The sequence below is a fragment of the Dama dama genome, chromosome 9, assembly GCF_033118175.1.
Source record: "Dama dama isolate Ldn47 chromosome 9, ASM3311817v1, whole genome shotgun sequence".
In the NCBI taxonomy this organism is placed as follows: Eukaryota; Metazoa; Chordata; class Mammalia; order Artiodactyla; family Cervidae; genus Dama; species Dama dama.
This window is the reverse complement of record NC_083689.1, coordinates 32,001,720-32,145,898: the sequence shown is the minus strand read 5'-3', so window position 1 is coordinate 32,145,898 and position 144,179 is coordinate 32,001,720. Positions and strand designations below refer to the sequence as shown.

The 144,179-nt window shown below is 41.6% G+C and overlaps 1 protein-coding gene across 5 annotated transcripts; it reads right to left on the bottom strand.

Annotated features, from left to right (window-relative positions):
• Positions 1–35,245: 35,245 nt before the first annotated feature.
• On the bottom strand, positions 35,246–140,414 carry ZNF608 (zinc finger protein 608). Of its 5 annotated transcripts, XM_061150894.1 has the most exons (10): positions 137,793–137,948; positions 135,666–136,772; positions 93,404–93,659; positions 45,869–45,956; positions 42,921–45,363; positions 40,841–41,258; positions 40,097–40,269; positions 38,587–38,734; positions 36,654–36,735; positions 35,246–35,677 (listed from the first exon to the last, which is right to left on the bottom strand). In XM_061150894.1, exons 2-10 carry the CDS (start codon positions 136,575–136,577, stop codon positions 35,671–35,673), a joined length of 4,527 nt encoding a protein of 1,508 aa, XP_061006877.1. In that variant the 5' UTR covers positions 136,578–136,772; positions 137,793–137,948; the 3' UTR covers positions 35,246–35,670. The 5 variants fall into 5 exon arrangements, with proteins under 5 accessions (XP_061006877.1, XP_061006879.1, XP_061006876.1 ...); XM_061150896.1 differs by lacking the exons at positions 135,666–136,772; positions 137,793–137,948 and adding an exon at positions 140,160–140,414; XM_061150893.1 differs by lacking the exon at positions 137,793–137,948 and having other exon boundaries at positions 135,666–137,332.
• Between the last annotated feature and the right edge of the window lie 3,765 nt (positions 140,415–144,179).

The window sequence follows — 144,179 nt, the reverse complement described above, 5'->3', positions numbered from 1 at the left end:
ATTCTATTACACTACCTCTTGGTAGCCAAACAATGTCACCCCTACCTGGCAAGGTACTGGCTGCTCCAGAAAGTAACTAAAAACAGTGATTCTCCATGTGTAAGGCTCATCCTAGTGAAGGTATGCAAGATGAAAGTGTTCACACACACAACATTAGGTAATAGTAACTCAGAGTTTGAGCACAGACCCCATGCTGCCGTCCAAGGAGCTGCAGAGAGTCGGACACAACCGAGCAACTGAACAACAACTCAGAGAGTTATAGTTAATCTATTTTCAATTCTTTCTCAGCCCTTCCAAAGAAATTAAGGAAAAAAAATTTATTTTGGCACAAGAATACCCTTCTCTCCTCCTTAAAACTAACATCTCCTTTTTAAGAAAAAGAGACCAGGCTTTACGCTCAGATCCTTTTTAGCCTTGAGAGTCTAAAAACTGTTGTTTCATCTTCACAGTTTTTGTGTTGAGTCTACTATTTTTGGCATGTGATATCCTGTTTCTTTTTATAACAGATTTAGTTAAATAAAAAGGTAAGTGGGCTCTTTTTTTTTCCCTAAGACTTAGCAAATTTTGGAAAGGTGGATTCACAAATGACTCAAGTGTGGGAAACTGTACTCCAAAAGCCACTCTTGCTAAAATTCTTTTTCTCTAAACCCTGGTGACTGCCTGTGGCCTGGAGTTTGAACACAATCAATGACTCAAAAGTGGGCAAGTTAGCTCTAGTCCTCAGGGGAGATGGGGACCAGAGAGGAGATGGTGGGGCCACTGAGCCTGAAGGAAAAAAAAAAAAAAAACCCTTCAGTTTCACAAACACACAGTCCTGCATGAATCACCTCCAACACCAAGGCAAGCCTCCCACACCCATGCCTCGGATCATTACCCTGCTTTCTTCCAAGAAAAGATACTCAGTGGAAGGGGCAGGTCATGTGACTCATTCTAGACCCAACAGCATTCCAAAACTTGGACCTCACTTTTGTTAAACATGACCCAACAAATCCAAGCTCATTATTTCTATTTATCTTTCAGCCATGCAGAAAACAGAGACGACAGCCACAATTTGCTCTTAAATGTTAGCAGAAACCAATCTAAATTCCTGATTTTTGGGATTCCAGGAGAAGTCAAACCAAGGAGATTATATGATGCACTGCCAGGAATGTACCTAAGAAATAATTATACTGAAATTCTCTTTTTCTCTGTTACTATTAATTGCCAAGCACTCTATCAGCAAGCAAGTAAGCAAGTGACCCTGATCTTTCAATTTTTAGATGCTAAGGGATAAGGTAAAACAATAGATTCCTATTTGGGGAGAAAGTGAAGTGAAACTAAAATCTCTCAGTTGTGTCCGACTCTTTGCGACCCCATGGACTGTAGCCTACCAGGCTCCTCACTCCTTGTGATTCTCCAGGCAAGAATACTGGAGTGGGTTGCCATTTCCTTCTCCAGGGGATCTTCCTGACTCAGGGATCGAACTCGGGTCTCCTGCACTGCAGGCAGACGCTTTAACCTCTGAGCCACCAGGGAAGCCCCATTTGGGGAGAAGTGGGCTCTTATTTTTGTGATAAACCAAATAGTGCATTGGGTAAGTCCTGCTATCATTTGATAAGGAAACAGCAGAGACTGATGGTTGAGGACAGAATTCCAAGAGATTTCTTTTAAAACAGAATTGGTAAGAGAAAAATAAGATATAAAGTAAGATATAAAGTAAATTATCATTCCAAATGTTACTAATGACATCCACAAGAGACTAGGATTAGGTCAAGAAGTAAATGAAGAGGATTATGGCAAGAAGGCTAGGAATGAAGTCATTCAACCTAACTGTTGTCGGGTCTAGATTATAAGAGCTGGGACTTCCCTGGAGGTCTACTGGTAAGGGGCCCGGCTTTGATCCTTGGTCAGGGAACTAGAACCCCCTCTGCCTGCAACTAAAAAAGCCTCCCGGGCCACAACTAAGACCTGGCACAGCCAAATAGATAAATATCTTTTTAAAAGATTTTAGGAGCTAAGACGTAATACCAAAAATCAATCACACAGGAAGATGATTAATACATTTTTGATTACCCAATACCCATGTTCAGATGTATCAAAATTGGTACAGATAATTCTTCAGACCAACCTCTTAGACATTACATTAGTGGAAAACTCTAGAAGGTTTCTAAGAATAAGGCCAGTAGAACCCACAGTCGGAATCCTATCTGGTCTCCCCACATCCTGCTAGGTAACACCCCTGACATCGACAAAACAGCCAAAGCAGAAATGGACTGCCACCAGCTGCTTTGACATTGTGCATTTTACATTTTCAATAAAAACCATGTACTCATGACTTTCGGAAAATACATTCACATACCACATGTGAATATGTTAGAAATCAATCAAAATCTTATTTATTCAAAATACAGCAATGGAAAACTCCTTTGTTATTAATAAAGCTGCATTACAATAAATTCTAGATTGACTGCACTCAAATATCACCCACATTATGAAAATAAAGTACTTACTAACAGCAACAAATACAACAGTTAAACTGGCACTTGCTTATATAATGTAACAAATACATCCCAAATCCTAAGTCATGCACTATATTTTGAAATTCCTCTTCAGTAAAAATTCAAAATCATACATGCCAGAGTTTCACACTGCCAAGATCTGATTCAGTCAATGCAACTTAATAAGAGTGCTAGAGTTTCATAAAATTTATGATAGAAGAATTTTACATTAGTATTTACGGCAAACTATGCAACCAGGCAACAGAGGCAGATATATGTGCATGCCCATGATTATAACCAACCAAAACTAAATCTCAGTCTTTTTTAATACGTTCACAGACATAGCCTTATTGATGTGTTCGGATCTCAGAATTGTTGATTTCACAGCTAGAAGTTACCTTGAAATTCAGGGGGTCTGAGAAAGCCGATATCCAGATGAGTTTACTGATCGGACCTGTGTTCAAACATCCAAGCTAGTGTGCCCAAACCACCTCAACTGACTTTGAGTAGAGTTCTCAGTTTTTCTGAGAAGCCGTAGGACACAGCATAGCTACTGTACCCACCTCAGCAAGCTCTTTGGAGGACAGCGCGATGCATAACGTGTGGAGTTCGCAGCAGGGCCGGGCACGCCAGGCGGGCTCGCTAAGCGTGGGCTGCCTTCATCAGTCTCATCCGCCACAGCTGCACGACCCTAGGAGGGAAAATGAGGACCCCACCAAGCCCAAACGGCTAGCAAGTGGGAGCGCTCGGGCTGGACTCAGGTGTCCTGAATTTTCATCCCATGCTTTTGCCACTTAACCACAGCTGCCCCTAATGTGCCCTCCAGTTAAAGATCAAGCTTGTAAAAGATGGATGAAGATGGTCATCCCCGGGGCTTCTGCTCAATGAAGCCACAGGAACCATGTGTGATGTGAGATGAAATCACCCTGGGACGGGGTGTGGAAGCCAGCAAGAGGAATTCCTCTTGGGTTCTATTAGTTTAATTATGACACAGTCAAACCGACTCTGAAAAATCTCAAACCTGGGAACACGTGCCCACAAAGACACCCAGGGCCTGGCAGTGGCTCTGTCTCACATTCCTCAGTCAGGTGCCGAGCAGAGCTCCCGCCCAGCACACAAGCCACTTTTGTTTAGAATACCTCAAAAAGCCAGCCAAGTGGCAAATGTGGACATCTGTGCTAGACTGTGGCTGTCCTGTTTTTTTAGTCTAATCTGTCAAGATAACCATTTCCCCATTCTCTTAAACAAACACAGACTTCCTTGTTTAAACACTATAACAGTTCTAACAGAACACACAGCTTTTAATCATTCTGCGTTAAGTACACTGGCAAGAGTCTGAGAAAAGAATCAAAACATCTTAAATGTAAACTGGCTGATTTTGCTGTTTTGCAAATCCCAGGAAACAGGACAGAGGAACCTGGAATTCCAGATAAAAGGAATACAGCATTATAGGAGAAACTGGAGTCAGTTTTAAACTATCACTGAATGAGAAATGCAATGGGGAGCCCAGTTCAGCTTCTAACGAAAGAAGAAAAAAAAAAAAAAATAGGTCCCTTTTTTTTTTTTTTTTTTCCTCCTGCAAAATGATTTAGGTTTAGCAAATTTAAGTTGCTTGCTTCAATTGTTTTGTACTGTTTATGAAAGCAGCAGCAATGCTTGAGCAGCGAGCTGTGCTTGGGAAGCTATTTAAACAGGAGCAAGGTTGCTTCACCACTCAGTTAACTCCCTCTTGAAAGCCCTTTAGTGTAAAGTTCTGTCACAGCACGGTGCACATTCTTTTTCATTGATGAGGTGTTCTGGGTCATTTCCTAATATTTGAGAATAGACATGGAAGGGTAGGGGGAGAAACTTTCACGGTGGAATGAGCAGGAATATTGACAATGCTGAAGTTCAGTTTGTGCTTCTTCAGCCTCACTACTCTTGATTACACTTGCAAAAGATCCAAACGCTCTCTGAAACGTGAAGAAGTTAAAACTTACATAAAATCCAAACATGTCTTTTACTTTTTTTTTGAAGAGAAAAATGATGGTTAAATAATCCAAACTCTGCATTGTCCATGCTTGATCATGATGCACGTAAAAGTTTTGAGATCAGACTGATTTGGGTTCACATCCTGGTTCAACAACTCAAATCGTGACTTTAGACGTTAATTCACCTTTCTGAGCCTTAGTTTCTTCATCTGTGAAATGAGGATAAAAAGAGCTTACTGACAGGGCACTTGTGAAGATGAGATATATTTGCAATAGTAAATGCTTCATAAAGTCAGCAACGAATAAGTAAAACATCCACTAACACCTATCATAATTAGAAAATGTCCTGACATAAAATTCAAGCAAGTAGAGTTGACATGTAACATATGGATTATCAACTTTACAAAATGAGAAAATAATGTAACATTGAAATACTAAACCCATTTAAGAGAGAGAATGCTGTCAATCACATGTATACTTCGTTATGGAAAAAGGAGACAGAATCTATACAGTTGTCACAGACATCCCAACACAGCTGGCTGAGTCACATTCCCTGGACACAGGTAGGGTGCCAGTGTGTGGGCTCTGGCATGTGGTCGCCTCCTTGAGGCTGTAGTCCAATCCACAGAAGGTTGGAGAGCCCCAGTAGGTTGGGATTAGCTGATCAATCAAATCTTCCACTTGAATGACAGTCATTCTTGGAAGGTATCTATGCTTGCTACTATACCACCAATGTGACCAAGTCATTCTTAATGACAGCAGGAGCAGCAAAGAGCAGCACAAGTTGACTGATCATTAATTGACCTCAGTGGAAAAATTCAGGAGTCAGGTGGGAGCAACAAGGGCTTTGTTGAGGGGACAAGGAAACTAAGCCACAGAGCTGAAAATACTGGTTCTCTAGGATCCTGACTGTGCAGTAAGTGAGATTATTTCTAATAATTCTTTATTTCCTTATGAATCCTTACAATAAATACCCTAATTAAAGTAACCTGAATATATATTGGTTATATAATATATAATATATATTATATATATTAAAAGTTTATATAATACATAAAATACAAATATTTTATATTTTAGTTATATAATACATAAAAGGTGATATTCCCTTTTCAACCAGAAAAGGTCAAACAGCATAATTTTATTTTTGATGATTTAGGGGAACTTATGGATCTCATAACACTTGAGGGTCAGAATGATTCACATCAGTTATCTGTAAGAGCATCAGTACCTCTTGAGATTTATATCCGCATTCTGACGGTTCCTACTAAATACTGGGTAACACTAATGATAATCTCTTGAGCTCAATGTAATACTTCCATTAAACAAATATTTATTAATACTCCATGGGATACTAGATGCCTACTGTATAAAGACACATTGCTAAATATTATGAATAATTCACAAATGAATACAAAGTTTCCTCTCTCAAAAATATTACAGATGAATGGGATTTGACAAGTTCACAAACACTATGACAGACAATATGATAAATGCTTTAAGAGGAAGAAGTACTCCACTCAATACTGTCTAATGGCCTATATGGGAAAAGCATCTAGAAAAGAGTGGACATATGTATAACTGAGTCACTTTGCTATACACCTGAAACTAACTTAACATTGTGAATCAACTATACCCCAATAAATTAAAAAGAAAAAGAGTAAGAAGTAAAATTTTTACCACAATCCAGGTAACTATGTGAGGTGATGGATGTGTGAATTAGCTTCAACATGGTAATCATTTCACCATGTATATGACTATCAAATCATCATGTTGTATACCTTAAATATATGTAATTTTAATGTTTCAATTATACCTCAATAAAGGTGATGGGAAACTCCAAATATGTAGCTCAATAGGTAAAGTAAACCATGGACTAAAATAAATTTTGAAAAGCAACAACAGCAAAAGTTTGACTGTGATCCAGAGTTGGAAGAAATTTCAAGCATTTGTGAGAAGTCTGCCCAGGAATCAGGGAAGATTATAGGAGGGTTTGACTCTAAACATCTTGAAAGCCCAGTAGAGTTTCAGTGGGATGATGGAGCAGGGGGTAGGGAGGAGGGAGCTGGACAGTGTGAGCAAGGACAGTGAAGAATATTTGGGGATCAAGTCAGTATCACTGACTGGCATGTAGAGAACTTGTAATAAAAGATAAGGATGGGAGAAAGTTTGGCACCAGGGAATGAAGGCCTTGAAATGTCATGATAAAGAATTTGGAATTTATTTTGTAAGTAATAAAGTCTAGAGAGGTTTTGATCAGGGAATGATATAATCAGCCAAGTCGGAGTCTGACACATGCTTCCACACTTCAATACCTTTTCTATAAAGAAATGACTTTATCAAAATATCTTTATGAATAAAACAGCACATACTTAGAAAATGGGAATAAGCAATAGAAAGACAATAAAGACTGAGAATTTAAATAGTATAACATCAATGCTTAATATGGTCTCCAATTTGCCTTATCAGTGAAAGATGTCAATTTTCTCTCCTAATAATCACTACAAGCTGATTCCTGCAACCAATATTTTTTCTTCACAGAGCACAGAACCAACTAGTCCTATTTGTTTGTTTTTTCCCTGAGGCTACAGCATAGAGCAGACATAAAGAATGTGAGGTAGACTATACCAAAAACTGAAATTTTCATCCATAATTCCTGCAGTATCAATTGTCACAGCCTGGGGGAGGGATGGACTGGGAACTTGGGGTTAGTAGATGCAAATTATTACACATGTAAAAACAAACAACAAGGTCTTCCTGTATAGCATAGGGAACTATTCAAAGTCCTGTGATAAACCGTAATGGAAAGGAATGTGAAAGAGAATGTACATAACCATATAAATGAGTCACTCTGCTATACATCAGAACTTAACAACATTGTAAATCAACTATACTTCAATAAAAAATAAAAATAAATAAAAATAAACTGGCACAGGTCCTTTGGAGATCAATTTGGCATGTGTATTAAGAGCTATAGAATTCATATCCATTGACCCCAGTACACTCACGCTGGGTTTCTAGTCTAACGACATTTAAAAAAATAAACAGAAAGTGTTATGAATTGATAGGATTATTATAGTGTTATACACATAGATGAAAGAAAACAAACAGAAACAAATTTTTTTAAAAATAGGAGGAATCTTTACATGATAATGATGAAGACTGTAGGAACATCCCATTCCAACAATGTTTCTGTGCTAAGTGTAAAACAATTAGACCCAACATATACATCATGATTACCAACTATGTTAAAAAAAAAATCATAAAAGAGATTGGATGACAATAGATTTTAAAAAGCTAGGATACCAGTTTGCGTTGGGATAATTTCATGAAAGATGTTTTTTTCCCCTCTATTTTGTCTTTCAAGGCACTGTTATGTTACTCAATTAACAAAGAGTAAAGGGGGAAAAAAGGTTAAAAACAGAGCCATGAGAGAAAGCTAGCAGTGCCTTTAAGATCAGATATTAAACAAGTAGCCAGTGGCCCTAAATAGCTTCTCTCCTGACAGAGCCCAGCGGGGCTCAGAGTGCTGTGCATATTCCCGGGAGGCTGCCAAAGCCACATAGCATAGGGGGAAGAATGAGTGTCACAAGGATTCTGTCCTCCTGGGTTCCTGCATGATAGAGTAAGAAGAAGAAGAGCAAGAAAGGGAAGAAAGAGGCTGTGTGTGACATTCACGGAGCTGTAGTTCTAATACACAGATCGGCAAACAACGCCCTCTGCATTCTGTTCTCAAATGCTTGTATGGTGTATAGTCTCCTTCTTCTTCCTCCCTGGGGAATGAGAACTAGGAAGTTTAATAACAGAATACCCTTGGATTTAGCACCATACATTTAGAAATAGAGCTATTTCATTCTCCTCTTAAGCAAATCAGCAAAAACAAAATGTTTTCTAATCACAACTGAGACCACGATAAAGACCTGCTTAAACATCTTGTGTGGCATCATAGAATGTGTACTTAATTGTTGGCTACACATAGTCAATGTTTTATCTCTACATGTCTCAGAATAATCTTATTTACAGAATTATTCATAATTCTACAAAATATACAGCAACTGAAAGAACAAAAAAAGAAAACAGAGCACCACCATATAAAACGAGGCAAATTAAATTCTTACTTCACAAAGATTTAAATATTATTCAATAATTAAGGGGCTGCTTGGATTAAAACAGTTTTAAAGGGAAAGGCTGACTCGAAGGCAATTAGTACTGTTAAATAAAAGTTTTGCTTTTGGGGACTTCCATTATTTACAAGATCTTTTTATCATTAATTTAAATTAGACATTTAACTAGCTTGCTACCATGTATGTTGTATAAGACAGAAACGAACATTTTTCTCTGCACCTATTTTTACGCGGAACCTATTCCCATTGGTGGGTGGCTGTTCTGATCTGGCCCTGGGTGCTGGAGTTATTTTGGGCATGTACAAACATCTTTAACCCTGTTCCTCCTGACTATTGTGAGGAAGATATACAGGAAGAATGCAGAGTCTTGGCAGTATTTCACACTCTGTTCCAAGGAGAATGGAAAGGTTAAGAATGAAGAAAATTGAGTAGACAACCGTGTGTGGCCAAAAGAAAGGCTTGCTTTTCTGCAGAGGCGGATTCCCCGACACAAACAGGAGAAAGGCCCATGAATGAGACCATGTCAACTTCCTCTGCTTGCAGAGGAATGCCGGGCTTCTTCCCTTTCGGAAAAACAAGTCATCCGTGCACCCGAGTTCAAGGCTGCTTTGTCAAATGTTTCCAAAGTTCCAGTGACGGCACAGTGACACAGGTCCAAGGGAAAGGGCCAAGCTGGCTTTTCGGGGCCTAGTCTGAGGGCCCTACAAGAATTCATAGGGTCCACTCTGCATGTAAATGAAGTCTGAACCTCACATTATCTACTAGTCAATAAAGCTCTGGAAACGTGTGGCTTGATTGGGGAAGCACTTCTTCAGGAATCTCAAGATGGTGTTTGGCTGGCTTTGGGGCTTATGGATACATTTTTAAATGTTCAAGGGAAGTGATCCCGGCTTTTGGCAGTGCCAGTATTCACGATGGATGAGACTCAAGTCAAACTGTTTCACAGATGAACTCTAAATCAGAAAGAGTTTTCTAAATTATACTTTAATCCATGGATTAGAACACTCGATTTCTTTTATGATTTTTTTTCTCATAAATTATTTTGCTCTCCAGAAGTGATTCCAGTTAGGGAATATGACATCAATTCCCAGGGTAGGCATTAGCTCATGGTAGATGGAAAGGCTCAAGAACTTGATATTTTATAAACGAACGAGGCTCCTATAATCCGGATCTGAACATTATTCAATTGTTATATGGGCAAATAGGCCTGTAAGTTACTGAACATTAAACAATGAGTAATATGTTCCTATAGAAATTCCATATTAAAATCAGATGTGTATAAAAGTCTTCATTTTGATTTGTTTTGGGGGGGTGTTATTGTTGCACATGTGAAGTTTTTTAAAGTCTCTTCAAAAAAATCTTTAAAAGACCCTTAGCTGGTTGGTAGACTTGTAGCCATCTTTGTCAATGGTAGAAGTTATTCATAGGGTGATAGGGTATTATTCCAACAAGACTCTCCCCACCTCAAAGGAAGGTTCTTATGAAGTCAGGTATCTTTACAGATTGTTAATGGTATTCTTTAGGATTTCAGAACAAAGATATCTCACTCCAGGTAATCTGACGATACAGTAGATGTTCTGTTAGTATGTGTAGTATTAGTCGCTCTTTACGATCCTATGGACTATAAGCCCACCAGGCTCCTCCATCCATGGGATCTCCCAAGCAAAAATACTGGAGTGGGTTGCCATGAACCCTAAACAGCCAAATTCCCAGACTAGTTGATCTTTCCCAGCCCTGATTCTTGACACTGCACAGATGGCCAACACAGCTCATCACTAATAGGCTCTTCTCTAGACAAAATATCTGAGCACTTCTGCTCCAATCAGTTGTATAGTTATCAAGAGCGTTTGGTCGTCAACCAGTGGACACAAATTGCCTTTGTTATGATGATCATGTCATTTATTTACTATTTAAAATACACTGATAAAAGTGCCCAAAGAAAGAGATCTGTACTTTCTTGGAGGTTTTTTTTTTTAATGTCATCAAATTAGGTATAGATGAAAAACCTGTAAATGACTGTGGGATAACATAATAATTTAGGAGGATTTTGTTTTCAGATTTCTTCAAAAATTTCTCTATGTTCTTCTTCCACTTCAAAAAAAAAAACCAAAACCAAAGAAACCATGAAATTGAGATGCTCATGCAAAAAGATTATGAGGGACAGGAACACTGGTTCAGAAAGTGTTACATTAATGCACAGGAGTTATATGCTATAAGTCAGCAGAAAATGTTTACATGTCCATCACCACTCACGATTCCCTGTTTTGACTTTTTTTAAAATTAACCCACAAGATACCAATCCCTGATGATTCTAAATAGGAGACTCTCTACTGTAGTATACAGAGAAATATATTCAATATGATATTATATAGATTTCTATTGTAATATATGGACTTTCCAGGCTTCCCAGGTAGCACTAGCAGTAAAGAACTGCCTGCCAAAGCAAGAAACAAATGAGACTGGGTTTGATCCCTGGTCTGGGAAGATCCCACGGCAACCTGCTCCATAATTCCTGCCTGGAAAATTCCATGGACAGAGGAGCCTGGAGGGCTCCAGTCCATGGGGTTGGTTACAAAGAGTCAGACATGACTGAAGTGACTTAGCATGCATGCTCTATAGTATATAAAGTGCTCTGGAGGAGAGAACGAGGAAGCAGAGACATGATTCAGGAAGCTATTTTAGTAAAAACACAAAGGAATGAGAATCTGAACAGCAGTGATGGCAAAAGTGAGCGGTGTGTAGAAGAGAAACTGCACAGTGGAAGTAACAAATTCCTAAACATTTAGAAGCAGTTTACAAGACTCCAAAGTTTCAGTGTGGGTGGTTAGGGAGCACCTGAAAAAGACACAGGGGGGTCTGAAAAAGAAGCTGGTGTAGTGGGAGGAAAGGGATTTAGGTTTCTGATTTCTTAAAGTTAGGACAGACAAAGACATCCAGGTCCTTATGTGGAGGTCATTAGAAGGTAGACATATAGGCGAGGAGTCATTAATAAAAGTACAGGTTTGGAGTGGTAATGTAGACAGTAGCAGTTAAAGTCCTGAGGATGGAATGAACCTGAAAGACAGAAGAGTGACCTGAGCAGGGAATAAATCTAAGTTTTCAGGCAAAAGGAGGAGAAAAGCCACACAGGAGATAGAGGAATTCAAAGAACAAGGATAAGAATTGTAAGGGGACAGGTCTTAGACTTCAAGGGAGGAGAAAGCTGGGGACATAGGAGACTGTCAAGGACAGATGCTTCAGAGAAATGCCATTTAACCTGTCAATCACCAGGCTCCGCTCAAGGAAGCACTCTCAGGGGAAAGGTGAGGGCTGCAACTGGGATTTCTACACCAGGTTTCAAAATGTGAAGGACTGTGTATCTGGTGAGGAAGAAGGGGCAAGGGCAGTAGGAAGCTCACGAAGTCTGAACAGAAGAGGAGGGAGAAGCATTATGTCTTAGGGCATAAGATGGTTGAGTGGTTGAGGTTTTTTTAGCTTATGGTGTTTATGGGAAAAAGGATGGTCGCATTAAAGACAATAAAACTGGCAATATAAACCTGAGGGGAAGGTCCTCAAGGAGGCAGGAGAGAGAAGAGCAAGAGAGCAATAAAGGGCAAGTTTGGCAAAACGGAAAATGAACTTTTTTCTTCAGTGAGGAAAGAGAGAGGGTGAAGAGAGGAGGAAAATGAAAAATGAAAATGAAGACTCACAAAGAAATTGATACTACAAAACATTTTTGGTTAATTTTTTTCAACCTGGAGAAACATCACACAGACAATCATGCTGTGCCTTGCTAAGTCACTTCAGGCAGCCCACCAGGCTCCTCTGTCCAGGGGGTTCTCCAGGCAAGAATACTGGAGTGGGTTGCCATTCCCTTCTCCAAGGAATCTTTCAGACCCAGGGATCAAACCCCTATCTCTTAAGTCTCCTGCACTGGCAGGTGGGTTCTTAACCCCTTAGCACCACCTGGGAAGTCCACAGACAATCTGGCAGAACCAAGAAAAGACTGAATGAACAATCTGAGTTTCTCTTCACGCTCTCTAGTCATGACTGGGTACAACAGACAGCCTCAAGGCCCCTGTCAGGGTCTTGGCATAGGTAAGGCATAGTCTTTTTGGGAATCCACTTTTCTAAACAATTCTTCCCTCTATAATGATCACAGCACCAGCCTGAATCCTTCAGCACACAGATTTTCTATAGCCATGGTTGGTATTTCTAACTGACGCCCCATCACATGATTTGAGAATTTGCTTCTCAAAAGCAAAGCCTTGTGATGACAGGAATGACAATTCCCAGCCCCCCATCAAGGGGTTCCCCTGCAGGCCTTCCCTACCTGTTCACAGCCTCTTAAAAAGGTGCCAGATTGAAACATGAAGCAGTTGGACTGGCTTTTTCTTTCTAGAAACCTTGAACAGCTGAGGCATTTAGAATTTAACATGATAGGAATCGGTCTTTACTGGGTTATTTCAATCTTAGGTCAAAGCATTTCAACTGCATTGAGTAATCATATGAGTGGAGAGACTTTCTCCATTTCTGTTGAACATGAACACTTGTCCACACTAATCTTACAGGTGGCAGGTAAATGCCTTGTATGATTCTAAGGGGGGGCCTCCCAATGCCTTGCTGTCCCATGATACATCCACCATGTGGTTGCTCAAGGCCCAGATCCTCCCGTGTCATTCTGCTGACAGGGCCATTGCAGCTTTACAAGTCACCTTTAGGTTGAAAATAATCCTGAGAGGAGATAACCACTAACGCTTTATAAATGGATTGTATCAAATCTGTCCGCCTGTCTAGAACAATGAAGGACAAAGGCAAACGGTATAGACTTAGATAGGTCAGTAGGAAGTGCAGGCCTGGGAAGAAGCATCTCTAGATGGAGGAGCCTGGGTCGCCAGCCTGGTCTCCTGGAGCAGGCATAGGATAATAACTACATGGGACAAGTGGGGGAAAGCTTCCTTAACTTACCAAAGGACCCCCAAAAACTTGTAGCTCAGGCCCATTCAGAAGAAACATACCTAAGGTCACCTGGGTGGTAACCCACCATGGTGCTCCACAGATGAAACTCCAATCTGGTGACACCCTACCCCTGATCCCTGCTAGCGTTCTGTTCTCTGTGTAAGTTCAGACAGAACCAAGTCATAAGATAAAGGGGATTAGAATATTAGGTGGACAATCAGACCAGATGAGGCTTTAAAAACTCTTCTACTATCAAGATTCTGTGAGTCTATAAAACACTGCTGAAAGTATGTTGTCTGAAGCTTAGAATTTCAAGGGTGTTTGATTAGATACTCTCCTTCAACAAAGATTTCCATTTTTTAAATAATGAAATCATTCCAGCTCAATTTTTAAATTTATTTTTTGAAGGATTATGAGTACAGAGAAGTCAGAAAGTTTGTAAATATATTTCATTTGGCAGCTGAGGAATCTTGGCTACATCATATACCTCTTGATGTTATTTTGGGATAAGAAAGGAAATGGGAAAGAAAAATAATGATTAGTGGGGCAACTACTAGGCACTTTGCAATTCATCATCTTATGTAATTCTCTTTAATACACACTCATTTTTTGTTATCCCCACCTTATATATGAGAGAATTGATACTCATTGAGGTTAAATAACTTGCCCAGGGACATAAAATCAAATGCAACAGATTCAGGGTCTAACCAGAGTATTTCTGATAGCAAATCTCATGTTCCTTCTACTATGCCTACAGCCTATCTCATGGTGGTGATGGTGGTTTAGTCGCTAAGTCATGTCTGACGCTTGTGAACCCATGGACTGTAGCCCGCCAGGCTCCTCTGTCCATGGGATTCTCCAAGCAAGAATACTGGAGTGGGTTGCCATTTCCTTCTCCAGGGGATCTTCCTGACCCAGGGATCGAACCTGGGTGTCCTCCATTGCAGGCAGATTCTTTACTGATTGAGCTACATAGTAGTCCTGCCTATCTCATACTCTGAGTCAAATATCGACACTTCTTGATTGATTCCACCAAGTCATTCACTTTCGGTAGTGAAAGTCATGAGCTACGTAACACAAGGGCATTCTACCCCTTAGTAAACAATCTTTTATCAAATAAGGAAATCTTTATGCCCATTCTATTCATAGAAAGAATTTCAACTGATTAAAATGTCATAAGTTCTTAAAGCATTTTAAATAACAAATATTGAAATATAGTACTGTTTGTTTTATAATATATGTTAAAGCAGATTTAAAAGCAAAAATACAATGGTTTTTTTTTTTTAAGAATTTGATACTCTAAAATATGACCAATAGGATTATTCTTACATATTCAAATAGGATCCTTAAAAAAACATTAACTCTACAATAGTTAGAATTCCTATTCATGTCACCACTGAAGATCTTTTTTTACTCTGGTGTTTAAATGTTTATGAAAGTAAAATAGATTCCCATGAAATATGGTGATAGACTTGCTAGCAATATGATCATATATTTTTTAAAAATTGTATTCTCTGATTCAGAGCAAACTAAGTAGGCTGACTGTTACTCTTTCCTTAGAGTAAGAGAAAAATAAAAGTAGATGTTTATTCCTACATAATTTGGAACTATTTATAAGAAATCTATAGAAAAAAAAAAAAAAAACAAAACTGAACTTCATGAAACTATTTGGCTATTTTTCCCCATGAGGTTTGAGTCCCACAAGCATGCTTCTCTAATTGTATGAGTCTTCCTGCAAAAAGAGGCTAATTATGAGTTATGTGAGGTTTTAATGGCTCCTCTGTAGGAACTGCTAAGAATAACAAGGCCCTGCCCTTCCTTTAGTTCTTGGATCACGTCCTACTCTGGAACCTCACAGACAATCAGCGCCTCAGACTGTGGTTGTGGCATTCAGACTGGACCACCTCTATGTAGCACACTGGTGGTGTCCAGCTCTATCTAGCCTTTTATAAATAAGCTCAATATGCTGAGTTTTTAGATTAAGAAAGTGATAAAACTTTTGACCTGTCACCTCCTCCAAAAGTTAAGGAAGTGTACTGCTTTGCATGCTAAATTACACCACCTATTAGCAACACATATTATTATAAGCCGGGTCCATGGACTATATAAACATCTAGACCAGAAGAGGAGGGGAGCTTAGTTCCTAAAGCTGTTCATTTCTTTCAGTTATTAACCAACCTTTTCTGCAAAGATAGGTTCCAGATGAATCCCAGAGTTGGGAAAATCATGCCAAACACTTCAAAATTCTGAACATGCTTCAAAATAACTACTGCTGTCCTGTGATATTTTTTGACTTAGTATCTTGGGAAATTCTTTTCCATGGACATACATTTGATTTTATAACAGACATCAATAGGGAAATGGAATTTGCTTTGCAGGATTCACTTTATAGCCAAATTTACCAGCATGCACCTACTTCGTAAACTGAGATATGAAATTTATTTAATGTTCATATCTATCATCTCTATATCTGCTCACCTCTCTGGGGTTTCCTTCAAGTAGAATCTGACAGGAAAAAACTGAGTAGAGAAGAACCTGGTTAATTCAACAAATATGACAGAACTTGCAAGGGCGAGCTCAACATAACATTTATAACTATCTCGAAGAACTTTCCAGAAAGACTGAATCACTGAGTTGCTGCTCCATTCCTAACCCTTCCCACCTGAAAAATTAAACTACCTAATTAAGAAGGTACTATCCTCACTGTGCCATTCTCATCCCTATCTTACAGATTAGGAGACAATGGCTTTGAGATGCTACTTGATTTTCACAAGATCACAAAGTTAACAGGGGTGGTGATAATCTTAAAAGAAAGCTTCTTTCATGTCCTTTAAATCCCAAATTCCACTTTTTGTCCCCCCACTAAACCGTACTGTCTTATTTGCTCAGTCTAACAATACAATGATCATTTTTCTTTCTTGTGGTTCTATTTTCCTTCTTATGGAATTTCTTTTCTCACTTCTTCACCCAACTGAACAAAAAATAGTTTAATGAATTCAAAATCTTCAATACTGAGCTATCTTTTCTGTAATTGTCTCTAAATTCTCTGATTAGAAATAAGATGCTGACCTAGCATTATTTCAGGTCAGAGCAGTCTTTAAGCCAAATTGCAAAACTCAGGCTGTACGCGTGGTGGGGAGCAGAGAGAGAAATAATGAGGAACTAACTAGACATCCAGGTGGGATCTTTAGGGAGGACTCAGCACAGCACCTCCTCGTGAGGGGCAGGGAGGAGACCATGAGCAACAGAGTCATTTATTTGAGCTTCAGATTACTCACTTTCCTAACTAATCAATAACGGTTATAATTAAAATTGATAGCTGCAAATAACATGACAGAGGGCTGCTGCCAGAATACTGATTGTGTCTTTGGCTTGGAAAGATAGGCAGCAGCGTGGAACACTTATTTTCCAATTTGCTTTTAGCTGTGTGCAAATTGCTTTCGCTGTATCCAGCTGATTTAGACCTTGCCTGGAGGTGCACTAGATTAATTGGGAGCCTCACATTCATTGCTTACAGAATGGACTCTGTAATTGGCGAAATTTGTTAGTGCCAGTTATAAAATAACTATATAGTTCTGCTTTTAGCTGTCCTCTCCTTTCTCTTTCCGTGAGAGGGGAGGGAAAACAATTAGAACCCCTCTGACGATAAAGATGGGCATTTTTACATAAGGACTAAAAGGCAAGGCTCTACAGTCAATATTTTATACAAGCAAACATTAATGTGAATACGGTATTGATTTTTTCAAACCCTGAAAAAGTACTTGAGCATATGAAAGAATTTTTTTAATCTTTGTTGTGTCTGAATCTTAGATAAGAGAACCCACTTTGTTCAAACTATGAGCAGATTTTTCAAATTGCCTCTTTGTTCTCTCTCCTCACTCCACTAAGTTAAAAAGAACCAGCACTTTTTCTTACTCATTGCCAAATGGAAGAAATAAGAAAAATCCAAGCCACAGCTGGGTGCCCCCCAGGTTATCTTGTTTCTTCTACTCTTCTCTTCAGGTCCCAGGGTACCAAAAGGGCATCTTCAATGCCCTGTGCAAATATCAGAAAAAAACTCAATGCACATGAGAGTCATCTTGGGCAGGAAGGCAATTTTTTCCTTCTTTTTTTTTCCAGAGTAAAACTTGGTAGGCCAAGAACAAAGTAGAAACTATAATATCTGTTAGAAAAACAAATATTTTTTAGCCCTTAAAAATATTTTATGTCACCCAGACTTAAACACGCAAAACAGTCCCTTCCACTTCTTAAATAACACTGTTTATTGCTATACATGCCAAATTGTGGGCTTCCCAGGCAGCTCAGTGGTAAAGAATCTGCCTGCCAATGCAGGAGATTCGGTCAGGAAGATCCCCTGGAGGAGGAAATGGCAACCTACTCCAGAATTCTCGCCTTGGAAATCCCAGGGACAGAGGAGCCTGGTGGGCTACAGTCCATGGGGGTCAAAAAGAGTTGGACACGACTGAGCAAACACACACTCGTGCACACAAAATTGTACAAAGTCCATCCCCACACATACTCAAGAGCCATATATATCCATAAAGCAGAGATGTCCGCCAGGACTCTGTCACCCAGGTGACAAAATCCCGACTTAAACAGATTTATGGAAACAAACAAAGAGTGGGGGAGGGGTGTTTATTGTTTCAGATAAATGAAGACTTACAGAAGGCTGCTTTAGATGCTGCTAGATTCAGGAGCTCAAAAAGGTATCATCCCAAGTCTCAACTTTATTTCCTGGTAACTGCACTTCCAGGACAGCCCTCACCACATGGAAGACCCTGTCAGACTCAGATCTATATTCTCTCTATTCAGCAACTACCGAAAAGAAAGGGCTTCTTACCCGGTAGTTCTGGCATATTCTCAGACCTAAATTTCACTGGCCCATTGTTGAGTCACCTGCTCACTCCTGAACCAATCACTATGGCCTGGTGGGCTACAGTCCAGGGGGTCACCAAGAGTCGGAGACGACTGAGCGACTCACACACACGCTCTGGCCAAGAGGGCAGAATATGCTGATTAGCCATACCTGAGCCCCGGGCTCCACCTACAGAGTGAGGTCCCCCCAAAGGGAAACTGAGGTAAAGGGCCCAAAGCAGGAGAAATGGATGCCAGGCAGAAACAACAAATGACTGCAATACTCAAGAAACAAGGTGATCGTGAACTATGAGTGTTTCTACTAATACATCTTAAACATTCATTTATACCTTTGGGATTTAATTAAAACTAAAGGTCTTTTCCTTCAGAAAAAGGTCTAACGTGATCATGTTAAGCAAAATGTTGCCTGCTACTTCAGGAGGGTTCATGCACCCCTAGAGCTTAGCTGATAGCATGGAAATGAGAACATCTTTCTGAGGTTAACCGGCACTTCCAGAAGTAGATGCATTTCATAGATAAGTACCATTTAAGGCTTTCTTTTCCCTTCCAAGTCTGTTGTTGTTTTTTTCTTTCCAAGCAATTCTGTTTGTGCAGAATTTCCCTTATGCAGCTATTCGTTATCTTTGTTGTGGATAAACTCTGAAAATCCAAACTGTGCCAAATGACTATTTTGTCCAGATGATAGATTGTCAAGGACCAAGCTTTCAGTCAGATGACGCACACAGTGGCCACAAGAGTGACGGCAGCCCTTCTTAATCTGGCACAAGAAAATGAGTGTTCCAAGCTAAGGCTGTGTAGGGAGTCTAATTTAAGGACTCAGCATGAAGACATGGACTGCCAAAAATAAAAATGTTCTTTCATCTTCTTTTATCATGTAGGACTATATGTGACTACTAAGGAGGAAACATTACACATAATCAGGCAACTTTTTTCATGATTATGATTAGAGAGAGAAGTTGTCCAAACATTAAAGAGACCGCTCAAAACAAAATAATTCATAAGTTCACCTCAGAAATGTGAATTTGAATATTTAAACTAAAATAATTCTCACAGTTTAAAAAATTAGTTAATGTCACATTAGAGGAAGAAAAAAAAAAGACACTTTGAGCAAAGGAAAAAAAAAAAACATTTTCCAAGCAAATGCAAAATTTTAAAAATGCAAGTTTATCTCTACTGAGATAGAAATATGTACTCGTATATGAGATGGAACTATGACAAGATTGTTTACTCTAAGAGCTATTCTAGGACTTTCCTGGTAGTACAACACATAATGGATAAGAATCTACCTGCTGATGCAGGGGACACGGGTTCGATCCCTGGTCTGGGAAGATTCCACACGCTGCAGAGCAACTAAGCCCAGGCTCTCGAGTCCACAAGCTGCAACTCCGAAGCCCATGCGCCATGACTACTGAAGCCCATGCACCCTAGAGCCCGTTTTCCGCAACAAGAGAAGCCACCGCAATGAGAAGCCTGCCCATTGCAAGGAAGAGTAGCCCCAGCTTGCCAAAACTAGGGAAAGCCAGCACACAGCAATGAAGACCCAGCACAGCCAAAAATAAATAAAAGGAAACAGCTTATAGAATATAATTTTAAAAAAAAGAACTATTCTAAATCTGATTGTAGTTTCTGGATCTATCAGTTGCTGCCTGTCCCTAGATGCTAAACAGGAAAAAAAAAAAAAAAGCCTTTCTATTACTCTGGGCATTCACTAAACTTAACTTCTCATTAAATTCATTTCTTGCTAAATATGTAAGTCACTGTACGTCCTGTCTCTGAGGGTTCTGAGCTACTTTTCCCCAATGGCAGCCATAATGCAGATGAGAGCTTATTCCCACGTGCCCATCACAACTGAGTTTCCTAAAATGATGAAACTCTGATTGAAAAATGAGATAAAACCTCTATTGAAAGAGCTTTCTATCACAATTGATACGTTCTATTTTTAACTGAGAAATATGAAGCACCATGGGAGGGTACTTGGCCTATCATTAATAAAGACATTTGCTTGTCTCCTACTCCATTAGAGCATTTTCCTCATTAAATATGTAAGAAGATGCACATGATGTTATGCTAAAATAAAATAGTAGACACAAATAGGACAAACGTCATATAATAAATTTGAAAGTAGTTAACATCACTGTAAATACTCTATAACTAGCTAATAAACATTCTCCCTTAATGTTCTATATATTAAATTAACTAGAGATGAATCAAGTAGAGATAGTGAAGCAAAGGCAAGAGAAGTAGAAATAGACAGATACCATGCCACAAATTCTTGGTGAGAGAAATGACAGCTTATTTTTAAAGTGATTCATGTCCATCACTTTAAAAAAGCCATGATTCACAATTATATTAATTAAAAATACAGTCCCTTCCTCCTCTAGGCCACTTCTCCCCACTTCCCGTTCATCACAAATGACCACTGTTAACAATGTGAGAGCCCTGCTTTCCAGATATTCTATCCAAATACAAATACACTGCAAAATATGCACACATACATCATACGCACAAATACACAACACACATGTATAGGAACATCTACTCGCTTATTTACGAAAGAGCTTGTACTCCTACAATTCTATATATAACATCCAGCAAATTAATTTAACAATTAATGCTGTGGCCATCATAGCATGTGGATAGATACAGACCGCATTCTTTTCAAGCTACCATGTTGTGGTTCTACCATTACTAGACCACAGTGATGGATGTTTAAATAGTTCTCGGTTGTTTAAAACGATACAGTGAACACATTCATACAGTGTCTTTGTGCAACTGAGTGAGGATGGCTATAGGCTAAATTCCCCCAAAGGAAGTTATTATGTGCATTTTCAATTTTGACAAACAGTGCCAAACTGGCCCTAGATATTTCTCACTACCAGTGAAGGAACTCTGACCCACACATTCACCAACATTTAACCTTTGCTGTATTAAGTGTAAAAAATAATTGGTCGTCCCTGTAATGTGCTATATGACCATCTTTCGATATTTCTTAGTCATTTTGTTCCTTTTCTGTCAACTGGTTGCTTATATCTTTTGTCCATCTTTTCTATGAGGTTGTCAGCCGAATGCTTTCAAAAATACCCTGAGTAAAAAAATTGGCCCTCTTATATATAAAACAGATAATCAACAAGGACTTACTATATAGTACAGGGAACTCAATATTCTGTAATATGGGGAAGAATCTGAAAAGAATGGATATATATAGATATGCAACTGAATCACTTTGTTGCACACCTAAAACTAACATAATATTGTAAACCATCTATACTCCAATATAAAATAAAAACTGAATTAAAAAATTAAATCAAGACAAGTGCTATAGGACCATAAAAAAATTGGCCCTTTGCCTGAGGTATATATTGCAAATATTTCCCCAGTCTCTTTTTTGTTATTTGACTTTATTTATGATGTTATTCCCCAAATGGAACTTAAAATTTTTAATGTAACCAAATTATCAATCTTTCCCTTTATGGCTTTTGAATTTGATGTTATATACAGAAGCATCACTCCCACTCCAAAAATATAAATAAATTATCCATGTTTTCTTTTAGTACCATGATGCTTTCACTAAGTGTTTGATCCCTCCTGAATTTATTTTGCTATAAAAAGTTATATTGGATTTCTGGCTATTTTTCCATACCGCCAACCTGTTATTTTGAGGTATATTTAAGGCAGTAACGTAGAACGTTTGCTGGTCAAACAATGTCTGACTACAAATAAAGATGAAATTACTTGTATGTTTTCATGTATTAATCTTACTTTTAAAAATATTAATAGTATACTAATTTCATGTTTTATAATATGTTTCTTTAAGAAACTGCAATTTACAAATAAACAACATCCAATTGTACATTCTGTGTTACAGAAACATGAGAAAGAAATAACCTCCAAATTCTTTTCAGCAAGAGATTCCTTACATAATACTCCACAAAAACATTTTTAAATGACTTTTTCAGCAGAGCTAAAATTGCCATTTTAAGGTTATATACCAGTTGAAACTGCTGTACTTTTTGCTTTACTAGGAAACACTGCAGTATTTTCATCCAAGTGGTAAATATACGAGTATTCTGCCCCAGCTCTAATCCAGATCACAGAAATGATGCAATGAAAGTGCATTACATCATCCCACCCAAAATTCATTCAAACAGGCAGAAGGAAATACATGAAGAATGATTGAGTAGGACATCTTTGGGAGTTAAGTCAAGCTTATGGCAAAGACTGAATGATGAGTCAAAAGCAGCAATGCCTCTAAACAATCCTAAAGGTACTACTTTATCTCCTCCTACCTTGCAAACTTTTCCCATTCAACCACCAACTGGAGTTTGACTGTATCTGTTCTCTAAGAGGATTCTTGTCCGTTCTGTGCCCAGCACCTCCCTCTGCATCCTAGGGTGGCTGTCTCACCCTGCATGTTCTTGTCCCCCTTGTCACCAGGACGAGATGGAAATAGCTGGTAGACGAACAGGTAAAATTAATATCTGTGATCCACCTCACCCAATAACCCCGTTCTCGGCATTTTCATACTATACACATATACAAAGAACCTGATGGACCCTGCTTCTATAATATTTCCTATCTCCTTCCTTTCTTAAAATCTTCCATGCATATGATGAAGCTGTAAGCACATGTAAACAGGCAGCTCCTCCTAGTCCAGAGTAAAAACCAAGTGCCTACAATAGCTTATAAAACTGTTACAGTAAACCTCCTCCCCACCCAAACACACACACAGCCACCTCTTGGACTTAATGGGATGAGCATTTGCCTTATTGAGAATATTCAGTTCTGTGTAGAAGACAAGAAAACAAATGAGGTGGATGCAAATCATTAAGAGTGTTAAGCATAGATAATTAAATTATTATCTAACATACCTGGGAGATATGTTAGATGTAGCAAGTGGAGCATATATGTGTGAACCTAGATAGAAAGGAATGTAAGAACCAAGTAAATAATAAAGATTCATGACATACTAAATATACCTAAGGCACAGGAATATTCATGGTATCCTAAATACACATGAGGACATAAAGCACTCAGTATCTGTGAGGTCTGACTTTAGCCACTGGTTGGTGACGCCTGTGCAAAGCCCTTCCTGCCGTCTGTCCTGGACATGCAGATAAGGCCCCTAAGTGCTCCTCAGGCTAACGCTACGGATCTCAGCCAGGATCTCCAACAGAGCAAGCTGTGCCAGCTCCAGGCATCCTCTTCCTCACCCTCACCTGTGGTCCTCATAATAGCACAGTGGGGGAGAAGGATGTCGTACAGAAACAGGACCAAGGAACATTGTGTAACATGGGATTCAGGAGATGTGGCTCTTCCTCTGCCTGTACCCCAGCCTGTGTATCAACCCACTCCATTTTCTTCTACTTACTATATGCTTTGGTTTAAACTGCTCCCATAAACTGTGTGATTTGTGCATCTTAAATCTGTTAGCTTTCAACAGAAAGCCGGGGGATCGCTTGCCTGCCTGTGTACTAGGGGGCTACCACTGCAAAGGTGTATCCATACAGTGTGGCTGACCACTGTGCTCCTCATTTGAGCACTAGCCACACTGTTCTCCTTCCTTTCCCTTAAATGCCCCAGGCACATTTGGACCCCAGGACCATTGCATGTGCTCTCCCCACCACCTGGAACACTATTCTACAGACAACATGACTAGGTCCGTCATTTCCTTTGTGTCTCTTCCCTGAAACTCCTATATAAAATCACATCATTTTCTGGCAACAATTCACCAACACCAACTGGGTCCTACAATTTGATTTTGACACCACCTGGAGTTAGGGCAAACAACAGGTTAAGGGTTCAGTCCCACAAAACTGCCCCCCATCAGATGCCAGCTTTATATGGGGTCCCTAAGCTACCTGCATTTCTGCCCAGTCAACTATGAATTTGGGAGTTCCCATGAAATTTTTCCCCAACAAGCAGGTTCAATGATTTGCTGGAATGACTCACAGAACTTGGGAAAGCATTATACTTATGATTACAGTTTTATCATAAAGGATGGAAGGAACAGTCAAATGGGAGAGATGCACAGAAAAAGATATGGGGGACAACAGATGGTCCAGAGCTCCCATCTTTCTCCAGGCATGCCACCTCCTCGGACAGAGACGTGTTAATCAACCAGGGAGCTCCCTGGACCCTGTGTTGAAGAGTTTCTATTTATTACATGAAAGTATTAGTCGCTCAGTTGTGTCCAACTCTTTGTGACCCCATGGACTGTAGCCCACCAAGCTTCTCTGTCCATGGGATTCTCCAGGCAAGAATACTGGAGTGGGTTGCTATTCCCTTCTTCAGGCGATCTTCCCAACCCAGAGACTAAACCCAGGTCTCCTGCATTGCAGGCATATTCTTTACTGCCTGAGCCACCTGGGAAGCCCTAAGTTTATTACATTTTCATGACTTACCAAGTCCTATCAAATCATTGCCCATTGTGATTGAATGCAATCTCTGGTCCTTCCTCTAAAGGTTCCAACCTTCTAACCGCACAGTTGGGTCCTCTGCTGACCAGCCCCAATGCCAAAGCTAACTCAGGGCCTGCCAAGAGTCACTTCATTAATGTAAATTCAGGTGTAGTCAAAATGGGCTCTTTATGAATAACAAAACACCCTCCTAGCACAGGAAATTAATTCCAAGGGATTTAGGAGCTCTGTGCCAGGAACCCGGGCAAAAAAAAAAGTCTATTTTTCTTATCCCACAAAATTAGAAATATCTTCTTCTTCCTAGGTACTCCCTGTTCTCCTTGCCCCATTTATCGTTAACTAGCACCCAACATGTGGGATATATTCATTTGTGTATTTGTACATGGTCATGTCTTCCCACTAGAATGTAAACTCCACGAGGACAGGATTTACTCTTTTTTTCCTACTGTTCTATCTCCAGCATCCAGAACAGCTTTTAGGCTGAAACAGGCACACGGGTGAGTGGATGTCATGTCAGGATAGAGTAGAGATGCCATCACCTCATCTCCTTCCTTGAGAATGTGCTTTATCCACGGGAAAGCTGGGAAGGACAGTCCTGGGTTCAGTATGACTCTGCCCTCCCTCTCTCAGGTCTGGCCAGCCACATTAGGCTGTGAAAGGAACAGAAATCCATTGCACCTGGCATAGGAATCTGGAGTGGAAACTGAAAGGCTGAATTCATTAAATGATGGTGCAAGGTGGGCCACTGAGGTCCCCACTAGTCACAAATCACATTCAGCAACAGGAGCAGGGAAGCCGCAAGGAGGTAGAAACAGTCAGTCTGTCAACAGAGGAAGGAGAACAGGACAGCTGCACCCAGAGAAGCCGGGGAAAGAGATTATGTGACACTGGAGAGAGATCTAGGGGTTTTTCTAGACATCATCACTATGACCTGCCAATTCCCTTCCTATCCGTGGGCATTATGAGAGTTGTCAGCTTTCAATAAACCCTCTTTGTAACTAAGCTGGTTTGAATGGTTCTTGGCCACAAATGTTCCTTGGCCACAGGGCGAAGATGGCACAGGTGTAGGGCTGGCCCAGAGAAGCCAAACCTAGGAGCCAGCTTAGCCATCTGTTCCCATTCCCGTCCCATTAGCAGGGCAAGTTATCCTAACTGCAGTACCTTCCTGACCCTACCCCAGTTGGGCCACATTGATCCTCTCTCCTGGGAACCTGGACTTAGAACGGAGATGCCAGACAGGACTGCCAGCAAGGCAAGCCATGTGTTTGGAGCATCGCAGATAGCCAGTGGGCAGCAGGAGAAAGAATGAGACAGGGAAAAAGAGCAGAGCAAGAGTCATGATGAGAGACAGAGACACCAGGGGGAAAGGGGTGGGTGGGGTGTGGGGAGGGGAAGGGACAGTGGGGAGGGGAGAGAAAGGGAGAAGTTGCCCAGGTGCCTGAAGATGGTCCACGCCCCAGCGCCAGCCCCCATGACACTTGTATGTACCTTCCACCCTTCCTCCCATAAGACTTCTCTGCCCTACATTACATTTGCCTATTTTGCTTAAGTTAGCTTAACAGGTTTGTGCTACTTGCAGCTTACAAATCCTCCACTAAGGCAAGGTGGCATTAGCAGGCAGGGGTACACAGGTGAGCCTGGCAAGAATGGAGGGAGCCTCAGGCCCTAGGAGCCCTCATAAGAAGTGGGACAGAGATACGTGGCCTTCTGGGAGAATGTTGCATTTATATTCAGCGCAAGTTCATTGGCTTCCATCACTAGACAACGAGGGGGAAGTCCCTTCAGCTGACCCTGGGGACGCTGCTTGGTCGCCTGCATGACTTGAGCCTGCCTCACCAGCCAGAGTCAGCCACAGGAACACTGCTGGGCCCCGAGACTATCACACGGGGATTTTAGAAGTTGCTCTGCCAGAGCGTGAGGCCCCTTGAGATAGTAATCATTATAGGTAGCGGGGCTCTCCTGCGCTGCAGGGCACTTTCTGCCTCTGACCCTGCTGCTCAATGATTGGACAACCAAGACTCCAGGCGAGGGGCAGAAATGAGTCGCCCCAACGCCCCACCTCTGGGCACATCTGGCTGTGTGGGCAGAGGGCCTCCTGGAGCTCCTGGCTGGGACTCACATCCTGCTTCAGCCCCAGCCTGGGGGCAGGATGGACCAGGAGACAGTCTGGTCCCCCAACTGCTGCCATCCTTTATTGTTTGTCCCTGTATCTCATCACCGAGGGTAGAGTGGGGGCTTGGGGGTTGAAGGCAGACACACAGGTACCTGGGGACTTCTGAGGCTGAGCCCAACACACTGGAAGGTTTATGAGCTTTGGTCACAGAGTCCCCAAAGCAAACGCTCATCTGTGCACCAGATCTTTGCAGTTGGCCAAAGGTCCACAGGCCCCTCTGTGCCCAGTTCTGTAGACTCCTGGCGGATGCATAGAAGGAAGGGCCGTGCAACGCTGCTGAAGGGCTGTGAGCCGGCGTCTGAGCTTTCAACTGCCTGGGAAACACCGGGCTCTTAAGAGGAGCTCAGAAGATGTTTCCCAAATGAATTCTGCCTCCTATCCTGTTCACCCACTTTCAAAATTTCTTCTCTAGAAGGAAGTTAGTCACTAGATCTGAAAGTGCAGCACTAGCCCACCCCCCATCAAGTCAGGGTGTCCATCCTCCAAGGGGAAGCAGGTTAGCGCGTGCACACTGGAGCCCAGGGAGGGTTGGTCGTGGGTCAGAGCACTGGGGCCATTCCATTGTCTTCTTCCTCACCAAGCATTCTACTCTCTGCGAGGAGAGGTGGGTGGAGGCAAAGAGGATCACACCTTATGCAGTACCGGACCACCTAGGACCACTGGACCACCTAGAAGTTACCACCTACGCCTGCCCTTCCAGCAAGCACAGGACTCTCTTCAGAAGCAGACAAGGCTCCTTCTCAACCTAAATCCTCCAGTAACCCTAAGTCAAAGACTCCAAGCGTCGGCCTGATTTCTCTTTCTCAAAGAACCTTCCTTTTTCTTGGAAGGGTAAGAATCACCCTGTGTCAGGGGGCTAATGAGCTTTCCCTTGGAACACCAGCGCCTGAGGCATGCCCTTCCTAACCCGCCAGTCCCCTTACCATCTCTCTCCCCACCTCCACTGCATGTCTGTTCCAGTAAGAACGGTCCTGAGCTCCTCATTTCTCTCTGGAGTGCTGTCAGCTTGCCTGGGGACAAGCTGGGTCCCTCTCAGTCCTTACAAGCTATAAATTCCAAGAAACTTGGGCAGGGAAAAAGGACAACATAACTCCGGGTGTGTGTGTGTGTGTGTGTTAGGGGTGGCAGTGAAGATAGGCACCTATTTTTGCCACCAGTAGAGCCCTACTTGGCAGGTTTCTAAATCCTTTTTCTTGTCTGGGATGTTTAGTGCAGCCCATAACCCGAGTTCCTCAATTCTGTCCAGCCACCAGACTCTTTAGGGGAGATTCAGTTACTCCCAAGGGTGCCTCTGAGTTCTGCTCAAGTGCAACCACCTGCCTCATCCTGCCCACCCACACCCATCCTGTATGCAGACCTACACCTTGGAAGAACCACAGAGGATGCCAGGAGAATGTATCAAATGCCACGGGGCCTCAGGAAACGTTCATTCTCAGACAACACAACATTTACCTCCTTCTTCTTTCCCCTCACGGAACTCCGGTTCTAAACCATGTCAGCCCACCGTCCCCATGCATGATCCCAGGGCCCATTCTCATCCTTCTTAGCCTCAGAAGGTCTTGACAATCTCATCTTCTTGTCCATGATGATTTAGGAGATGTGACCCAGTTCTGGCCAAGGATCCATGGGGGGATGTCTGTCAGAGGCATCCAAGAAAGGTTTCTTCCCTCCTAAGAGAGAGACAGACTCAGTCCTGTCCCCTGGACATTGATGCCTCTGGATGGGGCTCCGCGAACTCTCATGGCCATCAGAGGAGGGAAAAAACAGGACAAAGCAGAGTGGTGCAGAGAAGCAGAACCAGCAGTATGGAGGTGGCTCTGCTTGGAGCTCACCCCACTCTCTGCTTCATGTTATGGAAAAAAAACACTTTTCCTTATGGCTTAAAGGCAGTCTGAGCCATGGTTTCTATACACGAAGCTGAAAATATCCAACTTCACAACCATCCTGCTAGAGATGCCCTCCTCTCCATGACTGTGCTAAGAGGTCACCCCTGCTAGGCTAGGGACTGTACCCCTCTTCCACTAGCTAATAACCAGTCTAAAATAGATCCTGCAAAATTTGAGATCTGATCTAGAAGCAGGGGGTGGGTGGTTGGACTACCTTCTCTGGAGAGTGATGGGGAGATGGAACCACCTTCTGTTTCCACCCTGTAGCCCTTCAACAACTGCATGGTGCTCAGGGTGCCCTTGGGCCCCCGACCCCTGCTACCCTTATTAGGAAGAATTTTCGAATCAAACAGCATGACCAACCCCAGCACATACCATTTGGAACAAAGGCCTGCTGCAGAAAAATTCTAAGCAATTTTTTTTTAAGGCTTCTACAACATTAAAATAAACTAATTCCAATAAAGGATTACAGAAATTATAGTTAAATGTTTACATTCTGCAAATGTAAATATGTTTCACATATCTCCACTCCCTAATAAAATATACTAAAAAGGATCTGGTTATGGGAAGTGAGTTTAAAGTTGTGGTTTTAAGGTCTTCCTTTTCTAATCTTTTCAGAAACCCTCTGGGACAGTAAGCACATCATTTGGAGCTGATTAAAGGTCTGAATTGGAGACCCTTTGTGAGACTCTATGATGGTCTCTTCGAGAATCACAAAATCATCCACTTTCCCTGGCAACCAGTCAGCCAAGCACCCATTCCCGCCAAGTCCAACTCTTTTCATTCTGAGCTTCTAGTTATCAGATGTAGGTGGTAAACAATTTAAGGTGGCAAGGGCCATCATGATAGCCAGAAAAAAGGTAAGATTTTTGACAACTTCTGTCATCTGTGTGCTGAGGACCCTCCAGGCTTCCAGGATCTGGGTCTGGGTTGCCTCCCCGGCTCCAGAAGACTCCACAGGCATTTGTCTCATGGCAAACTAGAGACAAAGGCTATGCTTCTCTCACTGGCCCCTCTGAAAGTAATACATAGGCTAACTTTTGTTAAGGGCTTCCCTGATAGCTCAGTTGGTAGAGAATCCACCTGTAATGCAGGAGACCCCAGTTCAATTCCTGGGTCAGAAAGGTCCTCTGGAGAAGGGATAGGCTACCCACTCCAGTATTCTTGAGCTTCTTTTCTCAGATAGTAAAGAATCTGCCTGCAATGTGGGAGACCTGGGTTCAACCCCTGGGTTGGGAAGATCCCCTGTAGAAGGGAAAGGCTACCCACTCCAGAATTCTGGCCTGGAGAATTCCACGGACTGGACAGTCCATGGGGTCGAAAGAGTCGGACACGACTGAGCAACTTTTCACAGCTTTTGTTAATTACCTAGGGACTTTAGGGTCCTTTTCTGAAGCAGCACAACATAGTGGTCACAAAGTCAGACCATCACTTACACAGCGATTTCTCTCACAAGCTTCATGTCTGTGCCTAAGTTTCCTCAACTCTAAATGGGGATAGTAATTGGCTGTCATGAGCATTAAGTGAATTGTTTATGTGATGTGTTTAGGAACAGTGTCTAACACATACTAAATCCTACATAAATGCTAGCTGCTATTATTCTCTGTGTTACGATTTCTACCCAGGCGTAAAGGAAATTGTGTTGGGTGGATGGCAGGGAGAACAATGACCTCCCAGAGAAGTCCGCTTCCTAATCCTTAGAATCTGTGACTATGTTGAGTTGCACGGCAAAGGGAAAACTAAGACTGCAAATGGAATTAAGGTTGCTAATCCACTGACCTTGAAATGAGGAGATTATCCTGGATTATCTGGGTGGACCCAATTTAATCAGGGATCCTTATAAGAGGGAGACAGGAGAGGAAGCAAAGCTGTGATGACACAAAATTAAAAAAAAAAAACAAAAAACACACACACACACAAAAACCCTCCATAAATCAAAAGAAAGATGAGTCAATAAATAATGATTCTGGTTTCTCGACTTTTCTGACTAAAGGAATAATGGCTGCTTTAAAACACTGAAGGTAAATAAAATAACTTCTAAATTTCCTAATAATGGGAAGCACAGTTCCATGTTAAGTCCCCTGGCTTGAAAATGAGGGGTTTCTGACACCCTTGAAAGATACAAGGTCATGATTCCATCACTCAAGATGTCAGTTTCTCAGAGGGATGCCAAACTTACTTTATTTTGATCCATTTTTAGCAGCTGCCTGGAGAGCTGGCCTGAGAACTCGGTGGGATCTCACCCATGTGAAGCTGGGGAGTTGGAATGATTAGTCATTTCTGCTATGGACCCAGGTAAGGAGTCTGGCCCCACGTGCACCAGCTACTCATTGTTCCATGAGAAAGACCACAGGTGGGTCAGGCCACCATACACCTGACCATAAACTTGGACTGTGAACTGGACCACATTCGTGGGCGTCTGTGTCTTGTGTTCATGATGGCCCTGGAGAGCTTTCTTTCCTCTCAATTTCCAGGTCTGTCATGTTTCCTTTCATTTTATTTTCAAATGTCTAAGTTAAAAAAAAAAAAATCTTCACCGAAATGTACAGTGCATCTGGAAAGCTCCCTAAGTTTATTTCTGTACAGGAATCAAATGACACTCCTTGTGGGAAGGAAATCTGAGTTCAAGCCCAGCAACCACGTAAGAATGACTCCTTTCTCCAGGTTTGCTAACTGGAATGTCTTCACTCCAGGGAAAAATAATATGCATTTTAGAGAGCTAGTGTGAGGATTTTTAACAACATACGTAAAGTGCATTTTCCAATGTGAGGTGCTGTGAGTCAAATTCAGCCCTCAGACATGGGTTTTAGATTGAATTCATTTTTAATCTATAAAAGCTACTAATTATTAGGTTAAAATCTAGGTCATCCAACTCTGTTTTTAGAAGATCGGGCCCATGTTGGTCAAATGAGCACCCCCACTACACTTTCATGAAATCACCAGGCATCACAGCTGGCTTTTACATCTTCTAAAGAAACAAAAAACAAGAAGGCACAGTTGTGTATCTGTGGGAGGGGAGGTGGGCAGGAGATCTGAATTGCACATGACCAGCTGGCTCACAGCCTGGGGTCGGGTGGTTAGAAGTTGCTACTGGCTTCGGGTGGGTAGAGCCTAGCTCAACACCCTACAATGTACACAGTCCAGCCCCCTACCCTCAGCCCCTAACAAAGAACATGTTCTCTAACTCTCCAAAATGTCCATAGTGCCAAGGCTGGGAACTCCGGCTTTAGAGAGTGATTCCGTTAAGGAAAATAAAAAAGAAACTATGACGGAGGCACTGCTAATAGTGGGTTTCACTCTGTTTTCTCTCCTAAAGTTAACTGAAAAGCAAACAACATTTATGACTCAAGCTTCTGCAGGAAGCAGGGAATGGATGACTGTGGTTAGTGACAAAAACAGTAATAAATGGCTTTGCCTGTCTTGTCTGTTTCAGAGTCAGGGAGGGAATGAAATGACCAGTAATTATCATTTAAACTGCTGTTTTATCCTGTATCAATCAGAGCTATTCATTCTGGTTACTCTCAGACCCTTGGGCTGAAACCACACTAAATCAGGGTCACAGTCAGGGTGAATACATAAGGCCAGCCTTTTTACTCAGTAAGTGCTAATGACCTGGGCTGAACATCAATGGCCAGTTTCCATGAAAAAGCCATCTGAGATCCTAATCTAGGAACAAATGGTTCTATACAGAGCCTATTACCTTGTTTTTAATATTCTGTATTCGCCGGGACCACAGCTGTAAACAACTCTTCAGTCTCATTTTTCCATGAAGTTAATTTGCACTGTGTTAGCACTGCAGGCTTTTTGCATATGTTCAGGACAAGTTGATATGAGCAGGCCTGGAATGAATAATGTTTAGTAAAATCAATAAACCCTATTATTAGTCACTAAGGGGAATGATTTTATGTCTATAAAAGTAAAACAATTAGAAGAGTATTAATGGCAGATTCATCCTAGTAATATAATAGAGCCAAGTAGGCTTGTCTTTTGGGAATCTTTAATTTACCATGCAGTACTGACTATGTACTCAGCCAGAGACATGGTACACATAATATAAACAAGCTCTGGCCTTTGGCGATTCATGTTGTCATCAGCAGGGACAACACTGTAACAGTAAGGGGAAGAAACAAAACTTCATTCAGTGATTCATGGAAACCAGTCATGAATAATGTTCCAGTAAAAGCCTGCGGGGAGAGTCTATTCAAGGTACAAAGTGCCTTTGGTCATATACCTCTTTGTATTTATCAAGACTCCTCAGCACTCTTGTTTATTGCAGTAGAAGAGTTAAGCATGGTCTGATGTCCATGTTTATATCCTATCTATTTAGGCACCTAACTAGAAGTATAATTGAAAGTCTATATTTAATAAGCATATATCTACTCCTCTACAGCTCAGGTGAGATGAGCTTCCATATGATTTTTATTATTACTAAAGGCAGTAAAATCACCAGGAATCCACAGTATTCCCCAGCCACCACCACCAGGAACATCATCATGCAGCTGGCGAAGATGCAAGCTGCCCTTAGTTCTGGTTCTGTGCCAACACTGAATTGTTCAGTCAGTTCAAGAACTGAGGCAACATGTAGGCAACCAAAAGTCACACTTCAGATGATATTCTGAACAGAGAAAACATCATCGTTTAACCGGAATAAGACGAATCACATTAGATCTTCAAGGATACTTCAAGATGTGGTCTAAGAACTGAAAAAATTTGATAACTTTAAAGAATGAGGAAAAATAGGTGGAATCCTCTGAAGCATAGGAATAAACACCACAAAAAATGTTGGATGCTATTCATAACAAAAGCCGTTTTCAGGTGACTTCCAAAAAATAGAGCAAGTATTTTTGATTGCAAATATCTATTCATTTGTGAAGCAAAGGCCCCTCAGTAGAACTAACCGAAATATACGAAGACAAAATCTGTCAGCTTAGGAAACCAAGGGATAGAACCATCATTAGCAATTACAATAAAAGCATTAGAACTTACAGCTGGGATGAAGCATCAACCAGTCCAAACACACGATGCATATCCCCACTTTTAGGACTTTGGCTTCGCTTTTGCATCTCACTGAAGAAGTGCTTTCCCCCGGAGATGCACATGGCTGCTTACTCATCTCCTTGAGCGAGATTTTCCCATTCACTCTATTTGTAAACACCCACAAATCCCTCATGCCCACTCCCAGACTTTGTTTTTCTCCAGGGTATTTATCAACCATCTCACATACTCCGCATATTACTTACATACTTTATTATGCTTACCCAGACCTACTAGAAAATGCAAACAGGAATTTTTGTCTGCTTTGTTCATGGCCATAACCCAGCACCTGTACAGTGCCTGGGATAAGGTAGGTGCTCAGACAGTATTTGCTGAGAATAAGGGAGAGAGAAAGGGAAGGAGGGAAGCAAAGAAAAGAAAAAAGTGAGGAAGCAGTTAATTCTGTATATTCAGCATAATGTATGCCAGTAAAACAATTTAATGACAAGTCAATCAAATGGCTAGCTGACTAACTTTTCATACATTTTACCTACTGTCCACATGTCCACAAGACTAACATCTTTGGAATTATCATTCCATACCACAGAAACCTGAAATTTGTAGTGATACTACATTTCATGTTTAGAGTAAATACCCAATAAAGATACATATATGCACTGAATTAAATCCACTATTTGGTTGTTAAACTTGGGTATCATGTAAGAAAAGTTAATATCTCTGTACTATATCTTAACACACTGGACCTTCATAGATATTAAGGAACTGTTCTTTGAAAATAAGAATTATTATCAGCCAGCTAGAAATAATACGAGACAGACAAGAAGCCATTATATATATAAAAAAAAACCTTTTTAATTCTGATTGCCAAATTATTTAAGGCAGGTATAAAAAAGGAAAGCATTCAATATACATTTTACATAAAATAAACTAGATTACAGCATAAAACAAGTAACCAGGCAATGGCATTAAAGTCTCTCTCTTCTAAAACTGGATAATTGTAAACATTAAAAAAAAAAAAAAAAAAACTGCAGGACTATTCAAGTAATAGAACAATCACAGATGTCTCTGGTATGCAGGCTATTGGGTTATTTGCCATTCAAGATTATCAAAAATGACACCTCATTATTCACAGATGCTCATTATTTCCCCACTTTAATCTTTACATTATATACAACACAGTTTTTGTGGTACTGGCAACCCCATGCCTTCCAAAAGTATTTTTTCCACAATACACAAGTACAAACAGTGACTACAGGAACATTTTACACTGATGCGTCTTAACAGGAGCCACCATATAGACATCTAAATTGTACCAAAGTGTCATCATCACAGTTAGCCTTTCTGAGGGGTTTATGGGAAGTATATGAAGGATATGCAAGGTTCAGGCACACTGATACATAACATTATTTATTTACAATTTTGAAAAGCAAAAAAAAGAAAAAAGGAAGTAAGCAGCCTTCTGAGGCTAACACTTTCCAACTTGACAAATACGTTTTTTATCTCCTTTACTGAGTGGTTTGCAACTTGGCAGCAGACCCTGTGTGTGCGAGCCTGGTTACTGATACAAAAAGTAAAGAATATATATATATATATATATATGTATATATACATATATGTATACGTATATATATATAAAACAGAAGTTTAATTACAGCAACATTTGTTACTCTGTGATAAAATCTGTAATTTACAAAAATGAAATGACTGGTTTTTGCCTGCCATTAAGGCATTTCAAATTAACACCATGGAACTGATGTCTGTATAAAGCGCTTCCCCATGTGATCCAGTCACATGACAACGTACATTTCCAATCTTGTTATTCTCTGCAAAAGAAAAGAAAACCTTAGCAAATGTTCCATCCACATTTGACACTGAAAATAAGAAAACTGTAAGACTAACAGACTTACATTTAATTCTGTTCAATTCAAGGAATTCAATCCCAGAGAAAGTGAACGAACACAGGGGTAATGATATACAACATGAAAAATAAATTATTTTCCTTTTTAAAACAACTTGAGCAGTAACTGAAAATATCAAAGAACAAACATTGCTTTCGCACTATGAGAGTAAATTCCTTCAGTTGCAACTTCATTTATAAACAAAATAAAACAAAGGGAGTCACAGTGAATTGTTTTAACAAAGCATTGACGACAACTTAAGAAAGTTTCAACTGTTTAACAAACAGATCAGTTAATTACTAATGTACATTACAGCTGTAAAAATGAGGCTCACGGTATAGAAGCTGCATCTGAAAACACAGTGACGTAATAACTACATTCACTACAACAATATCAAACCCTTAGGAGCTAAGTTTTTGGTCTAAAAAGCCTACACTTGTTTCCTCCCACCCATTACGAAGTCTCTATCTAGAAAACTGATTCAAAACATGACGCTTTAGAAAGATGGTAACGATAACCCTATATGCAAAACAGAAAAAGAGACACAGAAATACAGAACAGACTTTTGAACTCTGTGGGAGAAGGTGAGGGTGGGATGTTTCAAAAGAACAGCATGTATACTATCTATGGTGAAACAGATCACCAGCCCAGGTGGGATGCATGAGACAAGTGCTCCGGCCTGGTGCACTGGGAAGACCCAGAGGAATCGGGTGGAGAGGGAGGTGGGAGGGGGGATCGGGATTGGGAATACGTGTAAATCCATGGCTGATTCATATCAATGTATGACAAAACCCATATCAATGTATGACAAAACCCACCGAAATGTTGTGAAGTAATTAGCCTCCAACTAATAAAAAAAAAAAAAAGAAAAAAAGAAAAAAAAAAACATGACGCTATTTACCTTCTTTGTGCAGGAAACATTCCTGACGCAGATGCCTGTGCAGCCACCTGCTGAGAGGCAACGAGGGCAGCAGAGGTCAAGCCTAATGGGGGAAAAATGCAGGGTTTCTGTGACTTTCAGAAAGGTTAAGAGTAGATGCAGGTCCAATGGTGAAAGGCTGCAGACCAGTGAGTAGCAATCTGGCCTTTGTAAACACACATACACATGAACTGTTTCATGTAGCAAGGACAGACTACAAACTGCTCGGTCTAACCAGAATCCATCTCTTCATTGAATACTCTGTGGTTTTCTTAATAGCTATTCAAAGAGAATATAGCATTCCATCTCTCTGGCTCTGCATGGTGTTAAATGGTTTGCATGCATTCCTGAATAGGAAGCCCAGGGGAAATAATAGGTACCAGGTAACAACAGGAATCCAAAGTCACAGTGAATTATAGGAGCGACACGCTACTTGCTTAGAATACAATACTTTCATAATAACTTTTATCACTTTAACGTTTTCCCCAGTGACTGAACACAATGCATCCCATAAGGTACATGGAATCACTGAATTGAACTTAGAAACAGTCTTAACTTTCACCCTACAAGAGCAGGGGAGCAGTAAGAGAATATAATAGATCCAAATGGCATGAAGTTGCCTAACAGGAAATTCTTTTAAATTCTATAGAAAACAATCATGGAAAAAAGGTAGAGGAAATAAAAGTAAACCCTGGGGAAATAACTCCTTCTATGTTCTCTATGGTTTCTTTAACACCACTATTTGACACCAAGTAACATGGAATTAATAAATTAAAATGACCCTTTCACACCTGGACGGCACTTCCTACTTTTGGAAATACCTTCAAACATATTAGCTCGTATTCAGACAGCAGAGTAAGAAGGAACCTGGCAAGCAGATACTTGTCCTTTGGAAGGACACAGATTGAATTGTGTCCTTCCAAAATTCCTACGTGGAAGCCTTAACCCCCAAAGTTACTGTATTTGGACCTAGACGGGGTAATTAAGGTTAAATGAGGTCCTAGGGGTATGGCCCTGATCTTGTAGGATTAGTGTCCCTTAAGAAGAGATAGTAACTCTCTTCCCCCCTCCTCCTGGTCCCCCAAGAAGTCACAGGAACACATAAGCAAGCTGGTGACCATCTACAAGCCAAGAGGAGAGCTCTCTCACCAGAAATCAACCATGCTGGCACCCTGGTATCAGACTATCAGCCTCCAGAACTATGAGGAAATATATTTCTGTTGTATAAAGCCATAAGGACTATGGTTATTTTGTTACTGCAGTCAAAGCTAAGACGGCAAGTTCCTAGCAAGTGCTCTACTGGTAAAGATATTGCCAGTCCCCGCCCAGGCCATGAGCTGACAAAGCTAGGACAAACAATCTACTAAAACACCACAAACTGTTCGTGGTTCCCCATGTCAGTGCTGTGGCTTTTACAAATGTTTCTCCTCTTTACTGCAAGTTTCAGGAGCATAGGGCTGGAAGAGTCTCAGTATTAGGTTATAAAAAGTGTTGACCCTGACCACATGACTCCCATTACTTCCTTGGGAAAAGGAGCAACTTGGAGGCCTGAAGAGATCAAGGAAAGTCATTACACCAAAGCCTCCCACCATCCCTCCCTGTCTTTGACAGTTTTCCTGAAGCAGTTATCTGATCTTCTGATTGTTATATTCAGTGCCCCAGACACTGGCCATGACCAATAACATCAATAAGCGACAATTTTTAAGTGGTAGCCACTTCACGTCTCATCGGAACACAGAGATGTGGGAATAGCCTTACCTGTGTCCCAAGGATATGCCAGCAAAGAAGTGTTAAAATCCCACCCCGGAGCTAATTAACTAGAAGCTCAACCATTTCATTTGAAGACAAGAAACAGTTTTGGCAACGTTTTTCAAAGCAGGATGAACAAAGACACAAGGAGAATGGATCTGCTGACCTTGGAAAGGGTCATACTGCCCAGGGATGAGTGGGTACCCCATGCCCACGTGGGTGTGGTGGTGGGTATGCAGGTGCCGCTGGCCAAAGGGGGAATGGCGGTCCCTCTCGGCTTCCCGCTCCCGCTCAGCTGAGGCCTTTTCCACAGGCTGCAAAAGAAAAGACAGAGTCCCCCTCCTTAATCCTTTGAGCAACAGTTTGGAGGGGTGTAGTAAACCTCCTTGGTCCCTTCAGCAGTGGGTGCTGCTAATATTAAAAAAGTAAATACACAGACTCAGAAATTCTTTATTAATGGTAAATCATTTCAAAAGACAGGCATTTCAATTGGAATTAAGCCAACACTACAGTCCTGCTCTGCACCAGAGCAATATCAATGTTTTCCTCAAATGACTGAAATAAGAGGACCTCTCTATTCCCATTCATAATTGCAGGTTTAGAATTGACCCAATTTCTTCCTAAAAACAAGTTTCACATAGGGATTAAAGAGAAGGTGTTGCAGAGACTTCTTTAAGGTCAAGTTTTCTGATGACTCTTCTATTTAAACTACATTGTGTGAAGAGAATATATCTCACAATTTTAAACCTATCTTTATATTGGGCTCCACTGAGAACACACATCCTAATATTACATATTACATCAATATCAAGCACATGAAACCGTTGCCCTGTGCCTCTGGAAGAATTCCAAAATCTTTCCATCTTTGAACACTCAGAGAAGCTCCAGTCCTCTAAAATCGTAATTTGATTGAGGATCCTGTGTTTCTGAGACATTTTTTACCCATCTGAGCTTAATCGGCCTTTCACTAAAGCTCTTTTTCTTACTTTTTGAAAAAAAAACTTTATACTAGAAGTAGGGCTCACAGTTAAAGATGCATAAATCACTTTTTTTTTAAAAGCTTCTTTAGGGTTTCACGTAGACACACTCAGATACACATCACAAAGCGTATATTTAATTTTTCCAACCTTCTTTTGTCTAGACCAGAACTACCACATCCTTTGTATTTTCTCCCTTCCCAATAGTCTCTGGGGCTTTCTTTGCAAGGGGTGGGGAAGCAGAGCCATCTTTCACAAAGATATATGTCTGAATCACTTCAGCAGAATTACAGGGATGTGTGGAGGAGTCAATGTTGAAGCAGAACGAATACAGTCACCACTCTTTAGCCAAGTGACTCAGCAGCACACGCGTGCATCAGAAGTATTTTGCTCCGAAGGTTGGTTCCTATGAATTTAAATGTCTGGCTTAACTAGCATCCTCCTGGGTAAGCAAGGTAACAGATTTTCCAACAGAAGAGGCTGCTACTACCATACATGCTTTAACGTTTTTTCCCCTCGTGTGTGAAAGCATCTTATTTTAAACATGCCATTCTTTCCTTATTAGAAAAACAAAACAAAACAGCATTCTTAAATCACAGCTGGGTTCCAAAGCCATTTATATTTCAAGACTGTTCTCTAGCTTGTCCCCTCTTCCCCCTAAAACATAGTGCTTTTAAGTGACAACAAAAGGAAGCTTACAGCAGGAGACTTGCTGCGGTATTGGTTGGCATGCTGCTGGAGCAAATCCAGTGCTTTCGATTCAGTGGCTGTTTTCGTGTTGATGCTAGGGCTAGTATTGACTTTCTCTGCCTCTTCTCTCCCTGACATCTTCCCATAAACAGGATAATGAAATCCTGGAGAGAGATAGGCCCCTGCAGACACACAACAAATGCCACATCAAGTTACGAACGACATCTCTAAACAGAAACAACAAACCATTTGGATTATATGAATTTGGGATAAGAGTCAGAGATCTTAGAATAGGGAATATTCCATTAAGAATGGGCTATATCGTCTTTAAACTGTATCGAGGTTCTCCGATTCTCTTCTTCCCGTTAACCCATCCTGATGATTAGAGGTTCTAAAAAAGAACGAGCTTACAGCCATTTCATCCATTTACGTCAATTAAGTCAAAAGAACAGTAACTGTAATGATTATGACAGTAAGTGTGCAGAATATATTCCTAGGCAATAAAGCATCTGTCAGTCTCACAGCTACAGCAGACCATCAGATCCTATGGAAACTACAGCTAGTTTGACATTTCCTCTAAAAAAAATAAATCTTCCATTGATTCCATTTTAGCTTAGGGACATCTTTAAAGAGCATTAAAAACAAGCCAAACATTGTCACTCTTGAAGCCTCTAATTTATCCAGAATTTTAAAACAGCTAGTACTTGGACACAGCTTCTTCCCTTCAATACAGTGAGATCCCATGACACGTACCAGGGTAACTGTGCATTAGGACGGGAGAAACAGCCCGGTATGCAGGGTGGCTGGGGTCATACATCTGCGGGTAAGGATAAGCATGCAAGTACTGTATGTAGGACTGATGCTGACTCATGGGCGAGGAGACAGCCACTCTGGTTCCCCGAGAGTCCTTCCAGTTCACGGGAGTCTTCCGGTCATCATTTTTTAGTTTGCCCTCATCCAAGGACTGAGAATCAGGACGTTTGACCTCTTTGGGCTCCTCTTTGATGCTTGTTAACGATACAGGAAGGCTGGGCACACCACTCTCTTTGTTGGGGGTTTTTCTGGGACTATCCTCTTTTAATTTCTTTTCTCTATCAAGTTCTTCTGACTTTTGTGGATCCAGGTACTTGGGTTGGTAAACATAATGATGCCATGTCCTTGTATCTGGATCCTGGTTTTGGAAAAAAGACTTATTAAAATTAAATTAACATTTTTAAGAAAAACTCATCCATCACCATGACAGCACTATTACTATTACCTCTAATACTGAGGTAACATGTATTTATATGCTTTTACACTGTGAGCTTTATTGCCTCCTCTTATGAACGAATGATGTCTAAGGCTGGCATAATTAATAATCTCTTTTACAGAAGACAAAAGCAAAGCTCTTAAAACTCAAGCAGTATCAGGGTCACACTGCTACCCAGTTTGTGGAGCTGGGCTTCAAAACTTAGCTTGGCTGGAATTCAGAGCTGGGGTGTTAATGTCAATTCTTAACATTAAGTAACACCCTCAGACATACTCAGTCTAACTCTCATTTTTCCCTTTACTATCTTACATAGGTAAAAAGAATATAAAAAACTCAAGCTGATAATAATAAGTTTTACCTACTGTTTAAGTTTTAATATAGTTTAAGTAATTATATCAATTAACATCATTTAGAGGGGAAAACTCTTGGTTTCCTAATACACTTTCTTCATCTACTGCAGCCAAGGCTGACTATACGCCAGATCGTTTCATTAATCAAAACAAAATTAAAAATTAACACCACACATCATGGCTTTACTACCAGGAGACAGAAGCATCCATAACATGCCCCCACCCCCAAATTGTACAGTTCTAATGCAGCCCTGTGATGTCATGGCCTGATTCGACTCCAGAAGTGGAGAAACTGAGGGTCTTTGAAATGGTCTTTGTGGCTCCCCTGTAACCCATCCCATTCGTGCTACAAACCCATTGGGTGCTTAGGGTTAAGGGCCAACTTTGGGGCAGAAATAAGCATGAAGAAAGGATTCTGTTGCTCTGATTCACCGGGGAACTCTATATGCTGCCTCTAAGTGAGGGCTGGGGTGCTGGGAAATACCAGAATGAATACTTCTGGGACTACAGTTGAGTCAGGATGTCTGAATTGTGACAGAAAATGCTAGCACGTGTGGTTTCACGGTGACCGATTTTCAGGTGTCGGCACATTTAACCTCAGGCTGGCCGACCGCGGGGCTTTGGGATGACTGCCTGAGGCCCATCCCCCTATCTCCTCACTCTCCTCACAAGCAAGAGGCACTGAGCCCTGCTTTGAGGCCCTTAATATAGAGCATAAAACAGAAGTCTAGACAGTTCAAGACACTCCAAGTTTCATTAAAAAGATAAGTAGGAAATGTGAATTTAAGGACCCTGTGTCTTAATATTCCCAGAAGATGCCAAAATAAATTTGGGGAAATGTAAAATAACAAATTATTTGAGTTCTCAGACTCAGAATCTTAGAGTTAGAAGGGACCTCAGCCACCACAGGGTAGAATTCCCTCACTCTGGACTCAGTAAGACAATAAGGGGCTTCATTAGAGTCAGTTAGTGGCAGGGAACATGAAATCTGCAAAGCACACGGCCAGGATTCTTTTTACTATACAACATGACAAGGAAATAGTGAGCAATGTACATTTCAGAGGTACACAAGAAATCCTGAGAGAATCACTTAAAACACTTTTCAAGAGAAGAGAAATCCAGACTAAGGAACCCTTGGTTGATCTCCTGTGAAGAACTCTAACCAGATCGAGACCAGCCATGTACAAGTCGCAGGCTGCACTCTCCCTGTGGGGGCCACGCTCCCCAATCTTACTTGTTTAAATCTCGAGGTTGGGTCTACACCTGTCTGCTTCATAGAGTCCATGACAGATTTCATTTCTACAGCCTCCTTAATAAGCTGGTGGTTTTCCATCTGCTTAGCTTTGAAGCTGTCGGCCTGAAGCTGCTGCTGGTGACTGGAGAGAAGCTGCGATTTACCTGTCTCCTCAGTTTTATTAGGCACTGACGGCCCTAGTTTAGAATGGTTTTTGTTAGGCTCCGGAGTAGAGGGAGCTTTTGAGACTGTGGCCGATGGCATGTTTTTCTGTTTACTGTCCTCCTTGCCCAGCTCTTTCAAAGGGAGCTCGTTTTTCCTTTCACAGTCTCCTCTCCCAGTTTGGGCCATTTTCTGCTCTGCCAGCCTCTGGTCCTCATAGTACTTCTCATACTGCTGTCTATAGGCAGGGCTGGTGGCCATCAGAGACTTCTGGTCCATATAGAGCCCGTAGGCATACTGGCCGTAATACAGTGACTGAGCCAGGGCCGGGTGTCTCTGGGTGATTACCGACTGGTGCTGAGGCTGTAAGGATGCAGGGTTATGGTCCACCTTCTTAGCCTCGAGCTGCTCTGCCCTGTCTTTTTTGTCCGCCTCTTCCTCGGACTCCTTCTTGATCTTCATGCCCTGTGTGCTCCCGCCGTTCCCAGCTACAGGGGCGCCCACTTGTCCAGGGTGCATGTAACTGGGGGAATAATAAGGATCGTAGCCATGGTAATAGGGAGAGTGGGACTCTTTCATTTGAGATGACTGTGCTGTCGTTGAAGAGTGCCCTTTCACAGCGCCGTCCTTACTAGAGAGTATATCTGATGGGGAACTGGTCTTCGACCTCACGCCCTCTGACCTGCTGTCAGAACCACCGTCATCAGCAGCATCGGAGATGTCTGAGTAGGCGGGGCTGCTTGTCTTGGCCGCGGAACTCTCGGCCCCATTCTGGGTCAGCACGTGCAGCGGGGCCATGGGCGCCTGGCCGTTCACCAAAGTGCTGCACTCCATCCTTGAGGCACTCCCGATGGAAGGGCTGGGAGCGTTGTCTGTAAAAGTGTAAACCTTATCAGCCTCGGCTTTGATACTAGCCATCCGACTCTCTTGAGACTCGGATAGTCCATTTGCCAGCCCATCACTCTTGCTGAGGTGGTCCTTTAAAAAATGTCCGGATAAATCTTTCCCAGTGCCCTTGGCATCCTCTAGTTTGCCCAGCTTTGCATCCATTTTCGGGCTCCCCGTGTCTTTCCCTTCTTTGTCCTTCAGCTTTCGCTTCTCCTTTTTCTTTTTGTCCTTGAGCGACACGAGGGCTGGGTTCACGGTGATGGGCTCCCCCATAATTGTGGGCTTTGGCTGAATGGGTTTTAACGGAGGACTCTTTGGTGTGGCCTGAACAACTGTGGTCAGTCCGGGTATGGTCCCCGTAGTGGTGCTTGGAAAGGCTGCAGTGGGAATAGCGATTAGCTGTGGGGGTGTGGGAGCCGGGGCAGGGGCGATGGGCCGGGCAGTTTTAAGTTTAGAGAGGTTTTTGTCCATTTTGCAATTGTTGGCTTTTTTGCCCTTTTCTTTCTCTCCCAAAGTTTTCTTGTCAATTAATCCTTCTGCTTCCAGTTTCGGCATTTCCACAGTCAAACTGCCGTCCACGGCTGAGCAGCTGTCTAAGGTGGCTGTCATGTTGGAGATGACTGGAAGACTGCTGAGGTCATTGTTGAGACCCTTCTTTTTGCCAGAATTCTTCCCAGCCTTCGATCCAAGAACAGAACCTGGGCCGTTGCTCAGGAGCTCTCTCTTTCCCTTGGGGGTGCCGGGGGGGTTCCCTGAGGCAGGGGACACTGGCGCCTTCACCTGCTCGTAAGCGGATACACTTGTGCTTGGCTCGCTGCATTCCAGCGCCACATTGCTCAAGGCCTCCTCGCAGTCTGAGATCTTGTCCTCACTGTCTGGTTCAAACTCCAGCTTGTTCTCTGGGTCTAAGTGGGCATGAGCCTGGTGGTACCTGAGGCCGTTGATGTGCTTGTACTTTTTGTTGCAGTTTGGGTGGGGACAATCAATCAACACGGGAGAAGAACAGCCCTGGTCCAAAAAAGTCGTCTCTGGTTTCCCTTGAGGGGTGGTGGGAGTGCTTCTGGAATTCGTGCGGACACGCTTCCCGGGCTTACTGTCCTCAGAGCTGGAGTTCAGGTCTAGCTCCATTGGAGGCTTGTTTTTCCTTTTGTTGGTGGAGGAGGGGCTGGCTTTGATGTCCTCAGCAGCACAGTTCGGGGGTGTCCTCCGCCCGCTGGCGTTGAGGCTGCCCCGCCTCCCCTTCCCATTGGCCCCCCCTCTGTTCTTGTTCTGCAGTCCTCTGGACTCTGCGAAGCTGGCCTCCGAGCCCGGGGCAGCTGCGGTAGACCTCGCTCTTTTCCCTCGGCCGCGGCCCCCTCTCATCTCCAGGTCGCTGGTTGGTGACTCGCAGAACCTAGGGAAGCAAGTAACAGCCGTCAAAACGAGCATTTCCAAAGGAGCCAGGTGAAATCACAAGGCATGCAATGCAGTAAAGAGCAGTCAACACCCCAGCAGCTTGAGGGCGGGGCCCAGGTGAGGAAAAGACACCCAATTCTTCCATCGACAGTTTCAATACCTATGACAGATCAGGCTACCCATGGCTTATGTTCTTCCCCAGAAAACCAGCTCAGGTAGCTAAGTTTCCAATGCAGTTCCAATTCCCGTGTGGACAAAAAGAAAACAAAGGAGATAGAGCAGGGGCAGGAAGTAGCGATCATCCTAAAAACAAGCAATGTGGCATCTGCATTTTATTGTGTTCAATCCTGAATTGCTCATTGCTCTTTTGCTTGGCTTCAACTACAAATTGACTTTCAAGTATTATTCATCTCTCTGCAGTTTCCTTGCAAAGAGAAGGAGAGGGGAAGAAGAGGAAGGAGGAGAGAAGGACAGAAGCTGAAATCAGAGCCCCCAGTGCCTACCTGGGAGGGGCCCAGTCGTGTTTGGTGCAGTCCAATAAGGTCCCTACGTAAGTCTTGTTCCTCCACGTGACATTGACCACTAGGACACCTGCAGGAGTGGGGAGTGAAGAAGGACCAAGGTTAGCACAAATTACCCTATTTCCAGTTCATTTATTATTACTATTCTTTTTACCAGCAAAGCTCTATTCTCATTTGCTTTCAAAAGCTGTGGTTTGCATTCTTCCTCTTTCTGGTTTCAGTGACCTCAAGCAAAAACCCACAGGAAATCGTGTGTGTGTGTGTGTGTGTGTGTGTGTGTGTGTGTGTGTGTGTTCATGAGCATACTTGTGTGGTACAAAAGGGTAAGGCTGTGTGTGAGAGGGTAATCAAGATACTGCTGACAGAAGGAAATGGTTTTTGCCATGTCCTGCTGTAAAACAGCAACACTCACCTCTTAATTTTTCTATTATTACACATAATTGCTTTCGTTTGGCAAGCAGCCAACAAAAACTAAGTGCCAGTTACCAGTGCTTAAAACAGAAAGTGGCTGAAAGGAATCGGTTTTGTTTCCAATTCAACAATATAAAATAATGGCGATTTTTATTTAGGGGAAAAAATGATGTGCGTGCACAAAAAGAGGTCTAAAGGCAGGGAAAGAGGGAGCTTGGAGTTCAGATAGGAGACAATCAGCTATGATTTCTTTTTCCTAATCCTCTCCTCTCTGGCTTTCTGAGACAAGAATTAGCCTTAGTATGGTATCTATTTCACTGTTTGGTCTTGTTTCATATTAAGAACTCCTAAAATAGCCCTCTGAGGAAAATATATGTACACAATAGGTTTGCTCTTGGGGTTATCTTTAGAATCAACTTTAGTAAGCATTTGCCACAGAGGATAAGGGAAAAAAAAAAAAAAAAAAACAACCCTCAAAACCAACACACTTGTTTCCTACAAGCCATTCTGCTTTTCCCAACTGCTTTGCAGACAGACAGTTTAATTTAGCACTGCATCTGTGAATTACTAAACTTAAGTGCACTTAGTATACCAAATGTCATAGGGAAACAAAATATGACATCCTCTTTATTTCTCCAGAGGACAAGTGCCTTAAAAAAAAAAAAAAACTCATTTCTTTAAAAGCACACATTAAAAGGAGGTAGATTTTGCTTTTGAGACATATATAAACTATTAGGGTAAATAAATAAAGTAAGTGTGTCTTAGCTTCTATAAACCACCAATCTCCCTTTTTCCTTGGAAACACCAAGGGACAATATTCAAAGTCTATTTCTAGCTGGTTTACACACGTGGTCACTGCCATTTGAATTCTGCAGAGAACTTGTACTGAACTCCTTTGTGGTAAGGGACACCTCACAAGGTAAGACTCATTTCCCTGGGCATGTCTTTAATAGCAGGTAAAATATTTGGATAGTTGGGACTTAAGTAGTGGGGAAGAAAGGATTTCTTTCAAAAGTCCCAAAAAGAGATTTAAAAATTATTTCCCATATGGTCCCGTGACAGCTGAATTTACACACTATATCAATGGTGGTGGTGGTGGAGGGGGAGTTACATGAAGGAAAGTAAATCATTTCCTCAAATCATAGTTGATTCCATTCTAATTCCTTCACAGGAAAAAAAAAAAACACTCAAGTCATTGAGTATAAAAATGCTTATTGAGATGAGAGTCAACGGTAATTAGGCATTTGGTAAAAATGTGCACAAGACAGAACAATTGGAGGAAAGGATTCTTTATGAGCACAACCTTTCAGGAAAAGGGAGGGGGTGGAGACAAGGCGAAGGGGAAGACGGAGCTGGTTTTCTCATCATCTGCTCTCTGGGGCACTGTGTGTGGTGTCAGAGACCTTTGCAGCTGCTTAAAATTCTTTAGCATGTCAGCTGCATTTACAGTGCAGGAATATATCTGTATTGCCAGAAGGTTACTGCATTTTAGCTTTAGATGCAATAGGCTGAATCACTGCGTTCCTGAGTCCCTGATGTAGCACAAATGTATAATTAAAATTGCTTGAAAGGAAACATGAAAGAAACAACAAACCCTCCTTTCTTACAGTAATAAAATTAAAAACAGGAAAAGTCTGCACAGACACTTAACATTTGTCTGCAGTGAAAGGCTTTTGTTATTGCTTTTCCCCTAAGGGTTTCGCGTTTCCAGCAAATGCTGGCCGTGGATTGGCCGGCGCCTGCGGGGAACGCCAGCGCCTCATTGGCTGAGCCGAGGGCGGCCGCCCGGAGCAAAGGCTGGGGATACAGGAGTAGCGCCGGGGAAAGAGGCGGCGGCCCCGGCTGTCCCCAAGGCGGGCGCACGCTCCCCAAGCCCGGGTTCTCTTGGGGACGGAGGGCTGCCGAGCTCCGTAAATCAGTGCGGGCTGGTCCGTGTGACGAAAGGCTACTGTCCACGTGGCCGTGCTGTTTCCCACCACGACCCACGCAGAGTTGCTCCATGAAGTACGCCAACCTGCACACCATCCTCAGCGGCGAATTCCTGGTCTTGGAATAGGACAAAGGGAAACGTGGGAGCCGGAGAGAAGGACGGGACCCCGATATACAGCAGTTAATCACTGAGTGTGTGGGGTTATCGGGTGAAGCTATCACAGGCGAAACAACTTCCACACTGCAAAACTGTTCCCATCGCCTGACACTATTTCTAGACGCCACACTTGTCTAAGTACAAGTAACAATCACCATTATTAGCACTTGGTGGGAATAAAATTCTTTTTCAAAATGTCCATTTTCCACCTAAAAGGGCCTCAATAAGTTAGGCTAATTTCCCTAGAATCCCTCCATATTTTAAAAGATGCTCAAAATAAATGCTCTAATCCCGGGAAGATCTGAATAGTTTCTCTAATGAAATACAGGTGTTTAGTCTATTTTTCCGTTATATGCACAATCCACTTCACAATGTCATGGAATATTCATGTCAGCCTAGAATTCACGTGCGGAATACAAGCATGCACATGTTTATGCAGCCCGTTCTGCTCTGTGTGGGAATGAGGGCTTAAGGAACGCTTCTCATACAAACTACAAAGCGTACTGTTTTGTCAGGAAGTCTATGTTCAGACAACATCCTATTGTGAGGGGCCAAGTACAAAGGTAGTGTTGAGCTCTAAAAAAAACATATAAAGGACTTATCTTTTCGAAGTCAGGACATCTTGAACACTTTCTAACCCGTGGTGATACAAGACAGACTATACTTTTCTGAAAATGAGTCCTTTAAAAGTTTAAATTTTATAAATCTGGGCATGGTTATTTTTCTCACATAAACTAAAAATAAAGGTACATTTATTCCAAAAGAGTTAATTTTACTGCACATTTATTCTTTCAAACATCTTGCTAATTTGTCAGGTGCTGGGGACACTCTGTACAAGTCCTTTTCATCTTTATCGTCTCAAGTATCCCACCAGATTTATCATCTTCCCTTCCTACCCACATAGGGCTTCCCTGGTGGCTCAGATGTAAACAATCTGCCTACAGTGCAGGAGACCTGGGTTCAATCCCTGGGTTGGGAAGATTCCCCTGGAGAAGGGAATGGCTACAACTCCAGTATTCTTGCCTGGAGAATCCCATAGATAGAGGAACCTGGTGGGCTACAGTCCATGGGGTCCCAAAGAGTTGGACACAACTGAGCAAGCTAACACTTTTACTTTCATTTTTCCCACCCACAATGGTTTTTCTCAAAATGCTAATAATGCCTGCCCTGTAATACTTTATATTTGAAAAATATCTTAAGATTACTACCAATGAAGTAAAAACAAAGCTGAAAAGAGCAATGGGTGGTTTGGGTGAGCTTCCCACATAGAGTTTTCTTCCTTGTATTAAGGGTATGTCTTAGATCCTAATGCACAATCTGAGCTGCCGCCCCCACAAAGCATTACCACTACAAGACACTTTAATAAGAAGGTGATCTGCGTTCTATAACATGAGCCCCTTCCCTACCTCTACAAGCCAAAGAGCCCTGAGATCCCCTTAGGATTCCACATTCACGGCATTCTATTATCTCCTCTTGTCAATACTTAGCAGTTAAATGATCCCAGAGAGATGGTCAGGCCCATTAAGCATTTATTGTACATCTACAGGGTATATACAACACTAGGAATCTATTTAGGGCTATGGAATCAGCCACAGGTTGCCTGTAACTCCATCCAGACTTTATACTTTTAAAAGTCTGCAAACAGCACACAAGCATACCTGCTAGTCCAGAAGTGGAAGTATAGTTAGCATATTACCCAAACTAAAAGTAGGTCCCTTACCCCATCTTATTGAACTAGACCCAGCATGAGACTTTCACAGTAACTGCTCTGCCTGAAGTTCCTGTTCAGAAGGAAGTCTTAGGCAAGTAGGCTCCTAGACCAGTAATCCTAACCGTGGCCTCATCTGACTGCTCTAGGTAACTAAAGCAGAGGATGACTAAACAAGGACTTGCTTTGGGAATCTGACTAGTGATATGGAAAGCGAAGTTGATAGTAAGAGTAGAAACCTATAGGTCACAAGGTACTGAAGGTTGAAAGGCCAATGGGTGGCACAAGGCCCTCATATTTGTGTGTCCCCTTTCCTTGGTGCTTCAACTCTAAAGAGGCAGAGGATAGGGGCTGGAGACGCTCGCACTGGTATCCGGGCGGTCCCATTATTTTTTAGTCATCTTGTTAGAAAGATGCTCCTGGTTCTGAACTAAAGATCTGTCTTTGAACACCTAGGTCCTGGCTGTGCCTTCTGATACCATATAGATAGTCCCCTTGACAGCCTTTCACCCACAAAAGGACAATGACCACGTCAACACTCCCTTCCCCTCCGGTTGTCCTCTTTTTTTCCCCTCCAGCATTAAGCGAGTTTCTTCAATCATTCTTGATACCACATTTTTAACTGCCCTGGGGCGGGGGAGGGAATTTTAACGATGGACTCATCCAAATTCTCAAGGCAAGTTAAGGCTTCTAATAAATTAGAACCAGAGACTGGGCTTCCCAGGTAGGGCTAGTGGTAAAGAACCCACCTGCCAATGCAAGAGACATAAGAGACACAGGTTAGATCCTTACGTTGGGAAGATCCCCTGGAGGAGGGCATGGCAATCCACTCCAGGTGAATCCCATGGACAGACGAGCCTGGCTACAGTTCACAGGGTCGCCGAGAGTCAGACACCACTGAAGTGATTTAACACAGAGAGACCAAGTCTAACGTTGGCTCTTCCATGAATTCTCTCCAGACACAAAGACCTTGTACACCATTCAAAAATGGCTACTTCCTCCTGGGTCCCCACTACATTCCATCCAAATGCTCTCCCCAGTGGATGCCCCCCAGAATCCATGGTTGCCCTCTGTGTCCACCGCCAGCAGCTTTTTCAGCCTCCCTATGGGTTAGATAGGGCCCTGTCCCTCAGTTCTATAAAAGGCAAATGAACTGACAGGCGCCACTGCCAGGACTAGCCCAGAAGAATCTCCCACGCACATTCCTCTGATTTCTTCACCTTCCTGGCTGGCTGGGACAGAGACCACAGTGACTCTGAAGGTCACAAGAGGATGGGAGAGTCTCCTTTAGCTAGGAACTTATGACAAGGAGAACCCCTGTCCTATAGGAACACTGAATTCAGTCCACACTAGATGAGCGGCAAATAAACTCTTACTGTTTGAATACTGCTGAGGCTGTTTTAACTTAAACTACATGGTCCCTTTAACAACGTATTCCACTCATACACACAAGAGGCCTGTCTCTTCCAACCAGACTCCATTCCTTGAAAACAGGAGCAGTGCCCAGCCCGCGGAGGGAGTGCATTCAACCCCCAGAGACTACCAGATGATGACTGAAGAAAATCTAGATCTGTCTTCTTTTCACGATTCCCATACTTTTTCAATAAGTATCGTCTCCCACTAGTTTAAAGATGATGGGAATTCTCTGTGGAGAGATTTTGCTCTGAAGATGTTATAAATGTGGTTTATGAATTACTGTTTCTGGTATTTGTGAAGATGCTTCCTCAAGAACTGGGCAAATGCCTGATTTCCCAGTGGATCAGCCAAACTCTGTTTATATTACAATTTAAAGACTCTCGCAGAGTCTTTAAAGTGCCTCATCCCTGGGACAGAAGTCTTTGCCAAGCAGTGCAAATGCCAAATTTGGTCTCTGACATCATTTCTTGGCCCTCTTATTCAGACTGCCACATCTGGATGACCAGAGTGTGCACTTGTGCAGAAAACAGGAATGTCACTGCAATAACACCAACATGGAACCCATTTATGGCACCATCTTTTTAAGTTTATACATTTCTTTGCTTCTGTGTGTGAATGTATGTGTGTGTGTATGCGTGTATATATTTATATATATGTTTTTTTCTCCTCTAGGAGAAAACATGAGTGACAATAAAAATGTCACAATCTCCTGTTTCCTAAGTACAGGATAAAGTTCATATATTCAGGATATCACATTACTCTTTTTCAGACAATGTGACTCCTATACAAGGTAACATTTATCACCTCTCCCCTGTACTGAATCCCCTCCCTCTCGTATTTTGTTGTGCTGGTTTTGTTGGGTCCAACACTGGTACTATTTAAAAAGCCAAGTCTTGTCTAGTACACTTGTTCATTTTTCCGGCTTCAGAGCTTCCAGTCTTATAGGTAGGTCTTCTTCAAAGGTCAAGGTGGAATTTATCATTCTTGGAAAGAAAGACAGCACTAAGTCATGTCCGACTCTTGTGATCCCAACAACTGTAGCCCGCCAGGCTCCTCTGTCCATGGGATTCTCCAGGCGAGAATACTGGAGTGGGTTGCCAGTTCCTTCTCCAGGGGAACTTCCCGACCCTGGAATTGAACCCAGGTCTCCCGCATTGCAGGCAGATGCTCTACCAACTGAGCTACACAGGAAAGCAGACTTTAGGGGGGGATTTTAAATTCACAATTGGATTGCCAATGAGGCACCTGAGAAAGAGCAGAGGGACGTTTTCCTGTTACCTCTGCTAAGGATATACAGAGCATCAAGACCAGGAAAGTAGGTGTCACGTGGCCAGAAAATTCAATTTTTTTTTTTTTTTTTTTAAAAAGAGCTTTACTGCTGGGCTGAATGTTTGAAGAGTCACTTTAACCACATCCTGTAATCAAACCATCTGGAACACAGTGCTGCAATTAGTCACCCTGAACACTGGGCTTTATCTGAACAAATAGTGGAGGCAATGGAGCTGGGAGATGGGGCAGCACTAACAAGGGGAAGCGCAATGAAGCCCTTTATACCCTAGCGTGCGACACCCCAGTCATAAACCCCAGAGACACACCACCCTGGGGTTAACGTCCAGCTTTATGAAAGCACAGTGAGCTTAAAGATTAAAGGGCTGAAGGGCTAAAAACTGCTGGTTTGGATGGCTGTTCTCTGTCCACGACTGGAAAATGTTGGCACCACTCTATCTATGTTAATTATAACCTCTCTGATGACAGTTCAGCATTCCTAGCAGGGTTTGGTGTTATTTTCAGGACATTAAGAACAAGGTTCATTTACGGGAGGAGACTTATGATTCTTTATTTGCCACAGGTTAATCTGAACACTGAGACAGTTCTTTTTGGTTCATCTAAAGCCCGTCCATAAATAACAAGAAAAAAATCTAAGGCCTTAATCCAAATAAATATGCTAAACTGATACCAAGAAGCAATTGCAAAATGCTGCTTCTAATCTACATTTTAAAAGATGGTATCTTTCTTGCTTGACTAGCTTATCTCTTTAAAAAGTCCATTTGATCATCAGGATACAATCTATGGAAATCTTTAAAAAAAAAAAAAAAAACATCTGAAAGGGTTCCCCCCGCCACCCAAAATACATAGAATAAGCTCTAAAAAGAAGGAAAAAAAAAAACCAAAAACACTGGCTAAAGAAACCTTGTTCCCCCATGGGTCTTATGGTTTAATACACAAAAGAACACAGAGCCACTTCCATCACTGTCGCCTCCCCTGCAGCCTTTGTTCTGAGGCCTGATGAGCTGTATTGATTGGGGAAAATCATTGAGCTTCTTGGAAAACTAGACTCTCGCTTATTCACTGCCATCTATTTCTTTCCCGTGAAGACAGGTGGTCGATATCCAGTTGACTGGTCAGCGCAAAGAAGCTCTCACTGCTTTTCTTTTCTCGCTTGCCTAGAAACATTATCCTTCTCTACTTCTAGAAAACACAATGGCCTGTGAACAAGTCTTGTGGGTACAAAGAGGGAGCAGGAATAAGGCTTTTGTGAGGCACCCCTGGGGAACACAGAAATACCACCCCACATATTTGCATGGAAGCTTGCACTGCCTACGGATGATGACGGTATTTTCACTACCGAGAATTACACAAGTTTCAGCACTCACGAAAATTTTGAGAGCCCAAAATGTAATTAAAAAAAAAAAAAAATCAAAACACTCGAGATCAGTAGATCATTGGAGCTCAAATAATATTTATTCAAGAGGTGCTTTACTTCTTTTAATAATTAGTGCTTATGTTTTAGCAAGTTTCATAGTTTATAGGTGTCACTTTAAATATGATCAGTAACAACTACAAAAAGAATTGCTTTTAAAGTTGGGCAGACACACACATCCTAAAGCAACATTGTGCTTGATGGCTTGAGGCTAGTGTTAAATATGTATACACACACACACACACACACACACACACTTAGATCAAATACAGAAGCCATTAATTAACACCACAACAAGTAGCCTGTGCTCCTTAGGCAGTTTCTCTACTAGTTTCTGTGCAAAGTCCCAGCTTGGGGACAGACAGCAGGACAGGTTGTGATGACACTGTTGGGATTGTGGGGGTGGGGAGAGGACAGACCCCTTAGGTTGCTTCAACAATGGCAGCAAGTCACAAACACTTAGGTAGGCTGCATCAAAAACCACCCTTCATGTTCCAAGAAGATGCTTTTCAGACTGTGATCCATTAGCTCAGCCAAAACACAACAGGTAAAAAGATAAAAGATGAAGGAGGGGGAGAGGCAGAAGGGAGAAAGAAGAGACGGAACAGAAAAACCAGTCTCTGAGACAGACATTTAGAGCAGTTTAAATGCATTAACTGAACAGGTCCATGTGCGGAGTATATGTACACACATACACACATATGTACACATTTGTACAAACAGATTTCATTTCCTGTCTTTGATGGAATGTTTCAGTAAGGTACCCCTTCAGGCTTGATAACATGGAGGTAAGCAATAGCACCACTCTGAGTTTCTGGGGCAAAGTTCTTAACTTGAGCTTCTCCTCCTCCTCTGCAGGCAGGCATTGGTTTAAACGAATGACTTCAAGTGCCAGCAGGTTTCTCGCACCCTCTCCTTTTCCGAGGCACAATTTCCCTCATTAGAATAGGAGAATGATGTCTCATCTCTCCCCAGGCCTCCCCCCTCCCTCTCTTTCTCCCTGGGAAGATGAGGGTTCAATACCAACAGTAACAGAATAGCCTCCCCTCCCCCAATCCAGTCTCACAAGCCTCAATTATTAGCTCGTTGGGAAATAATTTATTTTCTTCGTTTAAATAAAAGCATTTCAAAGTTTGAGGAAGGTATGTGGTAAGTATTTACTGAAGGAGGCCTACAATGAGCCATGATAAGGATATGGTTGTTATTTTATTACCTCTTAACACATGATTCCTTTAAGAGGGTTATTTTCGGAGACAGCTGTGCAGGGGGGGCCCTGGGCAGACAGCACAGGGCCAGCTTCCCCCCAGGAGGAGAAGGAAATAGCCTCTACACACTCCCACTTGCAGCCTCTCGGGCCACTGAAGATAAGCAACTGAAAGAATGCAGGCCTTTCAAATCATCAGGCCCAGTTTCCTGTACTTAATATTAATTACAGGATCTTTTCAGCTAACAACTTCTACAGCCAGGATCTCCACAACGCTGTTTCTGCAACTTGAAAAGCAGGGAAATAGACCAGCAAAACCAGACCAAAGACAGACTATCCTGAAGGCAGAACATTCCCCTCAACACCACTGCCCCTAAAAGAGGGGTCTCTGGGGCTAAAGGGGAAGAAAGGTGCAAGAAGCCAGGAATTCAACAGACACCAGCCCTGTCCCCTGGCTCCTGATGCAGACTGCGGTCTGTCTCTTATCCAATGATCCCCTGAGGCAGGAACAGGAGGAGAAGGAGCAAGAGGGGAGGCAAAGTAATAACTGAGATGAATGAAACAGAAAGATGCAAAGGAAATAAAATCTAAGACTGAAAACCCTCACATATTTGGCAAAGACGGTTATGGAGGCATCAGTTCTCCCAAACCTTTCATCATCTGTCTACCTCCCAAACCTCTTGCAGATCAATCTCGGTGGGTGATGAGCGGATTTAAATGCTAGTGGATTGCTTGGCAGAATCTGTGTAACACAACTGCAGATTTGGGGACTGTGTTTTAAAATACTTTCTTACCATCCACCCCCAGTCCTTGAGATACAAGGAGACGGTGGGAACCAATCGACAATTACACTCACATCAAAAAGCTGCTACTGATGCATGCATCTCCCTGGAACTGAAGAGCCAGGCTTCATATAAATTATGATGCTTTATTTAAAGCCAGAGCGCTTATTTGCTTTTGTGCCAGCTCTGGGCCCTTTTCATCTGCAGCTCTACTGGGCCCAGGAGAGCACACATTCCTACAGCTCTGCTGGCCACCAGCTGTGTCCCCGTAAATCATAAAACCTCTGAACAAGCCATTCTTTACAAAGGCCAACAGCATTTACTGGAAATGATCACTCTGCTATTATTCCACTTGCTGAAATTTAAAATAGCAATTTACAACAGCAGCTGAAAAACAGGGAACTGCCTCTCTCAACTGTGTGTGTGTGTAATAAACAGGAAGGCTGTGTGTGTGTGTGTGTGTGTGTGTGAGTAAACGGGAAGGCTCTGTGTGTGTAAGCAAAGAGGAAGGCTCTGATTAATGTGTATGGCACACAGGCGGTGTATTTTGTGTATTACCTAAAATTCACCATCTTTGCACAAATAAAAAGGAAACAAGGAATGCAGACGTCAGAGAAGGCAAAATCCACACCCTCACAATCAAAGGCAATGGGTGAGTGAGGAAGTGAGGATTCCGTCACCAGTGACCCTCCCTGTTCGCACCTGGACGTGGCCGTGCCCAGCAGGCAGCACTGGAGGTAATCCACACCCTCTGCTGAGTAAAGCCACATAATCATGGCTCCGGTTCAGAATGTAATTAAAAAAAAAAAAAAAAGGAAGAAAGAAAACTGAAGGAATAAAGTCTAATCAAGCTCAGAATGCAATCAGTTTTATTGCAAGGACGGGACAAGGGAAAAAGAAAGGATAAGAGTCACTAGGGATCGAACAGAATAGCCTGAACTTCTGAAGAGATGGCTCTGGAGGCAGACTCACCAGGCTCAAAGCTGCTTGCTTCACCTTGAACTACCACTCTCAGAGCCTCCATTTCCCCATCCACTGAGTAGGGAATAACATGAGTATCAAAGAACATGTAATTTATGGAAAGCAATTAACATGCGCACTGACACAAAACATCATCGGCAAATGAACTCTGGCTTCCTCGCCTCTGGACTCTCTCGTAATCCAGGTGGAGGGAGATGTGAACATACTAAGAATCTCCTTCCCAGAAATACAGCCAGCATCAAGCAAGGCCTCCTGAGTCTCTTCCAGAGAAAGCATTGTCAGACAGGGGCACCTGCACTGATTATCCTGTATTCCTAGTGACCAGGCTTACTGGACATGTGCTGTATCTGTCTCTTAGACTCTTAGGGCTGCAAATTCCAATATTAAAGACTTGTATTATTTTTTGATCCACAACAAGGTCCTACTGTATGGCACAATATCCTATGATAAATCATAGTGGAAAAGAATATTTTTAAAAAAAAGAATTATATATACGTAAACCATTCACTTTGCTGTGTAGCAGAAATTAACACACCATTGTAAATCAACCACACTTCATTTTTTTTTAAGTTTTATTATTTCTAGACCTACCAGCAATTTCAACCAATCAAAAGTCATCATTCCAACCATATCCATTATTTAAAGTGAACATTTCCTCATTTCACCACCCAACAATAATGCCACTACGAAATGCAATCTGAAGCCTCGTCTCTAGACTGGGGGTAAGGAAATCTCACAAGTTTTCAAGAACAGTGAACTGAACCCCTGACATCTGTCTAAATTATCAAAACTAAAAATCCAAGGTCCCCACCACCTGACAACAGAAACCAGGCCCAGCAGCAAGGCTCTTGGGGATGCAGAGAGAGGTTAAATGCAAACTCATCTTTCCGACCCCAGCTGAAAAGACCAGTTTTCATGATAATGGTCAGAGGCTATCTTCCCACCCTCCCCTACCCCACATTCCAAAGCTCTTATCTCTCAGGGAAGAAAACAGCCCCACAGAGTTACAAGTATTTCAATAACGTGCTTAGAGACCAGCTCTTTTCTGTAAACAAGCCTAATGAAGCGTGACTAATAGTGCTCTCTGAGAGCTGAGCACGGAAAAGCGCCTTTGTTAGCACTTACTGGAGCAAGTCATCGTTTTGCTGGAGCAGAACAAAACTTAGCTGGTTATTGATTGACCAGCCTCGCTGGTGTCACTGCTCGGCTGTATGTGTCTATGTACCATGTGTATAAATACATGTGTTTATGTGGAGGCAGATGCTCTATACACACACTCATGCATACAATCACACGCAGCCATCTCAGCTAACTTTGGGTGACATATCTTCTGCAAACCTGATGAAAGATTCAAGGCACCTAACTGTAACCTAATTCCTGTATCCCTTCCAGCCCGTGATACTCCCTAACATTTTCTCTCCATGCAGTCAGTACCACAGACCTCAACTTCACAGGCTGTAAACCAACACTCCCATGGACACTGCATTGGCTTCCAAAGTCCTATGATTATATCCTAGAGGTGGTTTTCTTTTGCTTTTTAATAAATTCCAAATTGCCAGTGTTTCCTTCCTCAATTCACCTATAGATTCTGAAATTTAGCCTCACATGATAAACACTAAGTAAATATCCCATGAAGATCTGAATTCTCTTCTTTGGTTAAGTTTGCCTTTAAGTATTATTCATACACAAGCAGTGATGTCAGGAGGGAGACCTGACGTTGACCTGGACTTCTTTTTAGAACCAATAAGAATTTGTGTCAAAACGTGCTTTCCTTGTGACTCTGAGCACAAATTTCCGTATAAATTATTGACTGCACTTTGGCCTCATCTGAAACATTAGCCCCGCAGGCTGATAAGTTCTGACCCCAGGTGGCACATCAAGCCTCTCAGAAGAGGCAGGAACGTTCCTGCTTTGCACTGGGGACTAAGGCGTGAGAGCCAATCCATCAAATGCTCTGACAGCCTTTACGGCCTCCGAGCATTAAGCCCAAGTCAACCTCCAAGACTCCCATTGTTCGCATTATTCTCCTCTTCTCCGGTCTGATGAAGTTAGGGTTAAGTCCAAGGCTTCAGCAAGAGAGAAAGGCTATTGTTAGTAACTCCGTCTTTATTGACTCTGACCTGCAGGGCGGCCAGTCTGAAGTCTTTTCCAGAAAGTAATGCACTGCTAATTGCTGTTCATCATCAGGGTGTGTTTCATATACCTCCTTCCACGGAAAGAAGACCTGACTCAACATTTCAACATCTTTCCAGGTTTCCTCGTAATTCTGAGTGAAAATACACTCTCTCTGTGTCTCTCCCTCCCTCCCCCTCTCCACCAAAATCTGATTTGTACCCACCTCATATCCTGAATCTCAAATAACTGACTCAAACACAGAATGTTTGGTGGGACAATGCTAACACTTGGGAGTTGGCATATGGAACGTTATTTTTTTTTTTTTTTCCTTCTTCTTTCACAGCAAGTATCTGTGGGGATTAGTACACAGGGCAGGAAAATGCTTGATGGAGAAATGAGGTGGAAACATATTATTTCCTCCTGATGTCCTTTGCTTAAAATAAAGATCTTTTCCAGCTAAAACGGGAAGTTAGATTTGTTAGCAGCTAGCAACTGACTGGATGAGGGTGAAGGTACAGAATTCCACTCAGGTTCTGTTTGAGGAATGTTGCACTCTAAAGCAGTTGCAGAATTACTGGTCCAAAGGCTTTCTCAGTTTTCTCTGAAAGAAAAACCAGGCAGATCAAAATAGGCCTCCCAGAGAAGAGGGGCCTGGTAAAAGGTAAGCACCAGGGTACCCAGGACTGTCCCTCAAGTGCAATGGGTGCCCAGACCAGGCTAGTCACACGGCAAAGTCCCCCCAGTCCTGCTGAAACTGTTGACCAACAGCCTGAGTCTGACTGGTGCCAGGGAGAAAATTACATGTTGACACTGCAGAAATCAACCTTCTTGGATACAGAGAAAAAAAAGGGCAGAAAATCCCAAAGGCTTAGTGTTCTACTAAGCTTTTGATTTAGAGGTTTTGGGTCATGAAGTCCAACAACATTTAGCCACGAGACCCATTATGTTACTTTATTTCGTATATCCCAGTGTATGAATTAGTAACAGAAATTAGTGAGTGTTTTTCCAAATGAGTGAACAGAAAGCCATTTTTCATTGTGTGCTTGATAGCGTACTAACTCCAAGGTATGTGAATGTAATACTAGATTTGATAAGGCTTCCCAAGGGGTGCTAGTTAAGAGAACAAAGTTTCTTGGTGCTGCGGATTACATTTTCTGACGCCACTCAATTCAAGTTTAATATTAAAGAAAAAGAGAATTTTCTAATTCAACCAAGAATGCATGGTCAAAGAATTCAAGTATCAAATGATACTCGAAAGTATCAGGGGGTTACCAGGGCCAAACATTTTATTTTGTAATGTACTCAAGACAAAACTGCATGTGTACCCTGTTCTTATATAAAAGGTCTTTCTATGTCTCAATGCCCAGAAATAAAAGATTCTGAGAGAAATCAACTAAATATTCAAGTAGCTGCTATATATAAAAACATACTCTGTCTTAGAGTCAATAATATTAAAGCTGCAAAGGGGCCAAATTGATCACTAAGATGAATTCGAGATTTGTTCACTGAATCTTGGGATAGTTGCATTTGGGGTCTCCTCTGAAGCTGCAAAGATGGCAATCCAAAACTATTAAAAGCAGCATTATTTTACACAACAGGCAGTTAACATTTGTGTTACTGTCCCCAGGGGGTAAAGAGAGAACATAAATATAAGAACATTGATTGAGTGCTTTATTACGTGTAGGTCACAGGAAGAAATGTTTTTTACATAGATTATCTCATTTTTTTCTCAGCGTCTACATGCCAGGTTCTTTTATTATCACTATTTTACTGATGAACAAATTAATAAGAAAGTTTAACTGACTGACTTGCCCCCAGTCAGAGATGTGAAGACAGGCAGGCTGACTTTTGATACCATGCTTCTAAATGCATTGTTTAAGTTTAAACAAATCTAAGTTTATGAAGAACACAATTTCATGAAGGAACTACGCACGCATGGATGAGAATCCACAAGGTCACGTGTAAGTGACGATCAGCAGCGGGCTTGCAGGCCAGCGCATGCAGCTTTTCCCAGCTCTACAAGAGACGCCAGTCTTGGAAGCTTGAAAGTGACCATGGTGAGAATATATACCACAGAAAATAGCAAAGAATACACATGGGTGTTCTCTTCCTCCCAGCCCCCAACTCCCACCCCAGTAGTTAACTATTTATCAGCACCTCCCCCTGTTTGTCACTCAGTCGGGTCCGACTCTTAGCTACCCCATGGACTGCAGCCTGCCAGGTTCCTCTGTCCATGGGATCCTCCAGGCAAGAATACTGGAGTGGGTTGTCATTTCCTTCTCTAGGGGATCTTTCCGACCCAGGTATAGAACCTGGGTGTCCAGGACTGCAGGCAGATTCTTTACCACCTGAGCTATAGGGAAGTCCGATTTATCAGCACACCAAGAGAAAACACTGGTCTGGGAAAAGCACAGAATCTGGAAACGCTTCTATATTCAACCTATGTTTAACCGCTTAGATGGTATTATCTATCCATATGGCAACCCACTCCAGTACTCTTGCCTGGAAAATCCCATGGACAGAGTAGCCTGGTGGGCTGTAGTCCATGGGGTCGCTAAGAGTCAGACACGACTGAGCAACTTCATTTTCACTTTTTTTATGCATTGGAGAAGGAAATGGCAACCCACTCCAGTGTTCTTGCCTGGACAATCCCAAGGACGGGAGAGCCTGGTGGGCTGCCGTCTATGGGGTCGCACAGAGTCGGACACGACTGAAACGACTTAGCAGCAGGAGTATAAAACCAAGGGATGATTCTAGAACTCACTATAGACTACACTTCTAACTTCTTAGGATTTTAGACATGTTTAAAAGGAATCGCAATTCACACCTCCAGACTTCTAGTCTATTTAAGCACTCACATCTCATCAGTCATCAAGTCACGCCTACTTTGACTCCTAACCAATCTCCGACTCCATTCCCTCCCTTTCATCCATACCACAGTCCAGGCAGGCCTTGGTTACCGCTCCCACCCCGCCCCACTCACCACTTACCTCCCCCCTGCCTCACACCACAGAGTGCATTTAAATGTCCCTGGCACACAGTAATAGGTCACTTCATGCTTTGTTCCTATCTTTTGCCTAGGGAACCTGGACTTGCCTTAATCTTCGGAGTCCAAGTTCAGGTGCCTCAACTCAAGGAAGCCCTGAGGCTGCCTGATTGCATCTGAGGATACTTCTATCACAGAACTTACTGTCACATTTCAGATGCCTGATTTTTACCTGCCAACCTCTCAGAAAGGCCAAGCATGAGCTCTTTCAAAGTGCCTGGCAAAGAATAGGTACTCAATTAAGTGAGTCTGGCAAAGAACAGGGACTCAATTAAGTGAGTTCTTGTTTTAAGGCAAGTGAAACAACAAAATGAATAAAAGCACAGAAGAACCCTCCTACACTGTAGGTGGGAATGTAAGTTTGTGCAGCCACTATGGAAGTTCCCTAAAAAACTAAAATACAGTTGCCAAATGATCCAGCAATTCCACTCCTAGGCATGTATCTGGACAAAACTCTAATTTAAAAAGAAATGTGCAAGCCCTATGTTCATAGCAGCATTATTCAAAATAGCCAAGACATGATAACAATCTTAATGTCCATTGACAGATGAACAGATAAAGAGGATGTGGTACAAATACACAATGGACGACTACTCAGCCATTAAAAAGAATGAAATGGTGCCATTTGTAGCAACATGGATGCAACTAGAGATTATCCTACTAAGTGAAGTCAGAAAGACAGATACCATATGATATTACTCACATGCGGAATCTAAAATATGACACAAATAAACCTATCTATGAAACAGAAACAGAATCATGTACATAGAGAACAGATTAAAGGTTGTCCAAGGGGAGGGGGTTGGGGGAAGGATGAGTGGGAGGTTGAGATTAGCAGATATAGGTTGTTAAATATGGAATGGATAAACCACAAGGTCCTACTATATAGTGTGGGGAACTATATTCAATATACTATGATAGACCATAACAAAAAAGAATATGAAAAAGAATGTATGTATATACATATATAATATATGTATAACTGAATCATTTTGTTGTACAGCAGAAATTAACACAACATTGTAAATCAACTACACTTCAACAAAAAAAATGAAAAAAGCATAAAGCAACCACTACATTATAACTATATACACAAATCAAAATATAAAAGTGAAAAACCATGAAACTGAGTATTCATCACCAGATTCTGATAATTACTAATTTAAGGGAGCCCATCTCAGTTGATTCTTCCCATTTTTAAAATAACTTGATGATAATATAGATGTAAACAATTTGGCTTTATTTATCTATTTTTTATTAGAAAAATTTGTGAACTAAGTATTCTTGTAAGTTAAACCAGGAACTTTCCTCTGTGATTTCAAAAGCCATTCACTTCTAATGAACTATTACAAAAGAAATTGATGAGGTACATTTGTTGCTCACATGATGCAGACACTCTCAACACGGACCATAACCTGCCCAGTCCTGGCAGATCCAGATCTGCTAACCTCTCCCCTCACTTCTTCTAAAATTTAATGAACAGTCAGATCCAGCAAATCTCCGCCCAGTAGCCTGCCACTGGTTCTTCTCCCAGACTCTGGGCCCCAAAGAGAGATTTGTCATTGCTTAAATAAATTTTACAGATGTAACAGATAAAGTAATAAAGAAAACAGAGCTTTTATAAAACAAAGTTGACAGAGCAGAAAGCTCTGTCTCTATAATGGGACGCACGTTGGTGCATGCTAGGCGGCTTGTGTGTACCAAAGGGAAACAGACAATGAAGCTTAGGAAGCATGAAATGACAGCCTTCTTTGCCTTTCAGGGAACATAAATTTTATTTGCTGAATGTAAATCTTAAGGCTGTGGTTTTCAATCTGCATGTGTGATCACTAGAAACTGATTTCAAGGAAATATACAATTATTTAACTTACTGCTCAGCAATGCAAATCCAGGGTCACACATTCATGATTATAACCGGTGGAAGACTCAGGTAATGTTTTGAGTGATGTTTTTCCAGGTGTGATCCTTGTTGGCACAGATGACATCACCTGCCCCTTGGTTAGCATTACTGGAAGTGGTACAAGCATCATTTGTCCTCAACAAGGAGCCTATGACTTCTAATAGAGACTTGCCTGGTGCCAACTGAAACACAGAATGATGGTTTTCTTTCCCAGTGAACATATCCCTATTCCCCTAATAACATAAATAGTTTCTTTTAAAAATGTTACATCTTTAGGCAGTTTGGGAGATGCGCCTGGTTCTTCATACAAGGCAGATGGATACCAACCTCTTCCCTATTCTTCACAATATAGTAAAGGCAGTTCCCTCCACCCCAGAAGATTGGTAACTCACTTTAACTAGTCTCTACAACTCAAATGATCAACATATAAACTGGGTTTGCACTGTGTGTTTTAATGGCCTTATCAGATTGTGGCATTTAATACTGAATTCTAGTTAATTAGTTAATTAAAGTAGCCTGATTTTATGTGAAGGCATATTTTTAATAGAAATCTTATAAGTATATGTAAATCATGGTATGCAGGCAAATATTCTACAAAGCAGAACAACCAAAACAAATTATAAAAACTGCTATTCTAAAAAATGGACATAACAGCAATAATACAAATGCCAGTAATCGACACATGAGTAAATACAGTCAAGGCAGATGCAGAGTGTCTTGAGGAGAGAGGACAATAGACACGTAAACTTTTATTTACTTTAATATGAATCAGCAATTCAACTGAGAATGCATGTTATTTATAATCAATCCTTCAAGATCATTTTTACTTAGGGTCTACTCACAATCCCCTCAGAAACTAAAAAAAGAAATTTACTGACATGAGTTTGGGGGCTGGAAAGGGGGGCAATAAATATGTACCCATGAAGCACTGTTCCCAGTGACACCGGTTCTACACCTCTGCCTGTAGGTTACACTGCACACGACCCACAGGAAAGCTGTCTGACAAGCACTCAAAGTGGCCTCCCGGGAACGAGTGTTCATTCACGGCAGATCCCAAGAGCATGCATTCCCTGACCACAGCATCTCTCTCTGCTCATGGTCACCCAAGCATGCTGCAAGGTCTTGCTGTCAAGACACCTGCTAGCCTGACATAAGTGTCCGAAAGGACACTGATAACATTAACACTGCTCTTAGTAACTGTAAGAGAACCCATAGGAATGAGGGTCTTCCTATCTTCTAGGTAGAATGCCACATTTCAGAGAATGCGCTGGCAGGCTAATGAAGAACACTACTGTCTTTGCCTACAACAAGTATTACAACGCTCGGGACTGTACTTTTGTTTGCCTGTACATTTAACAAGTGCATTTTGTGATGAATATATTTCAGGCACTATTCAAAATGTCTTACAGAACTGTAGGACTCAGCAATCCCACTAGTGGGCATATGCCCTTGAGAAAATCATAATTCATAAAGACACATGTACCCCAATGTTCACTGCAGCACCATCTATAATAGCCAGGACACGGAAACCACCTACATCAATCAACAGATGAATGGATAAAGAAGATGTGGTGTACAATGGAACAGTACTCAGCCACAAAAAGGAACAAAACTGAGTCATTTGTAGAGATATGGGTGGACCCAGAGCCTGCCATACAGAGTGAAGTAAGTCAAAAGGAAATACATACAGGATATTGATGCGTATATATGCAATCTAGAAAAATGGCACAGATGAACCTATTTGCAGGGCAGAAATAGAGGTGCAGAGGTAGAGAATGAACTTGTGGACACAGGGGGAGGCGGGGTAGACAAATGAAAAGGGTAGCACGGACATATATACGCTACAACACGTTAAACAGACAGCTAGTGGGAAGCCGCTCTATAGCAGAGGGAGCTCAGCTCGGCGCTCTGTGATAACCTAGAGGGGTGGAATCGGGGACGGGGGTTCAAGAGGGAGGGCCGGTATATACACACTTGCAGCTGATTCAGTATGTTATAGAGCAGAAAGTAACACAACATTGTAAAGCAATTATACCACAATAAAAAAAAGAAACTGTCTTATGGATCCTTAGTCATTTAATCCTCCTATAAAACACAATATGTTGTAGGGGAGGGCACGAGGGGGAGAGGCACAGTATATTCATCTCCACTTACAAAGGACAGATGGGAGCATAAAGCAGGCAGTGAGTTACTGCCCAAGGTCACACAGGCAGTAGGCTGTGGAACTGAGAATTGGAACCCAGGGGGTCTGGCTCAGTTTGTGACAATGACCCAATGTCCCCACATACACTGGGGCAGAGGATGAACACCGACCCTCGAGTCAAGGGCTTTACCTTTTGCTCTAGTTTCTTTTGGGCTTCCCTGCTGGCTCAAATGGTAAAGAATCTGCCTGCACTGCAGGAGACCCAGGTTCAATACCTGGGTTGGGAAGGTGCCCTGAAGAAGGGAATGGTAACCCACTCCAGTATTCTTGCCTGGAGAATCCCATGGACAGAGGAGCCTGGTGGGCTATAGTTCATAGAGTTGCAAAGGGTTGGACATGACTGCACAACTGATACTGTCACTTCACTTATTTATTTTATACAATAAGTTTCATGATATCATATCCTGAATTCTCAGAATATGAGCAAATCAAAAAGCCATGCAATTTTCAAGCACAAAAGAATCTTGAAGATCACTTATCCCAAACTTGCTCTCTGTATGGAGAAGGAAACTGAGACTCCAGGGACATTACATGTCTGGTCCCAGCTTCCGGGACAAAGGGGAACAGAGCCAAAACCGTAACTGAGTCTCCAACATCCTTCCCTTCCAGTAATCCTCTGCATCCACACACTCAAGGTGAGCAGCAACAGGATGCCCGTCACCAGGCTCTCGGCGCTTCTGCGGGGAGCAAAGGGTCCCTTCAGGGCCCATCACACAGCTGAGTGGTCTGACCACCAGCCAAGAGCCACCGCAGGATTTTGCTCCAGTGGGACTAACACTCATCCAAGAGATTAGAAATTGCTTTGGAGGAGTGGGACGATCAAGAAAAGGACTCTGAAGTTTGGGCAAAGAAAAACCTGGAGCATGAGCAATAACCAAAGTCTTGCGGGAACCAGAGACTCCCCTTCTCATTTAATGAAGCCTAAACAAACACGCACACGTGCTACCTGCTGAGTGAATGATGTCAAAAATAACACTGCAAAGTGGAGTTTATCTAAACTTGTACTAAGAACCTTTTGTTCTACTTGCTTTATTTTATCACAGGGTTCAAAAGTAGCCAATGAAGGCTGAAAGCCTGGGGCTGCATCCCAAGCATTTGCAGTCTTTGCTTTAGAGAAGGAGGTGTTCTCAGGATGGCTGGCAATCAGTCACTACACCTTCCTGGCCTGTGGAGCTGGTGTGTGGCCAAGACATCTAGCAAGAATGGATGGGCAACACACGATACCTAAACCAAAACAGGGTGTTAGCTGCAGTAAACTCCACAGAGCAGCACTATTCACAATAGCCAAGGATATAGAAGCAACTCAAGCGCCCCTGATCAGTCAGCCATAAAAAAGAACAAAATTCTGCCATCTGCAGCAACGTGGATGGACCTAAAGAATGTTATGCTTAGTGAAATCAGGCAGACAAATTATTGTATGATATCACTTAAATGAGTATATATATGCAAAACAGAAACAGACTCACGAAAACTAGTGGTTACCAAAGAGGAGGGGGTAAAGTCAGGGTATGGGATTAAGAGACACCAACTACTACATATAAAATACATAGGCAACAAAGATATGTTGTATAACACGGGGAATTATAGCCATTATCTTTTTGTAATAACTTTTAGTGGAGTATAATCTATAAAAACACTGAATCACTATGCTGTATACCTGAAACTAATGTAATATTGTAAATCAACTACACTTCAGGTTTTGTTGTTGGTTTTTTTTTTTAAAAAAAGGAATCAAGGTTCCAATTTTGGAGGAAATATAGAGCAGGTTTCTGATTGGACTACAGAGAAATCCGTCAATCTCTTCACACACATACACCAAGATGATAGATATGGGTTTCAAACCCAGGCTAATCACATTCTATTTTTTTTTTCTCTAGACTCCAAGGATAATACAAATCCCCTTGAGTGCTTATTAAAAATACTGATTCTTACCACTACTCATGCTCTAAGCATGTGAGGCGATTCTTACCAGAGAAACTAGGCTAACAGACTTTAAAGAAAAATGTTCATCAAACAAAAAAAAAGATATACATAAACCATGTTGAGTTTTAGTAGGAAAGAAATGGGGCATAATGATTTTGATTAATTACTTTCTGACATTCTGAGGTAGGAGGTATTATGTTATTCCTTTGGGAAAAGTCACCAAGGAGCCTGGAATGAGGCTGAGAACTTTTTATCTGCCTGAGCCCTTTGACAGGAGTATTAATACAACAGCTTAACTCGGTTTAAAGCAAGAATTATTTCACCATCCACACTAATCTCTTCTGGCAAGAGGCAGAATTCTGCTATGGCTACTCACAAAGGATGATGGAGCCCAGCAATCCTTTCTTCACTGAGGGGAATTTGGGGCTTTTCAAAATATTAATATAAGCTCACTTATTAAGATAAAACGATGTGTTAAAAGTACTGGAAATTCTCACAGTGGAGCAGCTATTTTTTTTTTTTTTCTTTTCTTCATAAAAACAATCTATAATTAAGGGTATCCATTTTCACATCCTAGCCTCAAATATTAGCATCATGATATGCTAATGCTACATACTGTATGCTCTTTAATCAGAGGTCAAATAAGTGGACAGGTACTGTGCAGATCAAAAATAAAGTGCAGTTTAGAGGCAATGCCGATAGCACTGTTATAGGCAGGATGCTTCTGCCAGAGATACAGTTAGTCACTCAATCGTGTCTGACTCTTTGCAATCCCATGGACTGTAGCCTGCCAGTATCCTCCGTCCATGGGATTCTCCAGGTAAGAATACTGAAGTGGGTAGCCATTCCCTTCTCCAGGGTATCTTCCCAACCCAGGGATGGAACCCAGAGATATATAGGCTTACCTGAGGTAGGTTTGGCTGAGTGCAGCTTCTAACTCCCACCTACTCACCCAACCTCAGAATTAGAGTTAAGCAGTACCCTTTTCATTAAGTATATCAAAGCCCTTTTCTTTGAAAAGGATGAGAGAGAGGGAGGGAGGGAGGAAAGAAAAGAGAATAGAGTAGAAAAGAAAGGAAAAAAGGCGAGGGGGGAGGGGGAGGATGAAAAAAGAGAAAAGCAGCAAACAAGCTTGCCTTTCTACACTGCTCCACCACAAAAACCTCTTGTGAGGTCTTCAAAAATAACAATTCAGCAAAAAGGGACAGCGGAGCAACCACCGAGGCAACCCTTATAAGTCCTTTTCAAAAGGCTGCTTTCAGTGAATCAATTTTCAATGTTGTTTCAGTTATTCTCAGAAAACTTCCTCCCCCCTCCTCTTCTCCTTTGGAAATTTGGTAACCATAGTTTCTGTATCCTGCTGAGACTTGATATGTAGAGCTGTATTCTACCTGCTATTAAGCTGCTGATAGCAGTGTTTCTGTTGCAATTTATGAGCAATGTCAGTTGAAGGCAGAGAGTATTGTACACACTATATTTTCCCAGCTGGAGATCTCCGTGAATGGAAAGCAAAAACATGAATACACATGCATTGTGAGCTTGAGGGAATAAAAAGGCAGGGGAAAAAAGTCAGCGGGCTAAAATCAGGTGGGTGGTCCTGATTATAAACCAAGGAGATAATAAAATATTCAAAGGAAGCTCTAACTAAATAGTCAGGAAATGGAGACACACAACACAGTGAGAAACCCCAAAAAGTCTTTTTTCTGCCTGTATGTCTCCCACTCAATTCTTAGAACTGGTGATGCGCCAAGACTCACCTGACCACCTGGGGTTTTCAAACAACTTGCCATAATCAAAGGTCATTTGAAACCACGGAAACAAATCCCATTCCACATTAAGTTTCTGAGAATGACTTTAGCCTATAGTTAGTACAATGGATCCAATTCCCAACCTTCTCTTCTAAATGCCTCAACTCACATGGTACCTCAAGAGTCAAATTTGTCTCTTTGCCCTTAACCGAAAGTATTTCAGAAGAACACAGAAATTGGGTTTTATTTTTGTGATTAAGCAACAGACACGTTGGGCTTCTTTATCATGGAGCACACAAAAAAGATAACGAAGCTCCTGAACGCTCAATTCTACAGAGAAAGAGAGGATCCAATAATGATTCCAGAAATTACCCAGGAAAATTACTTTAAAAAACAGGAAAATACCTTTTCCCTAAATACTCTAGAGAAATACAACATAAAATATTAATAATTAGCACCTTGTTAGATAAACTTGATTGGCTTGTATCAGTTGTTCCCATTAGAACTATGGGGGGAAAGTTTTTATAATAACCATACTGTGCTCTGACCCCAAAATATCGTGATTCAGTTCATCTGCGTTCCAGGACTAGCACTTTTTAAAAAACACAATTCTAAGGACTTCCCTGGTAGTCCAGTGACTAAGATTCCGCAATCCTAATTCAGGGGACCCAGGGTTCAATCCTTGGTCAGAGAACCAGATCCCACGTGCCACAACTAAGAGTTCACGTGCCAAAACTAAAGATCTTGCAGGCTGCAACTAAGACCCAGTGCAGCCTAATTAATTAATGAAAAAAAAAAAAAAAAAAAAACAACCAACCAAACACGATTCTGGTATCCTTCCTTATATGAAAACATTCAATCTTAAAGGAATAAATCAAACTATGCCCTCAGTAACATCAGTAGGCTAGAATGACTTGTAAAATGGGAAAACTGTTTTCAGCACAAAAGGAAAAATGCATACAAAATAAATAACCATGAAAAGCAAAAGGATCATTCACTTATTTTCATTGGAACATAGTTTAAGATTTTTCCTAAGCTAACACTGGAGCAGATCTTTAATCAAGGTGTTCAGTTGTCTTCCTAATCAGAATTTAATGTTTTTGATTCAAACATCTCTCTGTACCAACAATATAAAATAAAAATACCAAGTCTGTTGAATTTATGGAGCCCAGAGCTAAACCAGAAGAAAAGTAATTACCATTTAAATAGCAACATCAAGTTCTTTGAAGGAACAGCCTTTTGATGTTAGCATCTTGAACACTAAATGGCAAAAAATTTCAGATCTTAACATTGTTCAGAGGAACCCCCCCAAAACTAAATATATCTCCTAGAAGTTCTTTCATCAGAAAAAAGCGAGAACCCAGCTCATTTATCATGGGCTCGTCCTCAGTACATGGTGACAGCAGTAAAGTCCTACTAAATTAAGGTGACTTTAAGAAGAAAAAAAAGGAAGGGGAAGTACAATGGACTGGCTTCTAAAACGGCAGAAAAAATTTTAATAAGAGAGGCTAGGCATAAGCAGCTAATCAATTTCTGGAGCCCCAATATCCAACAAAGGGGAACTAACTATAGTATCTATATCTACACGTCATCTCACACCCTACCATCAATGTGAGTGAGCCCACCTGTGCATCTTTCAAATGGATTCTGCACAAAGTTGAGAATACTTGTCATTATCAAATTCTGTCTCTTAATTTACACAGGGAGGGACATCTTTTTCTACAAATGACTGCAAATCTCTTACAAATGACTAGAAACACCCGGCAGTATGATGTATTGTATACATCTCTTAATTATCGTGCAGTTGATTAACCAGTTGGTAGATAAAACAGGCTGCACATTATTCAGACATTGCGAAACATTCATATTTATCCTCCAACCACAAGAGATGTTCTTTTCATTTCCAGGGGTTCACACAATGCTAGGCAGGTAACAGATTTTGGGGCTATTCTATTGAAGATTCTCGGCTATTCACCTTTGCTTGTTTATTTGTTTGTTTTTAACATAATAGTACATTTGTGTTCACTCAGTCATGTCCGACTCTTTGCGACTCCATGGACTGTAGCCCGCCAGGCTCCTCTGTCCATGGGATTCTCCAGGCATGAATACTGGAGTGGGTTGTCATGCCCTCTCCCAGGGGATCTTCCCAACCCAGGGATCGAACCCAGGTCTCCTGAATGGCAGGTGGATTCTTTACAGTCTGAGCCACCAGGGAAGGCCTTATCTCCAAAAGACCAAATCATATAAGTGAAATGGACAAAATACAAACCAGACAACAGCACCAAACTTTAAAAGATAGGGTGGGGCAGGGCAGAGAAGAGGGGGGAGGAGAAGGTCATCACCCACAACCAGATTTTTTCCTTGGCTTTATTTATCCATGACATCCCTACTCATTATAATCAACACTTAAGAATCTGCCATATTCCTATGATCAAACATTCATCTCTGAATAGGTTTTTTATTTCAGACTTATGCAGCATCTAGTTTCTGGTTATTTAACTAAAACAGGAGACCAACTGTTCAATTAACTTACAAAATTGACACTTTTTCCTGCTTATATACATTTTCCTAAATCTTACAAACTTTGCTTTCATTCTTCATTAAGATAGTGAGTGCCTACAAAGCAGGTTTTATTTGAGAGGCAAAGCAAATCGATTATAAGCAAATCTACTCAGAACTATAATATGGTAATAGGCCATGTTTCCCAAACTTGCCTGATCATAACACCATCTGGGGAGCTTGGGGTTCCCAACCATTCCTCTGGAGATTCTGGGTGGAGGGGGTCTGCATTTTCTTATGCAATCCAGGTACATATTATCAGGCAAGGTTGCATAGATCATTCTGGGTCCCGTGCTGTGTTTGAGCAGCCCACAGTTCAGTGCTGAAGGTTCCAAAATGCTGCACGTTAGAACCACCTGAGTGGTCTTTTAAACCACCACCCCAAAAGCCCACCCCAATTTAAATGAGAACCTCTGGGAGTGGGCTTCAAGCACAAGCATGTTCGAACTTCCCCAGGTGACTGCAGTGGACAGCCATTTCTGTGAACTAATCATCTATTCTAGATTACTGCTTCTCAGCAGCCAGCACTGATCAGAAAAACCTGTGGAAAGCTACAAATTAACAAAAAGAACAACGCCCAGACTCCATCTTAAACCAACCGAGTCAGAATCTCTGGACAGGAGATGTGAGCCACGGCATTTTCCCAAAATTCCTAAGATGATTTTAATGTGCAGTCTAGGCTGAGAAAAATGGGTCTAGTAGATTCTAAAGTTAATAAAAAAATTTTTAAATAACTTAATAAAAGTTTGTATCCAAACACCTTTTCTCTGCCAAGCACATGACTATGTTTGTCCAAGAGAACAACAAATTCCAAAGAAAACAGTCTCTCTTTTGAAGGACAGCACAACTCAACTGGTCAGATAAATAATATACTAAATGAGCAAACAAGAGAATATTATGAACTATCAGTAAGGGTAGCATTTCTAAAACTCTGAATATATAAAACTATTGGAAGAGAAAAATAAAAATGTTTTTTGGAAGTGTCAGGTCATGTCAGCTAGGTGCCCATACCATTTAAAAGCAGGCAGACTCTTGATGAGAATTACTAGGGCTGATTTGGAGTTATGCGTTTGAGATAAACAAGTTTTATGGTGCCTTTCAATTCAACTGGTCCTTTTGTCTTTAAAGAGGGTTTTTCTACAGGAAAACTCTAAAAACCATTCCCAGTTGACGTTCCCTTCAACAACCTTAAGGGCGAATGTGACTGTGGCAGTTTATAGAATGTCAGCAATACATACAATAATAACACATCTTTTCCATTTTTAAAAAAGCAATTTTATATCTATTAATTTGTTATACTTGCTACATCTATAACCCCATTTTATAGATGAGAAAAATAAGTTCCTAAGGGGCTTGCTGACTTGATTAGAAGTCTCTTATCTCTACTAGAATATACTACATGAGACTATAGCCATGCTTTACTCACAAATATCCTTAGTCGACCTGTTATTTAAGGAAAATTCATTTACTCAACCCAATATGATGCCCCTTACGTGTGCTGGGCAGTACTGGGTGCTTGGAATACAGCAGTGTGCAAGACAGACTCCGTCCACATACCAAGTGGGACAAAACGTAGAATAACCAAACAAGCAGCTACAACTTTAGGTATGAAGTCCCTGAAGAAATAACGCGGTACAAGGGTTTAAGAAGTGACAGCAGAGAAGTTAAGTTTAGGGATGGGAGTCAAGGAATGTTATTCTAGGGAAGTGAAATCTGAGCCAAAGCCAGAAGGGCATTGAGAGCTGGCCATGCATAAGACCTGGGAAAGGAAGGCTCTGGGCAGACAGCAAAGGGAAGCAAGGCCCCTGGGCAGCAAGATGAGGCCACAGAAGACACCCAGAGCTCTTTCTATTCAACACAGCATCTCTGGGAATACATACTTGAAGAGCTGTGCATATTTACAGAGGACCTAGTGTGTTCTCAATTTTATGCGAAGTTGAAGAGATGCCATCAGAGGCCTTTAGTGAGGTCACTAGAGACTCATAACCAGAACACCTAGTGGCAAGTGCTAACAATAAATGCCCCATGAATCCAGGAAAGGAGGTGAAGATAGCGCCCATAAATGAAGCAGGCATTTCTTGCTGGTTTTCTTAACATTTGTCTTTCTGATCTTAAAATTCCATTTGACTCTTCAAGCTGCAGTTTTAACAAACATTAATGAAAGGCCTTTTGTAGCAACAAGGACTTTTATCTGGACCACTTTTAAGAGCATAGAAATAAAGCTACCGTTCTTTCATACTGTTGTGTAAATACAGGTCTTTCTTTGAAGTGTGTAATAAATGGTCATTTTATAGTCTATAATACCTGGAATATTTTGTGGCATACCCTCTTAGCAAAACAAATCTTAAAAAAAAAAAAAAAACAGCATAGTGTATAAAGTAGATTGGTTTGTTTTAAAACTGGCTTAAGATACTAGGAGACATGTACAAGAATGTTCACATGGAGAACATTTGCAATAGCAAAGAACAGGCCACAATCCAAGAGTCCATGGGCACAAGAATGGATAAATAATAATGGTATATTCAAACCTGATACAGCGTGAAAAGGAACTAGATCTTAACATTGAATGAAAACAGTAAGCTGAAAAAATATACTGTACATGATCCCCCTTATATGAAGTTCAAAAACGTGAAGAACAATGTATTAGCTAGAAATTCAGAGGGATGAAGAAAGATGTAGGCATAAAAAACAAAATATTCAGAAAAGTGGTTTTGTAGAGAGAAGCAGCAGCTGAGTGGGACAAAGGAAGGGCCACCAGCGGTTTTCAAAAATCATGAGACCCTGATGCTGGGAAAGACTGAGGGCAGAAGGAGAAGGGAGCGACAGAGAATGACATGGTTGGATAGCATCACTGACTCAATGGACAGGAGCTCGAGCAAATTCCGGGAGATACTGAAGGACAGGGAAGGCTGGTGTGCTGCAGTCCATGGGGTTGCAAAGAGTCAGACATGTCTCAGCGACTTAACAACAAAACTGTGTTCTATGTCTTCATCTCAGTGGCAGGACATATGCTTCCATGCTGTTCTTTATACCTTACATACATATTTAAAACAGTATTTCCTATATATTTAACAAAACAAGTTTTTAAAACTGACTGAGCAAGGACTCAGATCATCTTTGCCCAAACGCAGCTCTGGCTTATTTCACATTTGTGTATACACGCCTTGTTGGAAGCGTTAAGTTCAATATCCTTTCTTGAGTTATTCAATGTGTTGATGAACATAGCCTGAAGAAAAGGAAAACACCTGAAAACCCAAGGCAAACAATGAGTGGAAGCAGTTTTCCCTGAAAAGCTGTGGGACCCCAGGGCTGGTCCCCCCTGACAACACAGGGCCAGTGTCCTGATCTACCCCAACCTGGCACAGAGGCTCTGTGGTCCAACTCGGTGACAAATGCTACCAAGGGGGCCTTCAACAGGAAACCAAGGATTAATTTCCCTGAGGCTCAGAGGCAAGAACTTCCAAAAAAGGGAAAAATCAAACTATTACATATCCATGCAAATCAAAATTCACAGGCTGGTGGCAGGCAGCCAACCTTACTATTTCAGGTCTGCTCGCCCATCTGCTTGGCCTGTTAACTGTCGGAAAATACAAGCAAATCGCTTCTTCTGCAACTAATTCTCAATAGGGCTCCTAAAAACCAGACTCCATGATGCAAGTTTAATAAGACAGAACAGCTTATTATGATCAATAAAGCACAGCCTTCCCGCAGTCCCGGAGCCAAAAGCGGCTCCAGTGCCTCTTCACTGGACACGGAGTATGAACACCATCCCTCCCCAGCATCGTGGAAGGCCTGGGGCCAGACAAGGCGCCCACACCAGGAAGCAGCTCTGTCCTGATTCTCCTCCACACAAGAACCCAAAGGCCATCTCATCCTGCAGATTTTATTAGCCCCAATATAGGGTAATTAATTTACTGCAGCCTCTTAATTCATAAATGGATCAAATAAAGCCCCACATGGCTTTTGGCAGCTAAGCCTTACTAAATTATGGTGAGTAGAAGTTTGTTCAAATGCAGCCCATAAGTCCAACGCGGCCCCCTCAGCTTGTAAAGTTGAATTAGAGAGTTCTTAGCTCATTGTGTGCCTCCGAGCTTCAAAGAAGGCATTATTCACGCATTTTCCATTGCCAAAAAAGGAAAGCTGGCAATGAAGCAATTCCTAGAATGTTGATCCCAGTGTTACCAGGAAATGTTAAAAACGTCAACTCTCAGTACCCGAATGCCTCCACTTTGGGACAAAATCTCAGCGAACTGTGAAAGACTAAAATTAATCAAATTAACTACAGAAATCCACATAATAACGAAAGCTCTGACCAAGAGTGTACAAACATAACCACCCACTGGAGTTTCTTTTTCTATGGTCTCCTACGAAGTACCCATGGTGTGTTCCTGTAAAAGCCTAGACAGGCTGAAGGCTTAACCAGGGGCCAGGAAGGACATCTTGAAAGTGCCACCCCTACCACAATGGGCTGTCATGTCAGTTCTCATGCTCATATTTCCAACTAGGGGACAAAACCAGGGTGCAACCTGGTCAAGTTTGAATCTGACTCCGTTTGCTGACATTGCACGGTGGTTGCCAGATGTGGGTGTTCTGGGACGCTGTCTACCTCGGGCACGGCTGACAACAGCTCTACCCAGGAGAGCTGGCAACAACTTTCGCTCTGATGGTTCCCTTCCCAGCAGGTAAGTGACCGGACGCCAGCTGGCCTTCCCACGGGAGGTTCTGTGGTTGCCCTCAGATATGAAAACGGATTGGTGTGCTTTCCCAAGAGCACACCATTAACTCAGAAAAGTCCCAGGCAACAAATCTCCATGACTGTCTGCAAAAGAAGAATCTGGTGCTGCCAGCTCTGTAAACATCCAGCCTTTCCTATGGCTGAGCAGGAGACTTAGATGAAGGAGCAGGAAAACAATTCCACAGTGAGCTACTGCCATGGAGGCCAAGGCACTAAATCTTGAAGCTGAAAACAAATTCGCAGCTTTGTCTGCATCAAGCTGACCCTCTGAAAGAAGGCTTCTTTTCACTCCAGTATTACAAACTATGCCCCTCGAAGATAACACTTTTAAGGATATAAAAATGTGTCCTGCAGCTTACCTCCTGTCACCTTATTGACTAGACCAGCAGAGCCGTGCAAAAACCTATACAAGATTTCTCTGAGACTCAACATGGGCTTGAGCCACAGGGAGAAGGGGATGGGGGACAAGGGGTGGTTTTAAAGACATGGGCTAAACTCAATACTCGGTAATGGCCTATATAGGAAAAGGATCTAAAAAAGAGTCGATATACAGACATGTATAACTTAGACACTTTGCTGTATACTTGAAATTAACACATTGTCATAAATCGACTATACTCTAATAAAAATGATAAATACACTTTAAGAAATAAAAATAAAGTCATAGACTGACTTGACCTCCTTTCTTTTCACCATGCATTCATTCAGATAACATTTTTTTACTGGTTGCTTGCCCATGTGCTGGGAACTAGGGACACATGCACAAACCAGACAGATCGAAAACCTCCTCACAATAAAATACTGATGTAATATTTACAATCAACTTTTACAGTCTTTGTACTTGGTAAGGAAGATAAGTATCCTGCATTATACAAAAGTAGGTGGACTAAAGGGAAAAGCTCCTTTCTAGGCTAAGAAGAGAAACTTGAAAATCCAAGTAATTACATGTGGTTAGTCAAGTGAGCAGAGTGCTTCCAGAGACCCTTGGGGCCTGGTTCTACCACAGGACGTGGCCACGGGACCTTGGTTTTCATGGGTGTCTTCAACACAGCTGTTCTTTGTAGAAGGACATGCTTACAAGGCCTATTTCAACTTCAGAGTCTTAGAGGTGCAGATGTTAAAGGGTTAGTCAAAACCAGGGGGATAAGAGTTTTGCTACAAACACATGAAAGGAATTTCTGAAAAACCAGCTTGGTGAACAATCCCTGTTGCTCAATATAGATAAAAAGAACAGAGTTCAAGCCCAAAATAATGAACCAGCCAGGACCCATAGGGAGACGGAAAGAGCTGGGGTTAGGGGAGAATCTGTCCATCCCAATAGCTACTGAATTTCTTTTATTTAGATAACAAACAGCAAAACAAAAAAGACGGTTTGTTGTTTCATTTATATGCCACTGTTTTAGGCTTCCAAACTTCAAATCTATCTGAAAACCAAGCATAATTAAAGCCCAGTTTGGGAGTGGGGGGGAAATAGGCCAAGTAAACCATGACAATAACAAATTAAATGACGTGATCTATCTATAGAAGTGATCATTATGATGGCACAATATAAATCAGCTGAAATTATCTCAGTTTCAGACCACAAAATAAATGGTAGCTGCCAAGAAACTCAATAAAGGAACTTAAGGCTGTTTAAGAGTTTTCTCATCTGTATAATGGAGCTAATATTGAGTTACTTAAAAAAAAAAAAAAAAAAAAAACAGGAAGATGAGATTTTTTTTTTTATACAATGAAGAGTGAAACCGTCACCCATTTTCCCCTGAACTGGGCACCCCAAAAGCTGGTAGACAAAAAATCAGAGAAGACTTTTTGGGGGAAACTGATCAAGAGGAAAGGCAACTGGGCAGTTCCCTAGAGAAACAATACACCCAGGTCTCCCTACACCATCAAAAAGGTACCCCTGAGCACGTGAAACTTCAAACCAGCTTCTCAGAGTATCATTCAGATGCTGTTAGCCAAGGAACATCAGGCACCGGGAAAAATCTCCAATACCAAAGAAAGAGGCCAAAACAAACACAAACAAAAAATGGAAATTAAATTAGAAACAACACTAAGAGAAAAAAAAAGAGAGGGAAAGGGTAATTACTATCTTTAAGGAAAATGAGCAGACACTGCATTCATGAAACTAGAATAAGAGGCTTTTAAATAAACAATTCCAGTAACAAAAAGAGCTTTTAGAAATGAAAATTATATGAGAATGGATTTCTTCCTCAATGAAAAAATTGAAAGATAAAGTTGATAAAATCTCCCCAAATCAGGAAACATATAAAAACCTATTAAGACAGAGATCTGAAAAAGGACAGAAAAAAGATCAGAAAAGTAGAAGATTGACATAGGAGGCTCAAACTTTAAATAAAAGGAGTTCCAGAAACAGCATAGAAACAGATTTTACATCCTCTCCCAAGAAATGTATCTACAAAACTTTCAACCCTACAGGGCCTGAGTTTCCAATGACAGGATCAAGTCCAGCACAACACATTAAAGAAGGGTGTCACCGAGAAATGTCGGAATGCTGGGGACAAAAAGATGAAGGCTTGGAATATGGTAGAACAAACAGGTGTCACGCAGAAGGTCTCAAATAAGGATGGCGTGGAACATGTCAAAGACAACACTCAAAGTGATGGAACCACATCCTAACAGTCTTGAGAGAAAATTATTTTAATCAATTCTTCATTGAACCACTATATCAATCAGGTGAGGGAAAAGGAAAACATGCTCAAACATCAAGATTGCAAAAACTTTACAGCCCATGAACCCTCTCTTAGGAAGCTATTGGGAGATGTGCTTCTCCAAAATGAAGGGACAAAAAGAGAAACGAGTACAAAGACCCAGGAGACAGACTATTTAACACAAGAGGTAAATGGAATGAATCTGCAGGATGTACAAGAGAAAGCTCTGACTGTCATACCTCTGCATAAGGTGTGAGTTATCAATCCAGACTGGAGCACAGCAGAAGACTCTATAGAGAGACTACTCCAAAAGTAAAACGTCTAGAAACGCTTGCTGTAGTCAACAAACTGAGAAGCAGTTTATAATCCTGGCATGATAGTTTGTGATGAATTAGTAAAGGGCACATAGAACATTAAGCAAACAAAAAAATAGGATAATTATTACCCCAGGGAGAAAACTGGATAAGGAAAGAGACAGAATCATAGTACATGGCTGTGTTCTGATTAACATATACATAGCCATGATAACATTAACCCTGACTACTGACCTAACCCAAAATTACTGTGGAGGGCAACTCCAAAAACTCTCGAGCGCTCTGCATCAATACCTTTTCAAGAATCTGCTAAACAGGTATTAGAACCATTGCAGCTAATAAAATAAAGGAGAATTTTTAATAAAAATATTACAAATGTTTCTTGATTTAGGCAACTGAGCCCTTCCAGAAAATCTTAATAAGCACAGTATTTTGTATGAAGTATAAAATATTCCTTCTGTTTAGTTATCTTGGGAGATTAAGAAGGCACACAGTATCTCAACATGCATTTTTTTCAGTCGGGTACTGTCACTCAAAATACTTTTCACTATTCAAGTAACCAAAACACAAAAAGAAGTTCATGTGCAACAGAAGAAAGGCTTTGGCTGCCTTCTTTGAAAACTGACCCTCTTTTGGATTCTAACTAATCATATTATGCTTACCAACAGGCCTGGCACTTCTGCTATTCCTTGTCACTTTTCATTCATAATCAGAATAAAATAAACACGGCAATGACATCAAACACGGAACCATAACAAGTTAAAGCCGCCATAATTTGCAGAGGGAATGAATAACACAAAATTCAGCTCCCTAATATTCCTTCTACTTTCCAAATACACAAAGATTTACACTGAGTAAATATACCCAAGATGAAGCTGGCTACTGCTTGGGTGAAAAAGCCTGATCACAAGTGGTCAGGGTGGGAGTCAAATGTGAAGAAAGAAGGGCTTATCAATGAGCCAGAACCCAGACCCCAAGATTTTGGGTAAGCTAACTGACTCCTCAGAGGAGGAACCCATATGGTCCAGTCCACATGGTTCTGAAACCTTACATTCCTTCCACGCCATCACTGAAGCTACTGGAACTTTGGCCCTTTATTCTCCTTTTGACCCTGCCTTGATTTCCACCACAGTCGTAACTTCGCAGACTCCATTTTCCTCACTTTGAGAATATGAGGATAATGACGCTAACCATAGCTTCAAATACTTAATGGTCATATTCACTATATGTCATGCTTTGTTGAAATTCCATCCTTGGAAATGTGCTACTACAAGAAAAATGCAAGGCAGGCTGCATGATATCTAAGAAAGTACTTAATTCAAAAGCCATATATAAAGTTGGAGAAGACTCTTAGGAGTCCCTTGGACTGCAAGGAGATCAAATCAGTCAATCCTAAAGGAAATCAGTCCTTAATATTCATTGAAAGGACTGATGCTGAAAATGAAACTCCAATACTTTGGCCACCTGACTCCTTGGAAAAGACCCAGAAGCTGGGAAAGATTGAAGGGAGGAGGAAAAGGGAACGACAGAGGATAAGATGGTTGGATGGCATCACTGATTTGATGGACATGAGTTTGAACAGGCTCCAGGAGTTGGTGATGGACAGGGAAGCCTGGCATGCTGCAGTCCATGGGGTTACAGAGTCAAACACGACTGAGTGACTGAACTGACTGATATATAAAGTAAGATGTCCTAAAGGGTATACACTTCAGAGATTCTCCAGTAACTGGCTGAGGGTCTGAGGTTAACAGTCTCCTTCTGAATCACTGAAGATAAATGTGCAGTCAATATAATTTTAACTGGCTCACTGCATTTTACTTCTTTGAAAACTAACCACCCCACCCACCCCCCGCAGCCAACTCTGTTCCTCTAATCCCCTAATTGGGTCATTTGTTCCACTACCAACTCAAAACTTAACATTTTTTAGAACTCTCACTGAAGGTATGATGCCTTTTAGTCACCCTACCAACCAGAGGTCTCAGCGAAGAAATGAGAACATGGCGCTAGTGCTTTTGCAAAGAAGACTGTCACAGCTCTGGCTTATGGCCTCCCAACCTGTCTGCCCTTCAGTATTCGAAGACTTCATGAACTCAAAGCACCTTTTGCGTGCTTGTTTATTGTAGGCACCCCAGTTCCAGATTCAGAGGGAGTCCAGTCGATGCCACTGATCTCAATGCTGGTTCACCTGCTCTTCCAGGATCCACCCCGTACAGATTTGTCTTAACTAGAAAGCTTTTCATATTCTAAAGAACTCCTGGGGCTTCTCCTGAAGCTGCAGAAAGTGGTGGGAAGCAGTCTTCCTTGGCTCTGTTCAAACAACTCGGTCTCTGCTGCTACTCAAGAGAAAGAAGACACATTCAGTGTTCTTCGCTGTCAGCCTGTGACTTCCTTCAAAAGTTGCCTGTCAATGTGGATATCAAGAAGACATCGACATGACAACATACAAATGGTGCAGATGTACAAGGGAGCCCCTGAAGGGCTGGCAGGAATAGGCTGCCCACTGAGCCAGAAGAACATGTGGTACCGCCTCTGACGCACCGCAAGTGCTGGGACTTTTTTTTTTTCCCCTTCTTGTTAAGAAATATGGAGTTGAAAATGACATTTGGGGGTATTTTTGTAAAAATATTTGGTGAATATTAAATTCTTTAAAAACATTCCCCGCTATAAGCCGAACTGAGTTCCCACATTTCAGTCAAAACCTCAAACTGACAAGCAAATGTTTATTTTCCTTCTAGCATATTTTTAAAATAATTGGTTATATTCATACAGACACACATCAACAAACACAGACATAAAACTAGGCAAGGCTGATCATTTTAGGTAAGAATCTCTGGAAATCCAGAAAGAACCTAGAGTCACTTTATTTAGACTGGACCCCAGGTTCTCTAGAAGTATAATAGGACTAATTATAGGAGTTTTCCACATAAAAGAGATGCTAATTACATGTTGGCAGAGCACTGTAAAGTTCCCTGGGCAAAAATGTTTAATTGTTCAGGCTTGCCAAACATGTCATGTGTCATGTAGAGGAAACAGCGATACTTCTTACACCTGAGGACTAAAATACTATGAAAGTGTCTCAAAAATATATTTGAGTCAGAAGGCATCATTAGGAAATGAATATATATATATTCACACCATATATATATTCACACCAAATATATATATATATTCACACCATATGTATGGTGTGGTGAGTATGTAATTGCTCGATTTACAACCCAGTTGTAAGCAATTATCAAATGAGCAATAAGGGTCTTGCCTACCTCGCGTCACTTTTTATCCACCCTCGCCTTGGGTCTCCCCACTGTTATATCAGACTTTGCTGGATACTCTGCAATTGTGCCCATGAGCTTAATTTCCCCCCAACTCTGCTGAGAAAGGCTTCTTTTTTGCAACCTACGCTATTCCTTCTCCCCACAGCTTCTTTTGCTTTTGCCTGGGAAATATTAACCAAACTTATTTGAGAACAGAAGGCCTGCGTACATATGGGAATACTTTGGTAGATACTACTTTTAAAAACTACCTCCATAGTTCTTCCTCCTGCAGCCTCTATACACAGAGGTGGCCAAGGGAAGAGGCCATGGGAGGAAATAGATGCCTGGAGACAGAGGGCAGGGCAGAGTCGGCGTGTGCCACAGAGAAATCCACAAACTGCTGGGATACAACATATGACTAATGGTATGTTACCAACAAACCATGCAGTGCAGAGCTTTCTCTATAAAGACCCTATCCTTTGTCGATCTTTATTCTGAAGGAGCAGAACCCAAAAGAAAGATGTTTGCAGAGACAGAAACACGAGTGATTTCAATTCCTTCCAGTTCAGACTGGATGCTTGACAGACTAATTTTCTCCCCTGGGTGTTTGAATTCCTCAGATCTAAAAGTCTCTTTAACTTCTTTCACTGGGGGAAGAAAAAAAGCTGTAAAATGTCATGCTAGACATAAGCCGGAGTGAAATCTAAAGCTCGCTCCCTCCAGAGCAAAGCTCGCCACCAGGCAAGGCCTCAGCCACAAGCTCTCTTGGGAACACCACTTCACTTGCACACCTGCCTTCTCAGGCTGGACCATTTTGATATTTACTACATGAGGAAGGTCCTATTCCCTTTTCTGTCTAGGACAGGACCCTGGATATTGACTCTGCAAGCTACTCATTTTACTTAAAATCTCATGCCTTTTGTCATCAAATGTCACTGAGCCCAAAGTTGGGACAGGTCACGAAGGAGGGGCTCCACTGGCTGGGAACCAGTCCACCTGTTGGGAAAGTGATTAAGCAGTTACTGTCTGCTAGTGTATTAAAAATGCCTGCATGCTTTGACTCAGCAATTCTCCTTGAAAACTGCTGCTAGCCTAGTAACTGCACATCCATAAAACAATACAAAAACTCCATGCACAAAGATGACAGTTATCTAAGGAGTTGAAGGCAGTGTAAATAGTTACCATGAGAGAAACTTAGATATTTCATGTCCATACCACATAATTTTATAGCAGTGAAAAATGCATTTTAGAAAGTATTTTAATAACATCAGAAATGCTTATCTTGTAATGTTAAGATTAAAAGAAGAGAAAGGACTATTCAAGAGTATGCTACTGAATGACCTCCATTTTGACATTTAACATTTTAACATTTAATAAAAATGTTTATTAAAAAAAGCTAAGAAAGAAATCAATAAACTGAAATCTTGTCTGAACAATGAGATCATAGATAACTTTTTCGTCTGTATTTTTTCTCCCCCAAACGTCTTAAAATGTATTTCTTTTAAAATAATAAAAAAAATCAAAACTATATTGAAGATATAAATGACTGAAGGGAAGAAGCACGCCAGATAGTTTGTTTCCCCTTTTTTGTGGTGATTAGTTTAATAATAGCAAAGCTGGAAGCTGAAATATAATAAAATATTGTCAGATTTTATAACGGCTTAAAAAAGTCAGTAATAAAGTAATTTCTAGAACTTTATTTTCCAGACTGTGTAGGCCAAACTTAATTTAAAAGGAACATATTCCTGAGTAGAAAGCGACACTATTCAAACTTGTAAACAGGTATCAAGACCAGATCACTTTGTTCTGTGAATTTATTCAACATTCAACAAATATGTATGGTGTATCACTCCGTGCCAGGCGCTGGGGATCCAACAGTGAACAAAACAGATGGGGTTTGTGCACGAAGGAAGCTTATGGCATAATGGGGCTGAAAGGGATGGTTTGTATACAGCAACCCAGCTACGGCTGATTCAATGACTTCTGCCAAAATGAGCTGCTAGACCTACAGAGAATCTCCTATCACTCCATGCTTAAAAATAAAAACTCCAGCTATTATTATCAAATTTAATCCTTCTCTCCAGAGAGTACTTTGTAAGATACACTGGAACTTTTGGGCAGTGACAGAAATCCAGAACACCTAGGAAGAGGTTTGAAGAGGCAAGGGCTCAAAGTCTAACCGCTGTGGGTTCAAATTCCCTCACCAGGTGAATCCCTTTCTAAGTCTCCTCTTTTAAAATATAATGAGTGAGGTCACTTTGGATTTTGTCCTAAGCACTGAAGGAAATCACTGGGAAAGCATGCCCAGGATGATGTCTGGCAGAGAAAAAGTACTCAACAAAAAAGCCTTCCTCTTCTCAATGAAACAGACATATTTACACATTAAAGAAAACAAAAAATCAGATAAGGACAAAGAAGTAAAAATCAGTGAAATGAGGGACTGGGGTAAGTGGGAGTGACTGCTAATGGGCATGGGGTTTCTTGGAGAGTAATGAAAACATTCTAGAATTAACTGTGGTGATAGCGGCACAACGCTGCATACACTAAAAAACCACTAACTTGTACACCCTAAATGGATGGATTCTACATTACGTGACTTATATCTCAATGAAACTGCTTTTTTAAATGTATCCTCTCAATGGAACCTTTTGATACATATGCCCAGATGGGCCAACAGCTATTCTTTGCAACCCATGAGACTGAGTGAATTTTGTAATTAGAAGATAATATTCTTCAGTTCCAAGTCACTATAATGTTAAGACTCACGTTTTCTTACGAACTCCTTCACAGGGAAAAGATACACAAGCATACTAGATAATACCACACACACAACTCTTGAAAGACAACTTCTTAAATCCTTTACTGTATATACCTCAGTCCTAAGAAAAGTTGTTTAAAATATTTTGCATTCTGTATTCACATACAAGACTAAATTTAGATACAATACCAACCAATCAAAAGGGGAAACAAAATGCCTTCAGAACAGTGAGTTTGAAACTTACCACTTCATTACTTAACACCTAATGTCACCACCAAAATACCTATTAAAATAACACAAAAGAACAAATGTTTGGTCCAGAGACATTATGCTAAATCTTACCTAATAGCCGCTTATTTTTCACATTGACAAGAGATGAACTGACTGTGTTACGGCTTTCCAGCAACACACAATCACTCATCATATCCAAATTTTCTCATTATGTCATCAGGAAAGTATAAAACAGATCCAAAAAAGCATAAAGCAAAAAACCCAGGAAAATGGCCCAGACAAGGCTTCCCTGCTCCTATCCTTACTCCTCCTTCTGTCAACATGTCTTTACTGAGCACCTACTATGTGAAGACCTCATCTCCATCTTTACCTTCTGTATTTTTCTGAAAATATTAGTTTTAGTAATCTTTTAAAAAAAAAAGTGATATGAGCTTTGTAGTTGTTTATAATATACCCCATCGAACAATTTCATTTTATTAAAAATTTTTCACCACTGTAAACAGAATAATCAGAGAAAATAAAGATGGCGTATGGTTCAGCAACGGTTTCCCCAGGTGGCTCAGCGATAGAGTCTGCATGCCAAGCAGGAGATGCAGGTTTGATCCCTGGGCTGGGAAAATCCCCTGGAGAAGGAAATGGCAACCCACTCCAGTATTCTTGCCTGGGAAACGTCATGGTCATAACCCGGCAGGCTACAGTCCATGGCATAGCAAAGAGTCAAACATGACTTAGCAACTAAACCACCATCATCATGATAAAGCAAATATATGAACCTGATTTTCTATTTGGGTTGCCTTTTGCATGTGAAAATGAGCAGCACTTGTACATTTTGGAAAGTGCATCCTTTGAGCTGCTCTACCACCAATGGTGATGTATCTTAAGAAACAATCCACACTTTCATTGGCAACCCCCACAGTGAGATGGCCCGGGAAGGTGAGGGTGTGAGCAGAAGTAACTTGTAGGTCTTTCAGCCCCACAAGCCCTCTGAGAAGTTTATGCGAGGATCACATTTGGACCCTTTTTCTCATTTAGCGATTAAACAACTATGCTCACCTACCAAACTCATACCCTGGGGGCTGAGTATCTCCATTGAGTACGGTCCGAGCAGGGAGCATGGCCATCAGCCATCTTAAAGATCCCCCTCACTGCACAGCCTTAATCATCAACTGATATGGCAGGTAATGAAATGCAGAAGTGAAAGTGGGCATCTTACTCCGCTTGTGAGTCAAAGCTGAATTGATAAAATCACTGGTAACTATCTCAAGAAATAGTAATGTTTCAATCATTAAAGTACTAGACCAACTCTGTGTTCAATTACTAAAAATACAAAGTAAACTTGGATTAATACTTAATCTCATGAGTCAAAATTTAAAAAGAAATGTTCTCTTTTCAAAAAGGTTGGTAAGTAAACACTGCAGAATACAAATAGCAATACCAAACATTAGCTCCATCGTCAAAAAAGCAGAGATCATCTGCTTTTTAATAAATTAGCTTGAGGCCCCCTCCCCTGCACATAAAAACACTATCTTTTTGTGACTTTGGAGATGCAGAAAAAGCAGAAGCATTTAAGAACATCTCTATTGGTTTAAAAGAGAATCATTAACTTCTCTAATTAAAACATTAATTCCCAAGATCACTTTTCTTTCTTCAGAAAACACACTGAATATCAGGTGAAGGACCTGATATAAACAAGCATTCTTCCTCTCACACTAGGTGTTTTCTCATAAAAGAAAAGAAAGTGAAGTCGCTCAGTTGTGTCGGACTCTTTGCGACCCCCTGGACTGTAGCCTACCAGACTTCTCTGTCCATGGACTTTTCCAGGCAAAAGTACTGGAGTGGGTTGCCATTTCCTTCCCCAGGAGATCTTCCCGACCCAGGGGTTGAACCCGGGTCTCCCGCAGACACTTTACCATCTGAGCTACCAGGGAAGTCTCTTTTCTCATAAGTCATAATTTTTATTCCTGTTATCCCCTCTGAAAACTCCCAATGTTTTCTGAGTACAATCTTTCATTTGTTACTTTTATCAACTTTCCTTAATACTTGGGTTTCTGAACTATTTAAAAAATAACTCAGCAGGCCACACAGAAATGAAGTCACAGTATCTGGCTTACTGGAGAAAGAAACTAAGGTCTGCCTCACTGTATTAATAACTTAGGATGAGTGATACACCAACTAATTGTTCATTAAGCCCCTCAAAACCTCTGTGGGGTTCATGTTCAGGATCAAAGCTGGGCCCTCTTTCTCATTAGCACAGTCATTAAACAGCTATGCTCACCGGACACACTACGGCATCTTGATAGACATTATCCACCCTGTGAGGTACACAGGGCAGGTGTTTCTGTCCATTTCATACCTGAGAAAATGAGGCAATGATACATGTGACTTCCTTAAAGCGAAAAAGTCAAGCAGCGTGCAAAGGGCCAGGACATCCCCTCTTTCCCTTGAGACAATGGTTCTCATAATTGTTTACACATTAGAAACCCCTGCGGAGAGTTGGAAAAAAATACCAGTGGCAGGTCACCAAATTGCCAGCCCAGACTAAGGGGATGCCTGGGTATCAGTGTGGTTTAAAAGCTCTCCAGGTGATTCACAGGCACAAAGTTGAGAACCATTGATATATAACCTACAGATGTTTAAAAGGCCTTCACTGACAAATAACCAGTTTGCTTTCTCTCACTTCCTTTTCTTCAGGACAGAATGGCAGAGCCATGGTAAACGACAGTCATAACAACGAACAGTGGACCCAGCTGAAAAGTATGTTCTCAGGGAGGGGAAAAAAAATGAACAGTGGACCCAGCTGAAAAGTATGTTCTCAGGGAGGGGGAAAAAAAAAAAACAATAAGAAACAGGATTCAATAATAATCAAAAGGAAAATACAGGCTCAAAATCTAAAAAAAAAAAAAAAGCTCAACACACATGTATTTATACAAAATGCTGTACACACCATGTTTTCTTTGTTTTCCCCCCCAAAAGAGCAAATTTTCAAACAAATAACTATACATTGGCATGTGTGTCCCAAATGTCAGGAATGAAATGCTAAGGAAATTCTTTCTAACATCTGTGAGTGATTTTGTACAATACGTCATTGCTCCTATGCATTCACCTTAAGGAAGAAAGATCAGAGTGGAGTAACTATACATCCAAATGCAGTAATAATTTTTCTCTCCTATTAAGCATGATCTGAAACCCACTAATTATTTCCAGAGGGAACTTCTCTCCTAACACTTTATTCCTGAGTGCAGTTTCTGGCAGTAACACAAGCGGGAAAGTCTATGATTAAAAGAACCCTCCTCAAATGAAGAATTCCAAGCATAAGAAACCATAACGTACCTAGTGGGGATGTCATATTTCAGTTATGCTGCTCCTACCATCTTCCAATGAAATCACAAGAACACTTGATATTCTCCCAAAGACTGCAAATGGGGCCTTTTAAAACTTCTAGGATCTTGGAACAAGCACATACAAACTTCACACATGGGTGAATGCACATAAATTGGGTTTGTGAAAAACACTACCAGAGATACAATATCTTCAAATTGAAAATACCAAGGAAGAGATTTTATTCAACTCAATCTATAACATTAGTCAAAGGCAACTGACAATTTTACAAGTGCTTGATCTGAAACTCTTTGTTAGTGAAACCTAGTACTAGAAAAAAAGAGGCTCACTTTCCCTTCACTTCTCCCCAATCCATCTCTTTTAGCTCTGTCAAATAACTGGCTCCAAATGTGTTTGTTCCGCTTCTCTCTTTGTTTTTCCCAAAAGGGAAAAATTAATGGTCAAGTGGGTTTAATTTTTAAATTGGTACAAGAGTTTTAAACACACTGTACCAAAAAAAAGCAAAAAAAGTGCAAATGGAATGCTCTTGAAAATGGTTACACATTAAACACACATCTTATGACCCAGGTCTCTACTAAGGCAAGTTCTTAAGTTCTATGGAGGTCAGAAGTTTGGTTTATTCAGCAAGAATAACTCTATTAACAGCTCCATCTCCTTGTCACCACAGTAAACATCCACACATTCCAAATCCTGGAGAATGTGAGGCAATTCAGAGGAGGCTGGAGCTGTGGAAGACTCCACTACTCTGCCTGAGAAGCTTCTAAAACTGTCTGCCTGCCATCTGAAGGAAGTCACCCACAGGGATTCAGCGATCACAGAGGATCAGAGAAGGCACAGTGGACTCAGGAGACGGATTTTCAGAGAACGGCAAGGAACTGGGGAGGCGTTATGCATATCAGTTCTAAATACTAATGATAATGAAAGCCCAGAGCATCAGAATTTCTAATCAACATATATACTGCTATTGTTTTCAAACACAGATTTTCTTTTTTTTCTAAATAATCCCATCTTTTACTAAAGTGAAAGTGAAGTCACTCAGTCGTGTCCGACTTTTTGCGACCCCATGGACAGAGGCTTCTCCGTCCATGGGATTTTCCAGGCAAGAGAACCAGAGGCACCAGACTGGGTTCCCATTTCCTTCTCCAGGGGATCTTCCTGACTCAGGGATCAAACCCAGGTCTCCCACATTGCAGGCAGACGCTTTACCCTCAGCCACCAGGGAAGCCCATCTTTTACTAAAGGCCAAGGTTAAAAGTAAAAAATCAGCAGACTCCTAAACAAAGTGAAAAAAAACAAACAAACCACCTAAACTTAGAGCTGTTTCAGAACCACAAAAACCTTCTGGATTTTTAATTTAATTTTACAGCATCTACCATGCAGGAAGGTCACACTGAAGGAACCTGTCCTACCCCACACTGAAATAAATAAAATCATGACGCACCATAAACTGACAGGTGCTAAGTCACAGCTAGGAAAGTGGAAGACAGTGCTTCATCCTAAGGAGTCAGTTATTCAAGTACAAGACAATCTGACTTTCAACCTGATGTAAATGAATCCTTACTCTTTTCAAATCTGTTTTATACCTGAAAATCAGCACCTCCACTAATTAATCTTAATAACGTCTTGAAGTCTTTTCTACGTTTTCTCATGGAGATGCCAGTCTGCAGCCCTTATCCATCACTTCTGCTCTAGGAAAAAAAAAAAATCTAAGGGAAGATCAACCGTGCACAACCCAGAGGCAAGGAAGAAGCCAGCTCCCCACGTGGACCCCCTGCACCAGGCGGGGTCTGAACAGACAAGCAAATGACAGGTTTAATTCCAGCTCCTCTGACACACAGTGTGGTTGTGTAGTACTGATTTAAGTGGCTTTCCAGTTTAAGGTACAAAGAGGGAGAAGACGCAAAACCTCCCACGTTTCTAAAACCAAGAGTAAATTTTAACTGGCAGTTCTGTTTGAGCAAGTAAGAGAGCTCTCCGGATCTGCTGCTTTCATGCCCTCTCATGGCTGCTTCCTATAGAATTCAATCTTGATTTTTCCTTACTGATGCTATCTACCAAATTTTCCGTCTAGTGAGGAAATCCATCCTACAAGAAGAGTAAATTCAATGTAATATGTAGAATCCAAAGATTTTCCTTAGAAGCTTTGTTTTGCCCTCTTGAAACAGCCTGAGCTATTTTTTTGCCTTCTCACAGTTATGCTTGTTTTCAGTCATTTTTACTCTCATTCCCTAGTTTGTCACCATTCTTAACTATTTTCTCCCAACCATTTCTTTCCCAACAATTACCCCCAATATATTGTCCTTTCCCATCCACTCAGCCTCTTCGGCATGTATTTTATTTCTTCTCCTTTGAGTTTCAGCCCCCAGTTCTCCCCCTTGACACAGAGCAATCTATTGATTTTGCATCTCAGGTCCTTCTTGTTACCTTTATCCTTGCTCTGAACTGCTCTCCTAAAAGACAGTGATACTGATAAGGGTCATCTCCTCACTCTTGACCAATCTAGCTCAGAGGAAAAATGTTCCCCCATGTTTTTTACTTTCCTTTGGTCCCCTGGTGTACCCTGGGGCATGCTTCTTCCCCACGGCAAGAAGCACTCCGCAATGGAGCAGTGGAGCTCTCTCCTTCATATTTAGTTTGTATTAATTATCTACTGGCCTCTGTCAAGGACACTGGCCATATGAAACATGCTGAACTTGATGACCATGTACTATGAGATGTGGCCAACCACGTCTGGATCCACTGTCAGTATGACACATATCTGATGTGTACTTCCAGCAGGAATGAGAGATTCACCCAATCTATTTCTCTTGCACCTTGGGTCTCATGACTAATGGACAGCACTTGCCAGAGGGCCTGCTGCTGAACTGGTGGACCAGGAAGGTGCTATGTCTCCAGCCACAGAAAAGAACTGACCGACGCAACTGCAGCTTACACCTTGGACCTTGGCTTCATTAACTGTGAGCAACAACTGGCCACCGTCAATTCACAGCAATGGCCCTTGCTAAATGTAGGAACACTGGCTCGATTCAGAAGGTAAATATAAGCCTCAGCAACACAAAAACAAATACACCTCAAGACAGATCAGTTGGCAAACCAAGAACAAAATGAACTCGAGATCTGTTGCCCGTTCTAATTTTCATGATACCTCCTAGGAGACAGGGTAACCTTCACTCTGCTTCTCAGAGTCCTTCCAAGTTAAAGGACTTAAAGTGGAGAACCACTTAGACAGACACCAGACTGCTCCTGAATGAATGTAAAAGCAGCCACGAACAAAAACAGAAACACAGCTCTTATTTCAACAAAAATCAAGAGCGCATCAAAACCACTTTTCTTTCCTCTCTGAATACCACAAAGCAAATCCCCATTACAGGTAGACACAGAGACATCACTGGGAAGAGGACATGAGGGAATAGATAAAAATAAATTGTATTTACCTTCTTCCGTTTCATGCCACACGATCCCTTCCAAATTCACACTGGTTCCGGGTTCACAGGGCCCAAGACACTCTGGCTCTGTCACTACGCCAACTTCACACGTATTGACACCCACGGAACGAGTCCGAACCAAGAGCTGTTCAACCGGTGCTGCAATATTGGATGAAGATGGGGGAAAGTAGGAGGGCAGAAGCTGAGGCGTGAGACTGCTGGCAATCGGTGGCGGAGGTGCTGGCACTGTAAACAGGGGGTCAACCTGAAAGACAGACAGGCTTACTGCAGCGGCGCTACGTGCTTGGAGCTCTTTTCAATGCAATCTGTTTACATCACTTCCAGAATACATCACCATTCCAAATTCTATTTGCAATTATAATATGCTTTGAGTGTGCTTTTAATGGTGCCAAAATACAAAGTAGAAGAGAAATAAGCATTTTCATTTTTCATGACATACACAGTAAACATTGGAGCTCTAGCTTCTTGGGTTACAGACAGGCCTTTGGGGTCCTTATAAATTCACCAATTGACAATCTTTAGCCTCAAGAGACGTGAAGGAAATATGCTTTGCAAAATGAAGACTATTTCCCACTTGTCATGAAACTGTATTTTCAACATAACAATATTTTCCAAAGGAGAAACTCCAATAAATATCCATATAGGCATCACTGGACATTTAAGCATAAGAGATGGATTAAAATTGTTTTCAAAGTACTTTATAAACTATAATGAATTCAATCACTACTAAAATAGATTAACTTACTCTGCCAAACATATAAAATCATAAACTTGATTACACACACAGAAACACAGAAACTGGATATTATTAGCATATATTAGGCATCAACTTTTAACTAAGTGTTCTACTGCAAAGTTTGACAGCGTTCATAGAAATGGAGAAATACCCATAAATGCATGTGCTCAACAGAATCTGAGCTCCTCCATGCACAAGTCCTTTAGTGCTTCAGCCTGTAAAGATCCCTGATGATTTTGATCAGGACTTAGCAACTCCATGTTCAGGAAAGAGAAATGTCAGCCAAAACGAGACCCTGTGGTGCACCTGCTCCCTTGCACCCCAATCCTGAGGACAACAGCAAAGGTGTTCTTCACCATAAAAAATGTAGGAGTCAGGCCACTAATGAAGCCAAAAGCTACATATGTACTAAGTAGGTAGGTCGCCAACAGACTCATCCATTCCTTCCACCCATTGTAACAACTGTTGGGACTGCTACAGAAAAGCTCTGGCTGACAGGTTGTCACATGTAAAGAGCCAAACGCACAACATCTCTGCATAGGATTCCAGATCACCTGTGTCCTCAGGCTGCATAGAGACGTCACTGACATACAAGAGATGATATTTTATATGTCTTATCAGTTGGACTGACATGAGAGATGTGTAAAAAGGATACAGAGAAAGCTCTTCTGGTAAAATCCCATCTTAGTCTGTTCATATATTCTCAGTTAACATTTGTAAGAAATCAACATTTTATACAGACATAATAGTGCATAGTCTTTGTTCTTTTTTAAACAAAACACACACACAGAGTGTTTTTCAAGAGAAGTCATATGAGGAAGTGTGCTCCTCCTTCAACAGCTGAAGCAGTCATCTGTGTGGGCTTCTTGTTCATATGACTGGAGGAGCTATTTCTACAGTTTGCATTTCACTAAAATGATACAGCGACGTTCACTTGCCTGAGTGATCCAAGATGCGACAGAACAGCCCTTCATCCAACTGCACACTAAAGAAAGTTAATTTCCTGCTCTCCAAGCTGCCATAAAACTCCTTTTGCTCCATGCTTTTTATTGTTCTTCATTCTTGATCATAGAGCCCGAGAAAGGAAAGCATTTAACAGCCCCAAGCCCCAGATCTGGTGATTTATGCTTTCGTGTAAATGCAGCTTAATGTGGATCAAAGTTCACACTGATAGTTTCTATTTTAAAACTGAGCTGACAAATGAAGAAAGGGGTTCAGAGGAAGAAAATTTAAGGGGGGTGGGGGAAGCCAGTGCAACCCTGTAGTCTTTATTACAACTAAAAGGATTGCATGAGACTGAAGTCACTTTCTAGAATTTAAAAGAAGAAAAAAAAAAAAAGACCAAAGAAAATTATAAACCAGTTACTGCACATTTTTTTGTGTGATTCCCAACAAACTCTTAATTTGTATAGTTAGTTGTAAATTGACTGTAATTTGGTGCGACACATATAAACTGAAAAAACAAAATGGAACAACATTCTCAAAATAGTCTTCCTATCCTTGATCGACAGCATACATTAATTCTAAAAGAACAAATACAGCCTCAGTTAGATAAACAAGGTTGAATAAAATAAAAGAGGTGAGGTGTCTCGGAGAGTACCAGCTCTCTAATTTTGAAGCTTAGGATGCGTGGAAAAACATGTACAAAAGAAGTTGTAGGGATTGGGTGAGTGGACAACAAGACTTTGGCCCCACTCCCACGCTAAGTAAGCCTGTGACTTGTGAGAGCCATTTAACCTCACTGAGGCCCATGTTCTTCAACTGGAAAATGTATTTTCTTGCCTTCTAATAATGATGATGAATCCTATCACAACACAATTTCTAGATTAAATCTCTATTTCTGTATAACTCTGCTTATGAATATATTTGCATGGAGATACATACATACTCACATACTCTTTAGGATATTTATGTAATTCCAAAGATAAAGCTTCTAAAGAATCTAGACGGCTTGATGGGAGAGGCCACGGTATCCTAGGCCTACTGGCAAGTTAACTGTGTTTATTTCCATTAACACAATTCAAAAGCAATGAAAAGAGTTCAGCTGATGATACATATAGAAGGGACCTTGGAGCCCTGTGCACACTTGTTTTAAAATGAGAAAACTAAGATTCAGAGAAGTTTGACTATAAATATGAACATAATCATAAAAGTCCCCCAATGTAATAACAGTCTAAAACTCTTAAACTTGACAGGAAAACTCAACAGGTTATATGGTTTTATAGGTTAAGCTCTTTGACTTACACAAGTGAATTTCTTTTAGTTTTTCCACTGAACTCGCTTCCTCAATGCAGCTCAAAACCCCCATTCCCTTAGTCTTGATTATCATTATGAGAGTAGAAAAGCAAACTTTTCTCCCTTGAGATTTCAGGATTTGGAGTGGAAAACAAAGACCATCCATGAGGGCCCTGCTCTCCCAGAGCTTACCAACTGGAAAGGGGGTGGGGAATTACAGCCACTCTCAGAGGAGTTTTAGTTGGCAGGTATGCCAGTTTTAAAAACATTTTCTTTTTGCCAACACAAAAAATTAGGGAGAAGTCTGAATTTCCACTCTCTCGTACGTAATAATTGGATCATGCGCTATGCTGGGCCCACATTGCTCGTGGCATCAACTGACAGGGCTGAGCTTCCCTCAGCCTGCAGTGACCTGCCCAGGCATAAGCCGCTGAGTTTGCATTTCCAGCTTTTTGAGACAACCACAGAATGTTCTAGCTAGGAGGTCATCTAAGCCAGCGTACTCATTCTAGAGAAAACCAGGGCCCGTATCTGTGAAAGGGCAATAATTTATCTCTAGTGGCAGCCCGGGTGACCATAGAAGAGCAGCATCCTCTAAGAAGGACCTTTATAAAGGAGGTTCAACATACACTGGGAGGTGAAAGAGGCATGGGGGAAATAATTTAGAGTTTGGTCATCTCTTTGCACTAGTGAACACCCCCAGTGGGACATGTTCTCCCAAAAAAGGAATTGGTTCTTGTGTATTTCATGGTGTCTAATACACAGCCATGTGAGGCTACACACAGCGAGGGTTTTGAAAGTTGTTTTTGCCTTATACAAAAGGTCAACTTTCACTGTCCCCTGATTTCTCAGGTCATTCACTCCTACACTGAAACACCCAGTGAGGCTCTTTAAGAGCAGCAACAGTTCCTACGAGAGTGTCTGGAAAGGAGGCAATGTACACTTGGACTTGGGTAATGACAAACCTCAGGCTGTTCTGGGTTCAAATTCTGATCCTGGAGGTACTTGCTTGTGTGGGATTCTGAGCAAATGACCTTGCTATTCTAGGGTTCAGTGTCCGGATCTAAGAAATGGGAGTACAAATAATGATTATCCACAGAGGGTCGCAGTGAAGATGAAGACTCAACGAGATAACTCATGCCCAGTCAAAGCTTGGCATGGCACTTAGCTCAGTAAACAACGGCTTAGGAAAAGAAAAAAAAAAAAAAGTCCCTGGTCTGATATTACAGTTCTCTAACCCTGCATGCACTCTTACAAAGCTCCTTTTTATATCCTACTATGTTTAACATAAATCTATAATCCTCTCCAAATGCATGGTTAAGTGCGGTTAAAGTGTGTTAAAAGTATAAGAAAAAAGGCTTAACCCTGAGAAGCTCAGCCTGAGGAAATACTGCTCCCTTCATGCACGGGCATCTGGCAGTCGTCCACCGGCTTAATCCAGCCCCGTTTTACAGCAGGCCCTGATGAGTTCTCCACTTCTGCAGAATCTCCTTCCACTCATCTCTTGCTGGACCTCTTTTTTGTGTGTGCTATGCTCCCCTCAAAGTTTCCTTTTATTCACCTCAAATTGATCACATGTCCACCCAATAAATAATCACTAACACACCTGCTGTGTGCCAAGACTGCAGCAACAATCAAACGGTCATACAAATCCAGCAAAATTGCAAGTGTCGCTGCAGCACTTCACGTAAGGGGCTATCCAGGGTGACCCGAGTGTGAAAACCAGCATGTATTAGACAGTGCGGGGCAGAGATCAGCCTCTGTAGCTGCAGTCCATGTCAACCTTTAGCAACAGAACCCTGGGCAAGTGGCCTGATCTTTCTGGGACTCAGTAGTTTCATCTGTAAAATGGAAACAACACCTGACTACTAAGGTGACTAGTACCCAAGATCACACAAAATGACGTTAGCCCAGGGCATGCGGTACTGAATAGCCCTCAATAAATAAATGCTACTGCCATCATCAATATGATTATTATTATCACAAACATACCTGAGACCTGAACTGAAAAGAAAATGCTAGGTGGTTCAGCCAAATGCTAGGATTTGCTACTCAGAGTAGCATTTATATATACCTTTCGGGAGGGACATACCCTAAAAGAGTATTCCTACCATCTTCCATTTAAAAATCGATAGGGAATTATTAGTCAAATGATACCAATAACTGGACTAAAAGAGGAGGAGGGAGAACTGGCCGGTTTTAGCGATGGTTCCTTTGTCAAAGCTCTTTTCTGTTATCCTGATGGAACACTGACGGGACACTGATGTAATCTACTAGAGCCTGAAAGAGGGAAGCAGCCATCTCCACTGGAGGAAAAAAAAAGACCCATAAGTCTAACAGCTGGTGGTGGCAGCCTGTCAAACTGAGGAAAGTTAATGTCAAGAACAGACGCGCGGCAGTCTCTCACTGTTATTTTTGCATGATTATTCCCAGGTGTTGGTGCACACTGCGCAGTAGCCTGGCTATTTATTACTCGAGAGAGCCTCAGAGCATGGGAGTGGGGGAGCAGAGAGGGGAGAGAGAGGCGGGGAAGAAAAGGTTATTTACACAGATAGCGGCACTTAGGGTGAGTAATCAGAGGACCAGGGGGGGAAAAACAGTCTGCAGAGGGATCCTGGCAATATTTTCTCTGTTCACCTTATTTCAAGAGCTTCCTGAGTGCTGTCGAGCAAGGAAGGCTCCAATGCTGGAGCGTGGCGGGCAGCAGCTCTGCACCACTCGGGCACGGACTGTGGCCACTGGTGACGGCTTCCAGCAGCTGGAAACCGACAAGTGAGCAGAGGTCGCCTGGGCAGGGCTGAGCCGACAAACGGACGGTCAGGTTGGCTCCACTGCGGGGATGGCGAGCACTGCCAGGCAGATGGGAAGTTCACCACCAGGAAACAGGCAAGCCTCAAGGAAAGGTTCCTTCCCTCACCCCGGGGCAGGTCTGAACCTTCACTGGGGAACTTGCCTGGGTTTCTTCCATCTGTTGCCACAAATCTCCATGCTCATCTTGCTCTTAACCCCTCAATCCTGGGATTCTCGGGTCGCCAACAACCAGAGCGGGAATGGTGTTTTATTTTGTTCAGAGTCAATATTTTTACATTCTGTGAGCACACCGGGGCACACTTACTTAATGCTCACGTTTTCTCCATATGCTGGTATTTGGCTGTTTTATGAGATTGCCCACAGTCACCTCTTTAATTTAAAAAGCATTAGACAGAGACGGCACTCCATGTAAGGGAAATCACAGCTCTTTAAAGGTGACCACTGGCGCAGTCCATCACTTTGCATTTTAACTACCCTTTCTGCCAGACATCGTTGCTTCATTAGTAAAGCAAGGGAAGCTTAAAAAATGGTTTCCTTAAGCACCAATCTTTTCCCCAAAACGATTCGTCAAGGGTGAATTTTCATCCTTGTAGGACAAAATTGGAACAACTGCATTTCAGTATTCCTAATTCTGTCTTTCCTACATGTAGTGCAGGCTTTTCTTTCCAGAAACCGTGATCAGGGCAAAGTAAGCTCTACAGCTTGCCGCCAAACAACAAGGGCAAACTCCTTCTAAGGGCCTACTGTACACCAGGCCCCAGATGTTTTCTATCTCCTCTGACACTCATAACATCCCCATTTTATAGAAACAGAAACTGAAGATCTCAGCGAATGAGCTACTTACCCAGAGAGCTGAAATTCAAAGCCAAACCTCAAAGTCTGTGGGCTTTCTTGTAAAACTAGGAACAGTATCAGTCACTCCTGTTTAACACTTATTACACAGGAGGGCTGATACTGTGTATTCCCTCATTCAGTCTTCACAAGGTTGTGACTGAGAGTGCTTAACAGATGAGGAATAAGGAACTTAAACTGAAAAGGTCACTTAGGGTCAGTGGCTGAGCCAGAATTTGAACTCACATTGATCAAACAGCAAAAGAAACTCTTCTCAACATAAAAAAGAGCACAAGGTAGAAAGAGACCTACCTCCCCGGGTAATTTCTGACCCTTTTCTGCATGTTAGAAGCCATGCATCTGATTATTTTCTCAACTCCCACTTTAGGATGGTGCATCTTGGTGTGCCCGAGCAAATACCGCAATTCCTTCAGAAACCTCAACCACAAAACCTTGCAGAGACCATAGCTCAGGTTTTGTTTTGCTGTTGTTATTGTTTTAAATCATCCGGCTCCAAAAGCAAGAGCTATGTACAATGACTGGGAATCACCCTATTATTTTCACTTTCTCATTCCTAGGTATAAAGACCAGAGACCAAATCAAAAGCCAAAGTTCTAGATGATCACACGCTTTTAAAGGCTTAGCCGCTGAACAGGTGGGTAGGGCTCAGCCTCAGGATGGACCAGGGCTCCAGTTCCAAGGCCAGTGGGGTCAAGATGGATGCTTCCATCTCCAACCAGCACTCCAGCCCTGCTGAAGTCACAGAATGCCAGCCCAGGGTCTCTGTGATGCTGCGTGGGGATGGTGGTCAAGGGAAGGTCGCTGACTGTTAAGCGTATTATTCAAGGAGCAACTCCATGTGTGGGTCACAAAGCAGGGGCACAGACAGGCCAGCCACAGGTGTAAACGATATTTTAAACAACAGTGACGACTTTTAACTTCATGCTCTAGACGTGACAATTTTTCAAAGCAAAAGACAAGGCACTGAGTATGGAATGACAGCGTAGGATTAAACTACCCTGGACCTGGTGTCTTAAGCTTTCTGATTGTTTTGAAGCCAAATCAAAATCTCCCCTACAAGGCCCTCCCCCAAGCTGTCCCAGGTTCCCTGGGGAAATGAAGCTGGTGGAGGTAGAGGGGACATAGGGACTCAGCCTTGGGTACTTTTCAGCAACCACAGCAGTTGTTACACACTCAGCCTCATCTGTGTTCTTTGTCAGGGGAGGGAAGGGAACCAATCCTGTCTTATTCCTGAGCCACAGATTCTTCATCTGTTTTAAAAGTTGTCGGTGACACTACTCAGCAACCTAAGCACGTTTTAAATAGCAGTAAATGACCAGTGTTTTTCTATCTTGTGCATAAGGCTTCTCTGATTTCCTCTCACCCTGCCTACTTCCAAAGGCACCTTAAAAAACAAAATTAAGCCACAAAGAAAGGAGGTGGTGATAAAAGTACTTAAAAAAAAAGTCTTCTTGGATTAATCCTTTTCCCTTTATTTTGTACAAAACTAAACCCCTGTGTATACCTCAGATATGCAGATGACACCACCCTTATGGCAGAAAGTAAAGAACTAAAGAGCCTCTTGATGAAAGTGAAAGAGGAGAGTGAAAAAGTTGGCTTAAAACTCAACATTCAGAAACTGAAGATGATGGCATCCGGTCCCATCACTTTATGGCAAATAGATGGGGAAACAGTGGAAATAGTGGCTGACTTTATTTTTTGGGGGCTCCAGAAATCACTGCAGATGGTGACTGCAGCCATGAAATTAAAAGATGCTTGCTCCTTGGAAGAAAAGTTATGAGCAACCTAGACAGCATATTAAAAAGCAGAGACATTACTTTGCCAACAAGGGTCCATCTAGTCAAAGGTATGGTTTTTCCAGTAGTCATGTATGGATATGAGTACTGGACTATAAAGAAAGCTGAGTGCCAAAGAATTCATGCTTTTGAACTGTGGTGTTGGAGAAGACTCTTCTCCACTTGACCTTGCACTGCAAGGAGACCCAACCAGTCAATCCTAGAGGAAATCGGTCCTGAATATTCATTGGAAGGACTGATGCTGAAGCTGAAACTCCAACACTCTGGCCACCTGATGCGAAGAACTGACTCATTTGAAAAGACCCTGATGCTGGGAAAGACTGAAGGCAGGAGGAGAAGGGGACGACAGAGGATGAGATGGTTGGAGATGGCATCACCGACTCAATGGACACAAGTTTGTGTAAGCTTCGGGGGTTGGTGATGGACAAGGAAGCCTGGCATGCTGCAGTCCATGGGGTCACAAAGAGTCGGACATGACTCAGCAACTGAACTGAACTGAAACCCCTATAAAGTTCCACATCAATCCCATTTCTTGCAATTAGATCTGGCCCTTGGTCCTGAAGAGTGGAATTTTTAAAAAAGAAGCCCAGAGGTGAAACTCTGGATTTTGCTCCACGTGGGTGCACCTGGATCAGCGAGCAAATCAATTTCAAAACCCCTGATTACTGAGTATCTCCGCAGATAACTAGCCATTAAAGCATTGCCTGTCTTCGCATGACCCCAATTTCTCCTTGAAATTAATAAAAGGATGGAGGTCTCTAATCCTCAACTATCTCAGGACACAGACATGATTCAATGAAGGGAGAAAGGAGGGGAAATGAAAGAAAGAAAAGCCTGTTGGGAGTGGGGGGGGGGAGGGGAGGATAATCACCTTATTCCTAATCCTCTAACCAACAGCACTTCTTTATAGTAGAAAATCTCACCTGCAACCACCGAAACATAGTCTTTTCAAGGAATATTTTGGACATTTCAACTATAAACACAATACATGCTGGTCATAACAAGTTCAATGGCAAGGAGTCAAACCTTATGAGAACTAAGATGCTTCATGGAAAGTGTCAAACCCCCTTTCCACAGCACGTTGGGCCAGTTGTCACTTCTTGCCCCACATACTATTTTGGTACCATTCCCTCCCTGAAAAAACGAAAGACTACTCACATAAATTCAGGTCTAGGACACTCAGCATCAACCTCTTATCTCTCATCCTTCCTTTCATAACTCCCAAACACTGATTCAAAGGTGCCATCACTCTCTTAACGCAAGCTTTAAAATTTTAATTTTGTATCAGATCAAACTCAGTAAAGCTCTCCATAGCTCATCACAGAGATGGACAGACAGAAAGAAATCATGCCGCTCCCCAGCCATCTTCATACCCATCTTTAAGGACACCTTGCAGACATTTTTTTTTTAACATCCATTCTTATTTTGGCTCTATGGAAAGACAAGAGTGGCCTTTCTCATCTGATTCTGTAGACTAAAGAAACTAAATTCTTAAGAGGTAAGTGGCTCAGTGGTAAAGAATTTGCCCATCAGTGCAGGAGATATGGTTTCGATCCCTGGGTCAGGAAGATGCCCTGAAGGAGGAAATGGCAACCTGCTCCAGTATTCTTGCCAGGAAAATTCCATGGGCAGAGAAGTCTGGCGGGCCACAGTCCATGGGGGCCACAAAGATTCAGACACAACGGAACACAACAGCACACAGCAAGGTCAGGAGCCAAACAAGAGGCCACAGGCTGTCCCAGTGAGGGCTGCTGTGCCCTCCACCAAGCTCTGTACCATAACTCAAACTTTCAAAGTTCTCTTCTCAGAGAACCTTCCCCACCCCCACAAAGGAGTTTCCCACAGGCCCAGAATTCTGTTTTCCCTCCTGAGAACAGAGCAGACTTTAAAAGCCCAACGGGTCATTCTCCAAGGAGAGCCTCTCTTCTAACAGTTTCCTACGTAGGCATCCTTCTAGAAATTTAATCCATATAAAAAAATGCAGGGCAATGGGGAAGAATCGGATTTCATTTTATAGCCTCTGTGTTTGCATGAATTTTAGCATGAACATGTACTACTTTCACGATTTTAAAAAAAAAATTTAATGAAAAGATGCTAAGCCATTCCATTCAGAATGGAAGGAAACAAATGCTAACGCAGGAGGGAGAGGGCCCAGGATTGAGACTATGATTTCAACTCCTTGTGCAGAGGTCCTAAAATGAACAAGCCAAGGTGGCGCTGGGACCAACTCCGTGTGCAGGGAGGTGGTGTATTGACCCTGTGTCCTCCGCTTTACAAGAGCTGCTGACTGAAGCCCCCTCACCATTGGGGAAGTTGTTTCCTCATCTAAAAAGTTTTTGCTAGGTGCTACCATCTGCATGAGCCTGGAGGGCCCTTGAGGCTGCGGGGGAGACCAGCAGTGGCCACAGAGCAGCCTGGGGTCAGCCAGGCTCAGAACATCGTGGGAGCCACCAAGGGGTGCGGTAGGGAGGGTGCAAGGTGGATCTGAAGGAACTGCAGGCATAAGGTTGGGCAAGGGTGGGAGACATGGACAGAGATGAGCCACACTGGACAGTACCATGAGTTTAGGAGCTTAGGGGGTGGGTCAGGAGGAAGATAGAACATCAAGGCTGGAGAAACAGAGGGCTCATGAAGAGCGCAGGACAGACTAAGAACGTTGGGGGATGACTGCAAAGGTAGAAGAGCGTGCTGAGGATATTAAAGCAGGGGCATGGGAGGATGGATAGTTTCTCTGGCAAAACCGAAGCTGTGGGAGAACAGATGTGAGTGGGTTGAAACTGGAGGAAGGAAGGAGGGCAGCTGAAGTCACTGGAGTCCTTCACAGAAGAGGCGGCAGATGTGGTGGGGGTGCGGGAAGAGAGGAGACTCAAATGCCAGCCCCAGGTTTCTGCGTGAGCGGGCGAGGGCATCATTCCCTGGGATGGAGAGGATGGGTGGAGGGTGGTGGGGTGATGTTGATCATGCGGAGGGACAGAATGGTGTAGAGCTCAAGAGAATTATCTAGACTAGAGAGGGGTCACTGACAGAGGGAAAGCGGTGAAGCCAGCAGAGTGGACAAGACAGCTCAGGGAGCCTGTGAAAAGTGATGAGAAAGGGCAACAACATTTCTCCCTGACATCAATGTGGAGTAAGAGAGGAGGCGGCCTGGCTGTTGAGGTTGCAGCAAATCAGGAGAGAGCTGAGTGACCACAACCAAAGGAGACAGGCTCCGAGGTCACCGTGGTCTGGGAGGTCTGGTGGCTGACACCACAGGGCAGTCAAGGGAAGATGGACTGCGGATCTTTGGGGAGCCGGTTGAGAGGGTCCCTCCCTTCCCTCTACCCACCGGAGGAGCAAGACTGCTAGCTTTTTAAAGGCAAGCCCTAAGTTTCACCCTGACAGCTACTGGCAGCCCCAGACAGTGGCCCCTACACCCTCCGGAACCTTCTGTTTCAATCCAAGTGAAGAAATAATGACTCGACACCATGGCTGCAGCCACTTTTCCTCCATCAGATGACTTGATCCGTGAGAACCCAGGCTCCCCCTCTCCAAATGCCAGTTCCTGCAGCCCTTGTGTCACCAGCAGCCAAGGTAATGAGGCCTGCACTTCAGGAGATGATCACAAAACCAGTAGTCATCTTGAATATGCTTTTTCAGACTGCCTCCACCTGATGCTACCCTACCCAGAGTGATGTCCTACACGGTCCAAGGCTCATTCCCTTGAGAATCAGGGCTGGACCCTAAATAGAGACAAACTCACTCATATTCCTTTCTATCTTCCTACACGGGTACCCTAAAATCATGTCCCCCTCATTGTCTATGTTCCTGTTCCTGTTCCCTGCCTGCAATCCCAATCCCCGCCCCCCCCCCCCCCCCCCCACCGACCTTCCTCCCATGTGAATGCCTTGCCTTTTCAGTCTCCAGGGAATTAGCCTCTACAAAGAGAAGAATATCAGCAGTTTACCCTGCTTGGGATGGCTTTGGTGCAGTCTAGTTCAAGGGTCAGCAAACAAAGACCAGAGGGCCAAATCTGGCCCAATTGCCACTATCTTGTACACCCCCACAAGCTAAGCACGTTTTTTACAAATGATGTTTTACAATCAGTTTAATGATAGCACCCACTAACTCTGAACCCACAGTAAGTGAAATGTTATCACCACCCCCCATAAAGAGAGAATTCCATTCTTCTAGTTAGTAGACCCTTATTACAAACAAAGTGCACTCAATTACTATCATTAGATTTTAATTTTTATCAACTGAAAAAAGTCTGTAGAGACTGTTTACTCTCCCTAGTCATATCAGGACCTAGATAACTACCCATGATACTGCATCTGGTTCCACAAAGTTAAAATATGTACTATGGACTCTCTACAGAAAAAGTTTGCTGGTCCCTGCTCTAGTTTAATGGGAAATGCTAATCCTTTAAGTAGCTCATTTAGGTTCACCAGTGGACTCTAATGAATGTTACCAGGGAGAGGAAGTGAGGATGGGATGGGGGGTGGGGTGGGGGTGTTGAAAAAGAGCAGGAAGGAAGAGAAAAAAAGAAGCTGGGAAAAGTATAGGAATACGATGAAGTAAACACACAGATTCATTTATGAATGAGGCAAAAAGGAAAAAAAAATTTAATGCACTACTACACTTATCTCTCCCACCAAAAATCAGGAATCACAGCCCCACAAAAGAGACAGGAGGTATACTTCAATTCTAACTTAAGCAGTCATGACTTTAAAAACTCAATAAATATTTATTGAGTATCTCTCTATTATGACAGCTTGGCACTAATATAAGGATAACCAAGACGGCTAAGATTCCTACCTAGACAGAGCTTACACACAAGTCAAGTTTTTTTGAAATAACAACATTATTGATAAATTATACCTCTCTATTCCTATAAGAATGGAGGAATGTTAAAAATCCCACATAACTGTAACATGTTTTTGGTCACATTTTTAATCTTAAAGCTAGGATATTTTAGCTTAACTTCCTCTTAAATGAATGAATAAGATGAAATTATCATTATCAAATACATTTGGTTGGGAGCTAGAAATGAATCAAGCAATCCCAGAAATCTGAGTTCTCTATGCAGAAGCCTAGTAATGAATGGTTCAACTAAGACTGTCGGTTCCAGAAGCTACTTCTCACAGAGTATCACAACAGACAGGTCAACATCTCATGCCAAGCATCCCACTAACACTTCTGAACTCAGTAAGAGCTTGCATATTACAGATAAGTCTCCGTGTTTAACTCTCAGATCATTTACAAACTAGTAGCATCGTCTTACAATTTCACTGAACTCTGCTAAGCCTCAGTTTCCTTACCTATAAAGTAGGAGTCATAGTATATAATGTTATCAACTTGCATTTAATATAATGGACACATGAAATGAGGTCACTCAAATCAAACCCTTATCATCCCCATCTTGTAGTAAGCCCACACACAGAGTGAGTGGTCCCTGCCACAGTTTCCATCAAAACCTCAAAAGCAACGTTTTCAGGACTTGTTCAATGTGTCACATGCCTCAACCAACACATTAAAAACCTGCTCCTATGGTTTCTGGAAACCAAAGGATGGTTTTTCAAATAAAATGAAAAACTTCAAAACATCTGGAGATAAATCTATAGTTGAACATTTATCATTACTTAGAATCAGGTATATGATTTGATTTTACTGGGGAGGAACAATGATTTTTCCTCTTCCAGAAACTGGTGTCCTGGGAGGAATCTTAAGTCTAATAATGAAATCAGGATCAGTATTCACAAAATGGCATTAAGAATGCTTGCTTTAGCTATTTCACAGAGGGACTTCAAGAATCAAAATAAACTGAAAATGATCTCAAAAGAAAGCACACATATAAATAAGTATGGTCATCTATGTATACTCACTAATCCAGTTTAGTTACTCTCTAGCATCGAAAACGGAATGAAGGCTAGTGGGTCATGAGAGATGGAGTCACATTACCTTAGCATCCAACATCCGCATTTTCAGAATATTTAGTTTTACTATGTGTTTTGTTTTTTCCTGTCAGACCCCGTTCTTCCCACTTCTTGGAGAAACACAGTACGTAGTGCATCTCTTCGCCTCTGGCGAGTGCACTCGCCGCACAGCCCGCTTGCAGGAGCCGCCAGCCCTGCTCTAGGACACGATTTCTCCTGGCTCTGTTCTTCACTTACTGCATATCCGTGCCTGATGGGAGTGTGTGAAATGCTGCTCCGACACCATTCAATCAGCATCTGTCTTTATACCGGTGCCCTTGCTTACTGCACATGTCACCTACAGTAGCAGTTTAAGGGGCTCTGCGGGACTGGAGAAACCACGTGTTCAGGAGGCCTGCGTGCAGTTGCTAAGAGACCGGTTACACGTCTCATGAAGGCAGTCGGGAGACAGGTCTGTAGGTTTGCTTTCCCACATTCTGACACCATGAGCTACTGAGAATAAGGTCTAAACCTTATTCTTGTTGTGCTAATGGGCTTCCCAGGCGGCTCAGTGGGTAAAGCAACTGCCTACAATGCAGGAGACCCCAGGGATATGGGTTCGATTCCTGGGTTGGGAAGATCCCCTGGAGGAAGGCACGGCAACCCACTCCAGTCTTCTTGCCTGGAGAATCCCATGGACAGAGGAGCCTGGCGGGCTACAGTCCGTGGGTCACAAAGAGTCGCACAGGACTGAAGTGACTGGGCACACGTGTTTTCCTTCAGGATAGATTTCAGATGACTACAAGAAACTACTAAGACTGATTTTCAGAGGCAATTCACTCAATCTCATACCTGTCAAATAATACCTGCTTTAAATCTTGTTCACATAGAACTGTAAGGAATCAGTTTAAAAAAAAAAAAAGGCACATTTTTAGTGGATATGAAGCCAGTGAATAAGAAATTCTTATATGACGTATTCCCAAACAAATGATGGAGAACATGTACTATACCACAAGTATCAAACTATAAGCACTCTGTGGGCGATGGAGCTTTCCATATTTATATTAAAATGCATATTTCTAGTATGCTATCCCTTCATAGTACAGTAAATCTCAGTCAGTTGCTAAACACCTGCAAAGAGAGTTAGCATCAGACTAAGCTAAATTTAAATCTAGTTGATTTGAATTATGATTTAAATCATCAGTCAAGAAGAACTGGTATCTTTTTAAAATTAAAAAATGCATACTTATTTTTGCCGTAATGGTAAGCAACAAGCATCATAAAACTAACAGATAACATACACATGCTACTTTTTAAAAAAGTTAAATATGATATTAAAAAATCTTTTAAAATATTCTAATTATTTTAATTTTTAATATTACCATCCAGCTCTTACATATGCATACATATTTTATATGCTCAAAGACAGACTCAGTACCTCTTAATAGATTTTTTAACTTTTTACAGCTACATTAGAAACTCTAATACTTTTCCTTTACACATCAAAACTAAATGGAAGCACCCGTTTACATCACTGAACGACTATCTTTTCTAAGTTAATCATGAATTTTTTTCCCACAGTGCATTAAGATCTAATAATCATAGGGAATTCTCTAGCAGCCCAGTGGTTAGAACTCTCCACTTCCACCACAGGGGGCACAGGTTCGCTCCCTGATCAGGGAACTAAGATCCTGTATGCCACGCAGAATGCATCCCCTCCCCCCCCCCCAAAAAAGAATTAGAAAATCTATTAATCATAACTAAAACAACTTAAATTGCTTTGTTTAACTTTTTAAAAGGGCATTTTCGGTAAAACAGTCAACAAGAACCCGCTGTAGGGAACAGGAAATTCTATTCAATGCTCTGTAATAACCTATACATGAAAAGAATCTGAAAAAGAATAGATAAATGTATCACAGAATCACTTTGCTGTATACCTGAAACACAACATAGTAAATCAACTATATTTCAATACAAAATTTGAAAAAGACAAAGGATATTTCCTTCAACCACAAATCATTTTAAGATAAGCAGCCTCGGCTCTTTTTAAGTACCTTTGTTCCTCAATGCTGTGCCAGCCAATGTGCTAAGTCACTTCAGTCATGTCTGACTCTTTGCGACCCCATGGACTGTAGCCTACCAGGCTCCTCTGTCCATGGGGCTTCTCCAGGCAAGGATACTGGAGTGGGTTGCCATACCCTTCTCCAGGGGATCTTTCCAACCCAGGGACTGAACCCGAGTCTCCTGTGAGGAAGGCAGATTCTTGACTGCTGACAAAAGTGAGGACTCAAGTGAGAAACTAGGGAAAAGTTTTATGTATATAAAATATCAAATAGTATGTAAAAAAGCACATCTATCAAGCAGTTGCTTTAACCAACAACTTTAAGTATCTTTTGAATAATAACTCTGAGGCACTCTGATATCTTATGTGACTTCTGTTCTGTTTTGTTCTAATGGGATGGCGTTGGGGGAATCTGTTTTGGGTAGGCCTGGTACTGTGTGTTCTTCAGCCTTCTTATATGCTAGAATTCTGGTAACTCTTTAAACTTTAACAATTTATTAACAAAACCTCTACTCCCAGTTTTTGCCACATAATTTTATTCTGAATACAAATGGTATAATTTGAAAAAATATCTAACCTCCTGACACACCATAACCAATATAAATGTCTCTCAAAAACAATGTGGTTTTTAAAACCAGTTTTTAAAAATCCAGTTTTTAAAATCACAATTATAAATACTCCTTTGAAATCTAATAATTGCTCTCAAAATTTAAGTGAAGATTAATTAACTAATGTTTTAGCAAAAAGACTTTAAGGGGCTCTGGAATAACTCAGCCCCCCAAGGATATGCAAAACAACGGTAGAAATTAGTCTTTCTCTCTCTCTCTTTTTTTTTTTTAGTTTCACAGATGAGCAAAGTTAGCTCAAGGACACAGGCGTTTATGGCGAAATAAGGGTCTAAGTCTCAGCAGAGGTTCCCAATCCAAGCACCGTGTGTGTGCAACGTGCAACCCAGTTTCATCTCTGCAGAGCCCAGGGTTCTGGGCTGAAAGGGGGTGTTGGGAGTGTGTGTGGCCAGTGAATGTCTCCATACAGGCAGTGAAGGACAACAGATGGGACTCCTGTGGCTGTTGCCTCTTCCTCTCGTAAACGTTCTTGCTTTTTCTTGTGCCCTTGTGCAGAGCAGAGTCACACTGCAAGGCTTGGGGTTAACATACATAGTGTCACTGAAGCCTCGTAGTTCTAGAGAGCCAACCCCAGCCATGTCACAGTTTGAGACAGGCCCACATGCTGAAGACTTCCTCCCCAGCACCCCTTTCCCTTCTTTCAGAGCGCTCCGAGTGGCGTGGCCCCAATCCATGCACCTAAGCATGAGTATCCAAGGCAAAAACACAACCTGGGACCCCCAACCTGTACCTCTCCCCGCCGAGAGCAGGTAAGCCTTACTCTGCCTATCGTTCTCCAAGAGCCTGGTTAGAGGAACAAACACGTGCTCTTTCAAGTGCGTTAGGAAGTCTAATATTTTGTCAAACAGAAATGAAAAATAAACCTAATCTAAGCTGTCACAGAATTGTGAGATGCCTCTGGCAGTTCTATCAAAGTATGGAGACACGTTGGGACTCTTTGAAGAAATGAAACTGCAGTTTATCAAGTGTGATTTATAAGCAACACTGATGTAGCTGGTAGATAACACTGCTGTCTAATCATTAGTAGTCAGACAACAGCCATGTGAACACATCAATTATGGGCCATGGCCAAAAGCCCTTGAGATCTTGGAGATTAACAGCCAATCCTCTGTTTTACAAGCTCACATCAAAAAGAATATTAATAAGAGGAGGGGCAATGTGAAAGCTTGTCAGAGTAATTCAGCCACTAAAACAAGGCATTTAAAAAAAAAAAAAAAAACAAGGCATTTTTCCCCCCTTCTCCTCTCTGTTGAATTGGCCCAAGGAAGTAGCTGGCATCAGCTACAAGGTGCAATGCTGCCAATTTCTTGGGAAATGTTTTTCACTAACATATGGGAACTTGTAAGGGTCTGCAAAACTGCTATTTGGTGAAGAAAGACAGGCAAGACTTCATGTTCCTTTTTTAAATACTGGTATAAAACAAACAGGGTCATTATGGAATTAGTGAATTACTTTTAAATTAATATGCATGGAGAAGTAGCCATTGACTTTGACTCTACCCAAACTATCAGAAATTTTGTAAAACCTCACATCATTCTTTGACTTCCACCAGTCAACAGAATTTAATTGAGTAACGACTAGTAACTACTCTGCACATTAATGAGTTTCTTCAAATCAACATGGTTCTTTCCAAAGTAGGACAAAAATTTAAAAATGTGTGGTCTCTTAAGTACTTAAATTCCTTCTTTCCAAGTATCTCAGGAAGACAGATACAAACCCCACTGATATTTCCACAGTTAGAATTAAGCCAGCTCTCACAACCCACACATGGAAAGCATTTGCCAAAATATATGCCACAGGCACAGCGTATTTTTCACTTATATTGTTGTTAACATACGCACCAGTGAGGACTGCTATTTTCTTGCAAATGATCAGGTTAAACCAAACAGCTGGCAACTAAGGGTTTAGTGGGGTTTTGCAACACAAGCCACACTACGGAATGCATGGCCTGGGTTTCCCCTGCGACTGAGCAATCTGTTTGCATTTTTATTTATAAAACACTCTATATTTACAGAGAGTGTTCCTAATATTTCTTTTGCTGCTCATCATTTCAAACTCAGCATAGGGTGGTAGGAAAAATCATCAAGGGAGAAAAAAGCAGCATGGGGTTCCTGTCATTTGTCAGCAGTCAAGCTGTCTGGCCCCCAAGTAAGTTACTGAACTCAAAGGCTTGCTGACAAGCAATTGTTACATCAAAGATTCTCTACCTTGGGTTCAAAGACTTGATGGAGTCTGGGAAACCCTGTAATTATGGAAGCAAAGGTTCATGTTAGCACATAGGTGCACTTTCTCCTTCTCTTTTTCCTGGGAAGAGAGTCCATAGATGTTCAATAAAATCATGACCCAGAATAGACTTAAGAAGCAAGAACCAAGTGGTAAAGTCCAGGGCAAGAGCCATGCTTCTTTTTCATTACAACGCATCCTCAATACACGTTTGCGCAAGTAAAGGCATGGCATGAGTTCTAAACCTTGGTGTCTTCACCTGTAAAACCAAAACAGTAACAGCAACATGTTCTCTAATGACCTTTGAAGGCTATCACAAAAACCTACAGTACTTCAGAAGTACTTAAACACAACTGAAAGTGTTAATGAATGAAACATTCCTTGGGCAGCCCGTTGCTAGGCACCGTAAAAAACTAATAATTATTGATTGCATTTTTGATATTAGAAAGGAAATAGTCTTCTGAGTAAACAGTAGGAACTTCTGGGGCCCTAGGAAACTTACTGGGGCCCGGGAAGGGTAGGGGCAGGTAGGGGGCCTCAGAAGAAAAAAAAAACACACAACTGTTCCCTGGCTTTGCTGATGCTATATTAGAAACTTACTATAAAAGATGTTTCAGTTTCAGTTATGGACATCATCATCATCATCTTTCCTTTAACATGTAATTATGAGATTTCTTTTCTCTACCACTTTTCCAGTCAAAGCTCTCATCAGAAACCAGAATTAGTAGTAACTTAGCAGAAACTCTAGAAGAACCACAACTGTGCCCTGGCCACTCGACACAGCAAGAAGAGAAGAAAAAGTCTTTCACAAGAAACACAAGAGAGTTTCAATCTATTAAATGTATATTTGCAAGTGTCTTTTTTTTTTTTTGAAAAACATATTTTAATAGCACGTTGAGTTTAATGGGCAGCTTCAAGGTAAAAAACCAAACCACTGTTCTATTTAACAAGTTATGACTATGAATGACATATGATTACAGTCAATGATTATCGACCAAAGCTGTCAGAATGGGCTGTGCTCCAGGTTCTTAGACAAGCTTCATCAAAGATAAAGGGGTCAAATTTAGCCCTGAGATTCTAAGATCTTATTACACTTCAAACTCCTGAACTGGCCTTTTTCCCCAAAATATTAGATTAACTTGGTTTAAATAATTTTCCCAAGGTCACACCTGAGCTGTAAGTTATAATAGACACTCTCTCACTTGAATAATGACTTTTTTTTTTTTTTAGGAGTAGTCTTCTATTTTAGCCCTGAGGGTTTTGTGGGTGACAAAGAAATCATCAGACAAAAATCTGCCAGCAAACAGGATGCCATTGCAATCTGTTATTCTGACACAGCATAACCCTTCTGGGTAAAGCATCTTTATCTTTGTTCTTTAAAATTCAACAGACACGCTCTAGCAGACCCAGGCAAGCAGGTGCAACAGAGCCGATTACATACAGATGACGGTGCTTTAGAAAATTAAAAATGCTGCATAAATACAAGATACATCAAAATTCAGATAATTCCCAGCAACACTTTTGCCTGTGATCTCTGCGTGGAAGAAAGACAGAAGATGTGGACTCTCCATGGAGCTGGCTCGAGGCCCTCCTCTCTCCGCACCTCTACTAAGAGAGAAGCTAGTTCAGCACGTAGTTACGGAGCATTTCCTAGAATCAGGCACAGTGCCAGGGACTGGGTGGCATCCATGCTCTGCAAAGTCTCATGCTGCAGGAGAAACAGAAGAGGTGCAAGTCAAATACACATGTCTCAACGCAGCAGCTAGGAGTGGGGGGAACTACACCTCTTTTGAATCTAAAAGGACACTCAGAAAACACAGTCCAAAAAGAAACCATTCATAAGACACAGCGGTCCCAGAAGAAACTATGCCCAGGGTCATAAAAGAAGTTAGTGTCAAAGCATCGAGTGGGACCCAGTCTCTCAATCCCCGTTCCTAAGCTTCTCCCCCGGATCACGACCCAGGCAGGAAGCAGGGTTGAGGGCGTCCCACAGGGAACAGTCTACTGAAGGCAGGGGGCCAACATCAGCAGGACTCAATGGCCATGCTCTGCTGACGAAGAGGGCACGAGAGCAAATTGGCAATTTTCTGAAGACCAGCTGACCAGGAGAGACGACCTCCACAGATCAGGCCCATGGCAGTAAAGCTCAAACTGCACGCTTCAGACACGCCTCAAAACCTATGAGGCAGTCTCCTCCTACATGTTGCTAAACCAAATGGTTAACCAAGGAAAGCCGTGGCCATCTTTACTACTTAGGCAGAGACTGTGCGGGTATGCCTTTGCTCCAGGATTCTAAGAAACACAACAAGGGTGTTTACCAGGCTCTAAATATCACGAGGGCTGGAGCTGCAAACCATGAGTCCTTCCTGTTCCACCTGCCATGTGACCAAGTATAGTATTTAACCACCTATAATGTAAAACACACTTCATGAAGCCTTATTTAAAGCAATATTGTGGTGATTTTTCTATAAAAAACCTCAAAACAGTAAGCAAAAACAGAATTTTTTTTTTTAAACAGAAAATTTTAATAACCATTCCTAATGTCTGCCTTTGAGAAAAAGAGAGAGATAAAGAAAGACACTTTCAAATAAGCTATCTGAAGCTTTTCCTAAATGCACACCAAGCAGTCTCCCTCTGTGGGTAGGGGATCTGGGACAGGGTATTCTGGGAAAGGAATAAAATTAAGTACTCTTCAGGTGATCCAGATGTAAAGCTCTGATTAAGAAACAATGCTTTTGGTTACAGGATTTAGGAATTTTGGATAGTGGATCAAATATTATTTATATTCCAATGTAAACCCAAAAGCCAGTAAAATGAAAATCATGTTCACCTTTGAGTTGGAAACTATAAACACTGCCAACTACCATCAAAATGGCACAAGAAAAAAATTTTTAATAATCTTGGAGAAATATTTTTCTACACCAGTACAAAACCCAGAGTCCACAAAAGGAAATGAATTTAAATATAAACCTAACTACACAATTTAAGACATTTACACAGGAAGTTAAAAAAAAAAAAAAAGCATAAACAGGATCAAAAGACAAATGAAGAAATGAGGGAAAAATTATAAGCACATGAAAAAATATTTGTAAAACACGAAGTGTACTTAACTGATAAACACTGAAATACTTGAAAGTTAGTCGGAGGTTATAAACTGCTAACATGTAGGAGATACAATCTGCCCTTTTCATGTTTACAACATGAAAATTTTAAAAAGGGCCTTCTCTCTGATTATCATAGATCAGAGCCAAAGAATTAAAATTCAGAGCATTAAACTAGAAGTATATGTATTTCATGTTCCATTGTTGGTGGGAATGTATCTGATGAAATCAGTTTGGGGGACAATTTTGAAACACATTCAAAGTAAGATTCACAAGAGTCTTTTGTAACTGAAAAAAGATTAGAAAACACCAATGCTATTAGCAGAGGATCAGTTAAATAAATTATGGAATCAAAGGGAGCAAGGGAACATATGATACCTAACACATACAGTGATGTGAAAAGAGCAAGGTACAGATCTGTTTCTTTACTATGCTCTGATCTTATAAGGAGATGAGATATATAAATATACATGCTTGAACATACAGAGACTATTTCAAGAAAGACATACAAAACTGTTCCAAGTAGTTGACTCTGGGGAGTAGGTCTAAGGGGGAAGTAAAACTTACTTTCCATTATATAATATTTGCATACAGCTTAACAATTTATATACTGCTTTTCAAATTTTAAGTCAAATTTTAAAAGTATTTTAATGAATTCAACTAGTTTGTCAGGGTCCTACTTCAGTCTCCAGAGTAGCAGGACAGTTAAGTACCCAGGGAGCATACAAGAAGGCCAATGGGATGCAAGGGGAAAAAATTAGAATTTCTATTTATACTATGACCACTTAAAATTTCTGTTGTAACTTGAGTAATGATAAACTGCTTAATCACCAATTCAGTAGACATGAGCTTAGGCAAACCCTTGGAGATGGTGAGGGACAGGGAAGCCTGGCGTGCTGCAGTCCCTGGGATGGAGGAGAGTCGGACATGACTTGGTGATTGAAGAACAAACTACTTAATACAATAGGGTACATGCATGCATGCGTGTGTGTGTGTGTATACACACACAACTAGAGACATCCATTAAATATCTACTCTTTTTAATATGGTTTGAGGAAAGTACCATTTTGTTCACTCTCTGGCAAAAAAGTTTTTATGCTCTTGCACCTGAAATCAACTGATAAAAATCACACAAGATAACCCGGCTCCATCTCCCTTACCCACTCAGAAACTACAATGAACTAAAAAAAAAAAAAAACAAAACAACTACTTGAGGAATAGAGAAGGAAGTTAAGCTTAGGGTAGGTCCTAGACACGGAGACCCTTCTGTAGCCTAAGTCACAGCCTGGCCCGCCCCTGCTCAAACTTCTAATCCCCTCCCCATCTCTGAATCTTACTTGAATTCTTCATGGCTCCCTGGAGCCTGGCCTGACCCTTCCACTTGAATGTCACCTCCTTGCCCTCTCCCCTTTCCCTCACTCAGCTCCAACAACACACAAAACACAGCCTCTCCTCCAGGGCTTGTACACCGGCTGTCCCGCTGTGGCCTCCTAAGTTCTCTCCCCAGGGAGTCAAGTGGCTCCTCCTCACTGGCTGGCAGGTCCCTACTCAAATGTAAACAAATACTAACTCTCCTTTCCCCACATCCCTCTACCACCTCTTGCTTCATTTTCACTCACAGCACCTAACACCAAGCAAAATATCTTTATTTGTCCCAAAGAAACTTAGAATACCAGCATCATGAGAGCAGAGACTTTGCAGCCGATCGCATCTCCAGGACGCAGGCTGTGTCTGGCATGTAATCTGTGTTCAGAAACTACGTGCTGCGTGAAGGAATGAATAAAGGGATGAATGAAGGAATAAACTGAGACCTATGGGGACACCTTCCCCTTTCTAATATTTCTCCTGTCAGAACACAAAACAGTCAAAGCTCTCTAAACTGTAGGAGGAGGCAGAGAATGGCTATCCACAGCATCTGTATCAAAAAGAATCCCTTGACAGAGCAATAATATCCTACACACATGACAAAAAATGAAAACTTGCTCTCACTTTTCCATCACAAAACATACCAACCACCCTCCCTCCAACACCTGTTCTCATTTTCTGACTTTCCTTCTTTTACTATGGAGGATTTGTTCCACTCCAGAGGCCCACAGATGCACCCATGCAACAGATCTTCCCCACCTCAACCCCGTGCCTACTCCAAGACACCTTAACCCCTCTCTCTGAAATGATCAGCTTTTCTCCCTCTCCTGTATCAGTCCCATCAGCAGACAAACAAGTGTCCAACTTCAAAAACTGACAGACACACATTCCCTGATCTCAGATGCCCCTTATATAAAAGCTAAACTCATCAGCTTCTGTTTTTCTCTCATGAAATCCAAGGACTCCAGACTGTTACTCTTCTCATTCCCATCCCTCACCCAGGACTACTTGTCTCAAGATGGATCGCCAATAGCCACCGTCCTTCCAGGGACAGGAGTCAATTCTGAGTCTCATCTTAACCAGACTTCTTGGCCTCATTGAACATATCTTGTTGCATCACAACTATACACTCTTCTTGCTAAAATTTCTTCACTTGCTTTTCAGAAACATGAGACTGGCTTGGTCGTCTTCCTCCTCAATGGACAGCAGTGCTGGCTCCCTTCAATGTTTGTTCCGTGGCTCAGCCTGAGCCCCCGTATTCTCCAACTATACTTCCCAGGTGACCTATTCCAGTCCCGTGACTCTAAAGTCCACCTGTACTTCCACTGGTTCCAATCAAAGCCTCTACCACTTGGCATCCAATTTGAGTATCATCCCTTGGCAGCTATGGGGTCTATCAAAAGTCCCAAATCCTGACTGCACCCACCCCAAAATCCTAGTTGTTACCCTTAATTCTCATCCTCTCACAATGTCCTACGAGGCCCTCCATGATCTGACCTGTGCCTGACTCCCAACCCAATATGACACGGTCTGCACAGAATATAGTTCATGTGTACTATCTGGGTGGACTTAACAGCACATATAGTCAACCAAGAGACTAGGAAACACATCCAGAAAAAAAAGTGCAAATAGCCAGTCAGTCAGGAAACAGGCTTTGATATCCCTCTAGTTAGCCCAATTCTCTCCCGTCTCAGGTTCCTACTTGACACAGCTCCCTACCCTGTAACTTGGCTTCAAAATCATACCTACATCAGACACTGCACTTCACATTCATCTCTTACACCCAGTTCCTCGTGTCAAAGTCTTAAAGAAATGTCAAGAGAAGAGGTCCTTCAACAAGTAGGCAAATCTACTTTATTTTTTCAGTGACTCTCTTCTCCACTGTGTCCTAAGATATGCCAGGGTTCCAACAGAAAAAATATATAACTGTGGGCTTTGTCAGTCCTAACACCATCTTCTTTTCCTAAGTCAAGCCTTCAGAGGAAATTAAAGACAAACCTGCTTGCACAGGGCTTCTCTGGTGGCCCAGACGGTAAAGAATCTGCCTGCAATTCAGGAGACCCGGGTTTGATCCCTGGGTCAGAGAAGATTCCCTGGAGAAGGAAATGGCAACTCACTCCAGTATTCTTGCCTGAGAATTCCAAGGACAGAGGAGCCTGGTGGGCTACAGTCCATGGGGTCACAAAGAGTCGGACATGACTGAGTGACTAACACTGCTTGCAGAAACTCTGGGAACTCTGGCTGGTTATGAGTTGACAGGTACAACTGGTGAGTTTATTACCCATTATCTTTCTGACCTGGGTCCTTAGAATTCTAGTAGCCTTGACCTTGTGCAGCTGCCTTCATTGATCTTTTTCAGTAACACAGATTATTTCTATTTTTATTTCTCAAATCAAATTCATCAGGTAGAGTAGAAATGTGCCAAGAAAACACAACCTATATAAATGAACACATATATAAAAATATATTAACACAAATGAGAAATAGAAAAGTATGACATTTATACTACTATGAAGTCTGACTCACCCCATAACCTAATGGCAGTATCAATCCTTATCAGGTTCCAACTGGCAGCTCACTCCTTACATTAGTTAGAAAAGTCCCTTACAATATCCGCTATGAAATCAAGACAAGGGGGGAAAAAGCCATGTCCGACTCTACTTCAGACTCATCACTTACACACCTTGTTGTCAGCCTCAGATGTTAAGAAACACCTACAGAAGAGGTTCCCTCCAAAACCAACTTCACAAAAAAGTCAGCTTTGAAAGCCCCCAGCCTCTCCTCCTACCAGAAAGTCCCCACACCTGAGCTCCATTTTTGGGCCTTTAAAAGTCTACTCACAGTGGTGACCATCTTAAAATCACCTTAATCTCTTTATTCAGTAGGTTGCTGTAGGGCAAAGCTCTTGATAAATGGAGGAAAATTAGGCTCTAAGCAGATGGGGAGATATCAGAAGGTGAAAGAAAGATATATTTAAAATGAACATAGGCAAAGGAATCAAAGCAAAGACCATCTCTGCTTTGGGGTGGCTGGCCTTCTGTTTATCTTGCTCTCCCATGCTACTGATAGTAGTCTCAAAGATCTACGCTTAAGTCTCCTCAGGAAGTGCCTTCTTTTGGCCTGTATTACACAGGTTTTTCCATGATCTGAAAAGCACTAGCCCACACAGCTGGTCGTCTGCTTATCTTCCTGACCATAAAAGACAAGCTCAAGCTTGTTCTTCGTACCATTTTTAAATGCTGAGGGCTCAATAATCATATACTAAAGCACCGGACACATGGTAAATGTGACACATGCAAATTTAACTCATCTCTCTACATTTTCTGAATATTATGAAATCTGTTTATACACACACACACACATGCATGTATATTTGGGCATGTTTGCACTTCCTTGCCTAGTAGATCACTTTTCCGCGAACCCCAGCCTTTCTGCTTGAACCAACCAGATCTTATCAACAGCCCCATGGTCTAACCTTCTGCCCAACGATACTTTTTTTATCTTCTTCCCTCTATCTCTTCTTACATTCTGGGTAAAACAGATCAAGTCCACTCTAAAGCCCTACTAGCCTACAAATTTCAAAGCTAATTTACTGGACCAAGACTTCAGCTCAGTGGTGTCCCAACTACAACAAAAGAAGGGGACCTCTCTATCCTTCTATCCTTTAAGCTCTGATCTGTAGAGGAAGCAGCCAGAAGATGATCCTGAGCAGCTCTGAAAGCATCTGCTTAGATGACTGTACTCAAGTCGGAGCAAGAGCTATTTAGAATAAATGATGCTGAAAAAGAGGCTGGTCCTTCCATAGCACTAATTATTACCTAACCACCCGTTTCTGCAAGTTTACTCCCTCTTTTGAGCTTCACAGCTTCAGGGATAGAAGAACAGGCTGGCCCAGGGCTCAGAGGGCACCACAGTAAGTGAGGGAGCCCCCGCCAAGGTCTGAGCCAGATTGTTATTTCCCGAACGCTTGATGAGGTCATTGGCAACACTCTTTAACCAACAGAGGATGACAGGAAAGTGGTATCTTCTTAACACACTTGAGAAGAAACCTATTTTGAGCCCAGGAAAGGCCACACACACACATAGTAGGAAACACTTGAGAGATAACATACTAAATCACTAAACATTAAAAATTACTTCTCTTCTTGATCCCAACTATTCTTGCTGATTGGTATAAAAACTTCTTCAAATTTTCCCTTGACTGTATATACAGACATATATGTGTATGTACGTGCGTGTGTGTTTATAAATGTGTAATCTACAAATATGCTATATATAGTGGCTTACTTCTCCTTCTCTTTTGTTGTTTAGTTGTTGTTTCCCGCACTCCCCCAAAGGGTACTTTGAAATCTTTCCAGTTTTTACAATTAAACCTAACCATCTGGACTAAAATCTTCACATTCACTAAATTAGTCACAGATTTTGTGGGTAAGCTGAGAAAGTAAATGCTATGCTCAGTGCTAGGATTTAAACCACATCTACCACAGCAAAACACTCTCTCTCCAATAATCTCTCCAATTATGCACGCACATCCAGGCTCAGATAACACGGAAACAACTAGAGTTTGTTGCACAGAATATTTGTACAGTGAGTATTACTCTTCAGATTCCTGAGTTTTACAAACAAGCCAAAATGAAATTCTTCAAAAATCCTGCAGAGTTTATTTTACAGACAAAAGATAAATAGGTGTATTTTTACTCCACCATTTAACTTCCTGCTACTACTAGTGTGTGCTGACAAGCTTTTCACCAAACTCAGAGGCGATTTGAGGAGACCTGTATCTATGTGTTGAACACCAGTGAAAATGTGATTTGAAAACACTGGACATTTTCTAGATTTTTTCAAGTATGAAAGTCTACAATCTCTTCAGATTTCACTATCTGTGTCAGAAAGGAAAATTTAATGTGTTTAAGTTTTCAGCTGAAATGCAACAATGGCAAGTGATTTTCGTGTCATCAGCCTGTCACGGGTAAAGGACGGGTAGATGGTACAGAACTTCATCCACCTAAAGCTGAATAGGAATATCTACAGCTGTGCTGAGGCCAGGTAAGTAGAAAACACTGGTTTTTACAAGGAAATAAGGTACATGAATTTATAGGAGGCTTATGGATTCATATGCTAGCCTTTCAAAGGCAACATTACGCCTTTAATGTGAGCTATAATAGAAAGTACTAGACTTTTGAGTAAGCAGGTTTATAAAAATCATTTCCAGAGCATCTTAAAAAGGTTAGCGTGTTTCCTTTCACATTTTATATGGGCAAGAAAAAGCATCCAATTAAAACAGTACGTAGAACAGGTTAGAGAGAAGGAACCAGACACAAGCGGAACCCTTGTTAATATGGCAGGAAGCTCAGCACCACTTCCCTGTTCTGTATGTACATGTGAACACAAACTAAACTCATCAAAATACATGGTATGTTCAGATGAAGTGCTTTTTAAAATCCTCAGCAACATTCACATTGTGGAGGCACCAACAATCCGGGGTAGGGGAAGAGTGGGGGAGGCTTTCCTTCCAGAGGGGATTAAACCAGCAAAGAGATTTCAATCTTGCAAAGCCTCTAAGCGGTGATAAATATTAACACGAGCTATGCTTTTTTATCTTTGCGCTTTTGTTTTGTTTTCCTAAGTAAACCTAGGCTGAGCACAAGTATCAATCAAATGATACCCAAAGAAATCAAATTTAGGTGGGCATGTGCAGGGATTTACCACCTCTTCAGTAAAACATGACTTTCTGGGGCATGATTTTTTTTTAAAATTTACACAAGCTTAGTCTACTTTGTGACTATGACCGTGTTAAATTTTATAAGATTTAAAAATTTGAAGTCTTACAGCACAGGGAACTATATTCAACATCCCAAGATAAACCATAATGAAAAAGATTATGGAAAAGTGTGTGTGTGTGTGTGTGTGTGTGTGTATGCATAACTGAGCCACTTGGCTATACAGCAGAAATTAACACTATAAATAAACTATATTTGAATAAAATAAATTTTTTAAAAAATTATGTTGGATGCTCAGAGAAATAAAATCCAGTCTCTTTCTTCACGAACATAGAAAATGTTAATAGAAAAACATCAGGAATGAACAACAGCATATTAAAAGTCACTAGCTTGACAAGGATGAAAATACTTACACCTCAATCTTTATACCCTCCTTGCTTCCCCATTCCTATAACCCTCCTGCTGCTCACCAACCCCCTCAAAAGAAAATTTGTAAAATGAAGCTATCAGCTATGATTTAGACTAAAAAATCAAGCCATTTCAAAAGGATCATACCAAAAAAAAGGTATTATAATTTAGAAAGGATAAAAACAAGATCATGGTAAGCCAATTTAACATACTTGAGACTTTATCAAATGTGCATCAAATAACAAGTAATTTTAATGTTACAGAAGGAATGAGCTTTTTCATGGCCAGACAGCATACAAAGAGATCATGTAGAAACAATACTTGTAAGTAACCAGAGTTATCATTAGGGTGACAGTTTATACACAAAAGAACACTTGGAGATAAAGGGTTTCACTTCCAAGATTAATGTTAAAATAAGAAACAGTGAACTGGGGAGTGTTCACAGTGATACTTCTAGAAAAGGGCACTTTACCAGTGATTTCCTTAAGCCCCCTGTCCACAAATGGATTCGAAGGAATACAACTACAATGGGATAAATGCCATGATTTCTGGTCTTTACTGTTCAATATAATCTGTTGTTGGTGTTTGCTGTTCAGTGCTAAGTTTTTGCAACCCCAAGGACTGTAGCCTGCCAGACTCCTCAGTCCATAGGACTTCCCAGGCAAAAATATCTAGCCCTGAAAAAAATTTAAAAATACAGAAAGAACGGAAACGACCACCTCCAATTCTGGTTGCCAGGCAACCCCTCTGCTGTACCACTTCACTGCCCTGGCTGGAAAGTTTCTCTCTGTTGAGTACCATGTGCTGTGCTGCGCCGAGTCGCTCAGTCATAGCCGACTCCGTAGGCCGCCAGGCTCCTCTGTTCATGAGGATTCTCCAGGCAAGAATACTGGAGTGGGTTGCCATGCCCTCTTCCAGGGGATCTTCCCAACCCAGGGACGGAAAGCAGGTCTCCCGCATTGCAGGCGGATTCTTTACCGTCTGAGCCACCAGGGAAGCATTCAGTACCACGGTCACTAACTAATGAGATAGTAGGAAATTTCTGTAGAGTCCCCATTATTCAAGAGAATGCACTGCTGATGGCCATTTTAACAAAGGCTGTCCACCAACCACCACCTTCCCCACCCACCTTCTTCCCACTTTTTACTCCCTACCTCTATCACCAGTCCACCTCATCTGAACAGGAAATTCAGAAACAGCCAGTGTACCCCTCCCAGTTGAAAGAACTTGAAGCTTTTAGTTTCCTGATCAGGCAGCAAAAAAGTGACAGCCTGCCTTGGCCTTCCTCCCCTCTCTCTTTATATCTTAAAAAGTACACTTGGCTGAGCAGTTCTCACCATTCACTGATTCATTCTTTTGTGAAAAACAAGGGTAAAAACAGCTAAGCATGATCACAAAGCAGAACACTGGGCACTCAATTCCTATATCTTACAGCCTCCTTCTTTTACCTCCTGGTCCATAGGATTTGGTGACTGAATAAATCTTAATCTGTAAACAAATGGTTTGCTCTACAATTAAACCATTCATTCTTTCTTTCTTTCTTTTTTTTTAAAACTGCTTGGCTGCTACCCAACCCAGAGACTTCTAGGTTCTTCCATTATTTAGTGATCCCAATGGTTAAAAGGCAATAAGCTCATTTGGAGTTTATAAAACTATGCACCATCAACAAAAACATGTAATGTTTCCAAGACGCACAGTGGCTTCTACACACACAATGGGGAACTATGTGTAGTCTCCCCCAAAACAAAAATGCCCAGCCCCAATTAAGCGCCCTGGGGGCCTTCAAAGCAGTTATGCTAAGTTGCAAATACAGCAAGATCCACTTGAACTCCAATGGCCTTGTATGCTTTTCCTCCCAAGGTAGGGAAAAGGCTGGGGCAGACCAACCTCATTAAAGGGTAATTAGTGAACCCCGGGACTTGAGGGGCTAGCACAATCGTGCCCATTGTAAGCATTTCACCATGGGGCCACTCTTTTCTCTTTTTCTTTTTTTTAAACCCAGGAGGTCTCTACAATCTGAAAGAACCACATTTTAAATTTTTAAGGATTTAATCTGGCTCTTTTTTCTACTACCAATCTTAAGAGTAAAAAGAAAGGAAGCAAAACAAAAAGCGTTCCTACTTCTTTAGTGGAATTCCAGCATAGCCCAAAGTTTTTCAATAAAATAACTTGAATAATTCATATTCTACATACAATAAATAATTTAAGTTTACTTTTAAACGGTGAAACAAATGCTCTACCTCCTGGTTATAGAGATTGAAAAATAACACATTTTTAAAAAGGACATTATAAATCAATCAATATAGGGCTTTTATAATTACATGTGACAATGTAGTGGAAAAAAATTGATCTATTTACATGTGAAGGTGTTATTTAGAAACTAATACAGAGTAATGTGATCAACATAACCACTTTACCATCAATAAAATCCTTCACACCTCTTTAAAACCATTATTACTGCTGATATCAATCTGCCAAGATGCTGAAGACTGAACACTACTATAAAATACACCTGTAAATGTGGCTGTTTACACTCTTTAAGACTACCACCTTTCTGCAATACCAAACCTGAGACCCCACTGCCTTGCTACTAAAATTCACAGTACAAGAGAAAGTAGTCTTTTAGGCAAGTAATAAAGCTAAATCTGAACTTCTCAGCAGCCAAGATGTAAACAATTCTAATATTTACATATTATATGTAATATAATGGATGGATCAGTATCTTTGTTTAAAAAAAAAAACGACACTAAAACGGAGGAAAGAGTTTGGAGTAAGTGACTTCCCTCGGAGTAGAACCACCCCCAAACCCATGAAACACTTCCTTGCAGTGGACTATGTAGGATAAAGGGTACTACAGTCACAAGAAGCCATCGACCATGCCCAGCGCAGCCCACCAGGTCCAACAGCTTCCAGAAGCTGTGCTCAGGATCTGGGCACAAACTGGGGGCGGGGGGGGGGGGGTAATGTTAGTGTCCATAGTGATGTCTTTAACCCTGCCCTTGTATGTGTTAAGCCCAATTAATCGCCGAATTCATGTAATTTTTTGAGTATCAAATTAAAGAATTTTAAAGTGTGTAACAAATCTTTTGTGTTTTTACCACATATTACATTATAGAGATGATATACTTAGAAGCAAATTTGTGTGTATTTGTGTTCTGTTAAAACGTTGCATCAGGAGGTACCCTTCATGAAAACCTGGGCAAACATCCCTGTTATATTTTAGAAATGCAAAATTGATTTGTGTTAACTTAAACATACACAGTACATTTTGAGAAATCTTCAAAAAGGTGGGAAAAGCTTATTATGAGATGGTGGAGGGACCCCACCGTGGTTATTGTGCTGCTTCTTTAAAAAAAAAAAAAAAAGCCAATCTTGTGTATAGAAGGTTTCGAGGGGAAAAAAAAAATGCGAATCCTGGAAGTCATTCCCAACAGTTGGAAACTCTGCCTCTTCAAGCAAATCCAAGGGCTCAAAAAATAAATATTCAAGAGCATTAATTTGTTTCTAGATGTGTGCGTGCAAGTAAAACAGCAGTCATAATGTGGAAATTTCAGTCACATTTTGCAACTAATTGGAAGCAGATTAGAATTCCGCCTCAGGGGAACGTTGTCAAACTAGAAGCAAATGAAGAAAGAGGTGAAGGCGTCGTGAAGAGCTGACAGATTTACAGCGCTCAGGGCTATAAACGGGTCCGCGCTGGGAAGCAGGGCGCGGCCCGGAGGCGCGCCCCCGACACGGCCCCCACCACTCCCACCGTCGGGAGCGCGCAGCGCGGACACGCCCCCAAGGGCCCTGGGACCTCCATCTGCTCCCCCAGAGAAACAATAAACCAGGCCTTCCTGAGAAATCCGTGGTCCTGATAAGATAGAAAACCTGCAGGCTGATAAACTCAGGAAAGAAGAGCAAACGTCAGAGGGAGAGAAGGTTTTTTGTTTTGTTTTTTTTTTACCAGTGGGGGAGGGGAGCGAAAAAGCAAGCAGATTGTGGAGGATAATACAGCCATGGAGTAATGGAAACAGCTGCTCGCTTTCTACTTCAGTGTCTGGCATCTGCTGCGGCATCATGGGAAAGGCTGGTGAAGGATTTGGGCAAGGAATGTAAATGGAGACAATTGGCCAAATGGAGTTTGATGCGGAAAAGCTCAATTGCTCTGTCTTCAAATCTTGTTGTTCCCTTCGGGGAGCAGAAGCCAACAATATGACTGGACTCACATTCCACTTTCAAAGCAGTTGAAAGGTTTGGGAATGTGAACCGCTCTTCAACCAGTTACTTCAGATGTGAAACAATATAAAGGCATAAAGCCTCGTTGTTGGAACAGCCTCCATTTGTCAAAGTGCGCGGCGGCTCGTCTTCTACTGATCTTCATGGAAAAGTTAAATCGGAGTCCTTTCTCCCCTATGGATTCCACTTTGAGAAAAATGTTTCTTAAATCACCGCTGCTTACTTCTGAACTGGCTCAAGAGACAATTTCTACTTGTGGTGCCTTATTTTCCCCTTGGCTGCAAAGATTTGGTTCTAATTTCATTTCCATCACAAAAGAATTTGCAAAGAAGGAAAATGAAGAAACACATAACTGAAGTGCGGCTGTGCTAGTCATAAGCTTATAATAAAGCACAGATTTGATAGCATTATCCATGTACTGTGGTGAACCACACACAAATAAACAGTTCTCCATGAAGAATGAAAACCCGAGGCTTCAGCCCTTCCAATTCAAACATTATTGTTGCTTTTAACATGAGCCATCCATAAATCAGCCGAGGAGGTGACAGGAAATCCAAAAGTAATCTGGTCTGGCTAGGCACACTTTGTTAAAAAAAAATAATAATAACAATAAGAGATTATTTCCAATTCATCCTGGTGATGTTCTCAGTGAATGGGTAAAACTATAAAATCCAGGCATGGAAACAAATAGTACTTTTATGCCAACTGAATTCAAACACATGGTAGGTATAGCAAGCAAAAAAGTACAGCCTTTCAGTAAGAGGAAAGCATGTAACCTACCGGGGAAGGACTTAAGGACCTTTGAACCTGCAGTGACTAATGCAAAAGACAAAAAGGGTGGATCTAAAGCAGCCAGAGGACCATATGTGCTTTCCTGAGAAACCAAACCAGGAGTTTTCCTTAATCAAAAGGACACCCAGTGACTTCTAGGAGTTCCTGAAAATGTGACCAATTGGAATTTGGTCGTCTGTTGCTAATTGAAGCATATAAAAGAGTCCATTTCTTAAAACACACTTTTTAAAAAAAAAATTCACTGCCACATGACAAAAACCAGAATCAAGTTGACTGGTAGAAGATCAGTGCAACCAAAGACCAAGCTATTATTTCAAACTGTCAGGGGAAGGCAGTAAAATTGCTACCAGGTCTCCTTAAGTTACCCTTCAATAAAAAGAAGCCATCAGGGAAATAAGAGGAAAAGAAAACACATCAAAACCTTAAAAGTCCCTTTAAGTAAAATTATACGTCTGGGGCACCATGCCATCTGTTCTCTGGTTAACATAATAAGCCAATTCCACGACCTAAATATCTGCTTTCTAAAATCATTATGTACAACACAATATAATCAATATATTTTTAAACTGTAAAAGCTGCCTTTTACGGCATTATTGAAATATGCCTAGATGTCCCCATAGGCACTTTTTTCTTGAGGTGCTAGTGAGAATAAGGATTCCCAGGAGTTGCAAAAAGCCAGTGGGTGAGCTAGAACAGTCACAGTGTATAATAAAAAAAAAAAAAAACTGGGCTGGGAGGTAGGGATGAGAAAGAAGAAAGAGTAGCTTGGAAAAATCAACAGCAGTGTCTATTTATCACTTCCAACCCATTTGTTTGAGCACCCTTCCCTTTGAGTTCTCTATTACAACCAAAATATATATTATTAAATTTTCATTTAGCTTCACAGGATGGAATGGGGTGGGGGTCAGGGCGGGGGGGGAGGTCTTTCTGAGTACCAGATGAGATCCACATGGTTTAGGGGTCACTAACCTATCAAAATATAAGAAGTATTTGCTTTGTAATCTCTTCGGTTCTTCAGGCAAAAGCCATAATCTATTTCAATACCTTTTCAAAGGTTATGTCTACCCAAAATTTAGCAGGTATGCGGAACTCAATTCTAGGAACAAGGTGCCAATCTCCCTGTCTTGAGTATCCTTTATACCACCCCAAAACAACATTACAAACAGCCCAACTGATGATTAATCTACTATGAATTATTTAACAACCCTTCATTCAGTAGCAAAGGCTTTGTTCCCACTGCAAAACCTTTAAGGTTGAATTAAAAAGAACATGCAACAGAGAGCAAGAAGTCACTAAAGAAGCATCATCTGAAAGAGAGACATGGATGGATATAGAGGGGCCAATTACTTTGTAGCAGAGTGGAACAGAAAAATCAACTGTGACTTTTTTAAAAAGAATAAAGCCCACAGTAACTAAAAACTCCCAATCCACTCCCAATCCAACAGCTGTGTATGAAATTATAACATTTCTATATATATGTCTATGAATAAATACCAGTCACAGAGTACCAATCTGATCCCTCCGAGAGACTGTAGTGATGACTGAAGTCATTCCTGAGATAAGAGATTTCACCTGTTCTCTTTTCCTGTAACTTTAAATATACAGATTAAGAGGGTATTATTATTTATTGACAATAGTACTAGTGAAGAGGGGTTATTTCTACTCTGCTGTTGCTAAGGATCTCTCAGTATTTCCTTAGTTCTGGTTTCTATGTTCTACAAGAATGCAATACAAGGAACTTAAGGAATCAACTGTTTAGTATTCAAGCAAAACCCTTGATGTTCAGATCACCGGCAAGTTCAGAGTGCTGGCAATCAAAACTATGTTGTGCTACAGTAATTACTATGAAAAACTTCCAGTGCTTAATATTAAAGAATAGAATAACATGATCATTCCACCTCTTCTGCACATCTAGAGTGTGTTCAACATGGCAATTATCTCTGTTCAAGAAGCAGAGAGTTTAAACTGCATTGAAACTCAATTATAGCCATGACTTTTTAAACATACACTTCAAAAGGCAGGTTTCATCACATTCAAATCATTGAGCAAAATCTCCCCAGCTTAGAAAAAACTAGATTTTATCCCTCTCCCACAAGACCTCTTCAAGAATAAAAATGATTTCTTTTTAGTTTTTGGACCCACTTCTTCCTTCATTTAAGTAGGGGGATGACTGAGCCATGGTGAAAGACAAAGAGAGATCCCATCTGATAAAAGCATGGGATGTGCAGCTCTCCCAAATGTCATTACCACACCACCTAGAACTGCCACCATTCTTAAAAACAAGATCACACACTTGTTAACAAAAAAACACATCACTTTGCTACTTTGAAGAATGCAAAAGAACTAGGAGTGGTAGATTTATGATTTAAGTGTTCATGGCTCAAATAGCTTTCCAATTATCAAGAGCCTCTTAGGAAGAGCAGGAATGCATGTGTTAATAATGACCACAACCAGGGGTTCCTTCTCCACTTTTTTGTCAGAACCCAGGCACATCCTCCCTGCAGCTTCACCATTAACATGTCTGTTTCCTGTCAGCCCACTCAGAGATAATGTCATTTATCTCAGGGAGGCACAAGCCCAGTCATTAGCTTCTATAAAAGACCTCAAACAAAGGCCGGATAATGCTTTACCCAGGGCTCTTACTAAAACCAGAACCCAGAAGCTTGGCGGTCTAAAAGTCAAGGACTCCAAAGTTATCGTCGTTAAAAGAATATTTTCCTCATGATCAACAATCCTGGACTAATAGCTCTGAACCAGAGTAAGGTCTATGGAGAGCAAATACCAGTTCAGGACACTACCACATACAATTAGATCAACCGATAAACGCTGACCAGAGCTAGCCTGGGAGAGCCTTTGCCCCTCTTGCCTCCAGGGGGAAAATTGACAGAATAATTCAGATACTGACTAAATAGTTAGATCTTTGAAGAACTGACCCCTCATTGTGACTGCCTGCAGGAACTGAATAACCATTATAAAGTGTTCAATGGTTGGGCTTCTGGAAATCTTTTAAATAAAAGTGGAACTGGTTAAAATAAATGTAGGAACATGTGTTTTCACAGTGTTGCTCATATTACTGCAATTCTGAGTTTCTATGAAGTACCAGGTGAACTTTTTTTAAATTAAAAAAAATAAAAAATAAAACAGGCACATACAGACACAGTCAAAATTGGAGCAAATCTCAGCCATTCAACCCATGTTTTTCATGCTGAAAATGAAGAACAGATGGTTCTTTCCATGTTGTTTGAATCTGGTTATTGAACACCTCTGTGGTTAGGGAGATTTCTGCTTAGCACTTTCGGCATACATTTCATTTACTAACTATAAAATGCTGCTTAGGAAAAATAAGTCTTTATAACACTCTAATTAAAACCATCTTGCAGCCAAGCAATTTTACTTGAAGAGCATTCTTAACCTCATGACATTTTGACAATCAATCCCTCTCGCCCACCCTCCCCTTCTTTTTACAGACTATTTGCAAAGTTATTAAAAGTTGGTAAACATTATTTATCTCTTTTAGCACAATCAGTTGTTGAGTTTTCTTTTTTTTACATCTCTCCAGCAAACCCAGCAGATTTCAGATACTATGCTCAGAACCCAGTGATGTGCCTGGCCATGCAAATATGCCAAGCTTCCATGAGTTCTCACAGAAAACTTCCTTGGGGAAAGGGCAGCCCATCTCAAAAGCCCTGTCACCCTATGAGGAAGCCAACAGAAAAGAAAGGAGCTGAATCAATGCTGATTGGGAGCTGCCCTTAGTTACCAACCTTTTTAACAGCTAAGTCCCTTATGTAGCTTTCCAAACAGTTTGCTGTCCAACAACAATGGACTTTGTTCTTTAATTATAGCAAGTGACCCTTCTGCCCTTTTATTTCACAGTAGATAAACTGTGCTCTCTAACTAGAATTTGTAGGGGGCACTGTATTTGGGGGGAAGCCTATCATTCACAAAACTCATTAATCAAAATATGTTCTTCAACTACTCACACTCACTTAGACAACGTGCCAGAATTCCCTAGTGAAGTGTAAAAAGCCTTCTACAAGAGAATAAAATGAATGATATCCTTTATAGACAGGTCCATTTGTAGATACCACATGTAGGCCGTTAAGAACCACTTTAATGAAAGCAGCACAATATTACTGAAATCATTCTCTTTGCTAAATGTGCACTGAATAGTTAGGACTCCAGACGCAAACATAAGATTCCCTGTGCTTTTTATGTGTATCTGAAGTCTCAGCTGTTTTTAAGAATTCATCTATGTATTTTTTAATTGCTCAGTGATCAAATAAACCCATATACCGTACTGAACTTTAGCCCGGCTGATTGCCTGTGTCTGATAAGCCAAAACTATAAGACAGTTAAGGAGAACACATGCAGAAGAGCCTCAACGCAGGCTATTATGCTTCAAAAGAAAAGGAGGGGGCAGGTGGAGAAGCAGGTTTTAACAACCAAAAGCCAACCTGTCAAATCTACTTATTCAGACACGTCACTGGTGGCTTAACCACAAAATAGGCTATAGAAATACAGCTCAAACATCTTAGAATTATGGCATGTTTTGATTTTGTTCACGTATTAAGGGAGTGGCGACTTTTACAACATACTTGTGGTTTCCACATAAAGGAGTAGAACGCTCATTGATTTAATTAGGTTTCATAAGGTCCAATTTATCATGTTTTACATGACTTTCTGTAGTGAAGAAACAGAATAAACAGACCAAAAATAGACATTTAAGCATGCTGTGAAAATTAACCGGTGACAGCAAGTCTTATGAATCTCCTGTGAACCATCCAACCAGGGAGGGGGAAAAAAAAAGCACATACACCACATTACACCCCCCCCCCCGCCCCCACTCTGGTTTTTCACATTTGGCCCCTTCATGAGCCACATCCGACTGCTGAAAATTAATCATCTTCACTTTTGAGACACTTACTCTTCACAGCCCAGAAAATCAAACAAGGCTTTGAAATTAAAACATTGTACAAAAACGTCAAAAAAACCTTTCTCAAAGGATGCCTCAGTGTCCGATTTATCTTGTCAGGTAAAGCTTGTCCTACTAAATCTTTCCCTCCTCAAGAGGTCTCCTCCCATCATTAGAAATTATTTTCTAAATTGAAGTCGAATTTTACACAACCAAGAGTTAGTAAGAGTTAGTAACTGGAGTTACTTCCCTGGGAGGCATCTGTACAAGGCAGTGCTATTCCTATGTGCCAAGGAGGAAACATTCTTAAGAAAGTCCTGCTGGGGTGGGGTGGACGTAGACAGGAAAGCCTGAAGGAGCAAGCTCCCAGATCCTGGGCCCACACTACAGGATTCAAGGCCCTGAGCGCCATCCCTGAAGGGTCGCTGTGCCCACACCAGCAGCTGTGGTTGGCAGTGGTGTGAATCGAAATACACTATGCTTGTTCCCCTCCTCCACCCCAGACCTGTCATGACTTGTATGCTCTTCATTTAGGTCATTCATATTATCACATTTACACTGCTCTGACTGAAGATGAGTTGCATATATATGAATAATTTAATTCTTTCATTTTTCATCCAGTTTCCTCTGTGACTGGAAAGTGAAAAGAACACAAAAAAACTGGAGAACCAACACCATGCTCTAATCTCAGTTGCCATGACAGCAGCCTTTGAGATACTGAAATGTCCCGATTGCCAGCTAAACAAAATTGTTGAATGTGAACATTTGGCTGGAAGATTAAAAGGCTAAGGGGAATGCAAAAGGGCAGTACCTCCCACATTCCAGGCAGCAGTGAATCCAATCAAATGGCTCTGACTCCTTAACCACAGCCATTGTGAGCACTGGATTAGGGCAATTCATCTAGATAGTTAGAGCAGATTAGAACTGCAATTTGAAGACTATTGGCAACAAAAGTAAATGCACTACTGTACTAATAAGACTTCAGAACGCCCTTTAGCAGAAATTGTGTGAAACCCTACATTTCAGCATAAGAATCAAAATCTGGATTTTTTAAAAAAAATGTATTTAAGTTCATCAGTTCAAAATGCTGTCTGACCAGAAGCAGGCATGCAGAAGGTTTTTTTGATTTTGGCATCATCTACACCTTAATGTACCTTCATCAACTTCTAAAATTATAAAACCAAAACTTCATTCCTGTACTAACATTTAAATCTTTAACAGAGGAAAACAAAAAGATTTAAACAGACAGCGGTGAGTAATTGGACACAGAAATTGTCACCCTAAAACATTTCACAATTCTGATAATGTGAGAAATAGCAAAAATTAAATAATTGAATAAGCATATATATCCAAACAATCATGCCACAAACCACATGATATGCATTCTGCTTCCGCAAGGCCCAATCTACAGCATTAACAGTTAACTTTATAGAGTCAGCACTTCTCCCCCAGCTCACTCTCAGCCTGCTCAGTGGACTGAGTGCCTTCAGCTCTGGGACATTACTTCATTGCCAGAGCTTTAAGTCCTAGGCCTCCAGCACTAAGCCACACAACACTGGGGGCAATTTTGCAAAGGCAATGTCTCACCAGACTTTCAGACAATGACAAAAGATGGGCAGAAGGGTCCAAATTACCTAAACCAACCCTCCCCACTGCTCAGATGCAACACATATTTAGAGCACCTTTTGGCTCTGTTTTCACATCTCAGCACGCCAATCCACCAAGTCTATTTCACTTTTCTTACCAACCTTCCAGCTCTCTGGTCAAGCCAGAAATCCAAGCGATAACACTCTTCAAATCTCTAGCTAAGAACTGGGCAAGGGAACAAGGAAAGAGCCCTGGCAGCCACAAAAAAACCATTCCACTCTTGCTACACGGTTATGAAACCAGTGACCCTAGGATACCAAGGTTTCAGTCAAGAACAATAACAGGATGATATCCTTTAACAGGATTATTCTGGAGAACATCATGAGAAAATAAATGTGTGGAGAGTGGAGTGTAAATTAGAATCCTAGCCATACTTCTGTGGGGGGAGGGGACGTGAACCCTGCACCTAAGGACACATTACCAAAAATACCAGGACGTGCACATTAAAACAGAAGACAGTTCTCCTTAGGGGAGAAACCAGGACAAGAGGTACATGGGTCCAGGAGCAGGTTTTCTATTAAAAGCACATCGCAACTGGCTGACTGGCCAACAGCCCTTGGGTAAAGCAAAAGGTACTTAGAGCAGTAAGACCCTCCCACCTGAGGACCCGAACACGAGCACCAGAAGCAGCAGCAGCGGCAGAAGCAGGAGCTAAACACTGCACCCAAGTAAGCTACCCCAGACCAAACGTTCACAGAAAAGATGCACAGAAGAGAAATCTCACAACGAACCAGAGAGCACGGAGAAGTGCAAGGCACATAGAGGCACACCCCCCCCCCCGCCCCCGACTCCCACACAAACGCACACAAAGAGAAAAGCAGGAGATCTAAGAAGGCGACTTTATCCTACCTTCTCAGTTTTCAGTTTCTTGATTCGCCTGTGGCTCTCCTCCTCCTCCTCTTCCTTCTTTACCAACACAGAGTTTCCCATGAGCCCTGAATCCGGGGCACTTTTGCTAACTTCCCCGGCAGCCGTGACGCCGCCACTCCCAGAGCCCCCGCAGTGGAAGGGGCTCGCGCCGCCTCCATTGCTCTTGGCCCCAAAGCCATAGAGGTGCCCCCCGGGAGGGGCCTGGCTGCCACTGCCATTCTGGTGGCCCTGAAGCAGATCGTGCTTGTCCTTCCTGGATTTCCCCGCATCCTTATCCCGCTTGGCGCCTCGGCTGCTCTGGCTTTTACCTGGCTTCTCCTCTTTGCTTTTCCCGCAGGAGGCCGCCCCCGCGGTAGCGGTGGAGGTGCCGGTGCTGGTGCTATTGCCGTTCGGGTTGCCGCCGCCGCCGCCGCCGCCGCTCACACTTTGACCCAGCGCTGAATTCATGCCAGTTGCCTCTCCAGGGCGCCCTTGGACTTCCTGCCTCTTGCCAGTGCCGCTGATCTCGGGAATCCCATACAAGGCAGCAGAAGGCAGAGATTTATTAGCATCCTTAGAAGTTTTACTCCTTTTCACTTTTGATTTGCTGGTCTCTTTGTGTGAATTCCCCTGGGGAGCAGAGGGCTGAACAGAAGCAAATTTTAGGCCATCAGCTAAGGCTGCGGTGGCAACGGCCCCACTGGAGGCCAGACCTCCACAATCCTTAGAGTTGCTGCTGCTAGTAGTGTTGGTGGAATTATTCATTTCAAATTTCTGTCTGTCCTTCTCCAAATCAGCGTCCAAATCAATTATTAAATTTCCAACCCCGATTTCCCAATCATCGCCACTGTCATAAGTATCAACCGTATTTGGATCCACACCTTTTCCTGCCGTAGAAATGTTCACTGACATCCTGAAGATGAGATCTCTAGAATAAAAATCCGATGAACTTTCCTTTGGAGATGAGGGGACATTCGTTTAGCTCCGCTGGGCTTTCTCTTAAAAAAAAAAAAAAAAAAAAAAAAGTCTTCTAATCTTCCTCTTCTTTTTCCTGCCCCAGGAATGGGTCCAGGGATTTTACACCCTTCAGTCCAGGTCCACCTTTTCCTGTGAAGGGGGAAAAGTCGAATATTTCTTGTCTGGGTGTTACCAGAATAAAAAACGATTAATATTGGGGAGTCAGTAAGGGGTACAGGGAAGGATGGTGAGAAAGGTGGCTCATGTATTGTCTCCACAGTCCAATATCAGGTTTAAAGAAAAATAACCAAACCCAAAAAACATACCCATGACAGTAAGCATCTTACAGTAGCTAAAAAAGAAAAGCCCTTTATCAACGACACAAAGATAATCACTTTTAAAAGGCATTAAAATATCTTAAGGATCTGAGTGAAGTCCAGAAAGGTTTAAGGAAAAAAAAAAAAGAATTTAGCTTTTTTTTTTTTTTTCCCTAGCACATACACATGATAACAATCCCAGAAACACAGGCTGAACACTCAGACAAGAGGAAGGAACACGTTTTAAACACCCTTAAACATGTCCTAGATCTCGCAATTGAAAAGACCAGACCCTGGAAGTTCTCTGAGGCTAGTTTCAGAATGATGTTGCTAAATTTTCCTCATTTCTAATTTTATTACTTCTTTTTACAAATTGTCTGGGCAATTTGTTTTTTGTTCCCAGTAAGGAACAGAAAAAAACAACCAATACCCCCCCACACACACACCCCATACACATGCCCCCATCTCCTATCCTCTCTTCCCCAACAGTTTATACAATTTTATACACACACGTCTTTAAGATCATTTCTCTATTTTAAAAAAGACAGTGCTAAATAAAAGGCTAAATATCTGACTTTTGAGGAAAAAAAAATTACATCTAAACAATTCTACCATATTCCTAGGTCACAGACTGGCTCAATCTGTTAAATATGGTGCTACTGACTGTACGGGAAACTGATTAAGACATACACTTTAAGTGATCTGCGCCAAGGTGGCCTCAATGACCGCAAATGAGTGTGTGTTTGACAAAGATCAGTTAAAACGGTTTTTAAAGGGATCAGCCCCTTTTTAACAGTTGATTGTCAAGGAAAAAAAATAAATATACATACACACACACACAGACATTGCTTACCTTTAATCCTTTATCATTTTTTAATTAGGCCAGCAAATCAAAATGCCTTTCCCACTCCACTCGGCAAACAAGCCTGTGCCTCATTTTACTTAAACACCAAATGATCAAGAAGGAACGAACCAAATAACACATCTCAGCCAGAATAATCACTCGATAACATTATTCCACTTCCCCACCCCACCCCCCCTTTTGGCAAACGGATCAGTCCTTTTCTCCTTAAAAAAATGTGTCACTGTACAGCTGGAAGATAATGTTTCACATTCACAACAGAAGCACCAAAGGGTTTTTTTCCCTCTTAACAAGCATCGAGAATAATAGTTTTAAAAAAGAGAGCGCTTAGAGAAAAAAGTTTTCCCAACTTCTCATTCCGCCTTCAGTTCCAGACTTCAGAGTCACCGTGATCAGTAAGTAATGATCCCATGTAGCAAACCTACAGGCGTCCGCTAGTAACAAGACAGAATGTGCTAACATCGGGATAAATTAGTGAAAGGGAAGAAAGAATAAGAAGAAAGGACTGAAAATCTGGGCTGGATTCCGCCTGTTAGTCGGGAAGTGGCATTTTTCCGCCCGTCCTGACAGATTTGATTTCTTGAACTAACTTAAGAGGAGAGGAGGGGGGAAGGGGTGGGGGAGAGAGGGACAGAGGGGAAGGAGGAAGAGGAGGAGGAAAGGGTGGGATGCGAAGCTGAACAAGAGGAGAAAAAGAAAGGTGTGGAGGGGGAGGGGAGCAGATGATTCAGTGAGCTGATAAACCAGTTAGAACAGCATTCGCTCGGGGCGGCGGGCGGCGGGGTGGGGAAAATAACGGCGTTTAAAATTGGTTCAGTCTTCGAAACCTGAAAGGATGTGATGTTTTCCTGTTTTATGTTGTTTTAAGAAAAAGGAACCGAGTTCCTAGTATAGTCCCCGAGGGGGGGGCGAAAAATCCGCTGTCGCTCAAGCCAATCAGTCATGTGCTAATTCGATAATTAGAGTTAAAAAAAATTTTTTTTTAAAGGCGACCTTTTTCAGGACAGTTTTTCCCATTTATAGTCGCAGCAAACGGTGCGTCCTTTTTATTTTTCTCTCCTCCTCCTCCCTCACCCACCACCTCCTGTGTTTAGTCAGATGGCCCCGGAGCTTGGCTTAGTATTTTTAATTAGCTGGCGTTTGGAAGCTAAAAGCAGTAATGAATTGTTGATGGATTGGAAGTGGAGAGTCGCTTTGCTGGAAATGTCGGGGCTGGGAGAGGGGGATGGGCGAGTTAGCAACAACCAACCATCTAAAAGGAGCGATTTTGTTACAGTGCAAGCCTTTCACATCACGTGAGGATCAAGGGCTCAATTGGTTGTCGTGAGAACAAAAATGGTGACAAGCGTATCAAGAAAATACTGATCTGGTCTTTAAAAAAAAACCTGAAGGTCTCTCCCCTCCCCCTGCACACACTCTACCCCCCCGCCCCGCCACCTCCCCCCACCCCCACCCCCGCCCTTGCAGTGGGAGCAGCTACAAGTTATGAATGTGAAACATTTCTCGCAGATCTAGGCTCTCGGAAGTTCGGAAGGAGTGAAATGTAATGAGCACAAGAGCAAAGCAGATGTTTTAAAGAAACACCTTATAAACCTTTCCTCAACTTATCTCCAATTTGTCGGCTTTGCCAAGGGGCCAGGGATGGAGAAGACTAGTCGAAGGGGGAGGGCACCTCCACGCTACTTGGATTTTAGGGAACTCCCCCCCCCCCCAATGTCTTAAACAAAGAAAAACATTTTACTAGCTCCAAGCCAGGTCCTGTAATAAACACACCAGTGTTACTGTTTGTGGGTTTGTTTGGGTTGGGTGGGGCATTTTTCCCCCTTAATGGTGTTTTTGCAGCTTGCTTTTTTAAGGAGGTGGAAAATGGTAATTATAACCATTACATGTAGTGGGTGACTATTCCCTTGTTTAATATTAAATTATTGGGCACTGGATGTGACAAGAGACAGAAATCGGCTTGTTCTGCCCTTGCCCCCATTTTCCTGGCTCGGTTTTGAAGGGGGTCCTGCCCAGCTAGGACAGGAGAAGGAGAGGGAGAGGTGAGGTGCGCTAGAGAACGGACACTGCAGATCAGGATTTGTAACTGTGTCACTTTTATTCTCCTTGGGTGAGAGCCCCAAAGGTAATTTACTCTTAAGTTACCCCGAGTGCCCAGTCAAGCTTAATTTGTGTGAAGAAGTTACAAATGCTTCACCCTCCACTGAATAAAAATTCACCCTTCTTGGGTTGTTGTTCTCAATACAAAAGCCAAACCCTGTAACTAGTTCCTCATTTCAATGCATAAAACTCGCACATTCCCCTGCATGAAGTCCCCGCTAAGTGCTATAGAGAGACACACCACGCAACCGTACTTACGGTCTGTATTGGATCGAGTTGACCTTTTCCTTCTAACTGCATTGAATGTGTTTGGTTGCAGCCGCTTTATTTTGGAAATTATAATCTCTTCAACAAATTTATTATTAAAGAAGATGGACCATCAATTGTCACAGACTGTCCTGTGTATTTTTTTATATAAAAGCAAAAATTAAAAGAAAAAAAAAAAGGAAAAGAAAAATCCCCCTGGTGCACACACACAAGCTTGTTCTGCAACACTGAAATCAGGACTGAAACACAACACACACACAGGGGGAGTGGAGCGAGAGGAGCTCGCAGCCTCTATACCTGAAAGGGACTTTTCTTTGTTCCCATTGCCCTTTCTCATCGGGCCAATCAGAGAGCAGCTTTTATGAAACTGGGCTCTCTCATTGGTTAGCTGCTTTCTCTTGGCTACTGTAGGGGGTTGAGATATACACACGTATAAAACACACACAGGGAACGGGTGGGGGTGCGGTGGGGGGTGGTTGTGGAGACAAAGCGTTTTATTTTCCAACCAGATTGGGGTTGAGGAACCTCCTGCAGTAAGATTGGAAAAAAAAAAAAAATGGTGCGCCCGTTTCAATTACTACATCATTCACATAAAACACTTATTTATTAAAACAAATCTCAAACAGGCTGCGAAGAGAGGATGTCGGTAAATACAAGTTTGATTGTGTTATCTTGGGGGAAATAATGTATGTGATCGCTCGGTGGCACAGGGAAGCCAAATGAGCCACTAGCGCCTAGCGAGGAGAAAAAGGAGGCTGGCTGTGTGGAAATGACTAGGAGCGTTTTGCTGGCTTCCCTTCCGTGTTGCGAGGACTCGGCAGCGCGAACTCCCAAGACTGATTTTCTGTATTGCAGCTTCTGGCTTTCAACCCTCCCCCACCACTTTGCCCTTCTTCCAATTTTTTTTTTTTTTTCTTTCCCTGTGTCTCTCATTTTACTCGCTGATTAAATAAGAAAAATCGATCTGGGGGTGAAGGCGGTGGTGGGGAAACAAGTAACCCTTTTGTTCCCAGGCTTCTGGTCCACAAGCAATGAAGTGTGAACGCTAGCAACCATTTAACCACCACTACGTGAATAGTTCTTCCCTGGAATTGGTAACAAAGCTTTTCCACCTGGTCCTAGGCAGCTCCAAAAAAATTAAAAATAAATAAGGTCCCAGCCAACCATATTAACACCTCGGGCCGGCCTCATTTTTTAAAAAAATCGATTTGTGGGAGATAAATACACTAGGAAGATTAACCCCTTTAAACAGTCCCTGTGCCATTTTTAAGCCGAGGGATTGTCAGAGTTCCCCTTACTCCAAATATTTAACCCCCTCTTGGGGAAAGCCGGTGTCAAAGTCCTCAGAAGGCAACACCCTGCGGTTCACTGAGAACTCGAAAATATTTTAGAATGTATTGTAGGACAAATGCCAACAACCAAGTTAATGGAACTCTGAGGTCACAGGACAAAAGAGGTTAATATGAAATAACAAGTTCAGTATTGTACTGTAACAGTGAATATACTTAAGCGAATGTATTTATATATATATATTAAGCTTTTAAAGCACTTTTAGTTTTAATTTTTCATTGTTATTTTCTATCACTTTTAGGAGCTGTAATATGGAAACTTTAAAGTCAAGGGTGACTTTTCAAATTTAATTGAAAGCATCAGGATCCTAAGTTTTAAAGATCCAGCACTACTGGGTTTGTAATTTCTGCATGACAGTTACAATTTAAGAATGTGTCTTAACTGAGTTCAGCTGGACATATAAAGTGAATTAGAGCTAGCAGAAGATTGCTTATGATGTAAATATTCAGTGATGAACTTGTGGATCAATAAAAATATGTCACATGTTTTAGGTAATGTCTATGACTCGTGTTTGAACTTTCAATATCTGTAGTTCATTTTTTTAAAATGCCAATTAGTTGTTTCACTACCCAAGATGAACTTTATTCAAAGCTGCAAATAGTAATAAACAGCAGTTTACATCCCTTGCTGAGGTACGTAAACCAGAGGAATGAATCTGTAAGAGTCCTTAGATCTGCCTAAAAAGATTTACTTTCAAAGCAAAGCTATACATTAACAAATAAGGCAAAGGAGATAATCTGATACCCACTTACCCCCTATTTTAACTTTGATATTTGCTGTATATTTTTGAATGGACAGGTTTACAATTCTTGTGTGTCCCATTGCTAATAGAGCATACATACTGATTTTGAACTTTTCTTCTTTTAGAAGAGTGGTTCCTCAAAGGACCAGATCACTCAGGCACTTCCTGTGTCCCTGAAGGATCATCTATATTTCAGCCTTTAAAAGTCCATGGCTACCCTGTATATTTTATCAACTTGGAAAAAATCAATAATTAACTTCTAAAACAACAAGATTCAAAAAGTCACAGAAATAAGACCTGATAAAGTTCAAAAAGGGTAGAAGAACTCCTCCAACACACTCGGTTGGTAAAAGGAAATCACAGGGTCTGCAATGTAGATTTAGTGTAACTAAAACCAAAGTTTAGGCTTCCTAATACTCAAATGATCTGATCTAACCCTAACTTCAAACAATACCTAACTCTAATTCTTAAATCCTCTCTAATAAACCCCACTTGGTTAAAGATAAAGGCTTATGCCAAATTCAATCACATATTTAACCCAAACCATTTTTGATAAACTCAAGCATTTTCCTTCCATTCCAACATTTCCACGCTCCATTCACACCCCACCCCCACCTCCTGCCCTCTAAGTTCTGCCAAGAGGCTTGAATCAACCAGAGTTGTTCTGCTGGCTTTGTGTGTGTTTGTTTTGTTTTGTTTGACAAAGGGGCCAATCAAGAGACATCAGAGGGCTATCAGCTAATTGATGAATGAAACTAAGATAATTAACTACCACTTAGAAAATAAGAGCTCCTCCTCTCACAAATTGGGAAGTTCTACCATGTTTTGGAAAAGAAAATTTTATCTTCATCTCTTATCAAGATAACAGGGAACACACTAGTTTGTATATTGATAGCCACACACTGAATAATACCAGTACACTGTTGTATAACATGTACACTTTGTAATTTTACATTTTAGTGCCTGCCTGGTAGAGGGGAGGAGCTGTCTGGAAAGGAGTCCAGGAGAAATGACGATGTGGGAAGAGCAGAAGGATGGTGTAAAAGGAGCAGTTAAAGAGTGCTATCCCATCTCCAGCAATCCCCATCACCAACTCTGCCCCTGCAAAGTTACTGCTTCCATTACTAGGTGATCAGAAGATCCTGGCACAAGACTTTTCCTCCTTTTTAAGAACAGAGAGCTCAATGCTGAGGAGGCCACGGGCTTCAAGCAAGAACATAAGAAAACACAGTGATCTTTCTTTGGTGCCTGTTTCCTCAGATTGATGCTATATCGCTAAGGATCAGAAATAATTCCTTAGATTTTATTTATTTAGAAGGGAATCGAAATATGAGTCTAGTTTTTCCTCAATCTATGCTAACCTTGACACTACAAAGGGACTCAAGACCAAGCGGGGAAGATAGAAAGCAAAGCTACTTAAAAGAAAAAAGAAAAAACATTACCTGGAAATGGACTTGTATTATGAGAAAAGAAACTTAATTTAGACATAATGAGAAACTCTCTGGCTGCCCAGGAAGATTATGGGGATAGAGTCTTATCTGTCTGGGCTTAGATATGAACAGACCTGCCTCAAGGCTGTGGGGAGGCGACCTGGTTTCTAGGGAGTATGTGATTCATTGAGACACCCACACACTAGGCATTCTTCACTATACCTACCGGTGACATCCTAATTTCCTACCTGAAAGGGAAAGTGAAAATCATTCAGTCGTGTCCGACTCTTTGCGACCCCATGGCCTATCCAGTCCATGGAATTCTCCAGTCAAGAATACTGGAGTAGGTAGCCTTTCCCTTCTCCAGGGGATCTTCCCAACCCAGGGATCAAACCCAGGTGTCCTGCATTGCATGTGGATTCTTTACCAGCTGAGCCACAAAGGAAGCCCAAGAATACTGGAGTGGGTAGCTAGCTTATCCCTTCTCCT

Coding starts and splice junctions, on each gene's coding strand:
- ZNF608 (XM_061150894.1), bottom strand. CDS start 136,577: ATGTCAGTGAACATTTCTACGGCAGGAAAAGGTGTGGATCCAAATACG. Junction 45,957..93,403: donor GTGGCATGAAACGGAAGAAG/GTAAATACAATT, acceptor CCACTCCTGCAG/GTGTCCTAGTGGTCAATGTC. Junction 36,736..38,586: donor GCAGTATGACCCTTTCCAAG/GTCAGCAGATCC, acceptor TTCCCCCATTAG/GCTTGACCTCTGCTGCCCTC.